The 132,492-nt window shown below is 43.1% G+C and overlaps 1 protein-coding gene, 1 long non-coding RNA gene and 1 pseudogene across 6 annotated transcripts; 2 read left to right on the top strand and 1 right to left on the bottom strand.

The window, feature by feature from the left end:
• The first annotated feature begins 19,663 nt into the window (after positions 1–19,663).
• LOC125181363 (chromodomain-helicase-DNA-binding protein 1) lies at positions 19,664–95,378 on the top strand. Of its 5 annotated transcripts, none has more exons than XM_048055923.2 (37): positions 19,664–19,803; positions 19,910–20,274; positions 22,121–22,324; positions 42,107–42,305; positions 45,951–46,018; positions 51,745–51,894; positions 52,168–52,427; positions 59,410–59,635; positions 60,576–60,676; positions 60,935–61,113; positions 61,596–61,723; positions 61,796–62,012; positions 62,570–62,659; positions 63,449–63,639; positions 64,704–64,892; positions 65,062–65,224; positions 67,935–68,087; positions 68,395–68,466; positions 69,962–70,111; positions 70,787–70,935; positions 74,438–74,534; positions 74,629–74,724; positions 75,719–75,895; positions 76,086–76,246; positions 76,980–77,021; positions 79,737–79,867; positions 80,257–80,395; positions 81,138–81,288; positions 82,888–83,010; positions 83,366–83,500; positions 84,829–85,086; positions 85,529–85,669; positions 88,528–88,706; positions 89,685–89,781; positions 90,584–90,641; positions 93,408–93,618; positions 93,838–95,378. In XM_048055923.2, exons 3-37 carry the CDS (start codon positions 22,272–22,274, stop codon positions 94,181–94,183), a joined length of 5,280 nt encoding a protein of 1,759 aa, XP_047911880.1. In that variant the 5' UTR covers positions 19,664–19,803; positions 19,910–20,274; positions 22,121–22,271; the 3' UTR covers positions 94,184–95,378. The 5 variants fall into 5 exon arrangements, with proteins under 5 accessions (XP_047911880.1, XP_047911877.1, XP_047911879.1 ...); XM_048055920.2 differs by having other exon boundaries at positions 19,910–20,278; XM_048055922.2 differs by having other exon boundaries at positions 19,910–20,288.
• An 8,820-nt stretch (positions 95,379–104,198) lies between these two features.
• Positions 104,199–125,804, bottom strand: LOC136789444 (uncharacterized). The gene is made up of 2 exons (XR_010828185.1): positions 124,653–125,804; positions 104,199–106,614 (listed from the first exon to the last, which is right to left on the bottom strand). It is a non-coding gene; the product is annotated as an uncharacterized lncRNA (long non-coding RNA).
• A 1,076-nt stretch (positions 125,805–126,880) lies between these two features.
• On the top strand, positions 126,881–127,048 carry LOC136789449 (U2 spliceosomal RNA; annotated as a pseudogene).
• Positions 127,049–132,492: the final 5,444 nt, after the last annotated feature.

Here is a 132,492-nt window from a genome sequence, read left to right as displayed (position 1 = left end):
GTATAGAAGGAAGGAATGTGGTATTGAGATATGCTTGCAGTGATAAGAAAGCTCAGCAGGTGACCTCCTAAAATGCAGACAACCAGACTCCTTAGAGCAATCAGGTGAAAATCACTATGTTAAGTCAAGCCAGATAAGGGGAGAAAACATTACCATCTCAAAAACAGGCCGGCAACTGAAGGCCAGGCATTGTCTGTGAAGCATCAGATAGATTGTGAACCTGGATTACCCACTCCAGTGGGGAAACAGGGGAGGGTCCTGTCATCAAAAAGTATATAAACTGTGTTTTTGGAACTAGTGGGTGCGCTCTCCTGCTTGTGGGGCGCCCGCCATTGCAATCGCGAATAAATTACTACTTCACTGAGATCCTCGCCTGAGCCTAAGTTATTGGCTAGGGAGTGTTTCTCACAAGAATAAGACATACAATTATTAACACTCCAGTTAGTATCCTTCCAGCAGCTGCAAATATTACCCAGGTAACCTTGTCACAACTGTGAGAGGCCCACTTACCCTTCTCCTGCTTCTTATACAGTCATTAGCAGGTCCGTCCTGGCTCCCAAAACCGGGATGCAGCGGTAAACTCGGATTTGCTCGATCTACTCCCAAGATTGCTAGCGGCCGCTCTATCGGTCAGCAAATCCCCTTAACCACTCTATCAGTCTGCCTGTAGGGTACCCTCCTCCCTTACGGGGACTATGCTGCACGCTAGATGTCTCTGCGCGATTTACCAGCTGCCCCGGCCATGCGTACAACTTACAGGCCCTTCCTGTACTGTAAAACATATCGTTTGTCTGCAGCTTCAGGAGGTCTTTGTCTGCTCCCGCGGTGAGTGGCTGGGAGTGGAGTCCCCTCTGAGCAAAATACTCGGGGTGCACCTAGGGGCGTCCGCTCTGCAGTCGATCCCGCAGCAGAGCAGAGTGTCTCCTGGCTGGCTCGCCAAAATGACTTGGGGAAAGCTGACTCCACAATCAGTAAGATTGTAAAGTAGGTATGTTTATTCAGCGCTGGGTGGCACGGGGGGTAGTCCCACCAAAGTCGTGCGCGCCCTAATGCGGCAACTTGCTTTGGTTATATATAGTAAAGAGTTACATATGCATGAAGTTTCCCAGTACGCCTATACATATGCATGACCTGTCCCCGCTTAGTATTAAAATTAGCTCCAAGAAGTCATTTCCATAAACTCCTCCCATCTGCACTTGCGCAGTGCCTTCTGGTGGTGGGTGCTGAGGGTCGTGAGGATGAAGTAAGATGTCTTCATCAGGGTTGAACTTTTCACCTCATCTCCTTGCGCATGCTCTCTGAGGCCTTGGTCACAATCTGGGCCATAAGGTTGGTTTGGTCTGGTTCTCGGGGTCCGAGGGGCTCCTGTTATCTCGAGGCCTTGCATGTTTGACATTCTTTATCTTGTCCTTTTGTGAACAGTCCTCCTTATCTCTGAGCCCTTGGTCAAAGTCCGAACCATAAGGTTGGTTTGATCTGGTTCTTGGGGTCCTAGGGGCTCCTGTTATCTGGAGGCCTAAGTGCAGCACAGGCACAGTACATCGCAAATGTAGCACATATTAAGCAATGAGTGTTGCCTACATATTCATTCTTAATCAATCACTCTAATTTCTGTAAGGAATAGTCCAGCAATTCGTGCCACTAAGGGGTGTGAAGGGTTAACATTGAGGCCTGGGTTTAGGTGAGAAGAGAACAAAGGGATTTCTTCAGAGAAAAACTGCTGACTTTGCACGGACGTGCAGTAACTTCTGACAGCCGGCCAAGAGACCACTAGATAAGGAGGAAGAATATGAGCCTCCCTGTCCGAGCGGCCCCCGAGAGACTAACAGAGACTGATAAGCAGGCGCACCTGGGAGGACTTCGGATTCGGGAAACCAATTATAATAACCCTGCCTCTTCTAGAAGTAGTAATGAATATGTATTAGCCTAGGAGCATAAAAACCAGCCGCCTTACGTAACAGGTGTGCGTCCTGGTGGAGCAGAGACTCCCGGCGCACCCAGCGCTGTTTGCTTGCCTCTATTCGTTTAATAAATTGTAAACTTTGATTGTAATCCTATTTGGGACTCAGTCATTTATAACATTTCTAATCCCATGTTTCAGTCCCTTCACCACACTAATATGAAACATATTCTTCATAATTATTGCTTTCTTAAATTCTTCACAACTATTACATTCATAAAAAAAAAACAAACATCCAGTCCATGTTTTGCCCATTACTTCTCTCAGCTATCATCCTTATCTCAAATTCCTTGAGCCCCATGTTGGGCGAGTAAAAAGTAAGAAGTTATCACAGATTTGGGGTAGGAGGTTTGAAGAAACCAATCTTCCAGCAGTATCGGACAATAAATGGCACAGAAACTCTAGTAATGCTGATTCGTACTGGAGCAAACAATTTGTGAATAGCATATGCCAACAGAAATGTGCCTGTACCAGCAGCCCTTTTAGATTGCAGCGATGATTCACCGAAACCAAGTTTGAAGAGAACTGCAGTCATATCCACACCACTTGACACAGCCGGGTAGAAGATTCCTAGAGATACTAATGAAATTCCAACATGGAATGAAACTCCTACAGCACCATATTCTTTGAAAACTTTTTTCAGCTGCTGGGATTTATTGAGTTTGTGTTCACTGCTGAGATCTGTGGCTGCCTTTTCAGGGGATCCACCCCCATCCTTGGCCGAGCTGCCGGCGGCGGCCCGCAGCGCCAGCAGAGGGGCCGGCGGGCTGAGGGGGGGGGCCCGGCCCGGGGGGGGTGGGCAGCAGCGGCGGCGGTCGGCGGCGAGCGGGGAGGCGGCGGCGGCGCTTGCGGCCGTGCCGGCTGTCGCGGAGCGGGGGCGGTGCGCGGCTCTGCCCGGCCTCGCAGGACGGACAGAGCGGGGGCCCGCGGGGCCACGGGCCCGGGCGCAGCGGCAGGCGGAACATGGCAGCGCCCGGTGTGCGCGGGCGGGCGCTCAAACCGGAGAAACGCAGCAGCCGGCGGCGGGGCGGGCGGGCGGCTGCCCGAAGCTGACAGCGGGGCAGGCGGCGGCGCTGGCGGCAATCGTACGGCACCAACAATTGACCAGTCATAACATTTTCTAACAGTGACTGAATAAATGGTGCGTGTAATCCATATGTAGTCACAGTCTTTCTTAATTCTTTAATTAGGTCCCATTGGAAGGCATTATATTCATTTGGACCGTTGGGTCGCACCTGCACCGGGAAAGCCATTCCTACCGGGTCCCCGTCCTTTAGCGCTTCCCGGCGCACCAGCTCCCATTGTTCCCGCGGGTCGAAAGCTCGGGCCCGCAGGGAAGCATTATCGGGGGCAGGCAAGGCGAGAGCCGAGGGGGTCAGCGGGGAGGGGCTCTGCGGCGGCGGTCCGCGGCCCTCTTCCTTGTCATCCCCCAGGTCTATCAAATTGCACTGCTCTGGTGACCTTGCAGGCTCTGATCTCAGTTCGGCTGCTGTTATTGCCTGGGCAGCAACGTTCTGTACTTCCTTTTCTGCCTGCCACGATCTTAAAGTCTCAGTCACCAGCCGCCACGTAGTCATCACCTCAGCAGCATTAGTATCCCCACTGGACGCTGCTTCCCATATTTTTTCCCCCACTTGGTCCCAAGTTTTTACATCAAATACTGTGGAAGCCATTGAGGGGAGCCCTTGTTTTCGCAAAAATTTCAATAATAGCTTTATCTTAAACGGAACATTTTTTACTCCCCTGTCTATTAGGAGTTGCGTTAGCAGTTTCACTATAGCCTCTTCCTCTGCCGAAAGGCTAGCTCCCACGATTAATGCCCAGCCGCTCACCTGTCCTTCAGGTGATGTCCCGGGGTTGAAGCTGCAGTCCAGCTGCGAGCTTGACTCGTTCGGCTGGGTTCCCTTCGGACACTCGTGCAGCGCTGCTCCTCCCCTATCACGTTGGGGTCACCATTTGAAGGGATGCAAGACACGGACTCCTGATGGCTCTTGAACGGGAGACCTTTATTGTCATTTTTCACCACTACATATACTTTCCCCGTAGCCCCACGTGCTGTCCACGCGCCTGAATCTGTCATACAATTGGTTAGAGACCCTCAGACACGCGCCTCGAGCCAGCCAGCAATTGGCCACTGCCCAAAGCTCATCTTTAACACTGTAGCCAATTTACTTTATCTCAACCTTGCTCAAGTTTTTGGTTCTACCGCTGTTTTCCTCATTATGTTTAACTCAGGGACATGTGAAACAGCACAAAGCTCCCTGCGAATTCCTTTCCCACAGGAGAAGGGGGGGATGTCGTCTTGTTATAAAGACATCTGTCCTCCCAAACAACTGCTACACATATTGAGGCCCTGCTTCCCAGGACGTGGCCAAACATCATTTGTTGATTGCAACATTCAGCAAGATTAATTTGTCATTAAACTGGGTGATTCTTACTGTAATAATATTGATATGGCATATAGCAATCATAGTAGTGATGTCATACAGTATTATATAGGAATTAAAATATCATACCATTTAAATCATGGGGTATTCTCACCCATCATTAAAGCTCCTTGAGGTACACACTAGACTTCCCCATCCTTCTGCATTACCCATGAAGTGCACCCAGATCCCTGAGCAAAAGCAATCCCAGGGATGGGTTTGCCTTTTCCCAAGGCAGAAATAACCGAGACTGTCTTACCCAGTATTTTTTTACATGGACTGGAGGGACTTTATCCCCATCTACAGTACGTAAAAGCTTTGATTGGGCAAGTCCAGCTGGACTGGCAAATCCCCTGGTGTTGACTAACCAGGTACCTTTTGCTAAATTATGGGTTTGCCTCTGCAGTGTCAGTTGCTGTATTCCACTGTTGTAACCACCCCCACAGGGTATTTGCCACCATCCATGAATCAGTATAGAGATACAGTACTGGCCACTTTTCTCATTCAGCAATGTCTAGTATCATAGACAGCACCTACTGCAGGGGTTGTTGGGTTAGCCGCAGCACCTGATGCAGGGGTTGGATCAGATCCATAGGCATTCTCTTCCCCTTGAGGGTGCTGAATAGTGTTGACTATTGTTTCATAGGTGCAGGCCAGACCCAACACAATGCAACAAACTATAACTGTGCCATTGCCAAGGTCAGGGCATACCTTTTTTATACATCCTTTCAGTTCTTTAGGATCCCACACTTTTTCATGTGTGAATTCCAAAAATATCCGAGGTGGCAATCATGATAAATACCTGTCCATATCCTCCCACTCACCTTGCCACCCGTAACTGTTTTGCCTCAGGGCAGATCTCTGGGAGATGTTCTTTAATAGTTGTTTAAACTGAAAAAAAAAAGAAACACATGTAGGAGACATAGCAATAGGATCATGCTAGTTTGAACATCCCAAAGATATTCAAAATTCTTAAGAGCTATTGTAACTAGCCTAGAGGAAAAGGGGAAGGTGAATGGGAAGGGGAAGGCATACAGCCTTTTCCCCCACCTAGGTTGGCTCCCCAAGAAAAAGTAGAGAGTGTACTTGTTAATAGTTTCTATAAGAAGGTTCCTGAAGTACAAGCATGATGGCAATAATGAATACAAATACCAGTTTAGGTTCATGACTGGTGTAACATGAGCATATGCTACATACAAACTGACAAATTCACAAACAACCGTAGGCCAGCCCTTAGAGTTGATAAACAATGAAGGGGTTAAGAAAAATAACCTTGAGAGCAAATAAATCAACATTATGGTGAGCAACTATTTAACCAACATAATGCTTATAACAAATTATATACAAGTTTGTTCTGCCATGCTCTGGTCAGATCTTATCCGAGACAGCCAGCATGGCTCCACCAAGGGCAAATCATGCCTGACCAATCTGATGGCCTTCTATGATGGAGTGACTGCATCAGTTGACAAGGGAAGACCGACTGATGTCATCAACCTGGACTTCTGCAAGGCTTTTGACATGGTCCCACATGACATGTGTCTACAAATTGGAGAGAGATGGATTTGAAGGGTGGATCATTCAGTGGATAAGGAATTGGCTTGAAGGTCTCACCCAGAGAGTGGTGGTCAAGTGTTCTACGTCCAGGTGGAGGCCGGTGACGAGTGGTGTCTCTCGGGGGTCTGTCTTGGGACCGGTACTGTTTAATACCTTTATCAATGACATAAACAGTGGGATCGAGTGCACCCTCAGCAAGTTTTCAGATGTGACATCAAGCTGAGTGGCACAGTTGGTAAAACAGAAGGAAGGGATGCCATCCAAAAGGACCTGGACAAGCTTGAGAAGTGGGCCTCTGTGAATCCAATGAGGTTCAACAAGTCCAAGTGCAAGGTGCTGCACCTGGTCAGGGCAATCCCAGACAGGAGTACCGACTGGCTGGAGAACTCATTGAGAGCAGCCCTGCAGAGAAGGAATTGGGAGTTCTAGTGGATGAAAAGCTCGACACAAGCTGTGTGCGTTGGCGGCCCGGAAGGCCAACTGCATCCTGGGCTGCATCAACAGAGGAGTGGCCAGCAGGTCGAGGGAGGTGATTGTCCCCCTCTACTCTGCCCTCGTGAGGCCCTACCTGGAGTACTGAGCCCAGGTCTGGAGCCCCCAGCACAAGAAGGATGTGGACCTGTTAGAATGGGTCCAGAGGATGGCTACAAAGATGATCAGAGGGCTGGAGCACCTCTCCTATCAAAGAAAGGCTGAGAGAGCAGGGGCTGTTCAGCCTAAAGAAGAGAAGGCTCGGGGTGACCTTATTGCAGCTTTTCAGTACTTGAAGGGGATTTATAAAAGAGATGGAGAACAACTTTTTGCTCGGGTAGACAATGACAGGACAAGGGGGAATGTTTTTTATGCACAGAATTACTATTTGAACTTATAATTAATACACAAAATATATGGAATATATGCACAATAGGGTGGCCATGGATCCATGCTTACACTGGCTATAATGGAAACACGCTTGAAACTTCCCCACCCACATTTCTAAGTTTGTCTGTAGTAGCATTATGAAACAATTTTAACTTTTCTAAACAGAAATGGGTTATAAAAGATGAGAACAAAGATCAGCGGATTCCGTCTCTAACAGGGAAAAGCAGAAACACCATTTCAATAGAATGCCAAATTGAAAACAGCACTGAGTATGCAACAGCCTCCCACATTACTATAGAATATGCTGGAAGTAAGCTTAAACACAACTTCAACCATATACATGCAAGAGTATCCTGGGGCAAGAGTGTTCTGGGCAGTAAGCTGGCTGAGCTTATCAGGAGGGCTTTAAACTAGATGTGAGGGGGAAGGGGATCCACCTCTGAGTGATGGAAGTATACCTGAAAACACTGTCACTCCAAGTAACAACAGGGAAATACTTGTGAACTGTCCCAAAGCAATCAGGAAGCGTTCTGGAAATTTGATGAGATCAGCAGAAAAATTTGATAAATTGATAAAGGAAATTTGATAGCCCAGCAGAAGTGCCTCTACACCAACGCCCACAGCATGGGAAACAAGCAAGAGGAATTGGAAACCATGGTGCAATTAGACAGATATGACCTGATTGCTATCACAGAAACGTGGTGGGATGGATCACATAACTGGAACATTGGAATAGAGGGCTACAAGCTCTTCAGAAGAGATAGGCAGGAAAGGAAGGGAGGGGGTGTTGCCCGCTACATTAGGGAAGGGATTGATTGTGAAGAAATGCCTCTGAGAAACAAACACGGACAGGTTGAGAGCTTGTGGGTGAAAGTTAATGACCACACCAATAAAGGACAGCTTGTGGTTGGGGTCTACTACAGGCCACCTGATCAAGGGGAGCCTGTGGATGAGGCCTTATTGCTCCAACGAGAAGAAGTGTTGTGCTTGCACACTCTCATCCTGATGGGGGACTTTAACCACCCAGATGTCTGCTGGGAAAACTACACAGCAGGCTGTAAGCAATCCAGAAGATTCCTATAGTGCATTCAGGATAAATTCCTGGTCTAAGTATTAGACAAACCAATCAGAGGAGAAGCATTACTGGACCTGGTTCACACCAACGCGGATGAACTCATTAAAGAGGTCAAGATTGGAGGCAGTCTGGGCTGCAGTGACCACGCCCTGGTTGAGTTTGTGATCTCGAGGAATATGGGCCTGAGCAAAGTCAGGACCCTGAACTTCCGAAGAGCAAACTTCAAGCTATTTAAAGACCAGGTGGATTAGATCCCCTGGAACAATGTCTTTAGGTACAAAGGAGCTGAGCAGAGCTGGAGACGTTGTTTTTGATGTTTTCTTTAGAGCACAAGAGACGATGTTTTCCTTAGAGCACAAGAACTCTCCACCCCCCTGTGTGAGAAAGAGAGCAGGGAGGGCAGAAAACTGGGATGGCTGAGCAAGGACCTGTTGGTCAAACCAAGGTGCAAGAAGGAAATGAACACACAGTGGAAGCAGGAACATGTGGCCTGGGAAAAGCACAGGGATGATGTCTAGATGTGCAGGGATGGGATCAGGAAAGCCAAGGCACGGATGGAACTGAACTTGGCAAGGGATGCAAAGAATAACAGGAAGGGATTCTATAGGTACATTGCTCAGAAAAGAAAGGCCAAGAAGAGTGTACCCCCTCTGATGGATGAGAAGGGTGAACTAGTAACGACAGACATGGAGAAGGCTGAGGTACTCAACAACTTCTTTGCCTCAGTCTTCACTGATAGTCTGGCTTCCCAAGTTGTTGTGGTTTAACCTGGCTGGCAGCTAAGCAACACACAGACATTTGCTCACCCTCCCCCCTCCCTCTCTGGGATGGGGGAGAGAATTATAAAGAAATGAAAGCCTGTGGGTTGAGATAGAGACAGGTTATTAGGACAGAAAAGAAAGGAAAATAATAATAATAATGATAATAGTACTACTACTAATAATGTGTATGAAACAAGTGATGCACAGTGCAACTGCTCACCACCCGCTGACCGATGCCCAGCCTATCCCCGAACAGCCAGTCCCCCCACCCTGGCAAGACCCCTGTGCTGGGTCTGTCTGGGATGGAGTTACCTTTCCCTGCAGCAGCCCATACAGTGCTGTGCTCTGCACTCGTAGCTAGAACAGCATTGGTATCACTCCAGTGTTGTGTTTATTGCTGCATCGGACTGGCACCACATCAGGACTCCCTCCAAGCCTCCAAGAGCCAGCAGGCTGGGGGTGGGCAAGTGATGGAGAGGGGACATCACCAGGGCAGCTGACCTAAACCGACCAAAGGGATATTCCATACCACATGATGTCACACTCAGCAATAAAAAGGGGGTCTCTCGGGGGGGGAGGGGGGCTGTCCTCCAGAACAACCGTTACGCATTTTGAGGCCCTGCTTCCCAGGATGTGGCCGAACATCGCTCGTTGATGGGAAGTAGAGAATAACTTTTTTTCCCTTTCTCTCTGTGCTTCTGCATGGCCTTTGTTTTTTGTTGTGTTTTTTTTTTCCCTCTCCCTTTTCCCTTTAATTAAATCATCCATATCTCAAACCTTGAGATCTTTGTGTCGTATTTTCTCCCCCTTCCTCTTTGAGGAGGGGGGAGTGAGAGAGCAGCCGTGGTGGAACTCATCTGCCCACTCGAGAAAAACTACCACACCCCCCCATATTAATTGTTCAGCATGACATCAGATGGTATGGAATATCCCTTTGGCCACTTTGGGTCAGCTGTCCTGGGCCTGTTCCCTCCCAGCTCCTGCTGCAACCCCAGCCTGCTCGCTGGCAGGACAGAGCGAGAAGCTGAAAAATCCTTGGCTTAGTGTAAGCACTGCTCTGCAACAATTAAAACATCAGTGTGTTATCAACATTATTCTCATCCTAAATCCCAAACACAGCATCATACCAGCTACTAGGAGGAAAATTAACTCTATCCTAGCCGAAACCAGGACACAAGTCTTTCGTTTCTCTGAACCTGTAGATGAGGGCTGGAGGAGTAAAGTCCCATCCACTAAGCAAAGAACAGGTTCGAGACCACCTGATGAATCTGAATAAGTACAAGTCAGTGGGGCCCTGATGACATGCATCCGAGGGTCCTGAAGGAACTGGCTGATGTAGTTGCCAAGCCTCTCTCCATCATATTTGAAAAGTCCTGGCAGTCAGGTGAAGTCCCTGGTGACTGGAAAAAGAGAAACATCATTGACATTTTTAAAAAGGGTAGAAAGAAGGACCTGGGGAAGTACAGACCAGTGAGCCTCACCTCTGTGCCTGGCAAGATCATGGAACAGGCCCTCCTGGAAGCAATGTCAAGGCACATGCAAGACAAAGGGGTGATCCAAGACAGCCACCATGGCTTCACCAAGGGCAAATCATGCCTGACCAATTTGACAGCAGAGGGATGCAAAAAAATGCATCCCTTTAAGATCCCTTCCAACCCAAGCCACTCTATGATTCTATGTCTGTCCCCATGGACATGAATGTTGGTATACTTTTACTATATTTCACTCAGTGCTCATAATATGCTCCTGGGCCAATTTCAAGACCCATTCCAGCATGGCACTCCAGTTCAAAATTGAAATTAAACAGCTATTTGTACCAACTCGGCCTCCTATTGAGCTAACTCCTCACATCTTCCATACAGGTCCTTACATAATTAAAAATATGGGATAACAAGCCCCAGTTGGTCTCTAAAAAGGGTAGAGATAGCTTTCCCAGGAGAGCCATCACATCAGTTGTTGGCACCACAGACAGGCCCTCCATCTCATGGTCTGACACCAGTTGCTGGCACTCACTGCCAGCCATCACTGCCTAGGGGTGTAGGACACATTATGGGATGCAGGGGAAGAGCAGTTTGGGATCACAAAGGATGTATGGGATGTTTAGAGGAGGAAACAAAGGTGGGAAAAAGGTGTGTGTGTGTGCAACAGTCTTTACCAAGAACTGGAGTGGGTTTGCAGCCTCAGGGACTTGTGTGTCCAGATGCCAGCAACTGGGGAGATTGGAATACAGCAGCCAACTACTGGGCAGACTGAATATCTGAGCCCAGCTTCCAGAAGGATCCACCATGTAAATACGTATATATATATATATATATATTCTCACTGGTGGACCTTCATCCTATCCAGCCAGAGGGGGGAGCAGGATGAGGCTGTTGGTGCTATGTTCATATGAGTGCTCTGAGTGTCTGTGATCTGTGTAGCTGGCTATGTATATATGTGGTGTATATGTGTGCTCTGTGTGCATGTGCCTGTGCTTGCTGGGAATAAATTTTTAGCCTTGTTATTGGTTGGATCTAGGGACATGGAGCAGCAGCAGCCTCACATCTCTTTGGCTGTCAGATCTGGTAAAATATATTTTCCTCTAACAAAATCAGTGACACCTTAGGCACAAGAAATACTCTTACTCAGATCCTGGAAGCATGCTGAGATGCCATAAACCCATAATACACTTTCAGAAGGTAGAAGAAAAAGAGAGCTTATTCCCATAGGTGATAGTTTTTCTGTACTAACAAAAAGCTTTGCCTAACTTTCTTTAAAATGTTGTGCATCACATGTATTTGTTTCTTGATAGAGAATAAAAATTATGTGCAATAGAAGTTAATAATAATTATGGTGTGAAATGTTGCTAAGGTAGAAATGTCATGTATACTTTACTATGCTATCTGGGCAAGAACTAATTGGCTAAAGATGCAATACAAATAAATTTTGAGGTTGTCCTGGTTCCAGTTAGGACAGAGTTAAGTAGCTCATAGTAGCTGGTAGGGTGCTATGTTTTGGATTAGGATGAGAAGAGCGCTGATAACATGCTGATGTTTTAATTGTTGCAGAGCAGTGTTTACACCAGGCCAAGGACTTTTCGGCTTCTCGCTCTGTCCTGCCAGCGAGCAGGCTGGGGGTGCAGCAGGAGATGGGAGGGGACAGACCCAGGACAGCTGACCCAAACTGGCCAAAGGGGTATTCCATACCATCTGACGTCATGCTAAACAATATATAGGGGTGGCTGGCCGGGGTGGGGGGCCGGCTGCTCGGGAATAGGCTGGGCATCGGTCAGCGGGTGGTGAGCAATTGCATTGTGCATCACTTGTTTTCTTACACATTATTATTGTTAATACTATTATCATTATCACTATTATTATTATTATTGTTATTATTATTTTCCTTATATTCCTTATGTAAGGAATAGTCCAGCAATTCGTGCCACTAAGGGGTGTGAAGGGTTAACATTGAGGCCTGGGTTTAGGCGAGAAGAGAACAAAGGGATTTCTTCAGAGAAAAACTGCTGACTTTGCACGGACGTGCAGTAACTTCTGACAGCCGGCCAAGAGACCACTAGATAAGGAGGAAGAATATGAGCCTCCCTGTCCGAGCGGCCCCCGAGAAACCAACAGAGACTGATAAGCAGGTGCACCTGGGAGGACTTCGGATTCGGGAAACCAATTATAATAACCCTGCCTCTTCTAGAAGTAGTAATGAATATGTATTAGCCTAGGAGCATAAAAACCAGCCGCCTTACGTAACAGGTGTGTGTCCTGGTGGAGCAGAGACTCCCGGCGCACCCAGCGCTGTTTGCTTGCCTCTATTCATTTAATAAATTTTAAACTTTGATTGTAATCCTATTTGGGACTCAGTCATTTATAACACTTATATTATTATATTCCTGTCTTAATAAACTGTCTTTATCTCAACTCACCGGCTTCACTTTCCCGTTTCTCTCCCCCATCCCAGAGAGGGAGGGGGGAGGGTGAGCGAACGGCTGTGTGGTGTTTAGCTGCCAGCCGGGTTAAACCACAACAGTCCTTTTGGCGCCCAATGTGGGGCCCGAAGGGTTGAGATATCGACAAATCTGACCAGAGTGTGTTAAACTAAAATTGGTATAAGTATTGGACCTGCTTAATAGTTGCTAGTCACGATGTTGATTGCCTTAATCTCCAGTCTGCTGTACCTGTATTCCAAATTGAGTTTTATGGTGCGTTACTTTCTGTATGTGCTCCCTGTTGCACTGTTTATCCTTTCCGGGCCCTGGTTTAAGATTGTTATGGTACTGTGCGGTGTAGCAATGGCTTATGAAATGATGAAATATCTGGTCACGACTCTAACCTGGTATTTGTACTCAGCACTGACGTCGACTCTATACTTTGGAACCCATATCTCGGAAACTATTAGCAATTACACCTATTGCCTGTTTTCGTTAGGGAGCCAATCTGTGAAGGGGACAGGGGAAGACATGTTTCCCTACCTGTTCACTCTCCCTTTCTCCTTCACCACCACCCTCTTATCCCCCGAGCTAGTTACGGTGGTTCTCCGAGATGTTGAATATCCTTGGGATACTCAGACCAGCCTGCTCTTGTTGTTATGTCTCCTGAATGCGCTTCAGATTTTGTGGAGGGTTAAACAACTACTTAGGAATCTCATCCGGAGATCTGTCTTGAGGCGGGATAGTTGCGAGTGGCAGGGAGTGTGGGAGGATATGGGCAGGTTTCTAGAGCAGTGGTCACCTCCAGTGTTTTGGACATTCACCCCTGAACAGCTGCAAAATCCTAAAAAGCTGGCAGAATGCTTGAAAAAAAGGTGTCATGACTCTGGCAGTTCCAAAGTGACACAAATCACTGTAGCGTGCTGGGGTCTGGCTTGTGCCTATCGAGCTGCAATTGATGCTACTAGCAACCTAGCTCCAGCTCCTGCAGCCGCTCCAGCTCCAGCTCCTGCAGCCACTCCAGCTGCAGCTCCTGCAGCCGCTCCAGTTCCAGCTCCTGCAGCCGCTCCAGCTCCAGCTCCTGCAGCCGCTCCAGCTCCTGCAGCCGCTCCAGCTCCTGCAGCTGCTCCAGCTCCAGCTCCCGCAGCCACTCCAGCTCCAGCTCCCGCAGCCACTCCAGCCCCTGCAGCAGCTCCAGCTCCTGCAGCTGCTCCCACTCCTGTGGCTGGGTCAGAGAAACGAGCTGTAGCAGTGCAAGTTGACCCCGCAGAGGGTATTCCAACCCCTGTGGCAGACCCTGTGTCTGGATTAGAGAAACGAGCTGTAGCAGTGCAAGTTGCCCCTGTAGACAAGGTGAAGAAATGGTATAGAGGCTCAGGTCGTTTAGAACGCAGACAGTCTTCTGCTAAGTCTGGGCATAGTGAAGACGAGGCTGGGCCATCAAAGGTGCAGGAGACTGAAGATGAGGATGAGGATGTCGAAAAATCAACAGTAACTACCCGGACTCTATACCAGCGTGAGCTACGAGATGTGCGAAAAGATTTTGGTCGCTGTATAGGCGAGCAGCTTGTCACCTGGCTGCTCCGGTGCTGGGACGCTGGAGCCAATTATGTGGAATTAGAGGGCAAGGAAGCCAGGCGGCTGGGATCCCTTGCTAGGGACGCATGCATTGACAAAGCAATTGGAGATGGAGCACGATCTCGCAGTCTCTGGAGGCGTCTCCTGTCAGCTGTGCAGGAAAGGTATCCCTTCAAGGAAGAACTTGTATGTCTACCAGGCAAATGGACCACCATGGAGAAGGGAATTCAGTACCTGAGGGAATTGGCCGTACGGGAAGTAATTTATAAGGACCTAGACGACGCACAAACATCCGCAGATCCAGATGCAGTCCAGTGTACACCACCTATGTGGCGGAAGTTTGTACGGAGTGCACCATCATCATATGCCAGCTCATTGGCAATAATAGCCTGGAAAGCGGAGGAGAATCCCCCAGTGAATGAAGTGGCTAAATTACTCCGGCAGTACGAAGGAAATCTCTCCTCTTCCCTACAGGCCTGTGTCTCGGCTGTGGAGAAACTCTCTGAAGAGGTCCACCAACTTAAAGAGAATTTATCTTCCCCTCCACCTGAACGAACCCGTGTCCACCAGCTAAAAGAGAATGCTTTGGAGAAACTTTCTGAAAAGATCCACCAACTTGAAGAGAGATTATTTTCCTCCCCACCTGTACAAACCAGTGTCTCAGCTATTAGGGGTAAACGTTCATCTATGCAAGGAAGACAATATGGTGGGCACACACACCGCGCCACCCTGTGGTTTTACCTACGTGACCATGGAGAGGACATGAGAAAATGGGATGGAAAATCTACTGCGACCCTAGAGGCACGGGTACGTGAATTGCAAAGGAAAACAAGTGGGAAAAAGGAATTCTCTGAAAAGTTTGCTGCTCCAACTTCCAGCAAGCAGTCCTTTAAACACAGAAACGAAGATTCTGACCAGGACTAGAGGGGCCCTGCCTCCAGCCAGGGGGAGGAAAGGGACAATCGAGTTTATTGGACTGTGTGGATTCGATGGCCTGGCACGTCAGACGCACAGAAGTATAAGGCTTTGGTAGACACCGGTGCACAATGTACTCTAATGCCATCAAGCTATAAAGGGCCAGAGCCCATCTGTATTTATGGTGTGACAGGGGGATCCCAGCAGTTAACTGTATTGGAGGCTGAAGTGAGTCTAACCGGTAATGAGTGGCAAAAGCACCGTATTGTGACTGGCCCAGATGCTCCGTGCATCCTTGGCATAGACTATCTTAGAAGAGGATATTTCAAGGACCCAAAAGGGTTCCGCTGGGCTTTTGGCATAGCTGCCTTGGAGACAGAGGACATTAAACAGTTGTCTACCTTGCCTGGTCTCTCAGAGGACCCTTCTGTTGTGGGGTTGCTGAGGGTTGAAGAACAGCAAGTGCCAATAATCGCTACCACAACTGTGCACCGGCGGCAATATCGCACCAACCGAGACTCCCTGAGTCCCATCCATAAGCTAATTCGTCAACTGGAGAGCCAAGGAGTGATCAGCAAGACTCATTCACCTTTTAATAGTCCCATATGGCCAGTGCGAAAGTCTAATGGTGAGTGGAGACTAACAGTGGACTATCGTGGCCTGAACGAAGTCACGCCACCACTGAGTGCTGCAGTGCCGGACATGCTAGAACTCCAGTATGAACTGGAATCAAAGGCAGCCAAGTGGTATGCCACAATTGATATCGCTAATGCATTTTTCTCCATCCCTCTAGCAGCACAGTGCAGGCCACAGTTTGCTTTTACTTGGAGGGGAGTCCAATATACTTGGAATCGGCTGCCCCAGGGGTGGAAACACAGCCCTACCATTTGCCATGGACTGATCCAGTCTGCGCTGGAGCAGGGGGAAGCTCCTGAACACCTGCAGTACATCGATGACATCATTGTGTGGGGTGACACTGCAGAAGAAGTTTTCGAGAAAGGGAAGAAAATAGTCCAAATCCTTCTGAAGGCCGGTTTTGCCATAAAACAGAATAAAGTTAAAGGACCTGCACGAGAGATCCAGTTTTTAGGAATTAAATGGCAAGATGGACGTCGTCAAATCCCAATGGATGTGATCAACAAGATAACAGCTATGTCTCCACCAACTAGCAAAAAAGAAACACAAACTTTCCTAGGTGTCGTGGGGTTTTGGAGAATGCATATTCCAAATTACAGTCTGATTGTAAACCCGCTCTACCAAATAACCCGTAAGAAGAATGCTTTTGAATGGGGCCCTGAGCAACGACAAGCCTTTGAACAAATTAAGCAGGAAATAGTTCATGCAGTATCCCTCGGGCCAGTCCGAACAGGACCAGATGTAAAGAACGTGCTCTACACCGCAGCCGGGGAGAATGGCCCCACCTGGAGCCTCTGGCAGAAAGAACCTGGGGAAACTCGAGGTCGACCCCTGGGGTTTTGGAGTCGGGGATACAGAGGATCTGAAGCCCGCTATACTCCAACTGAAAAGGAGATATTGGCAGCATATGAAGGAGTTCGATCTGCTTCGGAAGTGGTCGGTACTGAAGCGCAGCTCCTCCTGGCACCCCGACTGCCGGTACTAGGCTGGATGTTCAAAGGAAGGGTCCCCTCTACACATCATGCAACTGATGCTACATGGAGCAAGTGGGTTGCACTGATTACTCAGTGAGCTCGAATAGGAAACCCCAGTCGCCCAGGAATCTTGGAGGTGATTATGGACTGGCCAGAAAGCAAATACTTTGGGATATCATCAGAGGAGGAGGTGGTTCGTGCTGAAGAAGCCCCACTGTACAACAAGCTACCAGAAAATGAGAAGAAATATGCCTTGTTCACTGACGGGTCCTGTCGTATTGTGGGAAAGCATCGGAGATGGAAAGCTGCTGTATGGAGTCCTACATGACGAGTTGCAGAAGCTGCTGAGGGAGAAGGTGAATTGAGTCAGTTTGCAGAAGTGAAAGCCATTCAGCTGGCTTTAGATATTGCTGAACGAGAAAAGTGGCCAGTTCTCTATCTCTGTACTGATTCATAGATGGTAGCAAATGCCCTGTGGGGGTGGTTACAGCAATGGAAGCAGAACAACTGGCAGCGCAGGGGCAAGCCCATCTGGGCTGCGGCATTGTGGCAAGATATTGCTGCCCGGGTAGAGAACCTGGTTGTAAAGGTACGCCATGTAGATGCTCATGTGCCCAAGAATCGAGCTACTGAAGAACATCAAAACAACTGGCCCAGAAGGACAGGGGAGAGAATAGGAAAAGCAAAAGCAAGAAAACTCTAGATCAATATAAAGACAGCTTAATAAGCAAAGGAAAGAGGAAAATGAAAGAAAAAAAAATCACAAAACAAGTGATGCAAAGGCAATCACTCATCAACTCTCACAAGTAAACCAATGCCCAGCCAGTCTCTGAGCAATGGCTACCTCCCTGCAAAAAAAAACAACTCCCTTCAGTTTTTATTGCTGAGCATGATGTCATATGGCATGGAATATCCCTCTGGTCAATTTGAGTCAGCTGTCCAGGTTGTGTCCCCTCCCAGCTTCATGTCCACCCCCAGCCTACTTGCTGCAGGGGCAAAAAGTGGGAAAAAGAATAGGCCTTAATGCTGTGCAAGCACTGTTCAGCAATACCCAAAACACTGGTGTGTTATCAGCAGTTTCAGTCACAAATCCAAAACACAGGACCATGTGGGCTGCTATAAAGAAAATTAGCTCCATCCCAGCCAGACCCACTACGCCTTGGTAAAGTGTTTCAGTGTTAAATACCTTATTTTTTTTTCATTTCAATTTAAGGCAGTTACTTACATTCTGATATTTCTGAGTTTAAAGTCCATTGATTTTGTGGCATCTTTCTCTAACACAGTGTATACTCCCTTAAGCTGACTTAGGCAAACTTAAGTGCTTCAGTAAGGAATATAGTCTAATACAGCTTTTTTTGTAGACTTTGAAGCTGTTTTCTTGTCTGAACACCTTATGCATTTTTTTTAAGTCTAGGGGAGGAATAAAAGTTTATTCTGTCTTTAATCCCTGAGATTTTGAGGTATTTTCCTATGGTGTTTGAGAGAGGGACTAGTGGAAGTGCCTCATCTAGTCTCTGCTGCTTCAGTCTGGTTCCAAATGGAAATGGAGTTTCTATGTGCAATAGTCAATCCCAACACTTACTTGGTGGGTGTCCTGGTTTTGGCTGAGATAGATTTAATTTTCTTCCTAGTAGCTGGTATGGTGCTGTGTTTTGGATTTAGAATGAAAATAATGTTGATAACACACTGAAGTTTCAGTTGTTGCTGAGCAGTGCTTACACTAAGTCAAGGACTTTCCAGCTTCTCATACTGCCCTGACAGCAAGGAGGCTAGAGATGCACCAGAAGCTCTGAGAATCAGGACAGCTGACCCAAACTGACCAAAGGAATATTCCATACCATATGACATCATGCTGAACAATAAGAGCAGGGGGGAATTGGCCGGGGGAGCTGCTGTTGCTCAGGGATTGGCTAGGCATCAGTCGGCCAGTGGTGAACAATTGTGTTGTGCATCACTTGGCCTCCCTTCTCCTCTCCTCCCCTCCCCTCCCCTCCTTTATCTCAACCCACAAGTTCTCACACTTTTATCTTTTTCAATTTTCTCTCCCATCGCACTGTGTGTGTGAGCAAATGGCTGCGTGATGCTTAGCTGCCTGCCAAGTTAAACCACAACAGTGGGCCAAAGGAGCAGCTCCAGGAAACCCGTGCAGATCCGCTGAGGGGATGTCTTGGCTGCCCAGTGTTGCTCACCCTGGGGGGGGGGGGGGGGGGGGGGGGGGGGTAGCCATAAAATAATCCCTAGGCCCAAGGTCTCTAGCTGACCAACTGTGGCTCAGATGCTGGCTCTTGGCCAACACAGCTCTTCAAGCGTGAACTGATTTGACAGCTACTGTAGCCACCTTGCTCTGATATATCCACACAAGGACTCTCCTTTCAAGCTTTTCCTTCCTTCATGAGCAAACTGTTTTCATGCTAATCTCAACTTATTTTACTCTTGCAGGGTGCTGAAGAAATTTCCAAGCCTGGTACAACATCCTCGTCAGACATGACCCCACAATCCTCCCTAGCATAATAGTGCATAATTGCATATGTGTGAATCTAAAGAGGAGAAAGCAGGTGAATTGCTTCCTCTTTCCAACACATTTGGCTGTGGAGTTGTAATGCTCAGAGTGCAGTTTTTCACTCAGCAGCCACTACTTTCTTTTGCCACTCTGTGAACATGTAGACTCCAGCGATAACACATTATTATTTTTTTAAATGAACATGACCCACCTAAACAAACAGCTTGGTCATTAATCATTTCAACTAAAGTATGATATCAAAAGGAGTGCACTGTCTCCAGCTGGGGGATGCCTTCCTCATGGAGGCATGTGTTCTCTGTGCAGCTGCATGCCAAGCCTTCCTAAATATGCTCTAATGCCACTTTTAACTGTGTAGGAAGACTAAGAAATGCATGTGTGTTTGTTAGGGGTCTCTGATTTTACACAGGAAAAACCTTAAACAAACAACCCCGCCCACACTACACTAAACGGTAACGTGGTCTAGGCTGGGTTCACTGCCACGCTGCGCTGGTCATGGGCGCCCCTCAGGCCGGACCGCACCCTGCCCCCTCACATGGGAGTTGCAGAAGGCACCAGGAGCGGTACCGGTACCGACACCGGCCCCAGCGCCCGTTTGCTGCGGCAGGCGGATACCTGCTGCCCTCGGCTCGGTCAGTATCCGATGCGGCAAGGAGGCCGCTTGCGCCCTTCCTGCCGCCATAGCATGGTGGTGCTGTCCCCTTCCAACCGCTACTCCTCCTCCTTGCTCTGTCCCAGGGCGCAGGACTGACATCACACCCAGGATTTCCATCTGACTGAGGGGAAGAGGAGGAGATTGAGCGGAGCGGCAGCGTGATGGCGGTGGTCGGAAGGACTTAAGAAGCGGCGGCACAGCACAGCGCTTACTGTTTTTTCCCAGGCTCCTCCCTGCTTGGGGGGGGGGGGGGAGCGAGGGGCGGCTCTATTGTTCGAATCGGTGGGGGCTGCGGGCGATCCCACTGTGCAGGGCTGTGAGGAGCCGGCGGTCTAGGCCCTGCGGCGGTCACGGGAGCAGTCTTCGGCTATAGGTTGCAGCACAAACCTCTTCGTGGAGTGTAGCTCTGTCTCGGGCTAGGGAGGCCGGCACGAACACACACACGCACGTAGGTAGGCAGAGGTCCGTCATGGTTCCTTTCCTTCTCTCGTCTGGAGTTGTGCGGTGGCTTTTGAAGATGGATGGGGAGGTGGCTGGTACTGAGGACAGGGGGCTGGATACCTACTGCGGATCTGGGCTCCTGGGCCTGCTCGCTGTTATCCGACGGGGGAGGGAGCTGTGAGAGCCGAGGCAGCTAACTGGGATTGAGGCTTTTTCACTGGCTCCTGTGGGGGGAGCTTGTGACGAACCGGCTGGGAGCGCGGCCTTCGCTCTTCTCCGCCCGTGGGGGGCGCTGGGGGAAGTGAGCATGGAGGACTGCGGCGGCCTTGGTGACTCTGCCAGGGAGCCTTGACCAGGAACAGCGCCTGCGCGGGTCGCGCCACCAGCGGAGTGCTGTCTCCGGGGGGCTAGAAGCGAATCCACGGGGGGTAGGGATGCAGTTCTGGCCTCGGCTTTTCCCGGGAACGCCTTGGGAGCGGTCGGTCACGGGAGGCCGCGAGAGCGTGGTCGGGGCACGGGGAGGATCGCTGCGGAGAAGGGAGCTGGCGACAAGGAGAGACTTTCGTGACGCTAAATAGGTATCGCCAGGGGTTCCGAGAGTACCAGACATGGAGGCAGGCAGCAAGGTGTTTGTCTGCGCCCTGGGCGCGGGAGGACAGATAGTGGGGAGCTAGGCCCTGTTGGACGCCAGCTCCTGGTTCTTGAGAAACCACTAAGCTGCCTGGCTCACTGCCGTTGGGGCCCTGGCTTCGCTTTGCGGCCGCTTTGGGGTTACAAGGTTTCTTCCTATCATTTTTCTTCTGTCATCGCCTTTGTTTGCTGGCTGGAATTGCCTTTCTGTCCGAAATAGTGCCTGAGCACAGGGCTTTTTCCACCTCAGAACGAGACAGCCCTCACCCCCATCTTAGGCTGTGGGTCGGGTCGTTAGAAGGGAGCAGTTCGAGGCAGGCAACCTGCAGATGAGCCACTAACTGCTTTCATGCCACTAAATCAGTGAGAGGCACAGCTCTTTAGCTGATTATCAGTGAGTTCATACTTGCACTACATTTAAAGTGAGTCTAAACTTCTTGTAGGTGTATCTGACACTAGTGAACTGATTGAAGATGTTCGTGTATGTGAAATGACAGTCATTCCACCTGTGGGATCTTGTTGGCTTGGTGTAGTTGAGCTGTGTTTTTTTTTTTTTTGTTTTGGTTCTTTTTTGTTTTTAATTGGGACAGTCCTTATTTTCCAGCCTCTGCCCCCAACTGGATGTAAACATTATGTCTGTGTCTGGAAATGCTTCTGATATTTTTTTGTGCATGAAATAATTTCACTTTTCAGATCTTAGCAGAGCATTAATATCCGTAGTTTATATTTATGCATTTGGGGAGGCTGTTTTCCTTTAAAACTTAGATCTGGTTGTTCTTAAGATAGTACTATCGCAAAAATCATGCCACCTGGTATAGTGCAGATACACAGTAAGCCATTCTTCTCAACCCAAAATACTTAAAAGAATAGCATTTTCAAAGCTGGTCTGTGGGCAGACCAGCAACTATTCTGCAGCTAGTGGTTCTGCAGAACTTGTAGTACAATCAATGAAAAGTTGCATAAAGGAAAATATAATGGTTGGGACCTGATAGTTTTTTGCCCAACTGCAAAAAAGGTCTTTTCTTCGGTGCATTTCATGTATTTCACTTAGTTATTTAAATTTTTCAGTGTAGTATAACAAAGTATATTTTTCAGTTAAAATGTGTCAAATGTGAGATATACCCTTTTAGCATTGGTGTGACAGGACAGGTAATTTTCAGTATCTTTCAGTTGTAACCATCAAATATTTCCAATTGTGTCAACATGTTGCTTTATTACTTTAGGTAATTTGGGAAAAAAAACTTGAATGCATGCAAAGAACGGTTGAGTAAACACATCACCTGGAAAACACAGAGTACCAGGAAGTGGATTCTTGACATCCACCTTGTAACCTGAGTGACTTCTATTTATCTTTTAAACTTCTTAATATTTACAATGAATGGGCACAGTGATGAAGAACGTGTAAGAAACAGTAGTGGAGAGTCAAGGTAAGCACTTTGTTGTTTCAGTCCTTGGTTATGTATTCTCTTATATTTTGTTTAATAGAACTGCTTTACCTTTTAATTTTGTGCCAAAACTTCCTAATGAGCAAGCAGGCCATATTTAGGAGGACTGGCTATGCTTTATGTCTGCTTAATCTGCTTGTTAGTTTCATATAGCTTTGTTTAATAACTGTAATAATCATGGATATACCTTACATAATAGAACTTAACTAGTATTAAAACTGTATCAGTGTCCGTTACTCTTTTTTCCTCAAAAGTTGCCTTAAGTGTCAAAAGCTGAAACAAATTGGATTGAAATCTTAAAATAAGACTCATGTCTATGAAGTGCAGGGCATGCATGCATAGTATATGCTGTATAAGCCCCGAACTGGACTATCTCTAAAGCTGGAACAATGAGCTGTTAATTCTAGTTTTTGATATGTGCTACTTTATGAGGCTTCCTTCTTTGTTGAGCTGTGAAAGCAGTATAATGGAAAGTGTTAAATTTGTTTGGTTTCCAAAGTGGAAGTACAACTTTCCCAGCTGTTTTCCTAATTAAAAAATAACTTTAAAAAATCTACTCACTATGTAGCATAGTGAGTAATGGGGTGGGAAGAAGGGGAAGAGAGAAATGTTTAGCTGATATTAGGTGCAAATCTCTAGGAAACTTATGAGCAGTAAAACTAAAGAAACTTTTGACAACTCTTGTGTATTTTTTTTGATGTCAATATTCTTGTTATACCTAGGAATATTCTAGAAAGATGGTAAACTTTGGATCTTGTGAATAAATTGTCAACTCTAATTTATTTATTTTAAATAAAGATCTCTGCTTCCAGTAAAGATGGTACTTGTCTAATTAGCAAACGTTTGTTTCTAGTAAGTGGCAAAACATTCCCAGTTATATAAAACAAATAAAAAAAGCTTTGTCAGTTGAGTAGAGAAATACGAACAAAATAAAATAGTGTGAATAAAGCTAATCTTCTGAACTTTTAGAGAATTATAAATAAGACCTTCAACAAACATTAATTTTTTGGGGACAACTCTGTTGACCTTGTATTTATGAAGGTTTTTACTACTTGAAAAAAGCCACCTAGCTAAAAATAATGTAGGAAAATTACTTCATATCAAGCTATGACCACTTTGATATAAAAATACCGGTATATCAAAGTTATTTAAAAGCTGTAGCAATTCTCATAAGACTAAACCAACTAAATATCATTAAAGTTTCCTGAACAACTTTATTAAAAGTAAATATCAGCAAATTACTTGAAACTTGATAGTTGCTGGTGAAGTGAGACTTTGTTCAGCATTTTAAATGTGCTGTTGAGCTATTTTAAAGCTTAAAAAAGTAAATGTTAAAACTTTTTCCCTAGTTTTTTATTAATCATTAACCCTGTAGCCTACTGAATTCACAGGCAGATCTCAGAAAGCATATTTGCATGTTTACTGTTCGCAATCAGGAAACTCCGTACATGAAGAGTGAAATTTCCTGTTTTAAAGAATTGAGCCTTTTTCTGTCGAGCCTATTTACATTATTAAAATAATTATTACAAAAGGAGTTTACATTGTTTTAAAGAAACTCTTATAATGAATTGCAGAAGTTGTGGAAAGCTTGTAATATCCTCAGCAATAGGAGGGCTAGAGAAGGGGCTAATTGGAAACCTTAGATTTTATATAAACGGTCAGCACTGTGGTAAGGAACTGTAGCTGTCTTCCATTCCCTGTGACTGGCAGTGAAAAGGCATTTTTGAAGCATGTGGGAAAGAAATGGCCAATTTGCCATGCTCCTGTGTTTCTTTCCACTCTTGAATCTCTTCATCTGTTTGGTAGATGACCAGAAATCTTTCCATTGCTGCAGATGCTGAGCCTGAAGTTTTGTTTTGCTACAAGTAGAAGTGAATCTGTTGTATTTTCACAGTTGAGTAATTGTTGCACTGTTTGGACTTTCCTTGGCCATGTCAGCAACCTCTGAAGCTATAAATGTGTTAGTACCAAGCACGATGAAGATTGTGGACTGACATAAATACTAAACTAATCTTGCTGCTAGAATTTGTGTAATAATTACAGTGAATCTACTCTTCAGCTTTTTCTTTATTATAAATCATTGTTTTTGATTGTTTTTAGTAGTTCTAGGTGAAATATCACAGATAACGTTCATCTGGATAGCAAGTAAATATAAGCAGAAAACTTGATAGCAATACTCCAAGAAACTTTTAAAGTTAAGCAAAGTGTTTTTGTGTATGTTCTTGAAAGCATTCTGTTGCAAACTTGAATAGGAGTAAATACATATTAGTTACCTAGTAATAAGAACAGGGAATGCAGAAGTGAAACGTTGCCAATTGAATAGCAACCTGACTTCCCATCTCTTTGATTCTACTATGTTTCCTGTAGAACAAGACATGAAGCACTTGAGCAGACCTACTCTGTAGGTAAAAAGGAGTATGCTCAGTACACCCCATCTAGAAAGTAGCTGGCTGGGGTGCATTGTACTTCCTTTTTTTAGTAAGCAGAAAGTGGCTTCATGCACCAAATATCCTTATCATTATTTACATTCTTGAAAGCTGATGTTAATACAATGCAGTAATTTCTGTGGATTTAATTTGCTTTGTTGATTTAATAGTCTGTGGACCACAAAAGACAGTTAAGTAAAACCAGCTCTTTGTTAGCAGGCTTGAATTTGCTGTATAAACTCATATCTTCCACAGAAGATTAAAAAGATAAATTGAAAGCCACTACTCTAGGATCCTGCTTTCAAGAAAACAGTGATTCTGCGAGCATACTTACAGAAGTATTCTCATCTATTGGTTTCTTTTTGGTAGATGTCTGATAGGAAATAATAATAAAAATTAAAAACTGTGCATGTATATAGAGGAAAAAAGTGTGCATGTATAGAGAATTGTGTTGTGTTTATGTGGCAAGGTGTTGGTAGCAGGGTGCTGCTGGGGTGGCCTCTGAGAAGAGACCAGGGCTGTCCCTGTGCTGGACAAAGTCAGTCCCAGCTGGCTTGGCAATGGAACCATTTTTCTTGGTTTCTCACTATCCTACTCAAATTTTAATTGGCAGTAAATTACATTCGTTTTCACCAAGTTGAGTCTGTTTTGCTCATGACGGTGATTGGTAAGTGATCTCTGTGTCTGTATCTTGACCCACAAGCTCTTCCATCTTATTTTCTCACCCTTCCCTGTTGAGGAGGGGGGAGTAAGAGAGTGGCTGGGTGGAGGTCTGGCAGACAGCCAAGCTTAACCCACCACCACAAGAGTATATACCTTAAAGTATGGATATATCCATATATTTTAATGCAGAAGACTCCTGAGATCAGAAAAAATACCTGAAAGGTAAAGGAAACTGTACATAGAACTTCATGTGAAGGGCTAGTGGATGAAGCAAGCTCTTTGCTTTTGTTAGTAATAGTCTTCTCTTTGATTAGCAAGCTGTGATTTTTACCAAGAAAATTTGTCATGGAATTAAGCATTATCAGATATTTTGGTCTAAGTTTAAAAAAAAAAACCACATCGCTTCTCTTCATCTTACAGTTTAGACAGAATATTAATCAAAAAAAACCCCACAAGTATTTGTCTAGAACCTTTTTCTGTTAAAAGAAGAAATTCTAAATTGATGATACAGCTTTCATTGTGCATGTGGACTCTAGTTTGGCTTTGGGATTCCTGCTGAATTTTTCCAACTCCCAAATGTTGGGATGCGTCACTCTTGAGCTTAGAGGAGGTGATCCTTGAATATTAACCAGCTTTCTTGGGCCCCTCTTCCCCCCAGGGCATTATTCCATGGGATTCTACCAAGCGGATCCCTGAAGAGGCCAAAGTCCAGGGTAGCAAGCTTGCTGTGCACCCTCTCTCTCTGCCTTAAGGGTATTGAACTCCACCACTTCATGGTCACTGCAGCCAAGGCTGCCCTTGAGTTTCACATTCTCCACCAGCATCTCCTTGTTGGTGAGAATGAGGTGCAGCATAGCACCTCTCCTTGTTGGCTCCTCTATCACTTGGAGAAGGAAGTTATCATCAATGCATTCCAGGAACCTCTTGGATTGCCTATGCCCTGCTGTGCTGTCCCTCCAACAGTTATCAGGGTGATTGAAGGGTTAGCATCTAAATTATTAAGGTTTAATCTGAATTAAATCTGTGGTGGTTTTACCCAAATGGGCATCTGAACTTCACCACAACCGCTCTCTTACTTCCGCTTCTTGAAGGGAAAGGGGAGAAAACATGATGGAAAGGGCTCAAGGATTGAGATAAGGACAGAGAGATCACTCAATTATCGCCACAGGCAAAACAGACTCAGCATAGGGCGATTAAGGTAATTTATTACCTATTACTAACAAGCTAGAGCAGTGAGAAACTAAAAACAACTTCCTCCAAACAACCCTCTTCTATGTCCTCCCCCCAAGCAATGCAGGGGAATGGGAAATGGGGGTTGTGGTCAGTCCGTAACACCTTGTCTCCATCGGTCCTTCATGGTCACTCTATTCCCCTGCTCCAGTGTGGGGTCCCTTCCCCACGGGTGGCAGCTTCTACCAGATCACCTGCTCCTGCATGGGCTCCTTTCCATGGACTATAGGTCTGGTCCGGAGTCTGCTCTGGAGGGGGTTCTCCATAGGCCACAGCCTCCTTCAGGTCAGATCCACATGCTCCCCTGTGGGCTCCTCCATGGGCTGCAGTGTGGAGATCTGCTCTGCCATGGTGCCCATGGGCTGCAGGGGGACAACCTGCTCCACCATGGTCCTCTCCACAGGCCGCAGGGGAACTTCAGCTCCGGTGCCTGGAGCACCTCTCCCCCTCCTCCTTCACTGGCCTTGGTGTCTGTAAGGCTGTTTCTCACTCCTCATTCTCCCAGCTGCTGTGTTGCATCATTTTTTTTTCCTTTCTTAAATTTGCTCTCACAGAGGCACAAATAGCATTGCTTACTGGCTCGGCTCTGGCTAGCAGCGGGTCCCTTTTGGAGCCATCTGAAACTGGCCCTTATGTAACATTGGGCAGCTTCTGGACTCTTCTTACAGAGTCCACCCCTGCAGCCCCACGCTACGAAAATCTTGCTGTATAAACCCAATACATTGCTCATGTGGTAGAGTCTTATAGATAATTCCCTGACAGGGTTTAGAGGCTTGTATGCATTTTTAATAACTAAAGCTTGCTTAATGTGTCTGCGTTAGGGGAAAAAGTGTCTTCTTGTTTGTTTTTTACTACTTAGTGTTCCAGTTGTTTTGTGTTTGCAGTAAAATGGGGGGAGACTGTGGGTGGAGGATTCTGGTTTTCTTTCATGAATATATTAGCTAAAAGGTTGGTTATATTTGAGTCCTGAGGCAAGGTGAATCTGGGCCATTCTTAGGTTATACTGAGAAGTAATGACTCCTTGTTAAATTTTTACTAGGTCGGCACTAGTCAAGTGAACCAAAGGGGGAAAAAAAAAAAGAAAAAGGCCAAGTAAAGATACATCCCAGTGAAGTTGCATCCACAAACGCCAAGTGCCAGAAAAGGATGGGTGGATAGTGAATTGACATGGTGTATCAAATTGCTAGTAGCTGTGTTGAAAAGAATTTGAAATTGAAAACTTACTACAGTAGTTCTTCAGTAAGATGTAATTTCCAAAACCCTAGTTTTTCTTTTGGATACTGCTTAAGATACATGACTAGAATCCTGCAGACAAACTTCTTTTTCTGTTTTGGGGGGTGGGGTGGGGATGGGATTTTTTTTTTTATTCTTCTCTTTAGATAACACTTTTTTTTTTTTTGTTCCAAGCAAGTCTTGGCATATTTTGGAGACTTTTTTGGTTTTAGAAAATTAGATAGGTCTGTGCTTTTTTTATCATTGCTGCTTTCTTACATTATTTCAAAAACAAATAAAACATTACTTTATTTCAGAAGTTGATGATGCAAATTGGTAGTCTGACTGATGCCAATCTGAAACTGTTTCTTATGAGAGGTTAATAAGAGTAAAGCAAAAAAAAAAACCTTTTTCTTTCATTTGTTCATTCTAATATATAGGTAGTTACCTTTTAAAGATAATTAAAAAAAAATGAATCTTAGGCTGAAAATTTCCATTCAACTTCTGTTTGAATAGGTAAGTAGTTTTGATAGACAGTAATTGTTTGTTTTTGTGGTGCTGTTACAAAGTTTTCTTGTAATTGCTGCAATGTTCAAATAGCTTGGTTAGGGAATAAGTTTTCCATTTTATATGTGCGTGTGTGTGTATGGATGGAGGGGTGTGTGTATATATGTATTTCCCCTAGACTTAAGAAAAAATAATCTGAGAGAGAGCAGAGAGTGTGACTAAACTGAGTACCTTGTTCTTAAGACTTTTCATGACACCTATGTTACTGTAAAATAATTTGAAATTGCAAGATGCTAGTATTAAGTTCTTTTTTTAAAAAAAGATCTTACAAAGTTGAATGTCATAGCTTGAAATGCTGACAAATCAGCTTTATACTTTGTGAAAGAAGATTGTTATTAGGAATTAAGAAAAAGATAACTACTTTGAAGATAAAACAAGGACACAGTCTGCACCTGGAAATATGTGACAGCTAGTGGTTTGCCTGGGCATAAACTTGTTCTATTCTAGTTCTTAGACTGCAGTGATCTCAGTGGTAGAAAGAAAAATGTATATGTTCTCTCTGATGGTTGGAAAAAGGTGGGTTCGTTTTATGCTGAAAACTGAGTACCCTGTAGCATTTCCTGTAGAGTGTGTGTTTTGTCTTGGATTCCTAATTTCTTAGAGGAAAGTCCTTTGATAAAGAGATTATTGCGGATATTGGGGTTTTAAGTACTGCACGTCATGCAGTGCTGCTTGTGCAGTCTCAGCAATCTGTAGTGTATCTTCAATGTAAAATGTGCTCATATACTGCTCTGCTTCCTACGTCCTCTGTGAATACAAACTTCTGATTTTGGGATTATAATACTGCCTTTGTAGGGGTTATGCCTCCAAGCCTAAATTCTACTGAAGCTTAGGGTAGAAACAGATTCTTTGCAGTAAGAACACATGATATTAAATGTGTGCTGGTAGTCCTCAGAGCCACCCATAGCTGGTCATCCTTTAGCCATTGAATAAGCAAGTTTTTCTAAGCTTCAGTAAAAATGAAGTCACAGCTATTATTAATCTTGTCTATTTTTTGTGTGCTGTAGTTACATAAAGATCTCTGGGAATGTGGCACACATGAGAGTGAACAGGCAGAAAGTTTAGTGTAGTTGCATGTATCTGCTGCACGCATCTGCATTGCTTTGGGTGACGAGTTGAAGTAAGCTCTATGCAGTATGTACTAGTCTTCTGTGCTTGAACTCCAATAGGTACTTTTTTATCAGTAAATTCGAAGCTTTTTAAAGCATGTATTGTTCTCCTTAGTACTGCTGGGGGGGGGGGGGGGGAAGGTATGAGAAGGAGGCCACTGATAGTACAAATCAATAATTTAAAAAAGGGTAGAAAGGAGGACCTGGGGAACTACAAACCGGTGAGCCTCACCTCTGTGCCTGGCAAGATCATGGAACAGGCCCTCCTGGAAGCAATGTCAAGGCACATGCAAGACAAAGGGGTGATCCAAGACAGCCAGCATGGCTTCACGAAGGGTAAATTATGCCTGACCAACCTGGTGGTCTTCTATGATGCATCAGTTGACAAGGGAAAACTGACTGATGTCATCTACTTGGACTTCTGTAAGGCCTTTGACATGGTCCCACATGACATCCTGATCTCCAAATTGGAGAGATGGACTTGATGGCTGGACCATTCAGTGGATAAGGACTTGGCTTGAAGGTCTCACCCAGAGAGCAGTGGTCAGTGGCTCTGTGTCCAGGTGGAGGCCAGTGATGAGTGATGTACCTCAGAGGTCTGTCCTGGGATTGGAATTGTTTAATCTTTATCAGTAACATAGACAATGGGATTGAGTGCACCCTCAGCAAGTTTGCAGATGACACCAAGCTGAGTGGTGCAGTTGATATCAAAGAAGGAAGGGATGCCATTCAAAGGGACCTGAACAAGCTTGAGAAGCGGACTCACGTGAACCGAATGAGGTTCAACAAGTCCAAGTGCAAGGTGCTGCACCTGGTCAGGGCAATCCCAGACAGGAGTACAGACTGGCTGGAGAACTCATTGAGAGCAGCCCTGCAGAGAAGGAATTGGGAGTTCTAGTGGATGAAAAGCTTGACACAAGCTGTGTGCGTTGGCAGCCCGGAAGGCCAACTGCATCCTGGGCTGCATCAACAGAGGAGTGGCCAGCAGGTCGAGGGAGGTGATTGTCCCCATCTACTCTGTCCTGGTGAGGCCCCACTTGAAGTACTGTATCCAGGTCTGGGGCCCCCAGCACAAGAAGGATGTGGACCTATTAGCACGGGTCCAGAGGAGGGCCACGAAGATGATCAAGGGGCTGGAGCACCTCTCCTATGAAGAAAGGCTGAGAGCTGAGGCTGTTCAGCCTGGAGAAAAGGCGGCTTGGGGTGACCTCATTATGACTTTTCAGTACTTAAAGGGGACTTAAAAAATAAAAAAATAAAAAAAATGATGGAGAGTGACTCTTTGCTCAATCAGATAATGACAGGACAAGGGGGAACGGTTTTAAACTAAAAGAGGGGAGATTCAGATTAGAGGTTAGGAGGAAATTCTTCACTCAGAGGGTGGTGAGGCACTGGAACAGGTTGCCCAGAGAAGTTGTGGATGCCCATCCCTGGAGGTGTTCAAGACCAGGTTAGATGAGGCCCTGAGCAACCTGGTCTATCAGGTGACATTGCTGGCTATGGCAGGGGTGTTGGAACTAGATGATCTTTAAGGTCCCTTCCAACCCTAGCCATTCTATGATCCAATGTTTTTATGAATAATTGGCTTTGGAACTGGTGTCAGTGACAGGGGTTTGGTTCTTTGAACATGGAACCCCTTTTGAAGATCAGCAGCTGCTTGGGATAGATGGGATCCACCTCACTAAGAGGAACAAAAACTGAGGTATCCTATTTGCCAGTAGGATGGCTGACCTCATGAGGAGGACTTTAAACTAGTAATGACAGGGGAGGGAGAGGGTTACCAGCAGCCCTGTGAGGGAGCGATGGACAGGGTTACTAAACAGAGTGCATGGGGTAATGTGACGGAGGGATCACAAAAGGGGGCTTAAGCGGAGTCACCTCCAGCACTTGTAGGTTAGCACAGAAATGCCTACAAGGAACTATTATATAAAAATCTCCCCAAACCTTTCTAGGAAACAAATATGCTGTAGTTCCCCTCTTAAGTGCCTGTACACTAATACATGTGGTAAGGGAAATAAACATGACGAGCTAGAAATCTGTGTGCAGTTGCAGGGCTATGATCTTGCTGAGATCATGGAGACATGGTAGGATGGTTCTCATGACTGAAGTGTTGCAATGGAAGGATACCTTCCCTTTAGGAAGGACAGGCTGGGGAGAATGAGGAGAGGGAGTTGCCCTCTATGTGAGAGAGTAGCTGGAGTGCATGGAGCTCTGTCTCAGGATGGATGAGTAGTAAACTGAGAGTTTATGGTTTAGGATTAAAGGGAGGAATGGATTAGGTAACATTATAGTGGGGGTCTACTATAGGACACCTGACCAGGAACACCAAGCGGATGAGGCCCTCTACAGACAGGTAGGAGCAGTCTCACCTTCACAAGCACTGGTCCTTGCGGGGGGACTTCAAACATCCTGACATCTGTTGGAGGGACAACACAGCAGGGCATAAGCAATCAAAGAAGTTCATGGAATGGATTGATGATAACTTCCTTTTACAAATGGTAGAGGGGCAGATGAGGAGAGCTGCTCTGCTGGACCTCGATCTCACCAACAGTTCTTTCCGGGGTTAAATGTTGCCATAAGACTTGCTTTTCAGGGCCCAGGATAGTGTTCCGGGTGGTGGCGTGGGGCATGGGATACGTTTCCAGCCATCCGGTGGTTGCTTTCACCATTGTAAGTATGTGGTGCTTGCCATTGCGAGTTTGAGGGAGTGTGATGTAATCAGTGCCAGGCCTCCATACCAAAGAGGCTTTGACCTTTTGGCTTGCTTGATTGCAGCACATGTTTCACAGTCATGAATAACCTGTGCTATAGTGTCCATGGTCAGGTCCACCCCTCGATCACAAGCCTACTTATGTGTTGCATTTCTTCCTCGATGGCCCGAGGTGTCATGGGCCCATCGAGCTATAAATAATTCACCCTTATGTTGCCAGTCCAGGTCCACCTGAGCCACTTCAATCTTAGCAGCCTGATCCACCTGCTGGTTGTTTTGATGTTCTTCAATGGCCTGACTCTTGGGCATGTGAGCATCTACATGGTGTACTTTCGTGAGAAATCTCAAAATCTCAAAAAATCTCAAATAATTTTCTTCAGACAGGATCTTCTGTGAAGCTGTTTTATTCACGATGGCAGATGGCCCCCCCGCCCCCCCCCCCCCCCCCCCCCCCCGCCTCTGCTCCTGCCACTCAGCACTCCCCGGCATGACTTCTCCAGGGACAGCATCAACTGCAGTCCCTGTCTCCCCTCCTGGAGCACCTGCCGCTGCCTCCGGTGCAATATTAGGATTAGAGGGAGCATAACTTGATTCCTCCTCTGAAAACGGAACCTTATTGTTTACATACAAATTTCAAGTCTGAATTTTCATCAGACCCTTATTTTGGCCAAAATACTGACGTTCCTTTTATTAGCTTTTTAGGCCAGACAATTACACAATATCTAACCATTTTTTAAATTATATTTTTTAAATTTTTTTCCCCTAGTTTTTGGGTTGTTTTTCCAAATCCTTATCATTCTCTCCAAAGGGCTATCTTTAGGCACAATCCCGGGGTCTCCACCCCCACACTGCTGACTCTTGGAACCCTTAATCCCCATCTCTTCCTGATGTGCTGCTGTGGACTTGACCACCCACAGGGTACCACACGCCTTCACCTAGGATTAGGACAGAGGTGGGGTGTACTGCCGAGCACCTCACTTCACCGTGCTCAGGGTACCGTACGCCTAAGGGCCCAACCCCCCTGAGACTCTCTTTCACTCGTCTATCTTTCGCTTCATCCCTCTCCAGCCAAGGGGACTTCGTTCATCCCCTCGTGGGACTACAGAACCTCACAGATCGGGACTCCACACTCGCTTCTCACTAAAAGTGTGTCTCATTCACACTCCACACCAGAGTCTCCCCGAACCCAACCCGAGGCAAGATACGGTAAAGTTTCCCTTACCTTGGTCTGTGCACGGCTTCCCAGTCCGGGTTATCAGCAGTTATCCCTGTGCCTGTTCCCGATTCGGGCTGAACTATCTCTGGGCTGTGTCTGTGTATGTCAGTGCTGGCCTCCCTTCTCCCCAGAGCTTCACAGAGCCTGTCTTCAAATTAACAGTCTCGGTCCTTTGCTGGCCTTACCGAGACAACCCACCACCCCCAATGGGACCGCTGAAATCAGCAGGGTGCACCTTCCTGTCTGTGGTGGCAAGAAATCTTCGGCAGGCGACAAGGTCCCGGACGAGCCCCCTCTATTATTTGAGAAAAATCTCAAATAATTTTCTTCCGACAGGATCTTCTGTGAAGCTGTTGTGGTTTAACCCGGCCGGCAGCTAAACACCACACAGCCGTTTGCTCACCCTCCCCCCTCCCTCTCTGGGATGGGGGAGAGAAACGGGAAAGTGAAGCCTGTGAGTTGAGATAAAGACAGTTTATTAAGACAGGAAAATAATAATAACAATAATAATAATAATAGTGATAATGGTAATAGTATTAACAATAATAATGTGTAAGAAAACAAGTGATGCACAATGCAATTGCTCACCACCCGCTGACCGATGCCCAGCCTATCCCCGAGCAGCCGGCCCCCCCACCCCGGCCAGCCACCCCTATATATTGCTTAGCATGACGTCAGATGGTATGGAATACCCCTTTGGCCAGTTTGGGTCAGCTGTCCTGGGTCTGTCCCCTCCCAGCTCCTGCTGCACCCCCAGCCTGCTCGCTGGCAGGACAGAGCGAGAAGCCGAAAAGTCCTTGGCCTGGTGTAAACACTGCTCTGCAACAATTAAAACATCAGCATGTTATCAGCGCTCTTCTCATCCTAATCCAAAACATAGCACCCTACCAGCTACTATGAGCTACTTAACTCTGTCCTAACTGGAACCAGGACAGAAGCTATTTTATTTGCGATGGCAATGGCGGGCATCCTGTCAATCAGGAGCGCATTATAGTAAACAAATCATAACCTTTTATTCCCTATTACCGGACACCTGACCACCTCCCCTGTTTCCTCATTGGCTGAGTGCTACAGGTTCACAAGCTACTCGACGCTCCTCTATACCATATATGTACAATTTTTCTTTTTTTTCAAACTTTTAATTTCTCCTTTCTTATGTTTTAAGAACTTGTGATCTTTGTTTTACTGTTCTCACACTGCTCATCCTGTTATTCTCAAGCTTCTACCTTATTTTGGAACAGTGAGGCCTTCTACTGTCCGCTTATCTACTTAGCGTTTCTCCTTATTGTGACTACACAACTACCTTGGAATACAGAAAAGTAGTTCTCTACTGCAAAAACACAACTTTGTTTCTCACACTTTTACAGTCAGTTTCTCTGCTCAGACAGCAATATCTTTTCACTGTGTGGCTACCCAGATGTGTTAGTGAATGTGCTGCCAGTTGCTTTGCTTCCATTGCTGTAACCACCCCCACAGGGCATTTGTCACCATCCATAAATCAGTATAGAGACAGAGAACTGGCCACTTTTCTCGTTCAGCAGTATCTAAAGCCAGCTGGATGGCCTTCACTTCTGCAGATTGGCTTGATTCACCTTCTCCTTCAGCAGTTTCTGCAAGTTGTCGTGTAGGACTCCATACAGCAGCCTTCCACCTCCGATGCTTTCCTACAATATGACAGGACCCATCAGTGAACAGGGCATATTGCTTCTCATTTTCTGGTAGCTTTTTATACAGTGGGGCCTCTTCAGCACGTCACCTCCTCCTCTGGTGATATTTTGAAAACTTTGCCTTCTGGCCAGTCCACAGTCACTTCCAAGATTCCTGGGAGTCTGGGGTTTCCTGTTTGAGCCTGTTGTGTAATCAGTGTGATGCACTTTCCACACATGAGGCAACTGATGCTATGTTGGGTAGAGGGGACCCTTCCTCTGAACATCCATCCCAGCACTGGCAGTTGGGGTTCCAAGAGGAGCTGTGCTTCAGTACCAACCACTTCTGAAGCAGCTGGAACCCTTTTATATGCTGCCAATATCTCTTCTTCGGTTGAAGTATAGCGGGCCTCAGATTCTCTGTATCTCCGACTCCGTAACCCTAGGGGTTGACCTTGAGTCTCCTTATGCTCTTTTTGCCAGACAATGCAGGTGGAGTCATTCTCCCCAGCTGCGGTGTAGAGTACATTTTTTTTTTTACACCTTGTTCTGCCCAGACTGGCCCAAGGGCAGCTGCATGAACTGTCTCCCATTTAATTTGTTCAAAGGCTTGTCATTGCTCAGGGCCCCATTTGGAATTGTTCTTCTTCTGGGTCATTTGATAGAGAGGGCTTACAATCAGACTGTAGTTTATTATATGCATTTTGTTCCTAAAAAAATGGATCTCCTGTGCAGGTCTCTTGACCTTAATCTGTTTGAAAGCAAAACCAGATTCCAGAAGGATTTGGAGTATTCTCTTCCCTTTCTGAAAAACTTCCTCTGCAGTGTCACCCCACACAATGATGTCATCGATGTACTGCAGGTGTTCAGGAGCTTCCCCCTGCTCCAGCGCAGACTGGATCAGTCCATGGCAAATGGTAGGGCTGTGTTTCCACCCCTGGGGCAGCCGATTCCAAGTATATTGGATTCCCCTCCAAGTGAAAGCAAACAGTGGCCTGCACTGTGCTGCTAGAGGGATGGAGAAAAATGCATTAGCGATATCGATTGTGGCATACCACTTGGCTGCCTTTGACTCCAGTTCATACTGGAGTTCTAGCATGTCCGGCACTGCAGCACTCAGTGGTGGCGTGACTTCGTTCAGGCCACGATAGTCCACTGTTAGTCTCCACTCACCGGTAGACTTTCGCACTGGCCATATGAGATTATTAAAGGGAGTGTGAGTCTTGCTGCTCACTCCTTGGCTCTCCAGTTGACGAATTAGCTTATGGATGGGAATCAGGGAGTCTTGGTTTGTATGATATTGCTGCTGCTGCGTCGTTGTGGTAGCGATTATTGGCACTTGCTGTTCTTCAACCCTCAGCAACCCCACAACAGAAGGGTCCTCTGAGAGACTGGGTAAGGTAGATAGCTGTTTCATCTTCTCCCTCTCCAAGGCAGCTATGCCAAAAGCCCACCGGAACCCTTTTGGGTCCTTGAAGTACCCTCTCCTGAGGTAGTGTATGTTAAGAATGAACTGAGCCTCCAGACCAGTCACAGTGCTTTTGCCACTCATTCCCAGTTAGTCTCACTTCAGCCTGCAGTACAGTTAGCTGTTGGGATCCCCCTGTGACTCCAGAAATACAAATAGGTTCTGCCCCTTTATAGCTTGGCATTAGGATGCACAGTGAGCTGGTGTCCACTAGAACCTTCAACTCTTGTGTGTTTTATGTGCCAGATCATCAAATCCACACAGTCTGGTAAACCTGGTTGTCATTTTCCTCTACCTGGCTGGAGGCAGCCTCCTCTATTCTTGTAATAGTATTTGTTACTCACTTCATGTAAATGTCAATCAGATGTCTTTTTCATTAAAATCAGAAATAAGATCAACCCTTCTGCTCCCTCTGGCGAACTGCCCACTAGAAACTGGAGCAGCCATTTTCCTGGAAGAACCCAATTTTTTGATTGATTTACTGTTTTATTTTGTGCCTCTGGGGTCGAGGTAGATTTCCCATCCCACTTCCTCATGTTCTCTCCATGGTCACACAGTTAAAACTGCCAGTTGTCCTTTGTGATTATCCACTGTGTCCTCTCTCTTGAGAAGAGGAATACTTACTCCTAATAGCTGAGATACTGCTTTGTACAGCTGGTGAGTAGGACGTATCCTTTGAATTGCTGGATCTCTTGGGAGATTTTCTTCACAGCTTGTAGTGCAGAAGAGAGACTTTCTTCGTACTTTCGGAGTTGGACAGCCAGTTCATCCACCGTGTGTTCTGCTCCATCTTTCCAATTCATTACTGCCGATGAGTTGGCATATGATGATGGCGCACTCCATACAAACTTCTGCCACATGGGTCACGTGTGCTTGACTTCATCTGGATCTTTGGGTAGCTGTTTGTTGTTACAGAATCATAAATCACCTCCAGCACAGCTAATTCCCTCAGGTTCTGGATACCTCTCTCCATGGTGGTCCACTTGCCTGGGTGACATATCATCATCCTTGAAGGGATACCTTTCCTTCATGCCTGACAGGAGGATTGGGTGGTTACTGCCTCATTTATGAGTTCTACCTCTTCCTCCCTCCAGGGAGTGTAAACAGCAAGTAAGGTGTTACATAACATAACTGTCAGAAGCACAATTCCGAGAGTAAAAAAAAAAAAAAAGAAAAAATCAACTTTGTGACCAGCAGCTATTGAAATAATATAATGCTTATAACAATTTTGTTTTAATGTGTTCTGGTTGGATCTCTCATCTCAACCTGTTTTGCTCCACATTGGTTGTCAAAAAGGACTGTTGTGGTTTAACCTGGCAGGCAGCTAAATAGCACACAGAGGTTTGCTCACTCCCCCCCCACCAACAGTGGGACCGAGGAGAGAATCAGAAAAAGAAAAGTAAAAAGTTGTGGGCTGAGATAAAGACAGTTTAATAGGACAGAAAAGGAAGTGAAAAAAATAATAATGATAAAAGAATATACAAAGCAAGTGATGCATAGTGCAATTGCTTACCACCTGCTGACCATAGCCCGGTCTGTCCCTGAGCAGTGGCCCTCTGCCCTACCCCAGCCAACTCCCCACTATTTATTCTTCAGCATGATGTCATATGGTATGGAAAAATCCTTCAGGCCACTTTGGGTCAGCTGTCCTGGTTCTGTCTGTGGTGGTTTTACTTTGCTGGGCAGCTAACCTCCACCACAACTGCTCTCTCGTTCCCCCCCCCTCAAAAGAAGAGGGGGAGAAGGAAGTGTGATAGAAAGAAAAAGGCTCACAGGTTGAGATAAGGATAATTTAATTAAAGGGAAAAGAAAGAGGGGAAGGAAAAAAAAACACAAAACAAGCAAAGGCCACATCGAAGCAAAGGGGAAAAAATTTATCCTCTATTTGCCATTAGTAAACGATGTTTGGCCACATCCCGGGGAGAGCAGGGCCTCAATATGCATAGTGGTTGTTTGGGAGGACAGATGTCTTCATAACAAGAGCCCCCCCCCCCCCCCCCCCCCCCTTGTTCCCCTTTTCCACCTTTTATTGCTGAGCGTGACATCATATGGTATGGAATATCCCTTTGGTGGGTTGAGGTCAGCTGCACTGGTGATATCCCCTTCCCACTTTTTGCCCACCCCCAGCCTGTTGGCTTTGGGGGGTTTGGAGAGAGTCTTGATGCTGTGACAGCACTGCTCAGCAGAAGACAAAACTTTGGTGTGATACCAGGGCTGTTCTAGCTACAAGTGCAGAGCACAACATTATATGGGCTGCTGCAGGGAAAGTTAACTCCATCACAGCCAGACCCAGTACAGTCTCCCTTCTTGGAGATCTTCAAAAGCCACCTGGACATGGTCCTGGGCAACCTGCTCTAGGTGTCACTGCTTGAGCAGGAGGCTTGGACCAGATGACCTCCAGAGGTCCCTTTCAACCTCAGCCTTCTGTGATTCTTTGTGAATATTGATATTGCGTTTCATAATTTGTTTTAGCAATGCCTTGTTTTGAAGGAAAAAAAAAGAAAAGAAAGAAAGAAAACCCACCAAAATTAGTTTACAGTAGTCATCCTGCATTCTTCTTTGTAGATGATATAATTAGGGTAGTCCTAAAAGAATTGTAATGAACCTTATTATTTGATTTTTTTCATCTTGTTTCTTGTAATTTCCTTTCGTTGTGTTCTCATTCCTCTTTCTTCTAGCTACCAATTTGTTTTGTAGTTTTGCATTTATTAATAATTGAGTTAAATACTGACTTTGAAAAATTTTATTCTTTTCAGATGTTACTATTAGTTGATATGCAGTCTGGTAATATTACCCTGTTCATGTCTGAATCAGGTCAATTTATTTTGAGAAGCAGGGATCATGAGATAGCAGGATCAGCAAAATTAGCACTAACCCCAGTGGGGGATCCATTTCCAGGCAGCCATTGTTAAGAGGCGATGTTGGCAAGATACAGAGTCTATGTATTTTGTCTGAACACTGAATACTGTATGAACTACATTTGTTGGTGGATTGGTATTACTTAATGGAGAGCATAGAAGATAGCTAGTTGATCTCTTCAGAAAGGAAAAGATTTCAGTTTAGTTTTTTAGATTCAACTATTGAGCAACTATTTACAATATCTATTTAGACTTTTTTCCTACTATTTCACAGTCCTTTTTTTGTACTTGCCACTTAATTCCTGTCTTGAAAAACATTAAACCGTTAAAATTTCCCATCAACTGTATATCTTATTGACATGAATTTTGCTTATTTATCTAGATACATTAGAAAGTTTTTTTTTTCTTTGGTCTTTACCAGTTCTCTCCTGTATCTAGTTTGTTTTTCAGAATATTGGCAACTTGTTTGGCCCAAGATGGTTTATTTCAGTTGCAGTTCCCTCACCCCCTGCCCCTCTACCTTTGTTTTGTTTGTCTTTGGCCCTATATGTACTTGAACCTATGGGTAGTGTTATATTAGTGCATGTGAAATATTTTACCTTTCTGTGGAAAGCTAACCTAATCATCACCATACTTGTGGCTCAGTGTTTGTGCCTTTATTAGATTTGGTAATCCATGTTATTGCCCAGAGTATGGCAACTTTGGACGAGCCTTGTCCTCCTGCATGAAGGTATTTGATTCCCTTCCTTTCCTGCAAGGGTATGTAGGTTTTAAGAGTTTTTGGTGGCATTTTCTCACAAGGACTTATTTGGCAGGTATTTACTTGTGTCTCTCTGTTTCTCCTTGCTGAATTTTCTTCATTTGTAGTTAGTGCTGTCTTCTGCAGTCCATGTGACATTTACCTATGGCACTTTGCTATGCTGAGAAATGCTATTGTTTTATAATGTTCTAAGTTACCCATCATTAAAGGTAAGGTAACAGCTGTGTACAAGAATACTATTATATTAAAAAGTTTATGGTAATTCATGATGGATGCTGTCCTTAATTTCAGGTAAATAGTTTGAACAGTTATATTCTACAGTGAGTACCTTGCTTTATTTTGCAAACCAAGTTAATATGTTAGTGTTACAGCATCCTGCCTGAAGCAGGCCCCTGATGACAGGAATGGGAAGTTTGGAGGAAGCAGTTTTGTTGTTTCCCAGTTTTCTCCTCAGTAAGTGTGAGTAAACCCAGCAGTTGTATTTCTCCATATCCCCTACTTCCAAATAAGGAAGCTTCACCATGGTTTGTTTCTTTCTCTTTCTTTCAAAGTCAGCAGATGCAGATTATTTACTGAGGTGCTGTCTACAGGAATCAGTTTGTGAATTTATTTTTCCTCAATAAATTCAGTTTAATTTGTGTTAGCAACAACAGGGAGAGTAGTGGTTTCGTTTTGTGACTTTAAATGTCAATCAAGTGTGTTCTAGTGCAGAAGATGATCAGTTCCCATTGTCTGCCAGCCAGATGAAATGTGCTAACAGTGATAGGCTTAGACTTTGACATCAGCTTTAGGGTTTTTATTGTTTCGGATTTTTGTGTTATCTTTATTGTTTGTTTGTTGTTGTTTTGTGTTTTTTTTTCCTTTTTAAATACTTGCAGCCGAACTATACATAATTTGAAATTATTTTGCTGTGTGGTGGAGTGATTCCAATGTTTTCTCTTGTATCTTTGATATAGGGTAGTATTTAACCTAATGAGGAATTTGATTAAAGTTTTAGCTCAGTTCCTTTGTGAAATTATTTTAGAAAACCAAATGTTTCTGGTTTTGAAGAGTCATGAAATAAATGTTTAACTTAATGTATTTTAAAAGAAAAATATTTAAAATCTAATATAAAATGAATGTACAGGTGGAATAATCCAGTGACTCAATATGCTAAGTGTCTTGGCACAAGTTATTCAGAATTTGTCTGTGTGGGGAATTTTACTGCTGTTTTTTTTTAACAGAATAAGATGGTCTGTGTGGATTTATATTATGTGTGACAATACATTTCTGGTTTTCCAGTTACTTTTATAAACACATTGATTAAATAAAATGTTTAGTAGTATTTTGTATATAGTTGGTCCAAATAACATGAAATGTGGGTTTCAAGTACTTCCTCAAAGATTTTTTTTTTCCCTGTTTTTTCATGAAAAAAATCAAACTAGGGAAACAAAACTGAGATTCTATTTTCTTTAAAGGAATGTGTGCTCAAAAAAAATGGGGGGGATGACGGAGATGACGACTGCTGATCTAAAAAGATTTTAAAACAATCGTGTATGTGTATATGTGTGTATGTGTATATATATGTATAGAAATACATGCAAAAACACATGGGGTTTGATAAAGCTAAGTAAGGGTTTGGGTGGGTGAGAAATACCCTTGCTTGACTCCTCTGAGTTCATGTCCCATTTTTTCTGTTTCCTGGTTTTTTGTTTGCTGAAAAGTATCTGATTAAACTTTGAATTTTCACTCCTGCCTTACTTGAATGAATCCAGCGCATTCATTTGTATGCTATCCATGTGTGGGGGCTAATTTAACAATTGATTTATAGGTGAAGCTAAAGTCTTTTTAATGTGACTTTTTTTTTTAAATCCTGTTTTCTTAGCCATTGTGTAATATCCTGCTATCTTCTAATTGCAGCCAATCAGATGATGATTCTGGGTCAACATCGGCTTCTGGATCTGGTTCAAGCTCTGGAAGCAGTAGTGATGGAAGTAGCAGTCAGTCAGGTAGCAGTGACTCTGAGTCTGGTTCAGAGTCAGGCAGTCAATCAGAATCTGACACATCTGGAGAGAAGAAACAAGTTCAAGCTAAACCACCAAAAGTTGATGGATCTGAGGTAAAACAAGACATGAACCCTTTCTGGGGAAAAAGCACTGTGCAGAGTAGCTTCAAGAGCAGCCTTTATTTAAACGAACAAACAAAGCATTTTTAATTAGAATTTTAACAAAATTGGGTTAGTGAATATGCATGCTTAGCTCTCATAATCACTGAGCTCTTAAATTCTCATGTTTGTACATATTTAGTTAGCTATTTTTGTCATGCAGAAGCACCTATTAACTTATTGTATATTTTTCAAGACAAAGTGACATTATTTCTAAAATTTTATTTAAGTTGTTTCTCTAGTGCTTAGTTTCTTCATATCAATAAGTCATTGTACAGCAATTTCAGGCTTACATACGTTTTGTTTTCTGTATGGGGAAAAGTTTGCTAAAATTAGAAATAAAGTGTTATTTAGAAATCTCTTAAATCCAGCGGTTGAAAATTACCCAAACTCTCCTCTGTTTCTCTGTGACATATGGCCTTAATTTGAATGACAGACCATATCTATGAAAGGTAATAAAATATTCACTACTGTAAGATTCAAAGACTGTTAAGGATTCTCTTATTTTTTTGTCCATGTACTTCAGTATTCCCATATGAAGCAAACACGTATCAGCTAAGCAGCCTGAAAAGACTTATCTGGATCAGTTTAAAAGTTTACTTTACAAACAGGGAGTATTTTTTTTATTTTTTAAAATTAATAAAATTGAGATACTTCTTTAAGGGACTGGGGTATCTCTCCTGTGAGGAAGGGCTGAGAGAGCTGAGACTGTTTAGCCTGGAGAAAAGGTGGCTCAGGGAGGATATTATCAATACCCAAAGGGAGGGTACAAAGAGGACGGAGCCAGGCTCTTTTCAGTGGTGCTCGGTAACAGGACAAGAAGCAGTGAGCACAAACAGAAACACAGGAGGATCTGTCTCAACATCACGAAACGCTTTTTTTTTTCTTTTCTTCTTTTTTACTGTGTGGGTGATGGAGCAGTGGAACAGGTTGCCCAGAGAGGTTGTGGAGTCTCCCTCCTTGGAGATCTTCAAAAGCTGTTTGGACATGGTCCTGGGCAACCTGCTCTAGGTGTCCCTGCTTGAGCAGGAGGCTTGGACCAGATGACCTCCAGAGGGTCCCTTTCAACCTCAACTATTCTGTGATTTTAATAGTGATGCTGCTCATGTTAAGAAAAGTAAATATGTGGTAAACTGTAAAGTTTCAACATGTTTAAGTGACTCTTGTATCTGAATTCCAATTCAGTTTTGGAAGTCCAGTCCAAAATATACTTGCTGTGCAGGGATCAATAATGCTCAAGAAACAACAACAGCAAATGATAGCCTCATCAGGCAGTGGTTCAGAAGAGGTGAATAACATATAAGTTACTTTATTAAAGTCTAAACATCCATGTCTCATTGCCCCATATGTTAGAATGAAATTATGTAAAGCCAAGTTGTTCTCTTGTGTGTGTGTATAAAAAGTCTGTATTTAGTCTATAAAAGTAATGTTCAAATAAGTGACATGCATATAAGGAAACAGAAAAAAAAATCTTTGCATGTTTTCAGGTAAGTTGTGCCAAAATTAGAGTAGTCTAGATTAGTATTTTTAGCTAGATATACTGTGATGTATGGACAAAACTTTCAAGTCACGTAGTACTAAGTTTCATTGTATTTCTGCATTCTAAGTTCAATAAAGACAGCTAAAATACTAAAAGACTTTCTCATCATTGTTTCTATATATAGTTCCTGCAGTTTTCAAAAAAAAAACAAACAAAAATCCCACAAGTCTATATAGAGTAGAAAACTAGATTTTCGCAACTTCTGTAACAGTCATAAAATAATTATTGTATTTTAAGACCCATACCTTAATTTTAGCAATTTTTAAAACCTAAAGCATAGGCTAAACAGATGTTGACTTTGTGCAGTATGAACATATTTCAAGGACATTAGTGACTGTGAATTAGAATTACATATAAAGCAGATTTTCATATTTCCTTTGTTATTAAAAAAAAAAAAAGGTAAGCATTGAATCATAGATCCACAGAATGGTTTGGGTTGGAAGGGACCCTAAAAATTGTCTAGTCCAACCCCCATGCCATGAGCAAGGACACCTTCCACTAGATCACGCTGCCCAGAGCTCCATCCAACCTGACCTTGAGGACTTCCAGGGATGAGGGCATCCACAATTTCTCTGGGCAACCTGTTCCAGTGCCTCACCACCCTCACAGTGAAGAATTTCTTCCTTATATCTAATATATCTTTCAGTTCTCTCTTATATCTCTTTCAGTTTAATACCATTACTACATGTGCCATCACTACATGCCCTTGTAAAGTCTCTCTCCATCTTTCTTATAATCCCCCTTTAATTATTGAAAGGCTGCAATAAGGTCTCCCCAGAGCCTTTTCTTCATGCTGAATAACCACAGCTCCCTCAGCCTGTCTTCATAGGAGAGGTGTTCCAGCTGTCTGATCATTTTTATGGCTCTCCTCTGGACTCACTCTAACAGGTCCACCTCTTTCTTGTTCTGCAGACCCCAGAAATGGATGTAGTACTCCAGGTGAGGTCTCACAAGAGTGGAGTAGAGGGGGAGAATCGCCTCCCTCAACCTGCTAGCCATGCTTCTTTTGATGCAGCCCAGGATAGGATTGACTTTCTGGGCTGCAAGCGCACACTGCTGACTTACATCCAATTTTTCATCCACCAATACCCCCAAGCCCTTCTTTGCAGGGTTGCTCTCAATCCATTTATAGCCCAAGCTTTGTTCATGTTTGGAATTGCCCTGACCCAGGTGCAGCGCCTTGCGTTTGGCCTCGTTGACCTTCATGAGGGTCATGTGGGCCTGCTTCTCAAGCGTGTCAAGGTCCCTCTGGATGGCATCCCTTCTTTCTCTTGTATCAGCTGCACCACTCAGCTTGGTGTCATCTGCAAACTTGCTGAAGTTGCACTCAGTTCCACTGTAGTTAGTGGGATCGATCATTTGATTCCACTATGGTCACAAGTCTTTACTTATTACTATTTAATGTTGTGTGGTGTTTTTTTTTTTTTTTGGTCAAGTCTAGCTGCTCATCATTAAAACTAAACAAAGGAGTTAATCATATAGAGTTAAAATGTTAATTTACAGCTGTTGAGCTGTTGCTAAATACTCTTCCTGAAAATTCTTTTTCATTGTAAAAATGATGTAAACTTATTCCCCATTAGATTGGTTTTAGGATTTTTTAAAGATAATTTTAAAGAAAATTTTAAGGTTTTTTTTTGGTTTAGGAGTAGGAAGAGAAGAAACATACCTAGTTCTGAAAAATTTCTTATTCATGTTTAAAGGTGAGAGAACTCTCAAAGGGCAGGAAATTTTATTGAGGCTTTTGATAGAACTTAAATCTTGATTTATTAACTTCCAGCAGTTTAAACATAGACTATACGTAGGCACAATGATTATTTTTTAAGACTGTTTTTTGTGGTATCTTCTTGAGTTCTAGTATATTCACAGATGGAGAAATACAGAATCAATAGTAATCCCAATCTTACTCAATATCAGTGAGTATACTGGGGGGGGTGAAGAAGATAAGATATGAAAAATATGATTTCAGTTTGAAAGTAGGAGCTGAATTATCTTTTTAATAGTAAAAACACTTCATTCTTTTTGTGATAATGAATCATATATGTTCTTTATTTCATCTGCAGGATTTATCGAGCAGTGAAGATTCTCCAGATGACTCATCTAGTGAAACCAAAAAGAAAAGACATAGAGAGTAAGTTATTTTTCATAAATATCATCATTTTTTGTTATGGCAACATATGCTTGTAATTACCCAGACCACTTCTCTGCACTTGAAATAAATAATCTTGTGCTTCTTGATTTTGAGTGATGTTTTAGAATATTTTAAAATAAATACTCTCAAAGGAACATATATATATCATTATTCATTTCTGAGCAAAAGAGACTGTATTACCTAAAGCGTTGTTAAAGAATATTCACCAGCAATTTTTATTTTTAAAATAGTCATATTTGTGGCATATTTTTGAGCTGAAGCCTTTAAAAATTATTGAAGAAATGCGAAATTGCTTAAGTAGGTTGTCTAAGATAAAATTTGTTGTAATTCCATAGTCCATGCAAAGTTTTTAAACACTTCAGAAACAAAAGTTCCAAAAATTACTACAGGTTTGACAGTAATTAGCTTTATTGACTACCCAAGACACTTTAATTGAAATTGAGATGGTTTTAAGCTGTAAATCAAAAAGTTTATGAAAAAGATTATACCTTCTCATTGCCACAATGAGAGGAGAATAAACTTAATGACCTTGGAAGGGTGGGTGTGTCTGTTAATGAACAGTATATAGAAATTGAATCATTCTCTCTTCTTCTTCAGTTAATGAATCATCTCAATATTCAGGGTTGTCAATATGATGTCTTCAAGAAATGATAGTTGAAAAAATAAAAATAAAAAAAGCTTGCTATGCAAGATGGTACTTCTATAGTGATGAATTGGTTTTTATAGTTCACTGTTACTTAAGAATGTGATTACACCTAAAAACATACTCTGTTATAGGAAATATATATTAAGTTTAGAAACTAGTAACCAAATAATCTCATATATCCAGTGCTTCAATTTTCATTTCCAACTGTTTTGAACAAGTATGTTTGCAGTTTTATGACATGCAGATCAGATTTCTCTATATAACTTAGTACAGGATCAAACCATAGAGTATGGTGTTTTATATATTGTCTATATCATAGAATCATTAAGGTTGGAAAAGACCTCCAAGATCATCTGGTCCCAACCATCCCCTTACCACCAACATCACCCGCTAAACCATGTCTCTAAGCACCACGTCCAACCCTTCCTTAAACACCCCCAGGGATGGTGACTCCACCATCTCCCTGGGCAACCCATTCTAATACCTAACTATTCTTTCTGAGAGGAAATGTCCCCTACTTTCCAACTTGAACCTCCCCTGGCACAACTTGAGGCCATTCCCTCTAGTCCCATTGCTGGTTGTCTGAGAGAAGAGGCCGACCCCCAGCTCCCCACAACCGCCTTTCAGGTAGTTGTAGAGAGCAATAAGGTCTCCCCTGAGCCTCCTCTTCCCCAGACTAAACAACCCCAGTTCCCTCAGCTGCTCCTCTTAGGACTTGTGTTCTAGGACCTTTTGTTTTTGTTTTGAGGTCTCAAAAAGGCAGAATAGAGAGGGACAATCACCTCCCTCGACCTGCTGGCCACTCCTCTGCTGATGCAGTCCAGGATGCAGTTGGCCTTCTGGGCTGCAAGCGTGCACTGCTGGCTCATGTCAAGATTTTGTCCACCAGAACCCCCAATTCCTTCTCTGTAGGGCTGCTCTCAATGAGTTCTTCTCATTGTCTCATGTCAGCAACCTTTCCCTCATCCACCAGGCGGGTCACTTGGTCATAGAAGGAGATGAGGTTGGTCAGGAAAGTCCTGCCTTTCATGAACCCATGCTGACTGGGCCTGATTCCCCCATTGTCCCGCAGATGCTGTGTGTTTTCATTCAAGATGACCTGCTTCATCACCTTTCCTGGCACCGAGGTCAGGCTGACAGGCCTGTAGTTCCCTGGGTCCTCCTTATGGACCGTTCTTATAGATGGGTGTCACAGTAGTAAGTCTCCAGTCATCTGGGACCTCTCTGGATGACCACGACTCCTGATAGATGATGGAAAGCGGCCCAGCAATCATATCTGCCAGCTCCCTCAGCACCCTCAGGTGGATCCCATCTGGCCCCATGGACTTGTGACAGTCCAGGTGGAGCAGCAGGTCTCTAACTGTTTCCACCTGAGTTGTGGGGGGTTTCTTCTGCTCCCTGTCCCAGACTTCCAGGTCAGGAGGCTGAGTACCCTGGGGATAAGTGGTCAGACTAGTAAAGACAGATGTAAAGAAGCTCAGCCTTTTCCTTATCCTTTGTAGTCATGTTTTCCCCTGCATCCAGTAAAGGATGGAGATTCTCCAAATAAATACAGATTGTGTAGCTGCATGAGGTTGGGGGGGTTGTTTGGTTTGGTTCTTGTATTTTTGTTTTGCTTTGGAGGGATGTTGTTTGCATGTTTCTTAATTTACTGCTTACGGAAAAAATATTTCAAGGAGATGGATGATTTTATAGCATTTCCAAGATACACATATGTATTGACCACAATAAAAATGTAATTTCTAGAACCAGTGCATATTCAAGTGAAAGAAGGGTTGAAGTACTGAATCTTAGGCTTTGTGATTGTAAATTTAATGAAGAGGCCTTTGAGTAATATTCTAGTTCTTGAAGGACTTCAGTACTGTTTGAGCATCTGTGGTGGTTTTACCCTGCTGGACAGCTGAACTCCCCCACAACCGTTTTCTCACTCCTCCCTCTCAAAGGGAAAGGAGGAGAAAGTATGATGGAAATGGCTCAAGGGTTGAGATAAGGACAGGGAGATTGCTCGCCAATTACCGTCACGGGCAAAACAGACTCAGCATAGGGAGATTAATATAATTTATTGCCTATCACTAGCAGACTAGAACACTGAGAAACTAAAAGCAAAATGAAAACACCTTTCCCCCTCCCCATCCACCTTGTTCTATGTCCTCCCCCTGAGCTGCACAGGGGAACAGGGAATGGGGGTTGCAGTCAGTCCATAATGCTTCATCTCTGCCTCACTTTCACAGTCACTCTCTTCCTGTGTCTCCAATGTGGGGTCCCTCCCATGGGATGCCATCCTTCCCGAACTGATCCTGCATGGGCTTCCCAGAGGCAGCAGCTCTTCAAGAACTGCTCCAGTATGGGTCTATACCATGGGGTCCATCTCTCAGGAGCAAACTGCTCCAACCTGGGTCCCCCATGGGCGGTAGCTCTGGCCTGGAGTCTGCTCCTGCATAGGCTTTCCATGGGCTGCAGCCTCCTCCAGGCCAGATACACCTGCTCCACTGTGGGCTCCTCCACAGGCTGCAGAGTGGAAATCTGCTCCACCATTGTACACCATGGGCTGCAGAGGGACAGCCTGCTCCACCATGGTCCTTACCACAGGCCGCAGGGGAACCTCTGCTCTGGTGCCTGGAGCACCTCCTCCCCCTCCTTCTTCACTGACCTTGGTGTCTGCAGGGTTGTTTCTTACTCCTCTCTCCCAGCTGCTGTTGCACAGCAGTTTTTTTTTTGTTGTTTGTTTGTTTTTCCCTTTTTAAAATTATGCTCTCACAGAAGCACAACCAGTGTTGCTCATTGGCTCAGCTCTGGCCAGCAGCAGGTCCCTTTTTCTGGTGGCTGAAATAGTCTCTTACCTAACATGGGGCAGCTTCTGGATTCTTCTCACAGAGGCCACCCCTGCAGCCCCCCTGCTACCAAACCCTTGCCATGTAAACCCCATACAGCATCTTGGTCAAAGACCCCTAAACCTGATAATAGATGGTAGTATAAAGATTTAGCAACCTTTCAAGAATGCATGCCAGACTCTCCCTTCCCCAAGCTATTAATATTAAATATGCTTTTGTAAACTTGGAGTCATAGAATAGCCCGAGTTGGAAGGGACCCACAAGGGTCATCGAGTCCAACTCCTGGCTCCACACAAGACTATCCAGAAATCAAACCACACATCTGACAGTGTTGTCCAAATGCTTCTTGAACTCTAGCAGGCTTGGTGCCATGACTACTTCCCTGGGGCACCCATTCCAGTGCCCAGCCACCCTCTCAGTGAAGAACCATTTCCTAATATCCAACCTGAACCTCCCCGATGCAGCTTTATGCTCCCTTGCATAGGTACGCTCCCTTGCGTCTTATCAGTGTTCACCAGAGAGAAGAGATCAGTGCCTCCCTCTGCTCTGCCTTGTGAGGAGGCTGTAGACTGTGATGAGGTCACCCTTCAGTCTCCTCTTCTCTAGGCTGAACAAACCAAGTGACCTCAGCTGCTCCTCATACGTCCTGTCCTCTAGACCCTTTACCATCTTTGTAGCCCTCCTTTGGATGCTCTCTAATAGTTTCATATCTTTCTTTTATTGTGCTGCCCAAAACTGCACATGGTACTCAAGGTGAGGCCGTATCAGTACAGAGTAGAATGGGACAATCACTTCCTCCAAATGGCTAGCTCTGCCGTGCTTGATGCACCCCGGGATATGATTGGCCCTTTTGGCTGCCAGAGCACACTGCTGACTCATATTCAACTTGCTATCAACCAGAACCTCTGGATCTCTTTCTGTGGGGCTGCTCTCCCGCCTTTCATCCCGCAATCTGTGCATATATCAAGGGTTGCCCTGTCCCAGGTGCAGAATTCAGCACTTGCTCTTGTTGAATTTCATACGAAATTTCTCAGCCCTCTAATTTGTCAAGATCTCTATACAAGGCCTCTCTACCCTCAAGGGAGTCAACAGCCCCTCCCGATTTAGTATCATCCGCAAACTTATTTAGTATACATTTGAGTCCTGCGTCCAGGTCATTTATAAAAACATTGAAGAGAACTGGCCCTAAAATGGAGTCCTGCGGAACCCCACTAGTGACTGGCCACCAGCCTGATGTAATCCCATTTACTATAAACCTTTGAGCCTGACCCGTCAGCCAATTGTTCACCCATCGTATTACGTATTTATCTAGCTGTATGTTGGACATTTTGTCCAGAAGGATACTGTGAGACACAGTATTGAAAGTTTTGCTGAAATCCAAAAAGATTACATCTACTGGCTTCCTTTGGTCAACTAGATGGGTAACCTTGTCATAAAAGGAAATTAAGTTAGTTAAGCAGGACTTCTCCCTCATAAACCTGTGTTGGCTATGACCAACGACTGCATTGTCTTTTAGGTGTTTCAGGAATCTGAGGTAAGATACTGTTGATCAGTGGGTGCTTCTTTCTTGTTGCAAATGGATCATCTCAGCTAAGCAGCAGCACAGAGATACTGCCACTGGAAGTCACAAGTGGCTTACTCATATCTTGTATGGGTGTGAAGTACTGATCTGGGAGCTCAGTGAAGGCTTTTGGGAGCCAGTGCCTTTCAGATTGCCTTGGTTCAAGTCTTTCTGTGTGTTTCTCATATCTGATTCTGCATTATTTTTGGTTCCTGTGCCAAAGTTGCTGATTTCTCACATGAGGCACAATAAACATAATTATCAGAGAATTTTGGACTCTACAAAATATAATTTTAAGGGGGTTTATGATTTGAGCATAGGTAAGTTCCAGTAAACATGTATCTTTTCAGCTAAAGTCTTAAGTGCTTTTTTTATGTCAAGTTAATTCATTTCTTAAAGCTGTAATTTATACAGAAATCCAGATTTTTTTTTAATTTACATCTTGATAATAGAAAACAATTCAATTCCCTTTGAAGACTTTATGCATTTTTACCCATCTGTTATCCATTCATGATAATTTTCTGTTCTTTCTGCTGAAATAATGATTGTAACATTTTTATTTCTATGGAGAATGTTGAAATTAAAGCAGCAAACCCGTGGTGAATACCTGATTATAAAAGAAAACAAAACTAATGTGAGTTACTGTTTTGTCTTTCAATATGTACAGTGAAGACTGGCAAATGTCTGGGTCAGGGTCAGTATCGGGAACTGGTTCTGATTCTGAATCAGAGGAAGACAGAGAGAAAAGCAGTTGTGAAGAGAGTGAATCTGACTATGAGCCAAAAAACAAGGTCAAAAGCCGGAAACCTCCAAGGAGGTAAGAAGTCTCACAGTTTGGATACTCTAGTACTATTTCAAATTAGAAATTGAGTATTGTACAGGCAAATGAAAACATTAATACATTTTACAGAAACTGAAGACTAAGCTAGAAAAGATGTTATCATACCAGTGTTTTGTGTTGAATGCCTCTGTACTGTATCTGAAAGTGGTGTAACTGAGCAGTCATAAAATATATGTATTTAGAAACAAATACAGAAGGCTTGTGGTTGTACATGTTGAAACCCCGCTGTTCTATTTTATTGTTTTCAAGAATTAAGCCAAAAAGTGGCAAAAAGATTGCAGGACAGAAAAAGAGGCAGCTTGATTCATCAGATGATGATGATGACGATTATGACAAGAGAGGATCTCGTCGCCAGGCAACAGTCAATGTTAGTTACAAAGAAGCTGAAGAAGCTAAGACAGATTCTGATGACTTGCTGGAAGTTTGTGGAGAAGATGTCCCGCAGCCTGAAGAAGATGAATTTGAAACTATAGAGAAGTTTATGGATAGTCGAATTGGCCGAAAAGGAGGTATTTTTTTTAATCAGTGTTCTTAAGATCACAGAATCACAGAATGTTAGGGATTGGAAGGGACCTTGAAAGATCATCTAGTCCAATCCCCCTGCCAGAGCAGGAACACCTAAATCATGTCACACAGGAACGCGTCCAGGCAGGTTTTGAATGTCTCCAGAGAAGGAGACTCCACAACCCCCCTGGGCAGCCTGTTTCAGTGTTCTGTCACCCTCACCGTAAAAAAGTTTTGTCTCATATTTAAGCGGAACCTCCTATGTTCCAGCTTGCACCCATTGCCCCTTGTCCTATCATTAGATGTCACCGAGAAGAGCCTGGCTCCATCCTCCTGACACTCACCCTTTACATATTTATAAACGTTAATAAGGTCACCCCTCAGTCTCCTCTTCTCCAAGCTAAAGAGACCCATCTCCCTCAGCCTTTCCTCATAAGGGAGATGCTCCACTCCCTTAATCATCCTTGTGGCTCTGAGATGGACTCTCTCAAGCAGTTCCCTGTCCTTCTTGAACTGAGGGGCCCAGAACTGGACACAGTATTCCAGATGCGGTCTCACCAGGGCAGAGTAGAAGGGGGGGAGAACCTCTCTTGACCTACTAACCACACCCCTCCTGATACACCCCAGGATGCCATTGGCCTTCTTGGCCACAAGGGCACAGTGCTGGCTCATGGTCATCCGGCTGTCCATCACGACCCCCAGGTCCCTTTCTCCTTCACTGCTCTCCAGCAGGGCAGTCCCCAACTTATACCGGTGTCTGGGGTTGTTCTTGCCCAGATGCAGGACTCTACACTTGCCCTTGTTATATTTCATTAAATTTTTCCCCGCCCAATTCTCCAGCCTGTCTAGGTCCCACTGGCTAGCAGCACAGCCTTCCGGCATGTCAGCCACTCTTCCCAGTTTAGTGTCATCAGCAAACTTGCTGACAGCACTCTATTCCCTCATCCAAGTCATTGATGAATATATTGAACAATGCTGGTCCCAGTACCGACCCTTGAGGGACTCCACTAGATACAGGCCTCCAACTCGACTCCGTCCCATTGACCACAACCCTCTGGCTTCTTCCCTTCAGCCAGTTCACAGTCCACCTCACTACCCGATCGTCCAGACCACACTTCCTCAGTTTAGCTGCGAGGATGCTGTGGGAGGCAGTGTCAAAGGCTTTACTGAAATCAAGATAGACCACGTGCACTGCCTTTCCATCATCTGTCCACCTGGTTATATCCTCATAAAAGGCTATCAGGTTGGTCAAGCACGACTTCCCCTTGGTGAAGCCATGTTGACTGCCCCTAATGACCCTTTTATCCTTAATACGACTAGAGACAATGCCAAGGATTAGTTGTTCCATCACCTTACCAGGGATGGAGGTTAGGCTGACCGGTCTATAGTTACCCGGGTCCTCCTTCTTGCCCTTTTTGAAGACCGGAGTGACATTTGCTTTCCTACAGTCCTCAGGCACCTCTCCCATTCCCCACGACTTACCAAAGATGATGGAGAGTGGCCTAGCAATGACTTCTGCCAGCTCCCTCAGCACCTGCGGGTACATCCCATCAGGACCCATGGACTTATGGATGTCCAGCTTGCTTGATCGGTCCTTAACCCAGCCCTCATCAACCAAGGCAAATTCCTCCTTTATTCCGACTTCCTGTGGGGTCTCAGGTGTATGGGGTTCCTCAGGACAGCCTCCGGCATTATAGACAGAGGCAAAGAAGGCATTCGGTAACTCCGCTTTCTCTTTATCTTCTGTCACCAGGGCACCCACCTCATTCATCAGTGGGCCTACATTGCCTCTAGTGTTAGTTTTATCCACAGTGTATTTGAAGAAGCCCTTTCTGTTGTCCTTCACCCCTCTTGCAAGGTTTAATTCTAGGGAGGCCTTAGCTTTCCTAGTTGCCTCCCTACATCTTCTGACAACAGCCTTATATTCCTCCCAAGTGGCCAGTCCCTCCTTCCATGATCTGTAGACTCTCCTCTTCCACTTGAGTTTGCCCAGCACTTCCCTGTTTAACCATGCAGGTCTCCTGGCTCTCTTTCTTGACTTCCTACCTGTTGGGATGCTCTGTTCTTGAGCTCAGAAGAAGCAGTCATTGAAAGCTAACCAGCTATCTTGGGCCCCTTTTCCTTCAAGTACCTTGTCCCATGGGATTTCCCCTAGCAAATGCTTGAAAAGGCCAAAGCCGACTGTACTGAAGTCCAGGCTTGCAATTCTGCTCGGTATTCTGTTCCTGCCACATGAGATCCTAAACTCCACCATCTCATGGTCGCTGCAACCAAGTCTGCCTTCAGCCTTCACTGCTTCAACCAGCCCCTCCTTGTTAGTGAGGACAAGATCCAGCAGCGCTCCTCTCCTAGTTGGCACATCCACCATTTGCATCAGGAAGTTATTATCAATATACTGAAGGAACCTCCTGGACTGCGGATGGCTGGCTGAGTAGGCCTTCCAGAAAATGTCAGGGTAGTTGAAATCCCCCACAATAACCAGGGCCTGTGTTCTCGAGGCTGCTATCAGCTGCCTGTAGAAGGCCTCGTCAACTTCCTCATTGTGATCTGGTGGCTTGTAATAGACACCCACAACAGTATCCCCCATGCCAGCCTGCCCCTTAATTCTCACCCACAGACTCTCAACTCGCTCCTCATCCGCCCCTGAACAGTACTCAATACAATGTAGTTGCTCTCTCATGTAAAGAGCAACTCCGCCACCTCGCCTTGCTGGCCTGTCTTTCCTGAGCAGGACATACCCATCCATGACCACATTCCAGTCATGTGAGCTGTCCCACCATGTCTCTGTAATTGCCATGAGATCAGAGATCATAGTCTCCTGACTGAACATGGATTTCTAATTCCTCCTACTTATTCCCCATGCTGCGTGCATTGGTGTACAGGCACTTCAGGGAGCGAGCTGAGCACGCCAATTTCACCCTAGGGGGGTGGGAGGCCTCCCAGTCTTCCTCACTGTTAGAGTGCTGCCCCACCTTTGCAAGCCCAGCTACAACCCCATCCCCCTTCAGATCTAGTTTAAAGCTTTCCAAATGAGCCCTGCTAATTCCTGTCCCAGAACCCTTTTGCCCGTGAGATAAACCTTTCCCACGTATTACTGTCAGGCCTGGTGTCTTATAAAACCAGCCATTATCAAAGAACCCAAAGCCCTGCCTGTAGCACCAGTCATATAGCCAATCATTTATGGACCAAATCCTTCTATTCCGTCTCACGTCATCACCCCAGAACAGAAGGAGGGAAGAGAAAATGACTTGCGCCCCAGACTCTTTCACCAACTGTCCCAAGGCCTTGAAATCTTTCTTCATTCCCCTCAGACTACAGGATGCAGCTTCCTCCCCACCTATCTGAAAAATCAGTAGTGGGTAGTAGTCTGTGGAGTGCAGCAGGTTGGGGAGTATCCTGGTGATATCCCTGATCCAGGCTCCAGGAAGATGGTGGAGTACATTGTGCAATGTAAATGTCAGTTGTTCTCAGCTGTAGGTCACCTGCGATGTTTGTAAACAATAAGTTTAAAAATACCAGGGAGTCATCTTGTTTTTCATACTCATATGTGTATGTTTCTTTTGTAAGCTTTATAAAATAAAACATAGAAGAACTTACATAACTAATGCAAAAAGAAAAAAAATATGTGGAAAATAGCTCTATATTACACAACTGCATACCATGCTGTTAAACTACTATTTGTACAGTTTATTGATTACATGATAGGTATAAACTGTTTATACTGAGGCAGAGAAAGTAGACTGGATAGGGCATCTAACCAGTAGGCTGAACCCTAAAGGATGGTATTGGGAAGGCTGAAGCACTGAGATGGTGATTTCAGGTATTTCTGTATAATTAGTCTCAATACAATACAATGGATGGTGGAATGGCTACAAAGTGCATCTACGATTTCAGTAATGTGCTTGGATATGAATTTCTAAAATTTTATGAATTATGATAGGGGTCTCATTTTCAGTAGCTGATAGGATGCAGTATCCTACTTAAGTGTTTTTTAGTCTGAAAATTAGGGTTCAAATCATAGAAAATTTGGCCGCCCTCACACTTCAAAACTGCCTTTCTTCATGGGATGTACCTAATTTCTAGAGTTTCCGATATGCCACAGAGCTTGCACTCTCTTCCCTCTCACCTTCCTTCTCCCATACTGTCCTAAATGCCACTGTATCTTTACTCCAGCCCCTTACTCAAATGCAAAGTATCACTGCTGTGTTAAAAGCCTTTTGGACAAGGCTTCTTATATTCTGTATGCTTAGATGTTGTTACTGTTTGTGCTGTTCTTTGTTATTGTCACTCTCTGTTGCTAGATCTAGACCCTGCATCTGGTTGGGTCCACTTCCTTTCTTGGCTCTTCTCACAGAAATGAGCTTGTTTACAGATGAAGAATACTAGCAGCAGTAATACAGACTGAATGTAATTAAAATTTACTCCACATAAAATTCCAAATGCAGGGGGGAAAATGTAAAAAGAGGTTAGGAAGACATAACACAAGATCAGTACATCCCAATGAGCAAGAAATCAGACAAAAATGTTGGGAGGCCAGAATGAAAGATCGAGGAGCTCCTGGCCAAACTAAAACATAAAAAGGAAGCATACAGAAAGTGGAAGCAAGGATGGGTAACCTGGGAAGAATGCAGAAACATTGTCTGAGCATCCAGGGATGAGGTTAGGAACGCCAAAGCCCAGATGGAATTGAATCGGGCCATAGATGTCAAGGACAATAAGAAGGGCTTCTGTAAGTACATTAGTGACAAAAGGAAGGCTAGGGAAAATGTGTGCCCATTGCTGAACAAGATGGGGAACCTGGTTACACGGGACAGGGAAAAGGCCGAGGTACTGAATGCCTTCTTTGCCTCGGTCTTTACCATCAAGACTGGCCCTCAGGAATCCCAGGTCCCAGAGACCTGGGGGAAAGGCTGGAGGAAGGAAGATGGACCCATGGTGGGAGATGATCAGGTCAAGGAATACTTAAGCAAACTGGACATTCATAATTCATGGGCCCTGATGGGATGTACCCACAAGTACTGAGGGAGCTGGCAGATGTCCTCGCAAGGCCACTCTTGATAATCTTTGCTTGATCACGGTGACTGGGAGAAGTGCCTGAAGACTAGAGGAAAGCAAATGTCACTCTTATCTTCAAAAAGGGCAAGAAGGAGGACCCTGGGAACTACAGGCCAGTCAGCCCCACCTCGATGCCTGGGAAGGTAATGGAGCAGCTAATCCTGGAAACCATTTCCAGGTACATGAAGGACAAGAAAACCATCGGGAGGAGCCAGCATGGATTCACCAAGGGGAAGTCATGCTTGACCAACCTGATAAGCTTCTATAATGATATGACCAGCCTGATGGATGAGGGGAGAGCAGTGGATATAGTCTACCTGGACTTCAGTAAGGCCTTTGACACTGTCTCCCATAAGATCCCCATAGACAAGCTGTTAAAGTGGCCGTTGCTGGATGGGCAAACAGCGAGGTGGTTTGAAAACTGTCTGAATGGCTGGGCCCAGAGGGTGGTGGTCAGCGGCACAAAGTCTAGTTGGAGGCCAGTAGTAACTAGGGGCATACTGCAGGGGTCAGTACTGGACTCAGTCCTGTTCAGCGTTTTCATTAATGATCTGGATGATGGGGCAGAGCGTACCCTCAGCAAGTTTGCAGATGACACAAAACAGAGGGGCGTGGCAGATACACCAGAGGGTCTTGCTGCCATCCAGAAGGACCTGGACAGACTGGAGAAATGGGCAGAGAGGAACCTCATGCAGTTCAACAAGGGGAAGTACAAAGTCCTGCACCTGGAAAGGAACAACCCCAGGCACCGGTACATGCTGGGGGCCACCCAGCTGTAAAGCAACCTTGCAGAAAAGTCTATGGGGGTCCTGGGGGTCACCAAGTCGAGCATGAGCCAGCAATGTGTCCTTGCAGCAAAGAAGGCTAATGATATCCTGGGCTGCGTTAGGCAAGGTATTGCCAGCAGGTGGAGGGAGGTGATCCATCCCCTCTACTCAGCATTGGTGAGGCCACACCTGGAGTTCTGTGTCCAGCTCTGGGCTCCCCAGTACAAGAGAGACCTGGATCTACTGGAGAGAGTCCAACAAAGGGGCCACAAAAATGATTAAGGGACTGGAACATCTCTCCTATGAGGAGAGGCTGAGAGAGCTGGGACTGTTTAGCCTGGAGAAGAGAAGGCCCAGGGGTATCTCATCAATGTCTATAAATACCTGAAGGGAGGATGCAAAGAGGATGGATCCAGGCTCTTTTCAGTGGTGCCCAGTGACAGGACAAGAGGCAATGGGCACAAATGGAAACACAGGAGGATCCGTCTCAACATCAGGAAACACTTTTTTCTTTTTCTTTTTACTGTGTGGGTGATGGAGCAGTGGAACAGGTTGCCCAGAGAGGTTGTGGAGTCTCCCTCCTTGGAGATCTTCAAAAGCTGTTTGGACATGGTCCTGGGCAACCTGCTCTAGGTGTCCCTGCTTGAGCAGGGGGCTTGGACCAGATGACCTCCAGAGGGCCCCTTCCAACCTCAGCCATTCTGCAATTCAGTTAATTGTTTTTATAGCTTCCATAGTAATAATTGAATAGTAGGTTTTTCAGGTTGCAAGGCTGATCAAGCCGAATGTTAAATATCTATTATATGCTCAGAGATGAGAAGAATATAGTAAAGATGGCATCAAGCAGTCCTTGTGGAGCGTTCCCTGGGGTTCACTAGAAAAACTAGGGGCAACAAGAAAATTCTAATAAGAAAAGATGAGGTACTGTAGGTTCGATGCAGAGTTTTTTGGTTTCTGTTTTGATTCTTTGGAATATTTTTGCATGTATTAACTTAGTTTCATCATAATATTCAAATAAGAGGAGTGACATAAGTATTGTAGGTGAAATTAATCAAGGTACATGCTTAGGTAGAAACATCAGATTGTTTTCTGCAGTAAATTTTTTACTGTTTAATTTATGGCAGTGCATTCTTAATCAAGCCTAATGGTGTGGTGTCTTATTCAGCCACTGGTGCTGCAACCACTATCTATGCAGTCGAGGCAGATGGTGACCCAAATATTGGTTTTGAAAAGTCAAAGGAGCCAGGAGAAGTTCAGTATCTTATTAAATGGAAAGGTTGGTCACACATCCATAATACTTGGGAAACTGAGGAAACCCTGAAGCAACAAAATGTTAAAGGAATGAAGAAACTGGACAACTATAAGAAAAAGTATCAGGAAACAAAACGATGGTAAGTGTTTTTATAACTACTTCCATGTTGCATGTTTTGTAACAGTATAGATGTTTTATTGTGTTTATGTATGTTCCGTTGCCTCTTTACGAAGGCATATCAACTGCCTTTACAACAGGAAGACAAAATATAAGTTGAAGCTTCCCTAATACTTATGATCCTGTAACATTCTGAGCATTCCAAATCTGGTTGAGAAAGTGAGTATACTCACACCTTTTGTAAAATCAGGCCTCTTAAGGAAGCAGCTTTTGCACCTAGACTTTAATGCATGTTATAAATGAAGTTTTAACAAGGTGAGTGGTGAGTTTTCTGGTTTTGTTTTAAATCTTACCTTTTACTAGTTTTGTCATTGATTGTACTTTGATCAGAGTTCTTCAGGAATTCCTGCAGAGATTATTAAAAATAAAAAGTAAAGAAAAAAAGAACTGAAATTCCTAAAGCACTCAAAACTTTACAGCATTTACTTTTTTGGCTCAAACTTCCTTTAAAGCCTCAGAACCAAGAACTGAAGAAATCCTTATGTTTTAGTGCTACCTTTTTGTGTTCAATTTTATTAGTGTGTTTAATATAATCTGTGAATGCTGGTGGGATTTTTAGCATCTCATACTCATAAGATGGATTCTTATTACCGTGAACCATCATTAGTGCTGTTTCACGAAAATACCACGTGAAGTATACTACTCGCTGTTGAGAATAGACATTGTAAATTATCTGCATAACTAGTACAAGCTGTAGCTGATAGAAATGTCTCTTAATTTAGCTTTCTCAGGCCAGATGCAACACTTCTATAGCAGGAATTTCATTGAGTTGTAGTTCCTTCAAAGAAGCTCTCTAAGCAGCATTCCCATGATGTTTACATTCAGAGCTTTAGAATTGCCGCATTTTCTTAGTTTTATAACTACATAATGTAATAAATGCTGTAAATAAATTTCCATTTCAGGCTGAAAAATGCTTCTCCAGAAGATGTGGAATATTATAACTGCCAGCAGGAACTTACAGATGATCTACATAAACAATATCAAGTAGTGGAAAGGATAATTGGTACGTGACAAACTTGCAGACGGAAAACGGTGTTGAGAATATTCTGTGTTCGTTGCTTTCACGTTGCCTTTATAGTTAAGAAATTTAGGTTATAAATATCCCTAACAACTTAAGGCAAAACAAAATCTGATAAAGAGAAAACTCATTGTACTGTCTTTGCTGTGAAACTAGTTCATGTTGTCTTATCACTTAAAACGAGTGCTTTCTTAAAATACAAAAGGAAAATATTGATCTGGTATCTCTGATACATTTCTGCAGCTCATTCAAATCAGAAATCAGCAGCTGGTTATCCAGATTACTATTGCAAATGGCAGGGTCTGCCTTACTCAGAATGTAGCTGGGAAGACGGTGCTCTCATTGCCAAAAAATTTCAGGCATGTATTGATGAGTATTTTAGCAGAAATCAGTCCAAGACCACTCCATTTAAGGACTGCAAGGTGAGTGTGTAATTGCAATGGATTTATACAGTTGTGATAATTTTAAAAAAGAAAAAAAAAGTTGAAGTATTTTATGCATCCTGAGATTAGATGCTAATTATAAAATATTTTTGAAGGTTGTTCAGAATAGTAATGATAGCTATATTTATATATGAAGTAAGTATCATTATTGAGAATAGTTTTTTGTAGATATTGTTCCCTGCTTCTTTTATTACCGTTCAAAGATGGAATTTGGTATTCTTAGTTTTTTTAAAAGTATCCTCTGTGAAAGAGTTAATGTCACTTCTGTTGTGGAATTTAGTTCAGCCATCAAGCTCCTTTCAACTTGCAAGTGAGTTGATGTTGTATGGCCTAGTTGTCTGTGATGAATAAACGGTAGAATTGGTAACTCAACAAATTTCTACTGCTAATTTGTTTCTATAGGAAAACATTTTGGTAACTTCAGTCAGTAGCAGGACTGATGCTCAGTTTGCTTTTGACAGATTCTTAAACAGAGGCCAAGGTTTGTTGCACTAAAGAAGCAGCCATCTTATATTGGAGGACATGAGAGTTTAGAGTTAAGAGATTATCAGTTAAATGGACTGAATTGGCTTGCTCACTCATGGTGCAAGTAAGTATAGTCTCAAATGAGTTTTGCTGTTTTTAAATTGTAAGCATTTATAAAACTTTTTTTTTTTTTTAGAGGGAATAGTTGTATTCTTGCAGATGAAATGGGTCTGGGAAAAACAATACAAACAATTTCTTTTCTGAACTACCTGTTCCATGAACATCAACTGTATGGGCCTTTTTTGCTGGTCGTGCCACTTTCTACCTTGACATCTTGGCAAAGAGAGATTCAAACTTGGGCTCCTCAGATGAATGCTGTGGTTTACTTAGGAGATATAACTAGCAGAAATATGGTGAGTATTTCTTTGTATCATTGAAAAAGCTTAGTGGTAAAAAGCAAGACTCATTTCATGTTCCTGTCTTATGCTAATCTCCAATATTTTGATTAATAATGAGCAAATACTTATTTGAAATATTTTATGTGTTTAAAATGCAAATTAAAAGCTTAAATTTTGTTCTGATATAAATGTATGTGAAAGATTCCCTTCCTGCTTAATAATAAAAACGATTAAAAATGCAACCTTGCATTTGAAAATAAATTGTCTTTTGTCATGCAATTATTTAGGTCCATAAAATAAAAATAAATATTTAAGTATACCAGCCACAATTTTAATTCCTTCTCTGAAATGAGGAATGTAAGTAACTTTTAAATTAAAAAAAAAAAAAAAGTTTTGTGGAAATTTTGTCATTTTTTCAGAAGTTTAAATTAATAGCTTGAGTACTGTGTTCCTGTTTTGTGATCAGATTATTGTATGTCACTTAACATTTATATTGCTGTAGTTCTTAAAGTCATACTGACCAATAAGACTGTTTTTCTTCTAGCTTACAATTCACTTGATTCTTTTTGTAGATAAGAACTCATGAATGGATGCATCCACAGACCAAACGATTAAAATTTAATATACTTCTAACAACTTATGAAATTTTGCTGAAGGATAAGGTAATCACACTTATTTCTTCAGGGTGATTAAATGAGTTTTACATTTGACAAATGTTTTTGAGTTGCACATATTTTGGTTCTGGATGTGGAGTATGACAACTTTGCTTTTAGAAGTATGACAGTGAAGTGTTCTTTTTTTTTTTTTAAACACATTTAGATTTTCTGTATGTGTGGTGTGGCTTTCTTCCCCCCCCCCCCCTTTTTTTTCTCCATATCAGTTTGCTTGGGCTTCTCATTACTGTAGTAATTTCTTCACTTCTCAAAATGCTCTACTTCTTTGTAGACTATCATCCAGGAACTGAAAAAAAAACAAACCAACCCATAGCCCCAAACACCTGTGATTCACAACTCTGAAATCCATGTTTTCTTTGTGTGTGCAGTAGTATGTATATTCTTACTATTTCTATGATGGTAGCCCGTAGAGTTATTGTTAATCCTAATGGCATATGAAAATTTTAACTGAAAGCCAAATGAGTGGAACTTCTTTACTTCATTTGTTTGTACATACTGGAAAGAAGAGAGTATATTCTGATTTTTTTTATTTTATTTGAAAATTTATAGATCAACTTTATTTAGCCTTTTTCTTTCCTTTTAAACTTGGGATGCTTCCATAACCTTTTGTTGAATCCTGCAAACATAAAAACTATAACTGATGCTAAAAATGCATAGGTGTCCATATGGTATTAAAATAAAAAAGTGATGGGATTTATAACCTCATGCAAAATGTCAGAAATTCCATAATATATTAACTCGTTTAATGTCTTCTTCCCCCACCCCAATTTCTTTAAGTCATTCCTTGGTGGTCTGAATTGGGTGTTTATAGGGGTTGACGAAGCTCATCGTTTAAAAAATGATGATTCCCTTCTGTACAAGACTTTAATAGACTTCAAGTCTAATCATCGTCTTCTTATTACTGGAACCCCTCTGCAAAACTCCCTCAAAGAGCTTTGGTCTTTGCTGCACTTCATCATGCCAGAAAAGTAAGGAAGAGTTTTACATGATTCTTTTTATTTATTTATCAAGTGTCTTATGGTGGAATATTTTAGTGATTGGAGAATCAACAGAGGTAGAGAATTGCATTGTGAAACAGTTTAAATATCTTATATAAAATAGATGTACATACTTTTTCATACTATTTCTGATAAATCGTTCTGGTAGCAGTTGCTGCTTTTTCTGTTTTAGCAGTCCACAAAAAGGGTGGATTGATATATGGGTCAGGTCCCTGAAAAGACGTATCTTAATCTAAAAGGAAAACCACATGGACTTACTGTATGGAAACAGAATGGGGCTGAGGATGTCTTCTTTTCTGTGTTAGTACCATTAATGAGAACAAGTTTGTACCATGATGCCCGATATGCAGTAGTTCAGTCAGGCAGCCTTATGGTTTGCATACAATACGTTTATTATATTGACATTATTCTGTAGTGACCTCTGTTTATATCTGGAATAAATGAGAGCACGTTCCTTTCAGATATCTTGTGAATACAAATCACTGTAGCTCCAATTTCAGAGCTATGCATTACACTGACTTCTTCAGAACCTTACAGTCCATTTTCTTAGTCTGTTAGCACATATCAGAGGATAATCAAATTTCAGCTAGACCATCCAATCTGCAAAAAGTATGTAAAGTGGTCTGTTCTCTTGCACTCCCCCCAGCCATGCAACTTTTTTTTTTCATGCTGCTCTTGAGAAATATAATAATGGAATTTCTGTAACCTTCTACCTGGGTTTCCATGCAGAAAAGTAAAATGCAGAGCTTTCATTGGAGAAATTAAAATTCAGTAGTTTGTTTTGAACTTTCATTTTGCAAAAGTGTTTGGAAACTTCCATTCTACTATTTGCAGACAAAATGTTTAGAATTTCTTGTGAGATGAAAATTCAGAAATTTATTGAATGAAACAGAGGGGAGTGGGGAATGAGTCCATATGCGTTTGTGTGCATGTGGTATATTTATGGGTTTTATGTGTTCTGTTTCTTGGCTGTTGCTTCTTCAGGTCATTCATACTATGTCACTATTCTCCCTTTATTCTTTCTTATGTTGAAGGTTTTCTTCCTGGGAAGATTTTGAAGAGGAGCATGGCAAAGGGAGAGAGTTTGGTTATGCAAGTCTTCACAAAGAACTTGAACCGTTTCTACTCAGAAGAGTTAAAAAAGATGTAGAAAAGTCTTTACCTGCTAAGGTTGAGCAAATTTTGAGGATGGAAATGAGTGCATTACAGAAGCAATATTACAAGTAAGTAATGACACTTTTAAAATCCCACTATTTTAATTAGATGTCTGTATGAAAAGTAATGAAGTGTAATAGTTCTCATGATGCAATTTGAAATGATATTTTGAGAGCTTACCATTTATGGAAATATGACATGTTAGAAATTACTTCCACTACACATTCTATATCATAGGTGGATTTTAACCAGGAATTATAAAGCCCTGAGTAAAGGTTCAAAAGGCAGTACCTCAGGCTTTTTGAACATCATGATGGAACTCAAGAAGTGTTGTAACCATTGCTACCTCATTAAACCACCAGATGATAATGAATTCTATAATAAACAGGAGGCCTTACAGGTAATACCACCTTGTTTTTTAATTTATTTTTATAAAGTTGTTTTCCATCTCTAATATACATGCAGTAATTTTATAGTGTTCTAGCAATTTATTGGTTCTTATTAAAGTATATTAATAGAATTATATAATGTTAATATTTAATATTAATAAACAAGTTCTCTATTAAATGTACATCCTGGGTTTTACAGGTAAGTGAATTGTTTTTTATTTCTTAGCTAGAACTGAATAATAGAGAGATCAGTACTAAATAAAGCATCTCTGTGCAAATGCATGACTGGCAAAGCACCAACAGTCCATGTGATAGCAGAAAGTGATCTGCAGAATCTCTTCAAGCTTTTTTGTAAACAAACACTGTTCGCTGCATGCCTGCAAACAACCAAACTGAAAGGAAATAAAAGTAATAAACATCCAAAGCTTAGTCTGATTTTTATTGTTATAAATGAAAATACCTGTAAGCATCACTACTAAAGATGATTTGTGATTGTTTTATTTTTTCTTCAGGGTTTTGTTGCATTTTTTGTTTGTTTGTTTGCTTTGTAAATGTTAACCAATCTTTGTACTTGTATTGAGTTCATGTCGCAAGGTTTTGGTAGCAGGGGGGTTGCAGGGGCAGCCTCTGAGAAGAGACCAGAAGCTGCCCCAGGTCAGATAACAGCTTACTCCAAAAGAGACCCACCACTGGCCAAAGCTGAGCCAATGAGCAATGCTAGTTGCACCTCTGTGATAACATATTTAAGGAAGTTTAAAAAATGCTGCACATCAGCTGTGAGAGAGACGAATGAGAAAATGTGAAAAACAATCCTGCAGACACCAAGGTCAGTGAAGAAGGGGGAGGTGCTCCAGGTAGCCTGCAGAGAAGACAATGGTGAAGCAGGTTGTCCCACTGCAGCCCTTGGAGGACCATGTCAGAGCACATATCCACAATGCAGTCCATGGAGGACCCCATGCCACAGCAGGTGGATATACCCTGAAGGAAGCTGCAGCCCATGGGGGACCCACACTGGAGCAGTGTGTTCCTGAAGGACTGCACACTGTGGAGAAAACCCATGCTGGAGCAGTTCTTGAAGAACTGCAGCCTGTGGGAAGCCCACGTTGGAGCAGTTTGTGAAGGACTGCATCCCATAGGCGGGACCCCACACTGGAGCAGGGGAAGAGAGTGACCGTGAAGGAGTGGCGGAGATGAAGCGTTATAGACTGAACGCAATCCTCATTCCCTGCTCCACTCAGGGGGAGGATGTAGAAGAGGATGGATTGGGGGGAAGGTTGTTTTTAGTTTGCTTTTAGTTCTCACTGCTCTACACTGTTATTAATTGGCAATAAATTAAATTAATCTTCCCCAAGCTGAGTCTGTTTTGATCATGATGGTAACTGGTGAGTGATCTTCCTGTCCTAATATCAACCCATGAGTTCTGTTGTTCTTTTTTTTTTTTTCATCATACTTTCTGCCCTTATCCTGCCAAGGAGGGGGAGTGAGAGAACGGCTTGGTGGGCACCTGGCAGCAGTTTATACCAACATAAATATTTCTAATGATCAATTGTTTTTTTCTGTAAGCTTTGAAGTTCATAATTTCAAGACTTTCCCAAAACTACTAGATTGTGCAGTGACAGCTTGTGATTTCAAGGTGTTTTATATTATAAAGTGTTTCTCAAAGCTAAAGGGTATTTAATTTACAACATGGCATACTCTAACTACCTAAATTATAATTAAACTCTTTAGAACTGTTCAGCCATTATTTGTAATAATTGCATATTTTTAATAATGATTTCCTTGGCTCATCTGAATAAGCTTTGCTAACTCTTATTATGAATGATACATCCTTATCATTTCAGGCAAAAGGAATAAAAGCACCTAACTCCAGTTTTTTTTATTCTACATAATTCTATCCTGAGCCTCTTCACCTTAAAGAGGCCTAATGTTTTCAACATTAAATTAAATGTGCATCTGAATTTCTCTTCTAGTTGTTCCCACTGGAGCTGAGAAGGTATAATGCTGTAAGCCATCTAAAGCTTCTTGGGCTATACAAACAAAATTCCTCTCACTTTTAACTTGCCTGAGAAACTTGACAGATTAGTTATTGTTTAAAAATAATTAGAGGGTCAAATAGCAGTGCTTATTTCTGTTCAAAAGATGGAAAGCAAGGAGTAAGTAGTACTAAATTAGTAAGGTAATCTTACTTCTTACCAAATGATTATTTGGTAGGAAAAAATTGAGTCTATATCTCAACTGCTCTAACTTGTAGCACAGTTTATTTGCTTACATTTTTTTTATGAAATGTTAAGATGATGTTTTATTAGCCAAAGCTGAGAAATGCATTTCCTTTAAAACATGCTAGTTAGTATTCCTGTTGCTTTCAATTAGAGTACTCTATGCTTTTATAATGAGTTTTTATGAGATCAGGACTGACTAAATCCTTATTAAACTTTCATATTCAATTAATGCTGCATACTAGTAAATGTATATAGTGGTATAGTATGGTCATCTGAATGTGTTATTTAGTTCTAGGAGACTATTGTGTGCACATTTTAAAACATATTTTTAAAGGAATGTCAAAATTTCTGTCATTCTTCCCATTCCAGTAGACAAGAAAGCAAACCTTAAACCTTAAAAAAACTTAAACCTTAAAAACCTTAAAAAAAGTCTAACCAACTGCAGTGTATATTAGTGTTAAGGTGAACTTATTTTGCAATACACCTTTTCTTGTCTTTGTAGCATTTAATACGAAGTAGTGGGAAACTAATCCTTCTTGACAAGCTACTGATTCGTCTACGAGAACGTGGCAACAGAGTACTGATTTTCTCTCAGATGGTGAGGATGCTAGACATCCTAGCAGAATATTTGAAGTATCGTCAGTTTCCTTTTCAGGTAGGAATTTTGCTGGTAGTAGCCAAGAAGCCTTGATCTTTGCCACTTTAGCTTAAGAAAAGGAAAAGTGTCCTTTTTTGTAGAAGGATTTATAAAAGTTTAATTTTATGTACAGAAAAAGACGACTGACAATTACTATATGATAAATGGTGTTTTGAAATGAAACTGATAAATTAGAAAGGTGGTGTAAAATGTTACATTACTTTTTTCCTTGCCCCTAATTGTTTTGGCAATTGAGATTTCAAGTTGCTCTGATTTGAATATAGTATGAGAGTTCCTCTTTAACTGTAATATTTGATCTCTTTAGAGACTTGATGGATCAATAAAAGGGGAATTGAGGAAACAAGCACTGGATCATTTTAATGCAGAAGGATCAGAGGTATGGTATTAGTGGGTGGTGGTTTTTAAATCTATACAGCTTTATTTTTTTCCCAAGAAATATAACAAATATTACCAAAAAAATGAAGACAGAAAAAAGTGAGGGATGTATCATGTTGAAATTTTGTTATTGGTAACCTATATATTACAAGATTTACAACTCTTTTTTTCTGAGAAGAGGTTAAATAGGAAACAGAATTTATGAAAATGACGTTTAACTAATATAACTGCATAGTTATCTTTTTAGATTTTTGACAGTGCTTTTTATCAAAGTAATTTTCAGTACTGTATAAACACTGAAGAATTTAACCTGTTTTGTTTTTTTTTTGTAGGACTTAGTCCTTCAGTTTTTACAGGAGCACTGAACTTTTGCATAAACCTTTGACATTGAACAAGTACTTAGGGAATGGGCAGAACTGAGTTGTGTATATCCTTGCATGAAGAAAAATTGTTTTAAATATTTTTTAAATCTGGCTTCTGTTATCTTTATATTCTATTTTTTATTTCCTTGCCCTGGAAGAAACTGAAGAACTGATTTATAGCCATCGTGTACCACTATTAGATTCCTAGTTTATTTAGCATTCCTACTATGGAAGCCATTCCATACCTTTGATAATCTTAGGTCTTCTGTTCAACACTGGCAGGGTTTTTTCAGCAATAGAAGCATAGCATTTGTCAGTTGCTATTGGGCTTATATTTATGTTATGGTTGAGGGGGAAGGACTTAATTTCATAACATAAACTTCAGATATTTGTTAAAACAACTAACTTCTGTATGTAAATTTCTTATATAGACATCATTGCCTTTTTCTGGAATTCTTGTAGTTGTACTGTATGTTTTTTTAAGATGAAGGGGGATTCAAACTTCACATGGTATTCAGAAAAGGAGGTAAATTATAGACTTGTGCAGCAACAGAATTGTTTCCTGTTTTATTCTCTATTTCTTTCCTAATAATCCATAAAACTTCATTTTACCTAATCAGTTTTCTTGGCTATTACTGAGTGAAGGTCTCAATATCTATGACAACTCCAAGGACTCATTCCTGTGCATTAATGGTTTGCTATTACTTGTCACTCTATTTAATATTCAAAATTGTTTCCTATTTCTCTTTATCTTGAATTTCATCTGCTTTTTTTTTTATTGCCTGTCTCATAAGATCCTTCTGCAGTCCTTCACAGTTGTCCTTGAATAATTCCATATCATCTGAAAACTTCGATCATACCATTTTCATATTGTTTCTGAGTGTGTTGAAGAGCACTGACCCTGACAGAACTCGTTTCGTATCTCTTAACCAGTTACTTATATGCTCAAGGATCTTCCCTCTTATGCCATGGCTGCTTAGTTTTCTTTAAATATATATATATATTTATATTTAAGCTTCATACTTAAAGAAGCTTCACCTATGGAAGAGCTAGTGTATGAGTTGATAGTCTGCTCCACAAAGCATTATTATAACTAATACATATATAAAGCTATTTCTTATTTTATAATTTCAGGATTTCTGCTTTTTGCTGTCTACCAGGGCTGGAGGATTAGGTATAAACTTGGCATCTGCTGACACTGTAGTTATATTTGATTCTGACTGGAATCCACAAAATGATCTGCAAGCGCAGGCTAGAGCTCATAGGATTGGACAGAAAAAACAGGTATGCATATTTGTCTTCTAAGCTTCAAACCTGAAGGAGGGTTTCACACAGTAGCCATAAGCTGTTTGTCTGGCCATCGCAGTCTTTGTGTATTTTGAGAATAACTAGTACTTGCCAGGTATATCTAAAAATGTTAATAATGCTCATTTGACTTTTAAAATAAATAAATAAATAAATAAATCTCTCCCTGTATGGAGAGATGGCATAGTAACTGTAGTATATGGATGAGTAGAGAGAAGAGTTCTGGGCTTGTCTCACATTCATTGGCTTCATGTCATCCTAGAAAATAGCTGTTATATTTAAGGCACATCTCCTTTACCTAATGTTAAATAATTAGTAGTTCTCTTTAGGTTTCTTTCTTGCGGAAGACTTCAAGTAATAATCAGATATGACACTGTTCCTTATGGCCATGCTTGTGCCTAATCACTGAAGTTTAAAGAGGAGAGGTCTAAGAATTTTTCTTTTATTTTTTAAAAACTTTACGTAGAGACAATGGTAATGTGATTGACTGGTTTCATATGAGAAATACTAGTTCAATGAGATAGAAGATTAGAAGTAAAGTCTAACATTGTTGTTGTTCAAGGTGTTTTTTTTGTTGTTGTTAATTTTATCTGAATATTGTTTTCCTGTGTAATTTGTGAGCATGTAAGTAAAGCCTATTTATAATATACATAGGTTAATATTTATCGGCTAGTCACAAAAGGATCAGTAGAAGAAGATATTCTTGAAAGAGCCAAGAAAAAGATGGTGTTAGATCACTTAGTGATTCAGAGAATGGACACTACAGGGAAAACAGTACTACATACAGGCTCTACTCCTTCAAGGTATATTTATATATCTTACATATCAATTTAGGGTTAAGTGTACTTGACTATTTGAGTAAAAGTGCAAGTCACTTCACTTGGTTAACAAAAGGCAAAAAATGTATGGAAAGGGGTTATATCATAAAATCATAGAATGGCTTAGGTTGGAAGGGACCTTAAAGATCATCTCGTTCCAACTCCCCTGCCATGGGCAGGGATGCCACCCACTAGATGAGGTTGCTCAAAGCTCCATCCAACCTGGCCTTGACCACTTCCAGGCATGGGGCATCCACTACTTCTCTGGGCAACCTGTTCCAGTGCCTCACCATCCACCAAGTGAAGAATTTTCTCCTAACACCTAATCTAAATCTCTTCTCTTTTAGATTAAAACCCTTCCCCCTTGTCCTATCATTATCTGTCTGAATAAAAAGTCAATCTCCATCTTTTTATATAAAACCCCTTTAAGTACTGAAAGGCCACAATGAGGTCTCCCCGGAGCCTTCTCTTCTCCAGGCTGAAAATATAATCATAGATTCATTAAGGTTGGAAAAGACCTCCAAGATCATCTGGTCCAACCATCCCCCTACCACCACTATCACCCACTAGACCATGTCCCTAAGCACCACGTCCAACCTTTCCTTAAACACCCCAGGGATGGTGACTCCACCACCTCCCTGGGCAACCTGTTCCAATGTCTGACTACTCTTTCTGAGAAGAAATGTCTCCTAATTTCCAACCTGAAACTTCCCTGGTGCAACTTGAGGCCGCTCCCTCTAATCCTATCGCTAGTTATCTGGAAGAAGAGGCCGACCCCCAGCTCCCCACAACTTCCTTTCAGGTAGTTGTAGAGAGCAATAAGGTCTCCCCTGAGCCTCCTCTTCTCCAGACCAAACAACCCCAGTTCCCTCAGCCACTCATCACAGGACTTGTGTTCTAGGCCCTTCACCAGCTTTGAAGCCCTTCTCTGGACACGCTCCAGGGCCTCGATGTCTTTCTTGAAGTGAGGGGCCCAAAACTGAACACAGTACTCAAGGTGCGGACTCACCAGAGCTGAGTACAGGGGGACGATACTCTCCCTGGTCCTGCTGGCTACACTATTCCTGATACTAGCCAGGATGCCGTTGGCCTTCTTTGCCACCTGGGCACACTGCTGGCTCATGTTCAGGCGAGCATCGTCCAACACCCCCAGATCCTTTTCCTCTGCACAGCTTTCCAGCCACTCTGCCCCAAGCCTGTAGCGTTGCATGGGGTTGTTGTGGCCAAAGTGCAGGACCCGGCACTTAGCCATGTTGAACCTCATCCCATTGGCCTCTGCCTTTCGATCCAACCTGTCCAGGTCCCTCTGCAGGGCCTTCCTACCCTCCGGCAGATCGACACTTCCCCCCAACTTGGTGTCATCTGCAAACTTCCTGAGGGTGCACTCAATTCCCTTATCCAAATCATCAATAAAGATATTCAAGAGGATGGGCCCCAACACCGACCCCAGGGGAACACCACTCATGACTGGTCACCAGCAGGATTTCACTCCATTCACCACTACTCTCTGGGCCCGGCTGTCCAGCCAGTTTTTAACCCAGCAAAAAGTGTACCTGTCCAAACCATGGGCCTCCAGCTTCTCCAGGAGAATACTGTGGGAGACTGTGTCAAAGGCTTTGCTGAAGTCTAGATAGACTATGTCAACAGCCTTTCCATCATTCAACAGGCAGGTCGCCTGCTCATAGGAGATGAGGTTGGTCAGGCAGGACTTGCCTTTCATGAACCCATGCTGGCTGGGCCTGATCCCCCAGTTGCTTGATTGCATTCAAGATGACCTGCTTCATCACCTTTCCTGGCACCGAGTTCGTGCTGACAGGCCTGTAGTTCCCCGGTTCCTCCTTACAACCATTCTTATAGATGGGCCTCACGTCCCCAGCTCTCAGCCTTTCTTCATAGGAGAGGTGCTCCAGCCCTCTGATAGTCTTCATGGCCCTCCTCTGGACCCATGCTAATAGGTCCACATCTTTTTTTGTGCTGCGGGCCCCAGACCTGGATGCAGTACTCCAAGTGGGGCCTCACGAGGGCAGAGTAGAGGGGGACAATCACCTCCCTCGACCTGCTGGCCACTCCTCTGTTGATGCAGCCCAGGATGCAGTTGGCTTTCTGGGCTGCATGTCTGCACTGCTGGCTCATGTCAAGCTTTTCATCCACCAGAACCCCCAATTCCTTCTCTGCAGGGCTGCTCTCAATGAGTTCTCCAGCCAGTCTGTGCTCCTGTCTGGGATTGCCCTGACCCAGGTGCAGCACCTTGCACTTGGACTTGTTGAACCTCATTGGATTCACAGAGGCCCACTTCTCAAGCTTGTCCAGGTCCTTTTGGATGGCATCCCTTCCTTCTGTTTTACCAACTGTGCCACTCAGCTTGATGTCACATCTGAAAACTTGCTGAGGGTGCACTCGATCCCACTGTTTATGTCTTTAATAAAGATATTAAACAGTACCAGTCCCAAGAAAGACCCCTGAGGGACACCACTCATCAGTAGCCTCCACTTGGACATAATGCCGTTGAGTGCAACTCTCCATTTCTTAACATAGAGGGCAACACCCCCACCCTTTCTTTTCCCTTTCTTTCCACCCTTTTCCCCCCGCTTTCTTCCTTGTCTATATCTTCTCTAAAGCTTTTAGCCCTCAATTTCAGTGTTCCAGTTGTGTGATTCATCCCACTGTGTTTCCGTGATAGCAGTTATGTCAGAGTTTTCTAATTGGACTATGGTTTCCAACTCCTCCTGTTTTTTTCCCTTGATGCATGCATTGGTGTAGAGGCACTTCAGCTGGGCTATTGGCTGTATCACCTTTTTAGAGGAGCCCTTCCTAATTCCTTTGGGACAATTCACGGGTATTCCCCTGTTGCTTCCTAAAGTGTCGGTGTTCCCAAGTTCTTTTCTGTCACTAAGAGGTACATCCCCTTCCCCCACTTCATCTAGTCTAAAGCCCTGCTAATAAATCCCACCTGCTTACTGCCCTGAACACTCTTGCCCCACTTGGTCAAGGACGCCCCATCCAGTGTCAGCATGCCTGGTCTCTCAAAAGTACATCCAAGATCGTAGAACCCAAAACCTTGAGCATGGCACCAGCCATGCAGCCAGTCATTCACTTGGTCTGTTTGTCTCCTTGGGTCCCATTCACCAACTGGGAGGATACAGGAGAACACTACTTGTGCTTCTAATCCCTTCAACATCTTTCTGAGGGACACGAAGTCTTTTTTGATATTTCGACGTCTCCTGGTTGCAGCCTTATTTGACCCTACATGATAGAGTAGGAATGGGTGGTAGTCCTCTGACCCCAACAGTATATAATATAATAATAATAATAAAATAACAACCTTATAAGTAAAGACTGCAAAGTATAATGTCTTTCTACATTTTTTTTACATATTAAATAGAGCTTTTGTTTAACAGTCAGAAGGAAGCTTGATTAATTCATGGTTATAGTAATTTGAAAAAATTCTCAAAGATAAAATGCTTTTCTGAAATTTCCTGTATTTCAGCTCAACACCTTTTAATAAGGAAGAGTTATCAGCAATTTTGAAGTTTGGTGCTGAGGAACTCTTTAAAGAACCTGAAGGGGAAGAAGAGGAGCCTCAGGTAAATGGAGCAGTGCATCTACACTTTATGGATACAACAACTAAAAAATATGTATGAATTATTTTGTTATAAAAAGAAACAACTTCTGTTTCAGGAAATGGATATAGATGAAATCCTGAAGAGGGCTGAAACTCGAGAAAATGAGCCAGGCCCATTAACTGTAGGAGATGAGTTACTTTCTCAGTTCAAGGTATTACTCTGTTCCCTCCCTCCTCCCATAATTATGATTTTCTTTATAAATGCTACTTTATAAATGCTACTTCTTATTTCCTTTCATGTAACTTTTCTTCATTCTTATGAAATTGTCAATTTGTTGACAATAGGTCAACTCTTTCGCATAGCATGTCTTTTCACCTATACAGGATAGTTACCACCAGTGCAAACATTTAAAAATGCATAATGTATTCTGCTAGCAAAATAAGAAAGACATTTGCAAATACATTAGTCTTTGATTTAATGATTGTAATATTGGGGAGGGCTGTTCTTCATTTAATGCTTTACACTGTTAAGCAACTATGGCACTTCTGAAAACAGAATGAAGTTTGGATTTCTTAGTTGATGACCTTTAGAAATTCCTTTCAACACATATGTAAACTTGAATGCCAGATGTATTTAACTGGATAATACTTAAAATATTATGGTGGATCTAAATTGTGGGTGTGTCTTGTGTCTCTGTGTGTGTGATTTTGTTTGTTTTTTGTTTAAAGTGGGGAAGGACTTTTCTTTAGATCAGAGTACTAAATCACCTTCCTGCTGATCATTCATTTGCAATATATTGTGGTTTCTACAGTTTATTAATGTTTGGTTAGTTCTGCATAATAATGCAGAATTTTATATCAACTTGAGCATTCAAATACTGTTAGCTCTGCTTTGAAGGAAATTAAACAACAATCTCACAGCTATCAAGGAGGTATTTCATAGTGTTTCTATATTAGTCAACTTTTAAAAGAAGAAAAATATTCTCATCTGTATATTCAGCCATGTTGCATGGAGCATGTGCATTTCACATATGAAATTACTTTCAAGACAGTGATTCATGAACTATTTTATATGTATATATTTTGTATACATAAATAAAATATGCCATTCCAAACTAAGTTTTCTTAAAACGTTAGTTGCTGACTCCTTGTTTAAATAAAACCATGTACTCATTTTGTGAAAATACTTATGTTCCAATACATAAGGTAGCTAACTTTTCTAATATGGATGAAGATGACATTGAATTGGAACCAGAACAAAATTTAAGAAGTTGGGAAGAAATCATTCCAGAAGTCCAGCGGCAACGAATAGAAGAGGAGGAAAGACAAAAAGAACTTGAAGAAATATATATGCTCCCAAGGATGAGGAACTGTGCAAAACAGGTATCTCTGGGTTTTGACCAATTTTCTTTGATATGTGCATTGATGTTGTTTTGGCTTGTACTTCTGTGTTGGATGGTTTTTGCGTGTGCCCCCCCCCCCCCCCCCCCCCCCATATTTTTGATGGGCTAGATAACAAATGAATAAAATGTTTTAGTCACATAGCTTTGAACTACTTACTCTGAAATTCCAGATTAGCTTTAATGGAAATGAAGGGAGATGCAGTAGGAGCAGAAGATATTCTGGATCTGATAGTGACTCTGTCTCAGAAAGAAAACGACCAAAAAAACGTGGACGACCACGAACTATTCCTCGAGAAAATATTAAAGGATTTAGTGATGCAGAGATTAGACGGTAAGATGTGGGGGGGACATGTGTGCTTAATGGGACAAAACATTTTTTTTATCATTTTGAGTTTGAAAATATGGAAAACAATCTATCTTTACATTAGTTGAAATTTTTTATTCTAGGCATTTAAAGCTTTACTTTTTGTAGTTTGTGGTGCTGAGATAAAGAACTGTCACATCCAGATTTTGAACCCATTTAGGTAAGGGATAAAATTGGGTTGGAAAAATATTCTTGATTGTTTACAGTCTTTTAATATGTGTTATTCTTCCTGCATCCCCTGAAGGCAGTGATTTCAAAAACAGTTGTTACAGTGGGTGAGCTTTTTTTTTTTTAAAAAAAATGTAAACTTCCCATCATTTTACCTAAAAACTGTAGTTGAAGAAAGGATATGTATATCTTTGTGGAAATACCTACAAAATGTTGAGAGAGTTTTGTTTTAAACTTTAAACTTTTAAACTTTTGTTTTAAACACATTGTGTTGCTGAATGCTTTGACTTGTAAAACTACTAAAGTAACCTTTGAAATGAATTGTATTTTCTATTTTATTTGCATCAGTTAATAAACCAAATAGAACTCTGGCTTTAAATGTGGGTTAATTAAAATACTAATCTGCCTTGGTCTCTCTAGTTCTTTTCTTTGCATTGTCCATATAGCATTGTACTAAGACTTTACAAATAAATTTTGAAAGCGGTGTAGTTAAGCATACATTTTTAACTGCAGAATTATTTTCTGTTACTAGATTTATCAAGAGTTACAAGAAATTTGGTGGTCCACTTGAAAGGTAAACTCATTTGGTTATATTTGTGTAGCAATTTGGAATCTCGTTTACATTAAAATTAGATCAGTACAACAAAAATCCTTAGGCTGAAGAGAAAATAGTATATAATAGTATATTTGCCTTGATTATAACATGAAATTAAATTATTATTAAAATATTATTATTATTAAAATATTAAAAATATTAAAATATTTCCTTTCTTCATATGTGGTATTTATGTAGAAAGCCAGAAAGACAAACCTTTCAATTTTGGAAGGACTTTTTTTTTTTGGACTTCCTCTTTTTTTACACTTTACCTATTATCTTGTTTAATCCACATTAGTGACAATCTGAATAGTTTTCAGATTAGTTCAGATTAGTTCAGATTAGTTCAGTTTGTCAAATAGTGACAAACTGAATAGTTTTCTCGTTTGATAGTATGGTAAAAGCCTATGGTTTTATGCACTGTAACTACCAGTTTTGCATTCTTATTGTCAGTTATTATTTTAAGCTTTCTGTATTACTCCATATTCTGTATTTCCCCATATTCTGCAAAAAAGTTACCACCTTCATTTTCTTTAACAATACTTATATTCTATATGATCATACAATATATAATAGTTCCTTTTATTTTCAAAAGAATATACAGAAACATATTGAAACTGTATAGTTAGGGTCCTTTATAGTTCCTATTGTGTTGTCCTCTAATATCTGAAACACCTTTAGTATTTCCTTTTTTTTTTAAATAATATTTTCTGTATTCTTTTCTATAGCTACTTTTAAGTGCATGGATTAAAAATGCACACAGCATAGCAAGTGTGGGTGAATGCTAGCTTATTTGATAACTTCTCTGGTTTCAAAGTCTGAAGGAGTCATTCATGAATACATTAGTGACAAAAGGAAGGCTAGGGAAAATGTGTGCCCATTGCTGAACAAGATGGGGAACCTGGTTACACGGGACAGGGAAAAGGCTGAGGTACTGAATGCCTTCTTTGCCTCGGTCTTTACCATCAAGACTGGCCCTCAGGAATCCCAGGTCCCAGAGACCTGGGGGAAAGGCTGGAGGAAGGAAGATGGACCCATGGTGGGAGATGATCAGGTCAAGGAATACTTAAGCAAACTGGACATTCATAATTCATGGGCCCTGATGGGATGTACCCACAAGTACTGAGGGAGCTGGCAGATGTCCTCGCAAGGCCACTCTTGATAATCTTTGCTTGATCACGGTGACTGGGAGAAGTGCCTGAAGACTAGAGGAAAGCAAATGTCACTCTTATCTTCAAAAAGGGCAAGAAGGAGGACCCTGGGAACTACAGGCCAGTCAGCCCCACCTCGATGCCTGGGAAGGTAATGGAGCAGCTAATCCTGGAAACCATTTCCAGGTACATGAAGGACAAGAAAACCATCGGGAGGAGCCAGCATGGATTCACCAAGGGGAAGTCATGCTTGACCAACCTGATAAGCTTCTATAATGATATGACCAGCCTGATGGATGAGGGGAGAGCAGTGGATATAGTCTACCTGGACTTCAGTAAGGCCTTTGACACTGTCTCCCATAAGATCCCCATAGACAAGCTGTTAAAGTGGCCGTTGCTGGATGGGCAAACAGCGAGGTGGTTTGAAAACTGTCTGAATGGCTGGGCCCAGAGGGTGGTGGTCAGCGGCACAAAGTCTAGTTGGAGGCCAGTAGTAACTAGGGGCATACTGCAGGGGTCAGTACTGGACTCAGTCCTGTTCAGCGTTTTCATTAATGATCTGGATGATGGGGCAGAGCGTACCCTCAGCAAGTTTGCAGATGACACAAAACAGAGGGGCGTGGCAGATACACCAGAGGGTCTTGCTGCCATCCAGAAGGACCTGGACAGACTGGAGAAATGGGCAGAGAGGAACCTCATGCAGTTCAACAAGGGGAAGTACAAAGTCCTGTACCTGGAAAGGAACAACCCCAGGCACCGGTACATGCTGGGGGCCACCCAGCTGTAAAGCAACCTTGCAGAAAAGTCTATGGGGGTCCTGGGGGTCACCAAGTCGAGCATGAGCCAGCAATGTGTCCTTGCAGCAAAGAAGGCTAATGATATCCTGGGCTGCGTTAGGCAAGGTATTGCCAGCAGGTGGAGGGAGGTGATCCATCCCCTCTACTCAGCATTGGTGAGGCCACACCTGGAGTTCTGTGTCCAGCTCTGGGCTCCCCAGTACAAGAGAGACCTGGATCTACTGGAGAGAGTCCAACAAAGGGGCCACAAAAATGATTAAGGGACTGGAACATCTCTCCTATGAGGAGAGGCTGAGAGAGCTGGGACTGTTTAGCCTGGAGAAGAGAAGGCCCAGGGGTATCTCATCAATGTCTATAAATACCTGAAGGGAGGATGCAAAGAGGATGGATCCAGGCTCTTTTCAGTGGTGCCCAGTGACAGGACAAGAGGCAATGGGCACAAATGGAAACACAGGAGGATCCGTCTCAACATCAGGAAACACTTTTTTCTTTTTCTTTTTACTGTGTGGGTGATGGAGCAGTGGAACAGGTTGCCCAGAGAGGTTGTGGAGTCTCCCTCCTTGGAGATCTTCAAAAGCTGTTTGGACATGGTCCTGGGCAACCTGCTCTAGGTGTCCCTGCTTGAGCAGGAGGCTTGGACCAGATGACCTCCAGAGGGCCCCTTCCAACCTCAGGTATTCTTTGGTTCTCTGATTGTGTAGTTACTAATGTTTTAGAGTTGTGAAACCATACTTCTTTTTTTATAGGTTAGATGCTATAGCTAGAGATGCTGAGCTAGTTGATAAATCGGAAACAGACCTTAGATGTCTGGGAGAACTTGTACATAATGGATGCATTAAGGCTTTAAGGGACAATGCCTTTGGACAAGAAAGATCAGGTAAATTGTATTTGGGAGTTGGCAAGCGGAATAAAAAGTGTCAAGAGTTATGAACTATTCTTAAGATCTGATTATAACATTTATTTTCTTGGGGGAAAACAGAAACAAAAATGTTACTGTGCTTGGTGAATTAAAAACAAAATCCCCATTCCCTGTGTATTTTGTCACAGTGGAATGCGACATGATTTTGCTTTATCATGACATTTGTTATTAATCTACTAGTATTTGGAAGACCTTGAGATTCTGGAGTTTAGAGTGTTTGGTTAGAAAAAGTAAGTTTTTCTAATTGAATGTCATCTGCTATAGCATCAATCTGTTTTTTCTTTACGTTTGTGTATAACATACACCTAAAGGCTGAATATTTTAATAGTTTTGTCCTTTATTTTAAGGAGGTGGACTTGGGAAAGTTAAAGGCCCAACATTCCGAATATCAGGAGTGCAGGTGAATGCAAAGCTAGTCATCTCCCATGAAGAAGAATTGGCACCATTGCACAAATCCATTCCTTTAGATCCAGAAGAAAGGAAAAGGTATTTTTTTTATTCTCCTCCTAAAGGAAATAATTATCTAGAAAATTATTCAAGGCTTGTAAGCATATATTTAACCAATCCAGACTGTAAGCATGCTGGGACACCAGTGTTGCTTCATTCCCTGTAAGAACTGGCAGCATAATCTGATCCACATTCTTTGTTTATTCTTTCTTCCCTCTCCTTTGTATTCAGTATTTGCTTTGGCTTCTGAACTGTATTCACTGGGGCCTGGGTTCAGTTACTCTTAAGTATTTCAGAGTAGAAATTAGGCTTGTTGAGGAGCTGCTTTGTGTCACCTCTGCCTGAGGGAAAGCAATATCTGTCAAAGGGGAACAGATACTAATTGTTGGTGATAGTTTCAGCCCTCTGAACTTCTTAGCTTGCTGCCTTCTGTATCACAGTCCCTAGACTATGCTTATTCAGTTAGCAGTTACACAAGACTGATATTTTAAGCTTGTCTTCATTGTTAACCAATTCTGTCTCAATCCATGACCACAGATAGATATCTGTTGTTCTTTATATCTTAATCTAGATCTGCTTTAAAACTTGTTTCAGTACTGATTTCAATAAATATTTTATAGAAATTGTAAGGAAATCTGATGATAGTTATCTGGATTACTTACCTAAATATACCAGCATTTTAGTGGTGTAACATCTTTGTTTCTACTCTTAGCATGTTCCTTTCTCCCTTGCTAAGTTTGAGAAGATGGCTTATTTATGTTTCTAATTTTTTTTCTACTAGATATGTCATCCCATGCCACACCAAGGCAGCTCATTTTGATACAGATTGGGGTAAGGAAGATGATTCCAATCTGTTAATAGGTATCTATGAGTATGGTTATGGCAGCTGGGAAATGATAAAAATGGATCCTGATCTCAGCTTGACGCAGAAGGTATGTCATCTATGAAATTTCATGAAGGACTTTTTTTTTTTATGTTTAAGTAATAATACTAATAAGATCAGTTACTGAAAGAGCTTATTTTATGATCGCTGAAATTGCACAGATGTTAGGACAGTTGTACTCCTTTGTATTCTTGTTGTACATTTATTAGAATTCAAGATCTTGTGTATTCATTTGAATTATACCTTCTTATAGTCTGTTACATTATTTTTGTATATTTGGATCTCTGTCACTTGAATTTTCTCTCTTCCATCTGTTGTTTCCCTATTTTAGATGCTCTAGTTATGTTAATTTTATTCTTGATCTTTTGGAGGGAAGGCTGTTTTGGGGTTTTGGTTTGGTTTTCTCACCCCTCCTTTCTTTCCCATCCACAGTTTCTTTGCTTGAAACTGCCTCTCATTCACAACATGAGAATAGCTGTGTTCATTAGACAAGTAGTAGTGCAGTGTCTGCCTAGAAGTAGTGAGAAACAGATATTTAGGGAAAGACTGAAGTGAAGCAAACTCAGTGACATTGTCAACAACCTGTAGCTTTGGGATTTGAGAGGTCAGGATTGTATCCAAATCTGTTTAATGATATCCTACTGTTGTGGTTTAACCCGGCTGGCAGCTAAACACCACACAGCCGTTCGCTCACCCTCCCCCCTCCCTCTCTGCGATGGGGGAGAGAAACGGGAAAGTGAAGCCTGTGAGTTGAGATAAAGACAGTTTATTAAGACAGTAATATAATAATAACTATAATAATAATAATAGTGATAACGATAATAGTATTAATAATAATAATGTGTAAGAAAACAAGTGATGCACAATGCAATTGCTCACCACCCGCTGACCGATGCCCAGCCTATCCCCGAGCAGCCGGCCCCCCACCCCGGCCAGCCACCCCTATATATTGTTTAGCATGACGTCAGATGGTATGGAATACCCCTTTGGCCAGTTTGGGTCAGCTGTCCTGGGTCTGTCCCCTCCCAGCTCCTGCTGCACCCCCAGCCTGCTTGCTGGCAGGACAGAGCGAGAAGCTGAAAAGTCCTTGGCCTGGTGTAAACACTGCTCTGCAACAATTAAAACATCAGCATGTTATCAGCGCTCTTCTCATCCTAATCCAAAACATAGCACCCTACCAGCTACTATGAGGGAAAATTAACTCTGTCCTAACTGGAACCAGGACACCTACCCCTGCCTTCCATAATTTTGCCTGTTTTATGAAATCACTCGTTTATATTTTTGGCTTCTGAAATATTCTGTGGTAATGAGTTCTGCATTTAGAAGAAGCACAAGTCAGAACTAGATCTGTGGATGACAGTGGTACAGGAGCTCTGAATTTCTTAGATAAACTATGAAATTGGAAACAGAAATTTGAGGCTAGTTTTTTGAGTTTACTGTAAATTTTGTGAGGCCATTTCCAAGACTCTACATTACTTGTGTGTTTGCGGAAAATATATAACATTCAAGAAATTATACATTCCTTCAAGTGTGCTGTTATGCTTGCCAGGTATAGTTGGAGTGAATTGGTTTTCTACCTTTTTTTTTAATGCAGCTTCCAAATTTGATAATGTGTACTTATAGTTGATACTACCATTGCTCTCTTCAGATTTTACCTGATGATCCAGACAAGAAACCCCAGGCCAAGCAATTACAGACCCGTGCAGACTACCTCATTAAATTACTGAATAAAGACCTTGCAAGAAAGGAAGCACAGAGACTTGCTGGTGCAGTAAGTAAAGCTTGACATTCAGTAGCGAGATAACATATTATGCTTATGGGCATATCAATAGATCCTTCTTTTTCCTTAGTTCTACTCTTTGTGCAATTTTCTCCATATTGCTAATCACATTATATGAGACTAACTTGAGGAATGAATTGCAAGTTTAATATTGTTTTATTGTCTCTTATTTGTATATATACTCTACTGTTGCACTAGGTTCAGTCTCCAGTCCTGCGAACAGTGTTAGTCGTTAGTGTTAACAAATACAATTAATGTTTTATTTAACATAAAAACAATTTTTTTTCTGCAACTATGGTGCAGATACTTGTCAGTTCACATAATAAAGGTACTGATTTGCATTCAGGGCAATTCAAAGAGGAGGAAAACAAGAAGTAAGAAGAGTAAAGCAACAAAGGCTGCAAAAATAAAAGAAGAAATAAAAAGTGACTCCTTGTCACCACCCTCAGAAAAATCTGATGAAGATGATGAAGATAATGAGGTAAACATCTTTCATATGGTAAAGATGGGTTATTCAGTTGTTTATTAGTAACACTTTCAATTTGATCTGCTGTTTGACTTAATAAAATTGAAACACTTGAATGGCATTCTCCTTCTGTGGCAGATAACATTGCATCAATATAATCACATGGAAGACTGTATCTATTTTAATTTAATGATAAGCCTGTAGCTGAGGCATTTATGATTAGTTGTCCAAATTATTATGTCCTAAAAGAATGTTGTAGCCCAATTACAAGTGACATCATGCAATTTCAATGCTCTTTAAACGCTTGAGCATTGTATCTGCTAGAAATGTAATTTTAATGTAACGTGAAAACTCAATCATCATAAATACTCCAATGTTTCTGACTAATCCGTTGTTACTACTGATAATGATTCTTCAGGTAGCGACTTTTTTCAGGCTCAGGAAAAAAAATCAAGCTTGATTAGAAAGCACAGCATGAATAAATGATGTTTTGATACATACAAGTGAATGTTCCTGTATATGTCAAGGGTTTCATTATTCTAATAGACTACTTGACTTTCTTATATTTTTATTACTTCCAATGAATTCCTTTAGGCCTCTGTTTTTGTTGGGTCACTTATTTAAATTTATCACACAGCAGAAATCACTGGGGGGACGGGGGACAAAACAGATCACAGAATCACAGAATTGTAGGGGTTGGAAGGGACCTCAAGAGATCATCGTGTCCAACCCCCCTGCCAAAGCAGGTTCCCTAGAGCCAAAGCAGGTTCCCTAGAGATGATGAAGTCTAGGGGCTGGCCATGTTGCTCACCTAATTTTGTGACTTTGAAGGTAGATAAAAGAACGCCAGATTCTTCAGAACACCTCTGGAAAAGAGGAAGTTGGAACTCCGTTCCCTTTTCCTGTGACTGTGAATGTTTAATTTGTGGTCAGTAAAAAAGTTACTAGAAGAAAGCTAAACAAAACAGAGGTCTTTTATCCTCACCATCACTTGAGTGCCCTCAAAAATCAGCTGTTTTCTGATGCCTACTTCCTTATTGATTTTAGCTCTTTAAAGCTTAACTACCTTTTACAGGGGCAGATTTCTTTGGGGATATGGAAGTTAAATGGGCTTAATCTCTCACCCCCCATTACCACTGCCTAATCAATACTTGTTTTGTGTCGCATCAAGGAAATGAGTGAGTAGTCCTCATTTTTCTTTGCAACTGTATCCAGCTCTAGTTGATAGGTAATAAACCTAAGAAATCACACACATACTAAAAAGTAAATTTTTATTTGATGGTTACAAAACTTGTATAGCTAAGAACTCAGTTGGATGTGATATATATGCTTGTGTATTGCAGGATGAGATTGTTTCAGTGAAACATCCGCATAAAAAAGTAAAAGCAGAAAAAGAAAATGAAGAAAAGCATGAGCCAGATATTGGTATAAAAAAGGAAGCTGAAGAAAAAAGAGAGACAAAAGAAAAGGAAATTAAGAGGGATTTGAAAAGGGAGAAAAAAGAAAAGGAGGATAAGAAAGAATTTAAATATATTAAAGAAAAGAGAGAAAACAAAGTAAAGGAATCCACACAGAAAGAAAAAGAAGTAAAGGAAGAGAAGGTAACTAGGTTTACTTTTCTTATATAGCACTAGAAAAGGCCACCAGCTTTTGTGAATGATTTTGAGTTGAAAAGGTATTTTGGATCACTTTACAGTTGTCATTACATTGAAATCTTTTGTGTCATTTGAAGTTTTATTTTTACCACTTGCAACTACAAAGACAGGCAAATGAAATGGGAAATTGCCCCTTTAAAGATACATAGCTTAATGGGACCGTGAATGCAAGTAATATAAGAAACTCTTTCCATTTCCAAACTTTTCCATTCTCATTCTCCATCCCTCAGAGAGAGAAAATAAAATGTACCATAATTGAATGTCAGAATATATTTTTCTTGCTATTACTGAAGAGAATGCAGTAATTATGGTGATTGCCTAATTACAGTATAATTCCAGTCCAAAAATAAGGTTTGCTGATCAGATACATTTTCATATTTATTCTTAGGTAAATGAAATCAAATCTGAAAATAAAGAAAAAAATAAAAAAGTTCCATTGTTGGATATTCCAGTTCATATTACTGCAACTAGTGAACCAGTTCCTATATCTGAAGAATCTGAAGAACTGGATCAGAAGACATTCAGTGTGGTAAGTCCCTTGTTGATAACTTAGTGTTTACACTTGATATTCTAAATGAACACAATTTCGGATGTTCTTGATTCTGCTAATTAGGCATTATAACAAAGATATCTATTGTCAGTAAAATCTCAGAACAATGAAGGATTATCTATACGATACTAAAATCAGTTTTGTTTTCGGGTCAGCAGTTTTGTTTTATTGTATTTATGCGGTATAGTGAGGAATATTTGTCCATTGGTCTGTGCACTGAATAGTTTTAAAATACAGACTATAAAGATCCATAATCAAGAATAACTCGTGTCCTTCTTAAAGGACAGAAACAAATGAGTTTTAACACAGTTGTTGTAGCCACTGGCCTGACCTTATCAAATACCCCTTTGTTCTTTGTAAGCGAATGAGAAAAATTAAGTTTCAAAGTTGATCTTGAAGTATTACAGACTTCCTGTGTTAGACACAGGAAGGAACAAATCCAAAAGTCCTTAGAAATATCTTGCCAGAGTGATCTCTCTGATACAAAAATAAAATAAAATAAAATAAAAACAATTAAATCACTACTTTTGACCACAACAGGATCAATATTGGAAGAAAAAAAGTTAGGTAAACTCAATCTATACAATTTTATAGGTTGATTGGGACCTTTGGAAAGGTGCCAAGGAGTTATTCTGAGCAGCTAATTTTCTGCTGTGGAACTTCTATCATTCAGTTTTCAACAGTTGTCTGCTACTGCCAGATGGGTCTACTGGATCTACTGTAATGTTAACTGTGAGAGGCAAATTATCTTGTTTTCTCATCGGTATGGTAACTGACCAGTATGTGGGTTTGGGGGATTGATTTTTGTTTGTTTTGTTGTTGTTGTTTTTTAATCTAAACATTATAAGCAAATTGTCCATGATTTTCAGGATATCTTATATGTGGCTAGGTGACTGAAAATCACTTGATTCCCATGTATAGTTATGCTTCTCTGATCACCTCTACATTAACTTAAGCAATGCACTCTGTAAACTGTCTTTAAAAGGTTGCTTTAAGCTGTGGTTAGTGCAATATATAATGTAGCTGTTTAATAAATTAATGGCATGAACTGGCAATGGAACAACAGCTTCACTGATTTCTGAATTATCCCTTGATGTTGATAGGGGAGCGGAGATGTTCTTCAAAAGCCCTCAGTTTTGATTCGGGATCCAGGAGGTTCCTGGAATGCATTGATGATAACTTCCTTCTCTAAGTGATAGAGGAGCCAACAAGGAGAGGTGCTATGCTGGATCTCATTCTCACCAACAAGGAGGGGCTGGTGGAGAATGTGAAATTCAAGGACAGCCTTGGCTGCAGTGACCATGAGATAGTGCAGTTTAGGATCCTGAGGGCAGTGAGGAAGGAGTACTGTGTTCAGCTCTGGGGCCCTCAGCACAAGAAGGACACGGAAGTATTAGAATGAGTCCAGAAGAGGGCCACAAAGATGATCAAGGGGCTGGAGCACCTCTCCTATGAAGACAGGCTGAGAGAGCTGGGGTTGTTCAGCCTGGAGAAGAGAAGGCTCCAGGGAAACCTTATAACAACATTACAATACCTAAAGGGGGCCTACAGGAAAGCTGAAGAGGGACTCTTTATCAGGGAGTGTAGAGATAGGGCAAGGAGTAATGGCTTTAAACTAAAAGAGGGTAGATTTAGATTAGATATTAGGAAGAAATTCTTTACTGTGAGCGTGGTGAAGCACTGGAACGGGTTTCCCAGAGAAGTTGTGGATGCCCCATCCCTGGAAGTGTTTAAGGCCAGGTTGGATGGAGCTTTGATTAACCTGGTCTAGTGGAAGGTGTCCCTGCCCATGGCAGGGGGGTTGGAACTAGATGATCTTTAAGGTCCCTTCCAACCCAAACCATTCTTTGAATGTATGTTTCTATGATATACAGACTTGCCTCTTTTCCGTAGTGGGAGCAATTCTAATTTGTGTTTGTGTATAGAACATTTTTGGACAGGCCCTCTCTTCTGGAATGTATATTCATCATTAAGCCATAGTCAGATGCAGTCTAATTAGTATGTTTACCTTTTCAAATGGAAATATACCGATGAGGGTTGTTGAAGCCAACTCATTTGACTTCTCTGCCACGTGACAGGTAGAATATGCATTTCATCTGTCTACTTTGCTGTTGTGATTGGATGGTATTTCCAAGCAAGTGTCTTTAATTTAAAACATGCTTACTGGTTTATCTCCATCTATTATTAATACATTTGAATTAGTGTGAAAATTCAGAAACACACATATTAAATGTATATATGGGTACATCTGTGTTGTACACTGTTGCTAATTTAGGCATACCTAAAGTAGCTTTATCCTAGATAGGTTAGTTTCTCTTAATATCTGCATAGAACTCGGGCTTATAAACTGCTCAGAGAAGGAATGTTGATCTTCTGCTGAATGCCAAGTTTAATTGTTGCAGAAAGTATCTACTTGAAATATACTGAATCTTGACACTGAGTTTGTATAGCTTTCAAAGTCCTAAAAAGTAAAATAAATCTTATCCTATATACTCGTGCTGTTAAACCCATGATTTTAAAACTGCGTTATAATAATTCTTTTCCCTCTGATTTTTTTTATATTAAATTAGTGTTTTATTTAATATCTGTGTTGCATATAATCTAATGCTTTCATATAGGAATAAATTTTCTACTTGGTTTCAAATACTTCTTTTTCCAAATTAAACCTCTTGTAAAACTAAATGTAATGAGCTGTGAGTGAAGTCTTTTTCATTTTCATTTTTCATTTTTTAGATCAGTACTGTCTTTGCCTGTATAAATAGCACAGTAAGGGTGGGTCATGTTGTAGATTTTTTTTCCCATTTGAATTAATGTATTTCTTTTTTTCCATTTTACAGTGCAAAGAAAGAATGAGGCCTGTCAAAGCAGCATTGAAACAACTGGATCGACCAGAGAAAGGCCTTTCTGAAAGGGAACAGCTAGAACATACTAGACAGTGCCTAATCAAAATTGGGGACCATATTACTGAATGTCTAAAGGAGTACCCAAATCCCGAACAAATTAAACAATGGAGAAAGTAAGTTATTCTACATGATTTTTCTTGGAAAAAGGAAAATCCATAATAGCTTCTATTAAGCCGAATATTTTTTTAATTATTTCTCTTGTTTCTTATTTCTTTCTTGTATTTTTTTGCTGTTTTAAATAAATACTTATAAAAAAGATGAATGTAAATGGCCCCAGCTTTTAATGGATTCACATTTTCATACTTGCATAGCAATGCATTTTGTCCAGTAGTGGAGTCATCTTATTTCGTCAAACAAAAATCAAACAAAATAACTGTATTTAGAGTGTATTTAATGCTTAGATAAAAGAGTTCTTATCATTAAAAAAAAAACTTTTTTTTCAACTTTGAGGGTTTTATATTCGTGCTAAAAATAGGCCTTTATTAAATTTGTGTGTTGAAGTTTTAATGATTTTGAACTTCAGAATCATTTCTTTTTAAAAATATATATAGTTTAAAATGTAATAACATATAAACTATGACTTTCTAAAAACATTTATTGAAATGTACTCAGAGGTGTACTCAGAAAAAATCCTGTTTGATATTTGTAGGAAATAAGGCATGTAGGTCAAATGTCTTACTCTATAAGAGATTTCAAGTTTGGAAGAATCATTACTGGGTAGTAAATACTCAGGTTTTCTGACATATTTCAGAAGGCTTTCACAAGAAATAGAAAATTAGGCAATTTTTAGGCAATTGCACAAATCATTCTGTTAACAGAATTGTCATGAATACTACTTTTCATGCACACTGCATTTTGAAGTTGTGATAAATATTACAGAATGATAAATTATTAAAGGAATTCATTTTTCAAATGTTTGAAATACAACTAAGTAATGTTTGCTGTGCAGCTAGGTAATATTCTGTGTAATGGACTTCACAATTATTTCAGTTTACTGAAGTACTGTTGAAATAATATAAGTCCATGTTCTCTTGTATGGTACAAGAAAAACTAATATGGAAGAATTATAACCTCTCTTTCTTTCTCCTCAGAAACTTGTGGATTTTTGTCTCCAAGTTTACAGAATTTGATGCCAGAAAGCTGCACAAGCTGTATAAACATGCAATCAAAAAACGCCAAGAATCTCAGGTAATACTTTAAAACTGTCTGTATACAAATATGTATTCTAATTATTATAACTTTTTTTTAGATTATCAATTTAATAGATTATCAGGATGTCCTGATTTCAGCTAGGATAGAGTTAATTTTCCTCCTAGTAGCTGGTAGGGTGCTATGTTTGGGATTTAGGATGAGAATAATGTTGATAACACACTGATACTGTAATTGTTGCAGAGCAGTGCTTACACTAAGCCAAGGACTTTTCAGCTTCACACACTGTCCTGCCAGTGGGCAGGCTGGGGGTGCAGCAGGAGCTGGGAGGGGACAGACCCAGGACAGCTGACCCAAACTGGCCAAAGGGATATTCCATACCATATGATGTTATGCTGAACAATTAATATGGGGTGGCTGACCAGGGTGGGGGGGAACTGCTGCTCAGGGTCTGGCTGGGCACTGGTCCGTGGGTGGTGAGCAACTGCATTGTACATCTCTTATTTTGTACACATTATTAGTAGTAATACTATTATCATTATTATTATTATTTTCCTTTCTTTTCTGTCCTAATAAACTGTCTTTATTTCAACCCACAAGCTTTTACTTTTTTCCGATTCTCTCCCCCATCCCACTGCGGGGGGAGGTTGAGCGAATGGCTGTGTGCTGCTTAACTGCTGGCTGGGTTAAACCACAACAAAGGAAAAATAACAAAATGATTAACCTGAAGAGTATTTTTCTGTTCATTGTAAACTAGTCTATTTTGTTAGGATATTTTCTGAAGAATTCAGATGCAACTTTGGGATTTATCAATTACAGTTTCTGTAATTGTCTCTTTCAGCAACATAATGATCAGAACATTAGCAGCAATGTGAATACACAAGTAATTAGAAATCCAGGTAAGAAATCTTAAGTATATTCTTGTGCTATGTACCTTAAATGTGGGATGTAAAATGAAATAAGTTTTAAAAATGTCTCCTAGAACTCCCATATTGCTGGATATAATAGGGATAGGCTGACTTGGCATAACTTCACTAGTTTGCTGATGAAATTCAACTGAACAGAGACTGAACCTGGTACTTACTGATTTTAGTAGCAAGTTATTTGGCCGTTCTTTTAAAATAAATAAAAAGCAAATATTTGTATTTAATTTTGGCAAGGGAGAGAGGCCTACTCAAAACTTGTAAACTTCTTGGAGGCTCTGTGCATATTTGTAGCAGTTGTAATGTCACCATGGCTTCAGGAAATCTGGGATGTCTTTTATTGTTGACAAAATCAGTTTTTCTGTGCTCCCACACTTACCTTCTTTTAATACTTATTTTTATATCATGTAATGTAAAACCTTGAGTATGTTATCATTGGTTTAAAATGAGCATAATGTGTTTTAGGAATACCATTAAAAATCTTTCATTAATAAGTTGTACCTTTAAAACTGACGTTCATGATACAGCTCTCTCTCCTTAGAGAGGAACTTCCAACCATTCTGCCTAAAAGTGCACTGTTGAAGGCATATGGTCTCTACTCACCTCTCATTTGGACCACACTCATCCTCTCCATTCAGTTTATAAGGCTGAAAAGCTTAGCTTCTCAGCCTTACATATTCCTAGCTTGCATGCCTTCTATTTACTTCTGAGGTCTCTCTCAGTTCACTCACATTAGTGCATTTGTCTTTAAACTGTTTAGATCTTCTTTCTGTCAAATGATAATGTCATTTTCATATTGCTTTAAATCTGACAGATAGAAGTGCTGTTTGAATTAGGTGAAGAAAAAATGTATAGTGTATAAGACTTCCTTATAGAATCATAGAATCATTAAGTTTGGAAAAGACCTCCAAGATCATCTGGTTCAACCACCCCCTACCACCAATATCACCTACTAGACCATGTCCCTGAGCACCACGTCCAACCTTTCCTTAAACACCCCAGGGATGGTGACTCCACCACCTCCCTGGGCAACCTGTTCCAATGTCTGACTACTCTTTCTGAAAAGAAATGTCTCCTAATTTCCAACCTGAAACTTCCCTGGTGCAACTTGAGGCCGCTCCCTCTAATCCTATCGCTAGTTATCTGGAAGAAGAGGCCGACCCCCAGCTCCCCACAACTTCCTTTCAGGTAGTTGTAGAGAGCAATAAGGTCTCCCCTGAGCCTCCTCTTCTCCAGACCAAACAACCCCAGTTCCCTCAGCCGCTCCTCATAGGACTTGTGTTCCAGGCCCTTCACCAGCTTTGAAGCCCTTCTCTGGATACGCTCCAGGGCCTTGATGTCTTTCTTGAAGTGAGGGGCCCAAAACTGAACACAGTACTCAAGGTGCGGACTCACCAGAGCTGAGTACAGGGGGACGATACTCTCCCTGGTCCTGCTGGCTACACTATTCCTGATACTAGCCAGGATGCCGTTGGCCTTCTTGGCCACCTGGGCACACTGCTGGCTCATGTTCAGGCGAGCATCGTCCAACACCCCCAGATCCTTTTCCTCTGCACAGCTTTCCAGCCACTCTGCCCCAAGCCTGTAGCGTTGCATGGGGTTGTTGTGGCCAAAGTGCAGGACCCGGCACTTAGCCATGTTGAACCTCATCCCATTGGCCTCTGCCTTTCGATCCAACCTGTCCAGGTCCCTCTGCAGGGCCTTCCTACCCTCCGGCAGATCGACACTTCCCCCCAACTTGGTGTCATCTGCAAACTTCCTGAGGGTGCACTCAATTCCCTTATCCAAATCATCAATAAAGATATTCAAGAGGATGGGCCCCAACACCGACCCCAGGGGAACACCACTCATGACTGGTCACCAGCAGGATTTCACTCCATTCACCACTACTCTCTGGGCCCGGCTGTCCAGCCAGTTTTTAACCCAGCAAAAAGTGTACCTGTCCAAGCCATGGGCTGCCAGCTTCTCCAGGAGAATACTGTGGGAGACTGTGTCAAAGGCTTTGCTGAAGTCTAGATAGACTATGTCAACAGCCTTTCCCTCATCCACCAGGCGGGTCACTTGGTCATAGAAGGAGATGAGGTTGGTCAGGAAAGTCCTGCCTTTCATGAACCCATGCTGACTGGGCCTGATTCCCCCATTGTCCCGCAGATGCTGTGTGTTTTCATTCAAGATGACCTGCTTCATCACCTTTCCTGTCACCGAGGTCAGGCTGACAGGCCTGTAGTTCCCTGGGTCCTCCTTATGGACCGTTCTTATAGATGGGTGTCACAGTAGTAAGTCTCCAGTCATCTGGGACCTCTCTGGATGACCACGACTCCTGATAGATGATGGAAAGCGGCCCAGCAATCATATCTGCCAGCTCCCTCAGCACCCTCAGGTGGATCCCATCTGGCCCCATGGACTTGTGACAGTCCAGGTGGAGCAGCAGGTCTCTAACTGTTTCCACCTGAGTTGTGGGGGGTTTCTTCTGCTCCCTGTCCCAGACTTCCAGGTCAGGAGGCTGAGTACCCCAAGGATAAGTGGTCAGACTAGTAAAGACAGATGTAAAGAAGCTCAGCCTTTTCCTTATCCTTTGTAGTCATGTTTTCCCCTGCATCCAGTAAAGGATGGAGATTCTCCTCTTACTGTTAATGTATTTGTAATAACATTTTTTGTTATCCTTAACCATAGTGGCCAGGTTGAGCTTGTGCTGGGCTTTAGCCTTTAAGGCTTATAACCTTTATCTACTTTATTAAACAGATGTCGAATTAATGAAAGAGAATACAAACCATGATGACAGTAGCAGGGACAGTTATTCTTCTGATAGACATTTGTCACAATACCGTGATCATCATAAGGACAGGCATCAGGGAGATGCTTGTAAGAAAACTGACTCTAGGAAAAGGCCCTATTCAGCCTTCAGCAATGGAAAAGATCATAGAGAGTGGGATCACTACAAACAAGACAGCAGGTAAGTTGCTTCAGCAATTGTAAAGTCTCTTAAGAATTCCCTTCCTGTAGCTTGCTTGTAGTAAGCAACAGTGTGTTTTTTTTTTGTCTTTTTTTTGATTAATACAGAATTGCAAAGAAATTTCTCTAATGCACTTCTGTTGAATTGACATAATTGTAGTTCTTACTGTGTGTTCAGTAATACTAATATAAGGGTGTTTTGTTTGTTTGTTTGTTTCAGATACTATAGTGATAGTAAACATAGGAAGTTGGATGACCACAGGAGCAGAGATCACAGGTCAAACCTGGAAGGAAGTTTAAAAGATAGTAGGCCTCATTCAGATCACCGTTCCCATTCAGACCACAGGATGCATTCAGATCACTGTTCAATTTCAGAGTACAGCCATCATAAATCTTCCAGAGATTATAGGTACCACTCAGACTGGCAAATGGACCACAGAGCTTCTGGTAGTGGCTCAAGGTCACCATTAGATCAGAGGTCTCCTTATGGTTCAAGATCTCCATTTGAACGCTCATCTGATCACAAAAATACACCTGAACATACATGGAGTAGCCGAAAAACATAACAAAGACTGACATTTTCTGGACCTTCTTTTAGCCATATACAGTAAGCTAACACAGTAATTGCCTTATGTGACTTGAAAGACTGGATATTCTATCAGTAGCAGCATTGTTACTTCTTCCCAGGATGCAAGGTCTATTATCCCAACAAAAGAAAAATATTTTTGTATTTAAAGTTTATGCTGCACAGTGCTGCAAATGTTGTGGTACTTTTTCTCTCTCTCTCTTTTTTTTTTTACAGGGACCTCAACACTATCCCATCAAGACTGGATCTTATAAAACTGTTTTTAGGCTGAACACAGTTTAAATTGTTTATAAATGAATTTTTAAACACTGCCATATGATCATGTTTCAAGAAGGAATGAGGAGTTTGCTTTGTTTTCTTAGTAAAGAATTCTCACTTTCCAAAACTGTATGTTTACATTGTACACTGCAACCACCTTGCCGCTTTTCATAACAAGCTCGAATATTTAAATTCTTTATCTATAACTGTAACATAGCCAGGATTTCTTCTGTTTGTGATCAGTTGTAATAATGCCTTTTTACAAAAAAACCCCACCAAACATAAATAAATCACTGCAAATTACTGCAAATTAATTAAATTAACTTTTTTTTTCTCTTGTTCCTTTCCCCACCAGCTCAGGCCTTCTTGTCACAAGTATGAAAAAAAGTCAGTGTGCTAATTCTTTTTAATAAAATATCTTGATGAAACCACTGTTCAGAATGTAGAAATGGGGAAAGGGAACATTTTTATTCCATTTGTGCCCCTTTTTTATTTGATAATTCAGATACATGGTTTTTTTTTTTGTTTGTTTCTATTAAACTGTCAATATTGTGATTTGTTGTAATGAAATGATGAGAAATATTGAATTAAATTGTGTTCTGGAAAGTATTTTTCCGGTCCATTAGTTTTAAAGGAGGAGTGTTCAATATCTGAACACTTAAGAATCAAAATTAGCCAAAATTTATTGTACATCCATTTGTTTTCCTTCTTAAAATGGGCAATAATGGCAAATGTGCTATGCAGCCAGATAATATTTTAGAAGATTTGAATGACTTTATTAATAGAATTGTTACAATGCACACTGATTGTACATAGATAACATCTATCTGACAAATTAAATTTAAACTAAAAGTGTGTGTGGGCTCTTGTTTTTAGCTGGTATTTTTCTACAGTGTACATTTCTCATATTAAACTATGTACTAAATTTTAGTACACAACATAATTAGGGAAGATAAATGTCTACAGTGGCGTGTGGTTGGAGCTACTCTGTTGCTTCAGTTTTTCTTGTCTTACAACGTGTTGAGCGTTTTTTCTGATTAATTATGTTTACAGGAACAAATCGACAAATCTGGTGGCCTTCTATGATGGGATTACAGATAATCCCTTCTATGATGGGATTATTGGTAGATAAGGGAAAAGCAACTGCTGTCATCTACCTGGACTTGTGCAAAGCATGCAACGCTTTCTCACACAATATCCTTGTCTCTAAATTGATAGATGGATCACTCAGTGGCTAAGGAATTGGCTGGATCGTCACACTCAAAAAGTTGCAGTCAACGGCTCAACGTCCAGGTAGAGAACAGTGATGAGTGGTGTCCCTCAGGGCTTGGTATTGGGACCAGTGCTGTTTAACATATTTGTCGGTGACATGGATGGTGGGATTGAGTGCAACCTCAGCAAGTTTGCTGATGACACCAACCTGTGTGGCGCGGTCGACACGCTGGAGGGAAGGGATGCCATCCAGAGGGACCTTGACAGGCTTGAGAAGTGGGCCTGTGCAAACCTCATGAAGGTCATGTGTAAGGTCCTACACCTGGCTCAGGGCAATCCAAGCACAAATACAGACTAGGTGGAGAATGGATTGAGAGCAGCTCTGAGGAGAACTTGGGAGTTCTGGTTGATGAGAAGCTTGACAAGAGCAGGCAATGGGCACTCGCAGCCAAGAAAGCCAGCCGTATCCTCGGTTGCATCAAAAGAAGCATGACCAGCAGGTCAAGGGAGGAGATTCTCCCTCTCTTCTCTGCTCTCGTGAGTACTGTGTTCAGCTTTGGGGCCCCCAATATAAGAAGGATATGTACCTATTAGAATGAGTCCAGAGGAGGGCCACGAGGATGATCAAAGGGCTGGAACACCTCTCCTATGAAGACAGGCTGAGGGAGCTGGAGTTGTTCAGCCTGCAGAAGAAAAGGCTCTTGGGAGACATTATAGTGGCCTTCCAGTACTTTCAGGGGGCTTACAGGAAAGAGGGGGAGGGCCTCTTTGTCAGGGCATGTAGTGATAGTGTGAGAAACAAAGTTGTGTGTTTTTGTAGTAGAACATGTTTTTGCAGTGTAAAATTCCACTAACCTTGCATATTCAAAAGTGATTCTGCAGGCATAACAGAGGCATAGCAGTGGGGAGTATATTAAGCAGATAAGGGGAAGGTCCCACTGTCCCAAAATAAGGAGAATAGCTAAGAAAAACAAGATGAGCAGTGCCAAATCAGTAAAAACAAAAATCACGGGCCTTCTAGCCATGAGATAAGAAGGAAAAAAAAAGGAAAAGGAGAAATTAAAGGTTGGTGAAAAAAAATTGTACATATATGGTATAATAATAAGGATCGAGTAGTTTGTGAACCTGTAGTACTCAGCTTATGAGGAAACAGGGGAGGAATCAAGCGTCAGGTAATAGGGAATATAAGGTTATGATATACTTTGCTGTGCGCTCCTGCTTGCAGGACGTCCACCATTGCAATCGTGAATAAAAATGCTACTTCACTGAGATCCTTGTCTGAACCTGTGTTATTGGCTACAGATTGTTTCTCACAAACTGGGAGCTCATCCGGGATCCAGTAACCTTCTGGGGAGCCCCATTACCACCGCAGCAGGACGGCATGCCCCACTGATTTCAGCAGTCCTGTGCCTTGGTGATGGTGGTTCTGCAGAGAGCTGACAAAGGAACCGAGACTGGTGAAGAAGGCAGGATCGGTGAAGAATTAGGGAAGAAAGGAAGGTAGGCACTCCGGTTTCGAGAATTGACCTGGTAACTGTGCACAGACCGAGGTAAGAAATATTAAGTATTGCCTTGGTGGTCAGATAAGACTCTTGTGTGAAGTGTGATGGGGATGTACTTTTGTACGAAGCGAGTGTGGAGTCCCGATCCCTGATTCCGTAGCTCTGTGATGGGTGCGGCCGGAGATGTATGAAATGAAAGTTAAAAGTGAGAAAGGAAGAGTCTTGGGGAAGTCTGGAGTACGGTACCCCCCTTGCACGGTAAAATGCTTGGCAGTACACCCCCATTTTCTAGAACTGGAATGTTAGTGTGTGGTACCCTGCAGGAGGAAAAAATTCTGTAGCAGCACACTGACAAGGACTAGGAAAAATGGGAAATAAGGGTTCCAGGGGACAGGGAGATATTCCTGGGGCAGTGCCTACTGACAGTCCTTCAGGAAGAATGATAAGAAATTGGAAAAATAATCCCAAAATTAGGGGAAATGATAAAAAGAAAATGATTAAATACTGTGTATTAATCTGGACAAAGGAACCAATTAAGAAAACAGCAGTATTTTGACCAAAATTCCGGTCTGATGAATATTCGGGCTTTAAATTTATATGTAAGCAATAAGACTCCTTTTTTGGAGGAGTTATGCTGCTTGCTGGGTGCAGGGGGTAAGTCAGTTTTTATTGAAAAAGGGTTGGGACCAGGAGAAAGAAGAGTCAGAGGGAAGGATGGGTCGATGGGAACCCTTGGATAATTTACCCCTTCCCTCTAATCTTAATATTGCATTGGTGGCAGCAGCAGCTACTCCAGGAAGGGAGTCAGGGACTGAATTAACACTGTCCCTAGAGAAGGAGTGCACTCTAGGCTCTAGCAAGAATTAGAACAAGGAAGAAGAGAGAGATTGAGAATTTCCCCTTCCCTGATACTAACAGTACTAACACTCCTATGTATCCTCTTAGGGAGGCCCCAGTGAGGCAAGGACAAATAGGTTATGTGACCCCCCCCCCCCCCCCCCCCCCCCTTACCAGTAGAGAGGTTAGGAGTTTTAAGAAGGAAATGAAGTCTCTGACTGAGGACCCTATAGGACTAGTGGAACAGTTGGATCAGTTTCTAAGGCCTAATTTGTATTCCGGGGGGGGGGGGGGGGGGGGGGGGGGGGGGGGGGCGGCACGAAATGTCAATCTTGAGTATGCTATTCACTGGAGAAGAACAGAAGAATGTTTAGGAGGGGAATGATTAGGTGGGCAGCTATGCAAGAATGGGAGAGAACCACCACCACCCCAGACTGGGAGTAATGTCGATAGGCAGAAATATCCACTTATCCAGCTGGGTTAATAACAACCCACAACACAGAAATCATATGAGAAGTTTGGGTTCAGAATGAGAAAGTACTCGGGGATGAATCTTAAGGACCTAGTAGCCCAAGGGCTCTTGAAAGCTCATTTTGTGATTAAAGCCTGGCAAGATATACAGGAAAAGCTCCAGAAGGTGGGAGGATGGAGTGAACAGTCACTGGAGGCCCTCCCGCGGGAGGCCCTGAAGGTGTATGTCAGGAGGGGAGATGAGAAGGAAAAGCAGAGAGTGAAACTGATGGTATTCACAGCATACCAGGTAGTGAGGCAGAGGGTTGGAGATAGAGGAAGAAAACTCTCAGCAGGAGTCGGGCCCAGGATGGAAGGGAGAGGAAGAGAAACGAAGGAATGGCAGGCAAGGAACGCTACCTGTGTTGCAGCCTAAATCCTAGCAGGGACAGGCTTTGAGAAGATGATTTAAGCATGGCTGGGCCGGCCACTTCAAATAGGAGAATCCGTAGTGGAAGAAGAAGAGATTGTTTGCTGTTATAAATTCAGAATAGGGGAGTCAGAGCTTCTTAGAAAGCTAATCCCATTGAGTCCCAAGCCATGGGCTGCCAGCTTCTCCAGGAGAATACTGTGGGAGACTGTGTCAAAGGCTTTGCTGAAGTCTAGATAGACTATGTCAACAGCCTTTCCCTCATCCACCAGGCGGGTCACTTGGTCATAGAAGGAGATGAGGTTGGTCAGGAAAGTCCTGCCTTTCATGAACCCATGCTGACTGGGCCTGATTCCCCCATTGTCCCGCAGATGCTGTGTGTTTTCATTCAAGATGACCTGCTTCATCACCTTTCCTGTCACCGAGGTCAGGCTGACAGGCCTGTAGTTCCCTGGGTCCTCCTTATGGACCGTTCTTATAGATGGGTGTCACAGTAGTAAGTCTCCAGTCATCTGGGACCTCTCTGGATGACCACGACTCCTGATAGATGATGGAAAGCGGCCCAGCAATCATATCTGCCAGCTCCCTCAGCACCCTCAGGTGGATCCCATCTGGCCCCATGGACTTGTGACAGTCCAGGTGGAGCAGCAGGTCTCTAACTGTTTCCACCTGAGTTGTGGGGGGTTTCTTCTGCTCCCTGTCCCAGACTTCCAGGTCAGGAGGCTGAGTACCCCAAGGATAAGTGGTCAGACTAGTAAAGACAGATGTAAAGAAGCTCAGCCTTTTCCTTATCCTTTGTAGTCATGTTTTCCCCTGCATCCAGTAAAGGATGGAGATTCTCCTCTTACTGTTAATGTATTTGTAATAACATTTTTTGTTATCCTTAACCATAGTGGCCAGGTTGAGCTTGTGCTGGGCTTTAGCCTTTAAGGCTTATAACCTTTATCTACTTTATTAAACAGATGTCGAATTAATGAAAGAGAATACAAACCATGATGACAGTAGCAGGGACAGTTATTCTTCTGATAGACATTTGTCACAATACCGTGATCATCATAAGGACAGGCATCAGGGAGATGCTTGTAAGAAAACTGACTCTAGGAAAAGGCCCTATTCAGCCTTCAGCAATGGAAAAGATCATAGAGAGTGGGATCACTCATGTCAGTGAACACATCATGTCAGTGAACATGCATGTTTACTCATAGAAAGCTTTCAAAGATTCAAAACATGGATAGCTCATCACTGAAAGATTCAATATGTATTTATTGAAGAGCTTAAAAAAGTCATGGGGGGAGGGGGAAGAATGAGATTGCCACGTAAGTAGGCACACCTGAAATTATTGTCCACCTGAGGCATCTCTACAACTGATTTCACAGTCAGAATATTTATCGGTACATAAAGGCAATATCATTTGTAAGAAGTGAGACTTACGACCTCATTTAATAAGCAAATTAAAAAAAAAAAAAAACAACTTCCAAACTGGTGGCCTTTCAAGGACTCGCAAGCATGATTTGTGCAACTCACAGAATAATTATCTAGGGTCTTTTTATAGGATTTAGAATTAATAAATGTACATTATATTACTTTTTAACTTGCCGTAGCCAGCAGAAGGATTGGCTGCTACTGGGCTAGCTCTACAGAGAGAGCGACAGTTAGAGAGAGAGAATTCCTCCTCTGACATGAAATGCTACCTCATTCATAGAAAGTGGGAGTGATGTGTTGTCCTGGTTTTGTCTGGGCTAGAGTTAATTTTCTTCCTAGTAGCTGGTATGGTGCTGATTTAAGATGGGAATAATGTTGATAAAACAGTGATGTTTTAAATGTTGCTGAGCAGTGCTTACACTAAGTCAGGGACTTTTCAGCTTCTCATACTGCCCTGACAGCGAGAAGGCTGGGGATGCACAAGAAGCTGGGAGGGGACAGAGCCAGGACAGCTGACCCAAACTGGCCAAAGGGGTATTCCGTAGCATATGACATCATGGAGAAACTTTCCCAGGAGGTCCACCAACTCAAAAAGAATATATCTTCCTCCTCACATGTATGAACCAGTATCTCAACTATAAGGAATAAGAGTCCCTCTGCTCAAGAGAGAGGATGTAGTGGGTACAGACCACGAGCCACCCTGTGGTTTTACCTGCATGACCATGGGGAGGACATGAGGAAATGGGACAGGAAATCTACCTCGACCCCAGAGGCACGGGTACATGAGTTGCAAGGAAAAACAGTCACAAAAGAGGGTTCTTCTAGGAAAACCACTGCTCCAGTTCCCCAGAGTAATGAATACTATGACCAGCACTAGAGGGGCCTTGTCTCCAGCCATGGGGAGGAAAGGGACAATCGGGTTTATTGGACTGTGTGGATTCGATGGCCCGGCACATCAGACTCACGGAAGTATAAGGTTCTAGTGGACACCAGCGCGCAGTGTACCCTAAAGCCATCAGGCTACCAAGGGGCAGAACCCATCTGTATTTCTGGAATGACAGGGGGATCCCAACAATTAACTGTATTGGAGGCCGAAGCTGAGCCTAACTGGGAATGAGTGGCAAAAGCACCCCATTGTGACGAGCTTAGAAGCTCTGTGCATTGTTGGCATAGACTACCTCTGGAGAGGATATTTCAAGGACCCAAAAGGGTACCAAAGGGCTTTTTGGCATAGCTGTCTTGGAGAAGGAGGAAATTAGAGAGGTGTCTACCTTGCCTGGTCTCTCAGAGGACCCTTCTGTTGTGGGGTTGCTGAGGGTCTGTCGTGTTAAAGGGGACTTATCAGAGTCAAACGTTTGCCTGTTTCAGAGCCCTGCTAAGAGCTTTCACTGAAACAGTTTCACAAAGTTGAAAGTATTTGTAGTCCAACGTTTGCCTGTTTTAGAGCCCTGCCAAGGACTTTCACTGAGACAGTTTTGCAAAGCTGAATGTATTTAATATGGCGACATATAACAGATTCGGAATTGCCGTTAATAAATACACTTACTGCAATAGCGCTAATATATGATAATAGCGCTAGCAAAATGCTATCCTGGGTATTCCTCACCAAAGGAGCAGAGCTTACCGAGAAGGCATCCCTGTCTTGGTGGAGGAGGCACAACCCGTCAACTGCCTCTTCTAAGTTTCCAAATTCTTTCTTTTTTCTCCCCACCAGCTCTTCTTTTTTCTGCACTCTTTTTTTTTTCCCTAACACTAACTTTACACTAAATCCTAGCACTCTTTTATATCCTAACCTAGTCTCTTCCCTCTCTGGGATGATGTTTAGCATGATTTGGCTGAAGAGCCGAGTACCATAGTCATATATGTTTAGCATGTACTTCATTAAGCTCATTATCATATTCAGGGGTGTTAACTTTAATATTAATTTTAAAAATAATGAAGCAAAAGGTTTCACTCCAGGCACTGTGGCCTTCAAGATTCTGTTCTGCCACCAAAACAGGGCTGTCTCACCAACACAAGACTCCCACCTTCGGCAACCTCTTATACCAAGCCCGCGGAACTGCATCCACGAAGTTTATATGAGATAAGCAGGAGAAAGCTGCTCAGCTCCCCTTTGCTCAAGGCTGGTGCTTATCAGTGACATTAACAAGTCTGACTGTTCTCCACATTATCCACCCTGTGACTATAGTCACTTCTTGATTCAAGATCTGAATCATGCTTGTATAGAATCAGTCTTGGGGGTATCTCTTGTGTTCAAATTTTCTTCCTCTCCACCTGGACACAGCTCTAATTTGGTCCACCCAGACACCATGCACACTTGATGAATCAACACCTGGGTTAGCATGGATTTGATGCAAGCTAATAATGTACAAAACAATAATTACAATGATTACTGTTAATGTAGATTGCAATAAAGAAGCAAGCTATCCTGATAGTGAGAATCCTAATCCATGCAAAAGTTTGTTCAACCATCTGCCTTCCATACTTTCCCTAAGGTCTCTACTCGCTTTTGCCACATGCCTCATGCGGCCTAGTTGTTCATTAAGTAACACAAGACCTTAATTCTTTAATACCTTTGGTATACGGATACAGCAAGTGTTGTTGGCCAAGTTCAAGTATCCACACACTCCATTTTCATGCAACAGTAACAAATCTAATGTCAGTCTATTTTGTAATGCCATGTTCGATGTGGCCTGTAGTTGCATGTTCAGTTCTTCCAACCTGACACGAGTGGCACTAGCCAGTGCTTCAGTCTGTCCAGTGAGGTTACACAACATCCTTTGATTCTGGAATGCTGTGATTTGAGGTGTGAAAATTGATTCCAGGGCCCATCCAACAACAGTCCCTGTTCTGGGGTATTGCCAAGGGTCTTTCGATTCCCTTTTGGTTTGTCCTCAAGAAGCTGGTTCAAGGTGTTGTTCTCTCCAGAGGGGGCAAAGTGTTAACAGCCCCAATGCATGTTGGTGTCATTGACCTTCCACAGGTAAGTCTGTAGTCCATGTTCCTTCACTACTAAACCACTCAGTGTGTCCCATAGAGGGTATACCGAGTTCTGAACAAATTATATCAGACCACGTTGTTGTGGTTTAACCCGGCTGGCAGCTAAACACCACACAGCCGTTCGCTCACCCTCCCCCCTCCCTCTCTGGGATGGGGGAGAGAAACGGGAAAGTGAAGCCGGTGAGTTGAGATAAAGACAGTTTATTAAGACAGGAATATAATAATAACAATAATAATAATAATAATAGTAGTATTAATAATAATAATGTGTACGAAACAAGTGATGCACAATGCAATTGCTCACCACCCGTTGACAGATGCCCAGCCTATCCCCGAGCAGCCGGCCCCCCACCCCGGCCAGCCACCCCTATATATTGTTTAGCATGACGTCAGATGGTATGGAATACCCCTTTGGCCAGTTTGGGTCAGCTGTCCTGGGTCTGTCCCCTCCCAGCTCCTGCTGCACCCCTAGCCTGCTCGCTGGCAGGACAGAATGAGAAGCTGAAAAGTCCTTGGCTTGGTGTAAGCACTGCTCTGCAACAATTAAAACATCAGCATGTTATCAGCACTCTTCTCATCCTAATCCAAAACATAGCACCCTACCAGCTACTAGGAGGAAAATTAACTCTGTCCTAACTGAAACCAGGACACACGTATCATTGTTAGTCAAATGAGACCAAGTGTCATTAGTTGAGGCGGTGTAGTTACGACGAATACAACCTATTTGGAGGGCTTGAGCTACCAGGCCCAACCTCTGAATTTCAGTCTCTCGACTACTGCAATTATAGACTTTAGTACAATTCCAATTATAGTGTTTTGGGCTATCTGAATGAGAAATACTGAAGTTTGTGTTATAAATGACTGAGTCCCAAATAGGATTACAATCAAAGTTTACAATTTATTAAACGAATAGAGGCAAGCAAACAGTGCTGGGTGCGCCGGGAGTCTCTGCTCCACCAGGACGCACGCCTGTTACGTAAGGCGGCTGGTTTTTATGCTCCTAGGCTAATACATATTCATTACTACTTCTAGAAGAGGCAGGGTTATTATAATTGGTTTCCCGAATCCAAAGTCCTCCCAGGTGCGCCTGCTTATCAGTCTCTGTTAGTCTCTCGGGGGCCGCTCGGACAGGGAGGCTCATATTCTTCCTTCTTATCTAGTGGTCTCTTGGCCCGATGTCAGAAGTTACTGCATATCCGTGCAGAGTCAGCAGTTTTTCTCTGAAGAAATCCCTTTGTTCTCTTCTCACCTAAACCCAGGCCTGAATGTTAACCCTTCAAATCCCTTAGTGGCACGAATTGCTGGACCATTCTTTACAATTCCTCCCCTTCTTTTTAATATCATCAATTCGTGTCTCTTCTTCAACCTTTGTTAGTAGCAATTGGATTTCATCAGTCAGTTCTCGGGGTGTCCATTTCTTAAGCATCATTATCAACACATCACCTTTTCTCTCCCAAAGTCATCACAAATTGGGTGCTATTTATTATTCGCCATATCAACAACGTAAAGCAAGGTATCATACAAGGTATAAACAATAATGTCATTACACCACATAAAAATAAAAATAGCATCCTTTTAACCCATGGTCCACCGGGCAACCATGAAAAGAAATCCCAATCCATACCCTTCCAAGTTTGTAATGGGACGTGGGCTAGCTTTTTAATTTCTTTTGTTATCTGCTTAACCACTTTTCCATTATCATCAATTTGTAAACAACAATTAGAATCGTTCAGTTTTCCACACACTCCCCCTTCTTCTGCTAGTAAATAGTCTAAGACCATTCTATGTTGAAAGATAGCATTCCTCATCTGAGTGGATTGATCAGCCAGAAGATCCAAGGTTGTCGCTGTTTGATTGGTTACAACTTCGAGGATAGCTTGCGACCTAATTATTCGGTTCAAATTATAAATAGGTTCTCGGGCTCCTGATACCAACTCATTCGGGTTCCAGGTAGCTGGCCCATAATGCTGTATGATTCTTTCAGGAGGCCATTCATCCTTTCCCCATTTTTGGGCACTATCCCCGGCTAAGGAAGTATCAATAGATCGTTTTACTCTGTTCAGGTCATCATATAATCTTATTCCTGTGGGAATGGAAATGTTGAATGTCCCATTTTTGGGCACTATCCCCGGCTAAGGAAGTATCAATAGATCGTTTTACTCTGTTCAGGTCATCATATAATCTTATTCCTGTGGGAATGGAAATGTTGTTTTTGCAGTGCTATGCTACCCACATAGCATATTCCCGACCAGTTTCCCGACCAGTTTCCCGACCAGTTTCCGGGTAGCCTCTTGTAAGCATGTTTGCCACACACCCAATAATGTCCCTTTAGGGCCCATGTCCCGTTTGGAAAAGGACCATCCCATCCCTCTTTACCCTTTGGGGCGTGATAATACAGAGTGTCCTTGTTACCGAGTGGTCCTGTTACAATGTCTGCCCCGTTCGTACTCGTATATGCGCACTTCCAAGCTCCCACGTTGGGTTTCCACTTACAGTCACAATTCAGTTCTCTTTGGCGGCCTGTCATATTATAAGCTGACCAGAAATGTTTAAAGAACACTCGCCTCCCATTCTCATCCTGCCATTTCCAACGATAGACCCGCACCACATGCTATTCCTTAGAGGTGTTATCATGCTGACAGCTCAAGATTTGACCATCGAATTGTCCCCCCGCTTGTGCTCTTGCCACAGTTTCACATCCGGATCCAAAAAATTCTCAATATGAGCATTTCAGCCAAGTCCCATTTCTCAGCTGAACATGCGTGGTGTTCCATTTCCCACTACGTGCTGTACAGCTTACAGGACTACATCCAGGATCGGTACAATCATATCCGGGGGACAGAGTCCAATTGCAAATGCTTTTTCCCACCGCCACTGTTCCTGTTCTGTTCAAGCAGTATACACCCCGAGCTGACGAGTGCAACTGCCATGGACCTCCTTCCTCTTTCCAAAATTGCGTCCCATTATGAACTTCGCTCAAATTACTAACCCACCACTTGGGTTCGACCGGGCCTGCTACCCAGGGCCAACTTTCAGTTCCCCCCGGTCCTCCACAAATCCAGCAGTTACTAAGGTTAAAGGCCTTGGCCACTTCCTCCCCCAAAGTGAAAAAGTTATTCCTCCATTCCTCCATGGCCCAATTGCCCCTGTAAAAACAATACCAGGAAGTATAGCATTTCTTATCCTTTTTCACCGTCCAATCTTGAGAGTGTGGGAAGCGCCTTCAATCATGGGGTTGGGCCCGCTTTCAGAGCTTGTGTTACCATTCAGCCCTTCGGGGTGATCCAGCTCCTGGAAAAACTAATCACAATTTTATTATGGGTTTAAAAGGTTCTCATGTTATTTTTCTCAGGACAACCTGATCTTGGTGTGGGAGAAGTCCGGTCGAGGCACCCTCACTCGGCGGTCAATACCCATAGGGGTTGCGTCCCTCGGTAGACCATACACGCCGCAGTGGAGGGTCCTACCCCGGTCTTGCCTTCTCCCTTTCCTCCCTTCAGCCTTGTCCTCTTTATCCAGTGCCCTTAATTCATGCAGAACCTCATTGCTGGGATATCAGTTCCTCTTTAGTCTCAGTTTCAGTTCCCCAGGAGTGGACTTGTGGGAATAGAAATGTTGTTTTTGCAGTTTTACATTGTATAGAAAGAAGGAATGTGGTATTGAGATATGCTTACGGTGATAAGAAAGCTCAGCAGGTGACCTCCTAAAATGCAGACAACCAGACTCCTTAGAGCAATCAGGTGAAAATCACTATGTTAAGTCAAGCCAGATAAGGGGAGAAAACATTACCATCTCAAAAACAGGCCGGCAACTGAAGGCCAGGCATTGTCTATGAAGCATCAGGTAGATTGTGAACCTGGATTACCCACTCCAGTGGGGAAACAGGGGAGGGTCCTGTCATCAAAAAGTATATAAACTGTGTTTTGGAACTAGTGGGTGCGCTCTCCTGCTTGTGGGGCGCCCGCCATTGCAATCGCGAATAAATTACTACTTCACTGAGATCCTTGCCTGAGCCTAAGTTATTGGCTACAGAGTGTTTCTCACAATTTGGGGGCTCGTCCAGGATCCAGTCACCTACTGGGGAGCCCCACCGCCGCAGCAGCAGGAAGGCATGCCCCGCTGATTTCAGCGGTCCTGTGCATCGGCGGTGGCGGTTCTGCGGAGAGCTGACAGAGGGCCCGAGACTGATTAAAGAGGCAGGATGCATGAAGTAGTGGGGAAAAGGAAGAAGGTAGGCACTCCGGGTTTTAAGAATTGATCCGGTAACTCTGTGCACAGACCAAGGTAAGAAATATTAAGTATTGCCTTGGGGGTCGGGTGAGACTCTGTGTGATGTGTGATTGAGACGTACTTTTGTACGAAGCGAGTGTGGAGTCCTGATCTGCGGTTCCGTAGCTCCGCGAGGGGCGTGGCCGGAGACGGACGAAGCGTGAGATAAGGGAGAGAAAGGAAGAGTCTCGGGAAATTTGGTGTACGGTAATCCTTGCACGGGGTAGTGCTCGGAAATACACCAGGGAAATTTGGTGTATGGTAAGCCCTTGCACAGGGAAGTGCTTGGCAGTACACCAGGGAAATTTGGTGTGCGGTAAGCCTTGCACGGGGAAGTGCTTGGCAGTACACCAGGGAAATTTGGTGTGCGGTAATCCTTGCACGGGGTAGTGCTCGGAAGTACACCAGGGAAATTTGGTGTATGGTAAGCCCTTGCACAGGGAAGTGCTTGGCAATACACCAGGGAAATTTGGTGTGCGGTAAGCCTTGCACGGGGAAGTGCTTGGCAGTACACCAGGGAAATTTGGTGTATGGTAAGCCCTTGCACAGGGAAGTGCTTGGCAATACACCAGGGAAATTTGGTGTGCGGTAATCCTTGCACGGGGGAGTGCTTGGCAGTACACCCCCATTTTCCAGAATAGGAAAAATGGGAAATATGAGTTCCAGGGGACAGGGAGATATCCCTGGGGGAGTGCCTACCGAAAGTTCTTCCTGAAGAATTATAAGAAATTGGAAAAATAATCTCAAAATTGGAGGAGATGGTAAAAAAAAAAAAAAAGAAAAAAAAATGGTTAAATATTGTGTATTAGTCTGGACAAAAGAACCAATTAAGGAAACAGCAGTATTTTGGCCAAAATACGGGCCTGATGAAAATTCAGGCTTGAAATTTATGTGTAAACAATAAGATTCCTTTTTTTTTTGGAGGAGGAGCCAAGTTATGCTCCCTATAATCCTAATATTGCACCGGTGGCAGCAGCAGTCGCTCCAGGAAAGGAGACAGGGACTGCAATTAACACTGTCCCTAGAGAAGAGCATACTCTAGGCTCTGGCAAGAATTAGAACAAGGTAGAAGAGGTACTGAGAATTTTGCCTTCCCTGATACTAACAGTACTAACACTAACTGTGTATCCTCTTAAGTGAATTTCCCCCTGTCGTTACCAGCAGAGAGGTTAGGAGTTTCCTAGGACCTAACTTATACTCTTGGGGAGGGGGAATTATGTATATAAATATGTTGTTTACAGGGAAAGAAATGGGAATGATCAGGAAGAGAGCTGCTATACAAAAATGGGAAAGAACTCATCCTCCAGGACCAGGGGTAATACCGGCAGGGCAGAAATAACCACTTGCTGATCCTGGCTGGAAGAATAATAGTGTGCGACACAGAAATCATATGAGAGACTTGGGGTCAGAATGAGAAAGTACTTGGGGATGAATCCTGAGGACCTGGTATCCCAAGGGCTCTTGAAAGTTCATTTTGTGATTGAAGCCTGGCAAGATGCACAGAAAATGCTCCAGAAGGTGGAGGGGATGTAGTGAACAGTCACTGGGGGGCCCTCCTGTGGGAGGCCCTGAAGGTGTGTGTCAAGAGGGGAGATGAGAAGGAAAAGCAGAGAGTGAAACTAATGGTATTGACAGTGTAGCAGGTAGTGAGGCAGAGGGTTGGAGAAAGAGGAAGAAAATCTTCAGGGGGAGTCAGGGCCAGGATGGAAAAGAGAGTAAGAGAGATGAAGGAATGGCAGGCAAGGAAAGCTACCCGTGTTGTGGCCTGAATCTTAGCAGGGACAGGCTTTGATGGGATGTTTTAAGTGTGGGCAGGCTGGCCACTTCAGGTAGGAATATCCGGAGTGGAAGAAGGAGGAGAGAAGGAAAATGGGATGAGGGAGAAAGGTATGGAATTAAGTTGGCTAATGACTGAGACTTTGGTGAAAGTACAGGCTGGAGAAAGATAAGAAGAAGTGTTAAAAAGGGTTATTGAAGGTGTTAAAGGTGTGGTATGTAATGTTTGACAGAGCTGTTTTTTGAATGAGTTGGGAAAGTTGAATGAGCAGGGAAAGAGGATGTAGGCACTATCTAAGTAACAGTCTAGAAGTTTTGGTATATTTGCTGTGGTGTTTGGTCAGTTTCCCAAGTATCGAGAAGGGGGGGGGGGGCGGGGGGGGGGCAGCCTGCTCCACCAGGGGCCTCTCCACAGGCCGCAGGGGGCTTCGGCTCCGGCGCCTGGAGCGCCTCCACCCCCTCCTTCTGTGCTGACTTTGGTGTCTGCGGGGAGGTTTCTCACTCCTTGCTCTCCCAGCTGCTGTTGAGCAGCAGGTTTTTGTTTGTTTGTTTGTTTTCGTGGATGTGCTGTCACAGAGGCACGGACTGTGTTGCTCATGGCTTGGCTCTGGGCAGCGGTGGGCCCCTCTGGGGCCGGATGAAATTGTCCCTTATCTGCCACAGGGTGGTTTCTGGATTCTCCTCGTGGGGGCTGCCACTGCAGCCCCCTCCCGAACCTTGCCATCAAACACAATACACAGGGGCAGCTAGGTCATTACTGGCCTGTAAAGTATCAGGGATTAAATTAACTAATGAAACCCTAACGAGTGATGGGGGTAGAAGGGGCTGGGATAACAGTGCCACCTTTGGGGGATACCAAGCTGAGACTAGGGGATAAAATGATCTCTGGGCAATTATTGTATGTACCCAAGGCAGGGACTAACTTGTTGGGAAGGGATTTGATGATGAAATTGGGCATTCAAATAGTAAACTGTTAGCCTGGAATAACAGTGGTATTAATGGAGTGCTCTCAGGCCCTGAGAGCAAAGATATATTCACCTCTGACTGGAAAGACTCTGAAGTGGGGGCGGAAGCAACAATACAGATGGACAGTTTTACCTCAGGGGTTTACAGGGCCACCGATTTATTTGGGCAAAGTTCTAGAACAGATTTTGAAGCAATTCCAACCTCCCAAGGAGGAATTTCTGTTACAAAATGTGTATGATCGTTTATTGTCAGGACAGGAGAAAACAGTTGTGAAGGAAGCTACTAACAAGCTATTCAACTTTCTGGGAAAGCAGGGCTTGGGAGTATTGAAAAATAAATTACAATACGTAGAAAGAGAAGTCAGGTATTTAAGGCATCTAATGTCTGAGGGAAAACTGAGAATAAATCCAGAGAGGATTCAGGGAATTGTTGAAAACTAAGAAAGAACTAAAAAGTTTTTAAGAGAGATTTCTTTAAGGAATCAGGAGCCACGAAGCCTGAGGGAAAATGGATACTCCCTGATGGGAGAGAAATGCTGAATAAAGCACCAATGAGGCAAATATGATGTTTTACATTGTTAGTGTCGGGGAGAATCGAATGGATGTTTTATTAATGTCTCTTAGGTGATGGGTCATACAGTATAATTAAGCATTGCCAAATGTACTTACATTATCAATTAATTTATGTATACTGGGAAGTTTAGGGAGTATATTATCAAATAATCTATGTATACTGGGAAACTTAGGGAGTATACTGAACAGTCAAATGAATCTTTGAAGGGGAACCCTGGGAGGGAACAGGTACAACCTGACCTTGGATAAGGGCCTGGAAGTGCTGAAATGAGTTGAAGCAGAACCAAGGAGCGGAGGGAGCATGCGTCGAGTGAGAAAGGTGAAAAGTTTAGCAGAGAGGAAGACTCCTTACTTCATCTGGACGACCACCTGGACGACCACCAGAGAGCACCACGCATGTGCAAATGGGAGGAGAGCTAATTAGAATGGAATGTGAGGCTGATGTTGCAACCTGTAATGAATATGTATACCTTACGTAATGTTGAATGTATAAATAATGGCTGGGAAGTAACGGGACTTGAAGCCAGATTTGGGCACCTGCCCCGGCTTCCAGCGCTGAATAAAGCACCTTCATATAATCACTTGGTGGTTATGTGGTTGCTACGCTAACATTTTGGCGACCCAGATGGGACGGCGTGGGCACTGCTGAGGCGGATCGTGTCTCGGTTTCGCTCCAGCCAGCACCGAGGGATTCTCGGGGAGCAGTCGACCGCGACCGACCTCCGCTGCTCACGACGTACCACTGGAGCGGTAAGCAAAGGTGCTTTCAACTTTGGGTATTCTGTACCAATTTGGTTGGGAAAGCCTGCCGGTCAGACGCGGCGAAAGCCACGCTCGGTTGGGCAGGGAGCTCCCGGGGTAAGCCTAGGCGCCGTCCGTTAGACAGAGCGAAAGCTCTGCAGGTTCGGCATTGGTGGTTTGGTATTGGTAATTGTATTGGTTTGTGCTGAAGGGTCAGCACCTGGTATTATTGGTATGTGGTAAGCACGCTGCTGCTCCGGCAGCTTCTGGGAGAGCGTGCTGCTGCTCCGGCAGCTTCTGGGGGAGTGTGCTGCTGCTCCGGCAGCTTTTGGGTTTGTATCATAAGCTCAAAATGAAAAAGATTAAAGGAATTCTGGGAAAAGATGTACCTATCCCGCAGACATCCCCACTGGGGTGTTTGCTAGCACATTGGAAAGAGGGAGGTTTTGGTCAAGAAATGCGGAAAGGAAAGCTGATTGATTATTGTAATATTTGGTGGCCACAGTATAAACTAGAGGACCAAGAAACTTGGCCTGAGAATGGAACATTGCAATATAATACAATTTTACAATTAATGCTATTTTGTAAGCGGGAAGGAAAATATGATGAACTGCCTATGTGGAATTATTCTTTTATTTGCACCGAAAGCCTGAATGGAAGCATGCTTGTGGAATAATGGTGCTTGAAGTTTCAACTGAGGAACGTTGTTGTGCATGTACTAAGGAGGGACGCTGTATACAGCATCAGGCAATAGAGAATAATAAGTATTATGGGGAAATGAATAATGGAAATATTGATTTGGAAGTTGCGCCGTCGGCTCCGCCGGGAAGAGCCAGGACAGGGAGGGAAAAGGGAGAAAAGGAAGATAGCAGTAGTGATGGAGAATCCCCGACTTTAGTCTCCCCTGTGTCACATAGGACCCGGCAACAGCGAAGGGCAAGAGAAACTATAAATGAACAGAGAGGGAAAATAATCGCTCCCCTCAGGCAAGGAGTGGGGACAGAAGGGCTGGTATATGTTAAGGTGCCTTTTTCAGCTGGGGACTTAATGATATGGAAACAAGCAGCCGGCACCTACAGGGAAAACCCAGATAAAGTAGCCAGGGTAATGAAAATGATAATTAAAACCCAAAATCCCGATTGGGATGATCTCCAGGTGATCCTGGATACTTTGATGGACTCGACAGAAAAAGACATGGTATTGCGGGCAGCCAGAGAGAGAGCCCGAGAAGATATACGAAATGGATTAGTGCTTGGAAATCTAGATCAAAACTTCCCCACTGAGGATCCCCAATGGGATTATAACACAGGGGATGGAATAAGGAGGCTGAAGAGATATCAAGATTGGGTACAAGTCGGGGTACAGAATGCCATGCCCCGGACCATAAATTGGTCAAAATTGTATAATGTCAAGCAAGAAAAAGCGGAATCACCTTCCGCCTTTTTAGAGTTCAGACGTAGAGACTGAGCAAGCTAAAGCTCAATTAGCACTCATTTTCCTGGGACAAGCCCAAGAGGATATTAGGAAGATATTGCAAAAGTTGGAAGGTGCAGATTTGAGAAATTTGGATAGGCTGTTGGAAATAGCCTGGAAAGTGTATAATAACAGAGAAAAGGAAACGACAAAAAGGCAACAAAAGAACTTATTAGCAGTAATTCAAGGGAGAGAACATGCAGGATTAAGGGGCAGGGGAAGAGGAAATATTAACGGTCGAGGTAGAGGAACAGGGAGAGGCTACCCGAGCTCAGGGGGAAACCGGCTGGGTCTTAACCAATGTGCCCATTGTAAGGGGGAGGGTCATTGGAAAAACGAGTGCCCTCTCCGTGGACAGCTGATCGTTGGTGGGGGAAATTCGTTCCGAAACCAAGAAGCAGCTAAGGCGATGGTTCTGGGGGAATATAGTAGCTGACTAGGAGATCCGGTAGCAGAAACTAAAGAGCCCTTGGTAAAAATTCAAATAGGAAATAAGGAAGTAAAATTTTTAATTGATACAGGGGCCACATATTCAGTACTCAATAGATTAAGTGGTAAGATAGGGGAAAGGAAAACTACTATTGTAGGTGCCACCGGGAAGGAGGAAATACGGCCGTTCTTACAACCCCTTGATTTACGGTTTGGAGGTAAAGAAATTACGCATGAATTTTTATATGTACCAGAATGCCCTATTCCTCTTTTGGGACGGGATTTGTTAACTAAACTAAACGCTACCATAACGTTTGAAGATGGAGAATTGATTATGAGAATCCCGGAATCAAAAGTGGGACAAATATTAATGACTAAAGAGAAGGCTGTTCCTCATATACCAAAAGAGGTAGAAAATGCAGTAATGCCTACGATTTGGGAAACGGACGCGCCCGGAAAATCAAAAGTAGCCCAGCCAGTAAAAATTGAACTTAAGGAAGGGGCCCGACTGGTACAGATTAAACAGTACCCATTGAAGCTAGAAGCTAGGCTAGGAATAGTAAAGATTATAGATAAATTTCTTAGCTACCACATTCTGGAGGAATGCAAATCCGAATATAATATCCCAATTTTCCCAGTAAAGAAACCTAATGGGGAATACAGGCTAGTGCAGGACCTTAGGGCAATAAACGAAATAACAAAAGATATTCACCCAGTGGTGGCTAATCCTTATACATTGTTAACATCTGTAAAAGAGAAATATAAGTGGTTTACGGTAATTGATTTAAAAGATGCCTTCTTCTGCATACCCATTGACAAGGATAGTAGAAAACTCTTTGCTTTTGAATGGAAAATCCACGGAACGGACGAAAGATGCAACTGACCTGGACAAGATTGCCTCAAGGATTCAAGAATAGCCCGACCCTCTTCGGCGGTCAACTAGCTAAAGAAATAGAAGATTGGATTAACCAAGGACAGATTCAGGTACCAAAGGATCGATACCTGCTGTTACAATATGTGGACGATATATTAATAGCTACCGAAGGAGAGTCAGAATGTATTCAGGTAACTATTGATATTTTGAATCAATTGGGACTAAATGGGTACAAGGTTTCTAAACAAAAGGCACAAATTGCGTGCACAACAGTAATTTATTTGGGATGTGAAATTTCTCAAGGACAAAGAAAATTGGGAGTTAACCGAATACAAGCTATTTGTGAAATCCCCGAGCCGCGAAATTTGCATGAACTACGGGCTTTCCTAGGTATGGCCGGGTGGTGCAGACTGTGGGTAATGAATGGACTATGGACTCATAGCAAAGCCCCTCTATGAAACCCAAAAGGCCTGTACATTTACTTGGGGAAAGCCACAACAAGAGGCCTTTAAGAAATTAAAAGAAGCCCTGATAAAGGCGCCTGCCTTGGGCTTGCCGGACTTATCAAAGGACTTCCAGCTGTTTGTGCATGAGAGACAACGATTGGCATTAGGAGTACTGACCCAGCGACTTGGGAGCTGGAAAAGACCTGTGGGGTATTTTTCTAAACAATTGGATGCGGTAAGCGCTGGATGGCCCTCGTGTTTAAGGGCCATGGCAGCCACAGTCCTTTTAATACAGGAAGCCAGGAAGCTCACATTAGGGAAACGAATTGAGGTGTTCGTGCCACATATGGTGACTACGGTATTGGAGCAAAAGGGGGGCCATTGGCTATCACCCAGCCGAATGATGAAATATCAAGCTATACTAACTGAGCAAGATGATGTAATCTTAAGAACTACTAACTTATTGAACCCAGCAGTGTTTCTAGGAACAACTACGGAGGAAGGAGACCTCAGTCATGATTGAGTGGAGATCATCGAACGTACCTATGCCAGCAGAACAGACTTAAAGGATCAGCCTCTGGGGAGACCGGATTGGGAACTTTTCACGGATGGAAGCAGCTTTGTGGAAAATGGGACTCGTTACGCAGGATACGCGGTAACTACATCAAAGGTAGTGATTGAGGCAAATTCCCTACCTCCGGGAACTTCAGCCCAACGAGCAGAAATAGTTGCCCTGACACGAGCCCTGGAACTAAGCGAGGGTAAGAACGTGAATATTTGGACAGATTCAAAATATGCATTCGGGGTAGTTCATGTACATGGGGCATTATGGAAAGAAAGGGGAATATTATCCTCACAAGGGACTAATATAAAATACCAGGAAGAAATATTGAAATTAATAACAGCTGTACAGAAACCCCAACAGGTGGCCATAATGCATTGTAAAGCCCATCAAGGAGGGACGTCAGAGATTGCAGAAGGTAACAGACTGGCAGATTTGACGGCCCGGAAGGTTGCGCGTGAAGTATGGAAAGTAATGGCTCTAATTCCATCAAAGGTAGGCCTCTCTTGTTTTAAATTACCTAAAGACCCAAAGTATTTGGCAGAAGAAGAGAGACTTGCAAATTTGATGAAGGCCCAGAAGAATCCTGACGGATGGTATGTGACTACGACAGGACAACTCATAGTGCCTCCTATAGTAATGCGAGAAATCTTACAAATAAAACATAATGAATGTCACTGGGGTGCAGGAGCAATGGTGACCTATTTGAAACGAGGTGCCATCTCGGTACACATGTTAACAATGGCAAAGTCAGTAATGTCAAAATGTGAGCTTTGCTTAAAGAATAATCTGGTAGCAAGGAAACATGCTGAGATGGGAAGAACTAGGGCTGGGATAGAGCCTGGAGATTACTGGCAAATAGACTTCGTGGAACTGCCTAAAGCAAGAGGTTATAAATACCTATTGGTAGGGGTTGATACTTTTTCAGGATGGCCGGAGGACCTTCCCTGTCGCACCAACCAAGCAAAGGAAATGGTAAAATGGTTACTACAGGAAATAATCCCTAGATTTGGTGTACCGTTGGGTATTTCTTCAGACAGGGGACCACATTTCATTGCCAATGTGGTTAAGGAGGTTAGTAGGTTACTGGGAATCACCCAGAACACCCTATCCCACTTACTCCACCCCCATCCTATAGTACTAGCGTTAACAACCAGGCATAGAGGAATCAATAAGATAGTAGACTAACGAAGATGCGTTAAGATTATACTTACTAATCTCTATATCAAGTTATACTCACTAACCTCTACTAACCTGATTCAACCTAATAGTAATGAAAATACTTGCTCTTGGTATGAGTGAAGTATTTTCAAAGGGGGGAAATGTTAGCGTTGGGGAGAATCGAATGGATGTTTTATTAATGTCTCTTAGGTGATGGGTCATACAGTATAATTAAGCATTGCCAAATGTACTTACATTATCAATTAATTTATGTATACTGGGAAGTTTAGGGAGTATATTATCAAATAATCTATGTATACTGGGAAACTTAGGGAGTATACTGAACAGTCAAATGAATCTTTGAAGGGGAACCCTGGGAGGGAACAGGTACAACCTGACCTTGGATAAGGGCCTGGAAATGCTGAAATGAGTTGAAGCAGAACCAAGGAGCGGAGGGAGCATGCGTCGAGTGAGAAAGGTGAAAAGTTTAGCAGAGAGGAAGACTCCTTACTTCATCTGGACGACCACCTGGACGACCACCAGAGAGCACCACGCATGTGCAAATGGGAGGAGAGCTAATTAGAATGGAATGCGAGGCTGATTTTGCAACCTGTAATGAATATGTATGCCTTACGTAATGTTGAATGTATAAATAATGGCTGGGAAGTAACGGGACTTGAAGCCAGATTTGGGCACCTGCCCCGGCTTCCAGCGCTGAATAAAGCACCTTCATATAATCACTTGGTGGTTATGTGGTTGCTACGCTAACAACATCAAGAGAGTCATTGGGAGATGCAAGCAATGTGTGATGTTGTGCTAAGAAAGTATGTCTGTGTAGGAATATACACTTTAGTGAAGCAAATATGCAGAGGATGTACCATATGTCAAAAGGCAAATAAAAAGGTCATTTGTAACTCACCTAGAGGGGGACGGGAGGCAGGGATTCGACCTTTACAAAGTATACAGGTAGACTTTACTGAGTTACCTAAAGCAGGGAGATTTAAGTACTTGTTTGTCCTAGTTGACCACGTGACTGGATGGGTGTAAGCTTTCCCTTCTGTATCTGCCACTGCAAACACGGTGGCTAAGGTATCACTGGAGCAAATAGTCCCTAGATATGGGATAGCTGAAAACATTGATTCAGATCAAGGAAATAATTTCACTTCACAAGTACTGCAAGGGTTAATGCAGGCTTTAGAGATTGAGTGGGATTTTCACACCCCCTGGCACCCCTCCTCTTCTGGGAAGGCAAAGCAAATGAACCAGACATTAAAGAAGCAATTAACTAAATTAGCGTTAAAAACCCAACTTCCTTGGGTAAAATGTTTACTTTTAGCACTCCTACAGGTTCAAACAGCACCAAGAAAGGATATAAGAATTTCACCGTATGAGATGCTGTTCGGATTCCCCTATCTGGGCAGAAGGGATGAGATACCACAATTCGAAACAAGAGAGTTTTCTTAAGAACTGTATTCTGGGGTTGTCCTCTTCTTTGTCATTTCTCAGGACCCGTGGGAAATTGGGTCCTGATTCAGACCTGGAAAGGATCAACTCCGGCCCGAATGGGAAGGACACTTCCAAGTACTACTAACCACTGAAACAGCCATAGGAACTGCGGAAAAAGGTTGGACTCACTATACTCGAGTGAAGGCATCCATCGACCCTAGTACCTGGGAAGCTGTTCCTACAGAAGACTTGTTGGAAGCTGAAATCGAAGAGAAAAATCTCATAGTGGACTCTGAGCGGGATAAGAGCTTGCAATTGTAAACTAACCTTTTATTTTCACAGGTAACTAATGAGTGTGACTTGCGATTGAGAGAAAGGATAGACCTATAGTGAATTGAAGTGTTCCCAAGGGGGGTTTGTTATAGTAGTAGTGTATATCTTATTCTTTGTATTGATAATTATTTGGAAACCTAAGGTTTAAAAATAATGACAGGGAAAAATCAATTATTAATTTTGTTTTTAGTGATCGTAGGCCTCAGAGAAAGTCTTGGTCAACTGGCAACTTGGAAAAGGCATGACCAGATAATAGTAAGACGGGATACCCCATAAAAATATGGGTGAATGTGACAGAGGGTTATGTACCGCAATCTGTCATGTTTGATGCTTGTGAGGTGTTAGCTTGTGGAGATTTAAATGCCCAAGGACAATTGAGCAGAGAGAACAAATATGTATGGAAACAAAGCTGTATGGAAACGATCCTCTATTGCCATCAGAGAAAGGGAGAAACTCAAGGAGAAAACAGGAGAGAAAACAGGAGGCCTTCTTTGAAATGCGGCAGTTCAAACATTTGAGATTGAAACAGGGTATGGGGATGTGAATGCCTGGATAGAATGGGTCAAATATACTGTCCAGAGTCTCAACCATAGCAATTGCTATGCTTGTGCCTCGGGATGACCGATTGCCCAGATAGTGCCCTTCCCATTGGGGTGGACCAAGGATTCCCAGGGAATGCGATGTATGATTGCATTGTACCAAGAAAAGACTGCCTGGGGAAATGAGGCCTGTAAGTCTCTCTCTTTGCTGTTCCCTTCCTTGCATGATAGCAATATCAGGGCTCCCCCTGTATTCTCCACAGCTATAGGTAACCATACAGCTTGCCTCTCACGGCAGGGTGTGAGTGCTACCCGGCATCTGGGAGAATTTGCCTTGTGCACGAGGACCTTGAATGTTACCAAGGACTTGATGGGAAACTGCTCAAGACTTGAGATCCCCAGGGCAGATCTCTGGTGGTACTGTGGAGGGAAGATCTTACGGTCCACCTTACCATCTAATTGGGGAGGCACTTGTGCACTTGTTCAATTAGCTATACCCTTCACCCTGGCATTTGAAAGAGAAACATCACAAATACCCAGAAGAAGTAAAAGAAGCTTAGGAGTATCATTTGATGATAGAGCGTACATAGATTCTATTGGGGTGCCTAGATGAGGTGCCTAGAGTTCCCGATGAACAGGAAGCCAGGAATCAAATTGCTGCAGGGTTTGAGTCACTGTTCTGGTGGGTAACAATAAGAATGTGGATTGGATTACTTATATTTATTATAATCAGCAGAGATTCATAAATTATACAAGGGATGCGATAAGAGGAATCGCTGAACAACTAGATGCCACCAGCAAAATGGCTTAGGAAAACAGAATAACATTAGATATGATGCTTGTGGAGAAAGGAGGTGTGTGTGTGTGATAGTGAGCAACCATTGTTGTACTTTTATCCCCAACAATACTGCCCTGGATGGCATAGTAACTAGAGCATTGCAAAGGTTTACCACCCTTGCCAGTGAATTGGCAGAAAAATTAGGAGCAGACACTTCCATCACAGGATGGTTGGAATCTTGGTTTGGTAAATGGAAAGGAATGGTAGTGTCCATATTTACATCCTTGATTGTAGTAGCAGGAGTTTTGACAGCCATTGGTTGTTGCATTATCCCCTGTGTAAGGGGACTTGTCCAGTGGTTAATTGAAACTGCACTTTTGAAACAAATGACCATGGATCCACCACCCTACTCAGATAAGATGATGATATTAGAGGAAATGGAAAGCAAAGAAAGTGAAGAAGAGGACGACATCTACCAAATTACATCTTAGAGAAAAATTTTGCAAAAATCAACAAATTATAAACAGAGAAAAGGGGGGAATTGTGGGAATAGAAATGTTGTTTTTGCAGTTTTACATTGTATAGAAAGAAGGAATGTGGTATTGAGATATGCTTACGGTGATAAGAAAGCTCAGCAGGTGACCTCCTAAAATGCAGACAACCAGACTCCTTAGAGCAATCAGGTGAAAATCACTATGTTAAGTCAAGCCAAATAAGGGGAGAAAACATTACCATCTCAAAAACAGGCCGGCAACTGAAGGCTAGGCATTGTCTATGAAGCATCAGGTAGATTGTGAACCTGGATTACCCACTCCAGTGGGGAAACAGGGGAGGGTCCTGTCATCAAAAAGTACATAAACTGTGTTTTGGAACTAGTGGGTGCGCTCTCCTGCTTGTGGGGCGCCCACCATTGCAATCGCGAATAAATTACTACTTCACTGAGATCCTTGCCTGAGCCTAAGTTATTGGCTACGGAGTGTTTCTCACAGACTCAACCCTCCAGGCTTCGGTAGTTATTGGTCCTTTTATTCTGGATGCGTGGGTCCAACCCCTTTCTGCTGTTCTCACAGCTGTTTCAGTAGTAAGTAAAACAAGGTACGGTCCCTCCCATCGGGCGTTCAATGATTCTTCTCTCCAGGTTTTTATTAAGACCTTGTCTCCTGGTTGTATTTTATGAATAGCAAATCCTAAAGGTGGTGTCTGAGTCATCATCCCAATTTCTCTTAGCTCCTGTAATCTCCTTCCAATGGTAATTATGTATTTCTGGATACTATGATCCTCAACTACATTGTTCCCTAGGGGCATCCCTTGAGAATAAGGCATACCATATAACGTTTCATATGATGATAATCCAGTCTCACTGTGTGGTTTAGTTCTTATGTTTAAAAGTGCCAATGGTAAGCATTTCGTCCAGGGCAGCTGTGTCTCGATCATTAACTTAGCCAATTGTTGTTTTATTGTTTGATTCATCCTTTCTACTTTCCCTGAGCTTTGTGGGTGCCACGGAGTGTGGTATTCCCACTGAATACCTTTCAAGGGGTACATCCTTCAAATCTTTGTGGCTGGCGTATGTTCGATTATTTCCACACAATTGTGTTCCAACGGTCCTTCTTCTGGAACGGTTCCTAGAAATACTGCTGGATATAACAGGCTAGTCGTTTTCAAGGTTATGTCATCTTGTTCAGTTAGGATTGCCTGATATTTCATCATCCGGCTGGGTGATAACCAGTGCCCCCCCCCCCTTTGTTCCAAAACGGTTGTTACCATATGTGGTCCAAAAACTTCAATATGTTTTCCCATTCGAAGGCAAATAATTTTCTGCTATCTTTATCAAGAGGTATGCAAAAGAAGGCATCCTTTAAATCTATCACGGTAAACCATTTATATTTCCCTTTCACAGATGTTAACAATGTGTAAGGATTAGCTACTACCGGGTGAATATCCTTTGTTATTTCATTTATTGCTCTAAGATCTTGTACAAATCTATACTCGCCATTCGGCTTCTTTACTGGAAAAATTGGAGTATTGTATTCCGATTTACATTCTTCCAGAATCTGATATTTGAGAAATTTGTCAATAATTTTCACCATTCCCGTGCCTAGCTTCTATCTTAAGTGGATATTGTTTGATTCAAACAGGTTTGGCTCCTTCCTTTAATTCCACCTTTACCGGTTGTGCCAGTTTCGACTTCCCTGGTACATCTGTTTCCCGTACTGTTGCTATAACTGCATTTTCTACTTCTCTTGGAATATTAACAAAGGGTTTATCTTTGATCATTAGGATTTGTCCTACTTTGGACTCAGGTACCTTCATTATTAATTCTCCATCCTCAAAGGTTATTGTTGCATCTAAGTTGGCTAATAGATCCCGTCCCAAGAGTGGCATCGGGCATTCTGGTACATACTAAAATTCATGGGTTAGTTCCTTACCCCCAAAACGCAAATCAAGGGGTTGTAAGAATGGCCGTTCCTCCTCTTTCCCTGTGGCTCCAATTATTGTAGTTGTCTTAGTTCCTAATCGTCCTTTTAAACTATTTAACACTGAATATGTTGCTCCTATTACATTTACAGCCTAATTAACACAGAGAAAGAAGCTCCCATAACCAACAAAAAATTCAAGCCTCTGTCTTCGTTTCCTAGCTTTATTTCAACTAGTGGACCTGCTAGGGTAGATGCCCCAGGTCCCCATCATTCCTGACTGTTGTAAGTTTGTCCTGCAGCCTAAGACAATTTCTTTCTGATATCAGGGGCCAATTGCCCTGGAAAGAGGCTAGCCAATTGCTTTTTTTTTTTTTTTTAAAGCCAGGTCCATTTTTTTTTCTCATTGCATTTCAAAGTTGGTCCAAAAATTCAAAAATTCCATAAATTCCATAGGGGTTTCTTTTGGACCTTGTTGGAACAGATTCTCAATTCCCAATAGCCAATTTAACCAGATTTTGGTATTTACATAATTTCCGGGGTGATTAGGGTCTCAGTGAGGGGGTCGGTCAGGGGAATGCAATCGTTGAAAGTTCCCTGAGCGGTCCCATTGGCAATCTGAGCTCACACAGGAACTCAGGTTGTTTTAAGAGTTAGCTGCTTTTCTGTTTCCATGACAACTCTCTCGGACCCATCATGGTCCCTCTGCCCCAGAGGGCTCACACCCGCGATTTAGAGATCTCAGCCTCGGGTTGAGGCGGAACTATTAACATTCCTACATCCTCTTTCCCTGCTCATGCAAATTCAAACAGCTCTGTCAAATACTACATGCCACACAACCTTTAACACCTTCAACAATCCTTTTAACACTTCCTTTATCTTTCTCCAGACCGTACTTTTCTAATGCCAACACCAAAGGCTCAGTCAGGGGCCAACTTAATTCCAACCCTTTTCCCTCCAACATGCTGAAACAACATATCACTATACAACATTTCATCCTATTTTCCTTCTCTCCTCAAAAACAACATTAATTGCAAGACACTGTTATAGTCGATTGATCCATAAAGTGGCCATTTAGTTTATATAGTGGCCACCATTGATTGCAATACTTAGTGAAAGTCCTCTTGCTTTCTGTGCCCCCATTTCTAACAATATCCTTCCAACGTGCCAATATGCACCCAAGGAGGCTTCCCTTTTATTTATTTATATTAGTTACTGTCCCTTGTTTCAATTTCCACGCAAACCTTTTTATTGCAGGTTTTTACTATCTTTTCCTAATCTTCTTCCCAAATGTCCCAGTTCTCTGGGATTAAACTCTTCTTTCCACATACAAACTTCACTATTTCAGATTATTGATGAGCCCCGTTCCAATCATAAATCCACAGGACTTCGGAAAAACACCAGAAGCACTCAGCCTTCCGTCTTCTAGACAAACAATAACACCTTTTCCACAAAATTTACATTTCAAAAGGACCGAATTTCAAGCCGAATGCTAATTTTTCTCATGCACTTTGTTAGTAAGCCTACACAAAACAAGGAATCACTCCTGTGTATCCGTCAAGATGGGGGTTTAAAAGGTATTGAGGCCTAAATAAATTCGCTCTCCCCCTTCTTACCAAATTCCCAGGGCTCAGGCCCGAACCACCAAAGAACTGACTCTCCGTTCTACCACTTTGATAATCAGTCAGCCCCCCTCCCCCGATACTTGGGAAACTGACCGAACACCACCGCGAATATACCAAAACTTCTAAACTGTTACTTAGATAATGCTCCCACCTTCCTCCTTGACACAGTCAAAACATTTAAGAACAAAACAGGATTACAAGATGCACCACCGGGGGTGGATTGTTAGGATATAGAGGTGGTAGGTTATCCAATGACTCCCATTCATCATCTTTTTCCTTTTTTTTTTTTTCTTCTTCTTCAAACTTCTCGTCTGCTTTTAGTGTAAATATTGAGGCTGGAAAAGGACGTGAAGTCCTGATCCATAATCCTGCATAATCACTTTCCTCCTGGCTAAAAAGATTCCTTTGAATTAACATGTATATTTAAGGCCTGGCAAACCCAGTCTTCAAAGGATCCAAAAACGGGCCAAAAGACATGTGGTCTTAAAGGCTCCTTTGGCCATTCTCTCATACAATACTGAACCATTTTTAATTTACTTTTTTTCCTTTTCTGGGGCCCCTATCGTTCCAGTTTCTAATCATTATCCCTAATGGACTTTCTGGTGGTATGTCTGGTAATTTGCTCCCTTTTCTCTGGTCCCGGGTCTTCAATTTTGCCTGACCCATCTAGGAATTTTACTGTGGCAATTCCTACAGCCCTTGGTTGCCTTAGTGAGAGTGTCTTGCAGGGGGTTTAGGACCTATCACCCACCCACGAATCCTATAGGAATCGCTTTGGTCCTTCACCGGCCAAGTCCCTCGCGGGAGATTGGAACCGCGGTTAGAAGACCTCCACAATCGCTTCGGAACTACGTTCCGTCTCAGTCACACTCTCACACACACAGGCAACCGAATCCCACCCAACCGAACGGTATACGCCTTAAATACTTACGACTCCGTCGTCTTCGTTCGGATCTTCGCGCACAGAACTACGGGCAAAATATAGTGCTGCAGCCGGCAAAGGGAGCTCATAAAAAAATCTAAATCTTTGCTTGCCCTTATTCAGGTTCAAGATGGTGTTAATCCCGACCCAACTCGAACAGGAGCCACCAAATGGTGGGGGCGCCCCTCCTAGATCAAGTCAGAATTCAGGAACCAAGACCATCCCGGACGAGCCCCCAATTGTTATAAATGACTGAGTCCCAAATAGGATTACAATCAAAGTTTACAATTTATTAAACGAATAGAGGCAAGCAAACAGTGCTGGGTGCGCCGGGAGTCTCTGCTCCACCAGGACGCACGCCTGTTACGTAAGGCGGCTGGTTTTTATGCTCCTAGGCTAATACATATTCATTACTACTTCTAGAAGAGGCAGGGTTATTATAATTGGTTTCCCGAATCCGAAGTCCTCCCAGGTGCGCCTGCTTATCAGTCTCTGTTAGTCTCTCGGGGGCCGCTCGGACAGGGAGGCTCATATTCTTCCTCCTTATCTAGTGGTCTCTTGGCCGGCTGTCAGAAGTTACTGCACGTCCGTGCAGAGTCAGCAGCTTTTCTCTGAAGAAATCCCTTTGTTCTCTTCTCACCTAAACCCAGGCCTCAATGTTAACCCTTCAAATCCCTTAGTGGCACGAATTGCTGGACCATTCCTTACAGTTTGCATATCGGTTATCAACCTTTATGGGATCGTCCGGTAATCCAATGATCCATCCCAATAAATACACCAGTCAGTAGTCTGCATGTAATACCAGTCACCATGCTGTCGTGCTCCCCACACGCTAGGAATATGCATTAAAATCATAGAATCATAGAAGCACTTGCCGAGGCGATCGGCTCCGGGGCAGACGCGTTCTGCAGCGGAGCGGGGGATCGGGACAGGCAGGGCTTTTTTTTCCGGCATCGAGGCCACTGGAGGGAGCCGCCAGGACCCGGCAGCCCTCGCGAGGGAGGCTGACGAGGCGTAGGCGGAGCCAGCAGCGCCCCCTCCCCGGCCGTTCAAAAGCAGCCCCTAGGGAGCGCGAATGACCAGGAGCGCGGTGCATCAGAAGGGCGGGGCGTGGCAGTTTGCGCGGCAGTGCGCGCAGGCAGGTCGAGCAGGGAGGGCAGAGAGGGCAGAACGTTCCCCCCCCCCCCCCCCCCCCCCGCCCATACGAGCAACTCCTCTAACGGCTGTTGACCGCTAGCTGGGCTGCAATGGTCTACACCAGGCAGAGTGCTCTCTCTAGAAATTCTGTAACCACCCAGACTGACTGCCTGCTCAAAAATGCGGCAGTTCAGGTCTCTGGATGCAGGGAGTGTCTGAGCCTGTTGCTGCCATCTGAGGGAGGCAGAGGGTCCGCCTAGTGTCAGAGCTCAGGGAGGAGGTGGAGAGGTTGAGGGCTATCAGGGAGTGTGAGAGGGAGATAGACTGGTGGAGCAACTCCCTGCAGGGCCTGAAGGAGAGGTACCGAGGTGAGACACCCCAAATAGGGGTGGACCCCCTGCCCTATCGGGCAGAGGGAGGGGACCTAGGAGTTAAGGAGGAATGGAGACAGGTCCCTGCTCGACCTCGCAGGCAACGCTCCCCCCACCGCCCCCACCTTCCCACGTGCGCGTACACAACAGGTTTGAGGCCCTAGAGCTTGAGAGACCGGTGGGTGAAGATGAGGTAGAAAGTCTACCCAGGAGGATACCTAGGGCGAGGAGGTCGACTCCACGCCTCAAGACTGCCTCCACCAAGAAAGATAGAAGGGTAATTGTTGTAGGCGACTCCCTTCTCAGGGGAACAGAGGGCCCTATTTGTCGGCCTGACCCTACCCATAGGGAGGTCTGCTGCCTCCCTGGGGCCAGGGTCAGGGATGTTGCCAGAAAGCTTCCCAACCTGGTTCGCCCCTCTACACTACTATCTGCTTTTGATAGTCCAGGCTGGCAGAGATAATATTGAAGAGAGAAGCCTGAAGGCTATCAAACGGGACTTTAGGGGACTGGGACGGTTAGTGGATGGAGCGGGAGTACAGGTGGTGTTTTCGTCCATCCCTACAGTAGCAGGGAGGGGTACAGAGTGGACACGGAAAGCCCACAGTAGGGGCTCCTGTCCTTACAGTAGGTAGATTTAAATACTTATTATTCTTGGTAGATCATTTGCAATTGTAAAATTTGCGATTGCATTGTGCATCACTTGTTTCGTACACATTATTATTATTAATCGCTTCTTGGCCTTTTGGCTAAGATCAAGTGTAGTATCTGTTCTTATCAGTTTAATATCTGATACGTCCTCGATGAGAGGACTTATTAAAATTTTGGGACGGTTAGTGGATGGAGCGGGAGTACAGGTGGTGTTTTCATCTATCCCTGCAGTAGCAGGGAGGGGTACCGAGAGGACACGGAAAGCCCACCTGATTAACACGTGGCTCAGAGGCTGGTGCCAACACAGAAATTTTGGGTTTTTTGACCATGGGGCGCTTTACTCGGCACCCGGCCTTATGGCCGCAGACGGGTCCCTATCTCTAAGGGGAAAATGGATCCTAGCCCAGGAGCTGGCAGGGCTCGTTGAGAGGGCTTTAAACTAGGAAAGAAGGGGGATGGGGGCTGAAAGAAGGCCTGTTGGAGCTGTGCCGGGGGGAACAATGGCAAAGCCGGGGAAGAAGGCAATGGCCCGACTGAAGTGCATCTACACTAATGCACGCAGCATGGGCAACAAACAAGAGGAGCTGGAAGCCATCGTGCAGCGGGAAGGCTATGACTTGGTTGCCATCACGGAAACGTGGTGGGACCACTCTCATGACTGGAGTGCTGCAATGTCTGGCTATAGGCTCTTCAGAAGGGACAGGCAGCACAGAAGGGGTGGTGGCGTGGCTCTCTATATTAGAGAACGTTTAGATGTTGAGGAACTTGAGGCTGGGAATGATAAGGTTGAGTCCCTATGGGTTAGGATCAGAGGGAAGGCCAACAAGGCAAGCATCCTGGTGGGGGTCTGTTATAGATCGCCGAACCAGGATGAGGAGACTGATGAGGAGTTCTACAGGCAGCTGGCAGAAGCCGCGAAATCGTCAGCGCTTGTTCTCGTGGGGGACTTCAACTTCCCAGACATATCCTGGACATGCAATACAGCCCAGAGAAAGCAGTCTAGGAGGTTTCTGGAGAGCATGGAAGATAGCTTCCTGACGCAGCTGGTTAGAGAGCCTACCAGGGGAGGTGCCCCGCTAGACCTTCTGTTCACAAACAGTGACGGACTGGTGGGAGATGTGGAGGTCGGGAGCTGTCTTCGGCAGAGTGACCACGAAATGGTAGAGTTCTCTATTCTTGGTGAAGTCAGGAAGGGGACCAGTAAAACCGCTGTCTTGGACTTCCGGAGGGCTGACTTTGAGCCGTTCAGGACACTGGTTGGCAGAGTCCCTTGGGAGGTGGTTCTGAAGGGCAGAGGAGTCCAGGAAGGCTGGGCACTCTTCAAGAAGGAAATCTTAATGGCTCAGGAGCGGTCTGTTCCCACGTGCCCAAAGACAAGCCGGCGCGGAAGAAAACTGGCCTGGCTGAACAGAGAGTTATGGCTAGAACTTAGCAGAAAAAAGAGGGTTTATAATCTTTGGAAAAGAGGGCGGGCCACTCAGGAGGACTATAAGAATGTTGCGAGGCTGTGCAGGGACAAAATTAGAAGGGCCAAAGCTCATCTGGAGCTCAATCTGGCTACTGCTGTTAAAGATAACAAAAAATGTTTTTACAAATACATCAACACCAAAAGGAGGACTAAGGAGAATCTCCATCCTTTACTGGATGCGGGGGGAAACTTAGTCACAAAAGATGAGGAAAAGGCTGAGGTGCTTAATGCCTTCTTTGCCTCAGTCTTTAGCGGCAAGACCAGTTGTTCTCTGGATACCTGGTACCCTGAGCTGGTGGAAGGGGATGGGGAGCAGGATGTGGCCCTCATAATCCACAAGGAAATGGTTGGCAACCTGCTACAGCACTTGGATGTACGCAAGTCGATGGGGCCGGATGGGATCCACCCAAGGGTACTGAGAGAACTGGCGGAGGAGCTGACCAAGCTGCTTTCCATCATTTATCAGCAGTCCTGGCTATCAGGGGAGGTTCCAGTCAACTGACGGCTAGCAAACGTGATGCCCATCTACAAGAATGGTCGGAGGGTAGACCCGGGGAACTATAGGCCTGTTAGTTTGATTTCAGTGCCAGGGAAGCTCATGGAGCAGATTATCTTGAGTGTCATCACGCGGCACTTGCAGGGCAAGCAGGCGATCAGGCCCAGTCAGCATGGGTTTATGAAAGGCAGGTCCTGCTTGACGAACCTGATCTCCTTCTATGACAAAGTGACGCGCTTGGTGGATGAGGGAAAGGCTGTGGATGTGGTCTACCTTGAGTTCAGTAAGGCTTTTGACACCATTTCCCACAGCATTCTCCTCAAGAAACTGGCTGCTCATGGCTTGGACTGGCATACGCTTCGTTGGGTTAAAAACTGGCTGGGTAGTTGGGCCCAAAGAGTCGTGGTGAATGGAGTCAAATCCAGTTGGAGGCCGGTCACTAGTGGAGTCCCCCAGGGCTCAGTACTGGGGCCAGTCCTCTTTAACATCTTTATCAATGACCTGGATGAGGGGATCGAGTGCACCCTCAGTAAGTTTGCAGATGACACCAAGTTAGGTGCGTGTGTCGATCTGCTCGAGGGCAGGAAGGCTCTGCAGGAGGATCTGGATAGGCTGGACTGATGGGCTGAGGCCAACTGTATGAAGTTCAACAAGGCCAAGTGCCGGGTCCTGCACCTGGGGCGTAACAACCCCAAGCAGCGCTACAGGCTGGGAGATGAGTGTTTGGAAAGCTGCCTGGCAGAGAAGGACCTGGGAGTACTGGTTGGTAGTCAACTGAATATGAGCCAGCAGTGTGCTCAGGTGGCCAAGAAGGCCAACAGCATCCTGGCTTGTATAAGAAGCAGCGTGGCCAGCAGGTCTAGGGAAGTGATTGTCCCCCTGTACTCGAGTCTGGTGAGGCCGCACCTCGAGTACTGTGTTCAGTTTTGGGCCCCTCACTACAAGAAGGACATGGAGGTGCTCGAGAGAGTCCAGAGAAGGGCGACGAGGCTGGTGAGGGGTCTGGAGAACAAGTCTTATGAGGAGCGGCTGAGGGAGCTGGGATTGTTCAGCCTGGAGAAGAGGAGGCTCAGGGGAGACCTTATCGCTCTCTACAGGTACCTGAAAGGAGGCTGTAGAGAGGTGGGGGTTGGTCTATTCTCCCACGTGCCTGGTGATAGGACGAGGGGGAATGGGCTAAAGTTTTGCCAGGGGAGGTTTAGGTTGGATATTAGGAAGAACTTCTTTACTGAAAGGGTTGTTAGGCATTGGAATAGGCTGCCCAGGGAAGTGGTTGAGTCACCATCCCTGGAGGTTTTTAAGAGACGTTTAGATGTTGAGCTTAGTGATATGGTTTAGTGAAGGACTTGTTAATGTTAGGGCAGAGGTTGGACTGGGTGATCTTGGAGGTCTCTTCCAACCTAGACGATTCTGTGATTCTGTGATTCTGTAAAGGTATGGATTGGAAGGGACCTTAAAGATCATCTAAATCCAACCCCCCTGCCACGGGCAGGGACACTTCCCACTAGACCAGGTTGCTCAAAGCTCCATCCAACCTGGCCTTAAACAACTCCAGGGATAGGGACAGCTGTCAATTTGCCAGACAGGAACTCTATTTACCTTCCAGCCATTTGCTGCCCAGTGGCCTATCCACTCTGTGGCTCCTTTATAAACTGCATACGAATTGGTATAGATATGACTGGCACCATGTTGTGCAGCTAGTAAGACTGACCTGAGTTGAGCACTTGAGCACTGCCTTTGCCTGTTTCATCTAATCTTTGTCCTGTGGCTACTTCTAAAGCCACGGCCTTATATTTCCACTCATTATTTTGCTTGGCAGGGTTTGGAACAGTAAAGTACTCTATATATCTTTCTGCAATTTAGATACCTTAACATTGCCTTCTGTAATAGGCATATTTTCATTGATAACTTCCAGATAGGCATACCACTTACGGACTGTGGGTTTCAGGGCAATACCTGCAGGTGGTACAATACCCTTGCGAACTATATCTAGGAGACGGACAGGACCCTGAACAAACACACTGTTCTCTTCTGTTTTGCCTGCACTAGAGACAGCAAGCCTTTTTCAAGATCAGAATGTCTCATTTTGGTGTCATTGAAAGAGTGGGAGCTAAACTCTTATGGTTTCTTTGGTCCTTCTTGTCCCTTTTGCCAGAGATTCAAATGGGAATCATGTTCAATGAATCCCCATTCTACATGGATAGGGTCGATCGGGTGTAAGGGGCCTAGCTGTGGAAATAACCTCAGTTCTTTTATTAATAATTCTAACACATCCTCATGCTGTTTAGTCCATTCCCATGATTCCCCTTTTCTAAGCAAATTGTATAAGAGACCGGCCAAGATAGAAAAAACAGGGATATGTTTACGCCAGTAACCTAAAGCTCCCAGAATTTGCTGTAATGCCTTTGTGCTAGAGGGACTCTGCCCCTGCTCTATTTTCTCCAGGGTGTCGGGAGGAATACAAGTGGCTCCTTTAATCCACCAGACTCCCAGGAACTTAACCTCTTGTGCAGACCCCTGACGTTTTGATGGAGGAATGTCTAATCCCAAAGCTATCCATTTTTCTTGTACAGCTTCCATGGCATGTCGGACTCCCTCTGCATTTTTCCCTCCTATCAATATGTCATCAATGTATTGATATATCATAATGCCTGGCAAGCTGGGGATTTCTGTTAAAACCTTTGCCAAGGCATTGTGAGCAATAGAAGGGGAGCGTTTATATCTTTGAGGCAGTCTATTAAAGCTATACTGTATCCCTTTCCAAGTAAAAGCAAATTGAGGCACCTGGAGCACTTCCTCCCCCTCCTTCACTGACCTTGGTGTCTGCAAGGCTGTTTCTCACTCCTCGCTCTCCCAGCTGCTTTTGCACAGCAGTTTTTTTTCCCCTTTCTTAAACCTGCTCTCACAGAGGCGCAAACAACACTGATATGGCATATAGCAACCATAGTAGTGATGACATACAGCATTAAATAGCAATTAACATCGTACAATTTAAATCACTGAATATTCTCACCCAACATCAAATCCCCTTGAGGTACACGTCGGACCTCCTCATTCTTTTTGCATTACTCACCAAGTGCACCCAGGTCGCTGAGCAAAAGCAATCCCATGGATGTGTTTGCCTTTGCCTAAGGCAGGAATAGCCCAGACTGTCTTCCCCAGCATGTTTTTTACATGACTACAGGGACTTTGTCCCGCTCTACAGTACATAACAGGTTTGATTGGGCAGGTCCAGCTCGGTTGGCAGATCCCCTAGTGTTGACTAATCAGGTGGCTTTTGCTAAATGTATGTCCCAGTGCCCACTGCCTTCAGTGTAGTCTTTAACAATCCATTATATTGCTTGATTTTCCTGGAGGCTGTTGTATAATAGGGGATGTGATATACCCACTCCATACCATGCTCTTTCGCCCAGGTGTCCAGCTAATTTCCAGTGTTGCAGAAATATTTACTCTTGCCCTTTCAAGTTCTATTATTCCCAATGAGAGGATTAAAGCCCTCCACAAAAGCATGAAACCAGGTATTCCTGTCTGAAAGGGGATTATAAATTTCTCTTTTTGTCCCAAGGCATCGTAAAGATAGCCTGTGATCTTAACCAACCCCTTATGTCTGAATGGTTATGGAGCCTAACATCTGAAACTAAGGCTCCCAGGGCAGAAGTCTCATACTATCCAGGAGGAAATGCTTTACGTGCTTGTGGACCACATAGCTGATATACTCCTTCTGGG

Source organism: Anser cygnoides, unplaced genomic scaffold (genome assembly GCF_040182565.1).
Source record: "Anser cygnoides isolate HZ-2024a breed goose unplaced genomic scaffold, Taihu_goose_T2T_genome scaffold_45_1, whole genome shotgun sequence".
Classification (NCBI taxonomy): Eukaryota; Metazoa; Chordata; class Aves; order Anseriformes; family Anatidae; genus Anser; species Anser cygnoides.
This window is presented reverse-complemented; position numbering and strand designations above follow the sequence as displayed.

What these genes read in the sequence shown, in the direction of transcription:
- LOC125181363 (XM_048055923.2), top strand. Translation starts at nt 22,272, where the DNA reads ATGAATGGGCACAGTGATGAAGAACGTGTAAGAAACAGTAGTGGAGAG. An exon ending in ACAGGCTCTACTCCTTCAAG is followed by an intron (nt 70,936 to 74,437) that starts GTATATTTATAT and finishes CCTGTATTTCAG; the next exon opens with CTCAACACCTTTTAATAAGG. An exon ending in ATCTCAGCTTGACGCAGAAG is followed by an intron (nt 81,289 to 82,887) that starts GTATGTCATCTA and finishes TGCTCTCTTCAG; the next exon opens with ATTTTACCTGATGATCCAGA.